The 144,179-nt window shown below is 36.0% G+C and overlaps 1 long non-coding RNA gene across 1 annotated transcript; it reads left to right on the top strand.

Annotated features, from left to right (window-relative positions):
* The first annotated feature begins 26,735 nt into the window (after positions 1 to 26,735).
* LOC112424817 (uncharacterized) lies at positions 26,736 to 109,596 on the top strand. Its single transcript, XR_003015750.2, has 3 exons — positions 26,736 to 26,978; positions 67,927 to 68,064; positions 108,245 to 109,596. It is a non-coding gene; the product is annotated as an uncharacterized lncRNA (long non-coding RNA).
* The last annotated feature ends 34,583 nt before the right edge of the window (positions 109,597 to 144,179 follow it).

Below are 144,179 nucleotides of genomic sequence, written 5' to 3'. Positions count from 1 at the left end.
GATAGGTGCCATGACAGCCACAATAAAAAAGAAGGAGAATGCCACAGAAATGACTGGATTGGAACTATGCCAACATTCCCAACTCCCAGTAGTGACAAGTGAGGTGTTGGGGTCCTCTCTAGCATCCTGTCCTCTGTAGCTGTGCCATTCATTGTTAATTGGCTCACCAGAGGTTTGTTGTTTCATCTGCCTTCAGAAAAAATTCTGAGGACAAGAAGCCTTGTAAAAAAGTGAAGAGTCTAGGTCTGCATTTACTCACCCTTCAGGGATCCCAGGTGAGTCCCCAAAATGATGCAGGCGTTTTCTCTTGGTCACTTTGCAAACCAGAACCTCTGGCCAGTGGCACCCTGTCCAGCCCTCGTTCTGACATGCTACCTGTTACACGAGATGGCCCTCCTACTCAGCCTGCACGGGCCAAGTCTGGCTTTCAAACCAGTTTCCAAGAAGAATGAGGATATGCTGACAATTGAAGAGTGAGTAAGTTGGGGAGCTCTATTGAGTGATGAAACAGCTTTCCGCAGAGAGAGGGCAAAGGGGTACTCTCCCTACCCGAACGTGGGAAAGTTCCCCCAGTGTGGCTGAGTCCAGGGCTTTCATGGGCTCAGAATAAGGGAGGAACAGTACATAGATAATATTGGAAAAGGCAGTATTTGATTGGTTAAAAGGCATTATTCCAAAAGAATTAATAGAAAAAGCGCAGGCAAACAGGAACAGAAGTTCTCACTCTGGATCATGGGTTTCATTCTGAACCAGCAGTTCAGTTTTTCAGCCTTGAGGCTGTTTTCTAGTCTTGAAGGTGGGGTTTCACTGGCAAACCACCCCATCTGCTTAGGCATTCTGCCTCCTGTCACTATCACTATATTGCTGAAACTGGCCAAAGTTTAAGGTACTTTTTTTCTGCACGTGGGTCTTTGACTTGAGAAAATAAAAGTGTCTTTCATACTTCTAATTTAAGCAGCTACATATTTTGAATATCGAAGATACTTGTTTCAAAAAACAAGTTTCATTCTTCTAAGAAATTTGCAACCCGATCTCATTCTTAAACATGCTTTAGTTCACAGATATCTTGACTTACCTGATGAAATGAGTATTTTACATTCATTTGGAAAATGAGAAGCATGCCAAGGGTCTGAAATGTAAATTACTCTAGTGGATACACTCATTTGAGAATCCACCATGAACTGACTTTGGGAAGACAAAAAGTAAACTAAAATACAATCAAATATTTGGAGGAAAAGAAGTCTTTGATGAGCCTTGGCTTTATTCCATGAAACAAATTCACTGAACTTTTTATATAATCAATAGAAGAACATTTTATTTTTTAATTTTTTTTTTTTTTTTTTTTTTTTTTTTTTTTTTTTTTTTGACACGGAGTCTCGCTCTGTGCCCAGGCTAGAGTGCAGTGGCCGGATCTCAGCTCACTGCAAGCTCCGCCTCCCGGGTTCACGCCATTCTCCTGCCTCAGCCTCCCGAGTAGCTGGGACTGCAGGCGCCCGCCACCACGCCCGGCTCATTTTTTGTGTTTTTAGTAGAGACAGGGTTTCACCGTGTTAGCCAGGATGGTCTCGATCTCCTGACCTCATGATCCGCCCATCTCGGCTTCCCAAAGTGCTGGGATTACAGGCTTGAGCCACCGCGCCCGGCCTATTTTTTAAATTTTTTAATTTAAAATTTGGGGGAGTATATAGTAGGTATATATATTTATGGAGTACATGGGATATTTTTGTACAGGCATGAAATGCGTAATAATCACATCATAGAAATTGGGTGTCCATTACCTCAAGCATTATTCTTTGTGTTACGAACATGCCATAGTATTTTATTTATTTTGAAATGTAAAATCAAATTATTATTGACTATAGTCATCACAATGTGCTATCAAATGCTAGGTCTTCTTTATTCATTCTAGCTATTTTTTTATACTCATTAATCATCCCCCGCTCACCCCACATCACCATACCTCAATACCCTTCTCAGCCTCTGGTAACCATCCTTCTACTCTCTATCTCCATGAGTTCTATTGTTTTGACTTTTAGATCCCATAAATAAGTAAGAACATGTGATGTTTGTCTTTCTGTGCCTGACTAAACAGTCATTATATTTCACTTAACATAATGTTTTACAGTTCCCTCTATGTTGTTGCAAATGACAAGATCTCATTCTTTTTTATGGCTGGATAGTACTCCATTGTGTGTTTGCACCACATTTGCTTTATTCATTTATGTATTGATGGACACTTAGGTGTCTTTCAAATCTTGACTACGTGAACAGTGCTGCAACAAATACGGGAGTGCAGATACCTCTTTGATATACTGATTTCCTTTCTTCTGGGTATTGACCCAGCAGTGGGGTTGCTGGATTGTATGTAGAACTTGTTTTAGTTTTTTCAGGAATGTCCAAACTGTTATCCATAGTTGTTGTATGGTGTACATTCCAACTAACAGTGTGTGACGATTCCCTTTTTTCCACATCTTCATCAGCATTTGTGTTATTGCCTGACTTCTGGATAAAAGCCATTTTAACTGGGGTGAGATAATATCTTATTATTATTTTAATTTGTATTTCTCTGATAATCAGTGATATTGAGTACTTTTTCATAAAAGTGTTTCAGAATTCTTTGTCATTTGTATGGCTTCTTTTAAGAAATATCTATTTAAATATTTTTCTCATTTCTAAATTGGATTATTAGATATTTTCCACAGAATTCTTTGAGCTCTTTATATATTCTGGTTATTAACACCTTGTCATATGGGTGGCTTACAAATATTTTCTCACATTTTTTGTGTTGTCTCTTCACTTTGTTGATTGTGTCCTTTGTTGTGCAGAAGCTTTTAACTCAGTATGATTCCATTTGTCCATTTTTGCTTTGGTTGCCTTTGGCTGTGGGCTATTACTCAACAAATTTTTGCCCAGATCAATTTCCTGAATATTTTCCCCTATGTTTTCTTTTGGTAGTTTCATAGTTTGATTTTTAAGTCTTAGATGTAAGTCTTTAATCCATTTTGATTTGACTTTTCTATATGGTGAGTGATAACATCAATTTTTATTCTTTGCATAAGGATACTATGTTTTCCCAACACCATTTATTGAAGAAACTGTCTTTTCCCCAGTGAATGTTCTTGGCACCTTTGTGAAAAATAAGTTCGCTGTAGTTGTGTGGATTTGTTGTTGTTTTCTTTTCCATTGGTCTATGTGTCTGTTTTTATGCCAGTACCATGCTGTTTTGGTTCCTATAGCACTTGCTATAATTTGAAGTCTGGCAATGTAATTCCTCCTGCTTTGTCCTTCTTGCTGGGATAGCTTTGGCTATTCTGGGTCTTTTGTAGTTCCACACAAATTTTAGGATTGTTTTTTCTAGTTCTGTGAAGAATGTCTTTGGTATTTTGATAGGGATTGCATTGAATCTGTAGACTGCTTTTTGTAATACTAACATTTTAACAATCTTGATTATTCTAATACATGTACTGAAATATCTTTCCAATTTTTGGTATTCTCTTTCATTTCTTTCATAATTGTTTTATAGTTTTCATTGTAGAGATCTTCCACTTTTTTTGGTTGAGTTAATTTTCAGGTATTTTATGTGTGGCTGTTGTAAGTGGAATTAGTTTTTTATTTCTTTTTTGGATTGTTCAATGTTGGCATATAGAAATGCTACTAATTTCGTATGTTGATTTTTTTATCCTGCAATATTAATCAATTTGTTTATCAGTTCTAACAGTTATTTTTTGGAGTCCTTAGGTTTTTCCACATATAAGAGCATATTATTTGTAAACAAAGGAATTTGACTTCTTCCTTTCCAATTGGGATACGCTGTGTTTCTTTCTGTCTGATTGCTCTAGCTAAGACTTCCAGGGGTATGTTGAATAACAGTGGTGAAATTCAGCATCCTTGTCATGTTCCAGATCATAGAGGAAAGAATTTCTATTTTTCCTCATTCAGTATAATACTAGCTGTGGGTCTCTTGCAAATGGCTTTTATTGTGTTGAGGTATCTTCCTTCTATCTCTAGTTTTTTTCAGGGTTTGTATCATGAAGCAATGATGAATTTTATCCATTGCTTTTTCAGCATCAGTTGAAATGATTATACAGTTTTTGTTAGTTATGCTGCTGATGTGATACATCACATTAAATTGCATATGTTGAACCAACCTTACATCCTTAGGACAAATCCCACTTAAGTCTTTTTAATGTGTTGTTAAATTTGGTTTGCTAACATTTTGTTGATGATTTTTGCATCAATTTTTATCATAGATGTTGACCTGTAGTTTTCTTTTGCTGAAGTATCTTTGTCTGGTTTTGGTGTCAGGGGAATACTGGCCTTGTAAAATGAGTTTGGAGGTATTTCCTCTTTCTCTATTTTTTGGAACAATTTAAGTAGGATTGGCATTAGTTTTCCTTTAAATATTTGGTACAATGTAATGGTGAAGCTATTGGGTCCCAGACTTTACTGGGACACTTTTTATTATGGCTTCAATCTTGTCACTTTTTATTGATCTGTTCAGATGTTGGATATCTTCATGGTTCAATCTTGGTAGGTGGATTATGTCTAGGAATTTGACTGTTTTTTCCAGTTTTCAAATTTTTTTGCAGATAGTTGCTTATAGTAGCCACGGATGATCCTTTGATTTTCTGTGGTATCAGTTGTAATGTCTCCTTTTTCATCTCTGATTTTATTTATGTGTGTCTTCTCTGTTTATTTCTTAGTCTGGATAAAGGTTTGTTAATTTTGTTTATCTTTTCAAAAAAGCAACTTTTTGTTTCATTGCTCTTTTGTATTGTTTTCTTCATTTCATATTCATTGATTTCTGATCTTTATTATTTCTTTTATTCTACTAATTTTGGATCCAGTTTGCTCTTGTTTTTCTAGTTTTTTAAGATGCATCATTAGATTATTTATTTGAAGTTTTTCTTCTTTTTCAAAATAGGCACTTATAGCCATAAATGTCCTCTTAGTACTTCTTTCACTGTATCCCATAGGTTTTGGTATGTTTTTTCCATTATGGTTTGTTTTGAAAAACTTTTCAATTTCCTTCTAAATGTTTTCACTGACACACTGGTCATTTAGGGGCATATTGTTTAATTTACATGTGTTTTGGTAGTTTCCACAATTCCTTGTTATTTGTTCCTAGTTTTATTCCATTGTGGTCAGAAAAGATGCCTGGTACTATTTGTTATTTGTTTCCTGGTTGTTTTGTGGTCTTCTCTTCTGTCATTATTTCCTTCTAGTCTTCCTTTTAGTGAAAATTATTTTCTCTGTTGTTATGCTTTAATTTCTTGCTTTCTGTGCTTTGTGTATCCATTGTATGTTTTTCAGTTTGAAGTTACCATGAGGCTCGCAAATGCTAACTTATAACCCATTATTTTAGTCTGATAACAACATTACAGTAATTGTATAAACAAACAAGCACTGTAAATGAAAACTAGTAAAAACTCTACACTTTAACTTACCCCTTGCTTTTTAACTTTTTTGTTGTTTCTTGTTATGTCTTATCATACTATATCTTCAGAAGATGTAGTTATTATTTTTGATTGGTTCATCATTGAGCCTTTCTATTTAAGTCAAGAGAAGTTTACGTATCACAATTAGTGTTATACTATTCTGTGTTTTTCCATGTACCTACTATTACCCGTGAGCTTTGTACCTTCAGATGATTTCCGCTCACTCATTTATATCCTTTTCTTTTTCATTGAAGAGCACCCTTTAAGATTTCTTGTAGGACAGGTCTGGTGTTGATGACATAACTCCATTTTTATTTGTCTTAGAAGGTCTTTATTTCTTCTTCATATTTAAGGGACATTTTTGCCAGATGTAATGTTCTAGGGTAAAAGTTTTTTTTTTTCTTTCAGCTCTTTAAGTATGTAATGCCATTCTCTCCTGACCTAAAAGCTTTTCATTGAAAAGTCCACTGCCAGTCATATTAGAGCTCTATTGTACCTTATTTGTATCTTATTTCTTGCTGCTTTTAGGATCCTTTCTTTATCCTTGACCTTTGGGAGTTCAATTATTAAATGCCTTGAAGTAGTCTTCTTTGGGTTAAATCTGCTTAGTGTTCTATCACCTTCTTGTACTTGGATGTTGATATCTTTTTCTAGGTTTATGTACTTTTCTGTTATTATCCCTGTTAAACTTTTCATCCCTATCTCTTTCTCTACCTTCTTATTAATGCCAACAACTGTTAGATTTGTCCTTCTGAAGTGATTTTCTAGATCCTGTAGATGTGCTTCATTGTTGTTTATTTATTTATTCATTCATTTTTTGGTCTCCTCTGACTGTATATTTTGAAATAAACTGTCTTCAAGGTCACTAATTATTTCTTCTGCTTGATCAATTATAGTGTTAAGAGACTCTGATGCATTCTTCAGTGTGCGAATTGCATTTTTCAACCTTGGAATTTCTGCTTGATTCTTTTAAATTATTTTAGTCTCTTTTTAAAATTTATTGAATAGAATTCTGTTTTCCTTCTGTGTGCTGTCTTGAATTTCTGTGAATTTCCACAACACAGCTATTTTGAATTCTCTGTCTGAAAGATCATATGTCTCTGTTTCTTCAGGATTGGTTCCTGGTGCCTTATTTAATTCATTTGGTGAGGTCATGTTTTTCTGGATGGTATTGATGCTTAATGTTCTTTAATGTTCAGACATTGAAGAGTAAGGTATTGATTCTAGTCATCACAGTATGGGCTTTTTGTGCCTGTCCTTCTTGGGAGGGCTTTCCATGTATCGCAAGGGATTGAGTCTCAAGCCCAGTAATACTGTGGCATTTGCAGATTCACAGAGATACTGTGTTGGTGATCTTGGAAAAGATCTGGAAGAAATCTGTGGATTACGAGGCAGAGATTCTTTGTTTTCCTTTTTGCTTTCTCCTGGACAAATGGAATCCTCTCTTTGTGCTGACCATCTGGAACTGGGGATATGGTGATGCAAGCACCCCTTTGGCCATTATCACTGAGACTGTGCTGGGTCAGACCTGAAGTCAGCCTAGCACTGAACCCTTGCTCAGGGCCCTTCCCTTCAGGGTAGCAAGTACCCTTAGGTCCTGGGCATGTCCAGAGATGCTATCTGGGAGCCAGGGATTGGAGTAAAACACCTTAGCAACTTACCTGTTATCTCCTACTGTGTCTAAGTTGGCACTCAAACCACAGTACAAAGACCTTCCTGCTCTTCCCTACCCTTTCCATGGTAGAAGAGCCTCTCCCTGTGGCCACCACCACCACTGGTCCATGGGGTGTTCTGCCAGGCCTCCGCTGTTGTTTGCTTAAAGCCCAAGGGCTATTGTGTCAACTTGTGGTGAGTGATGCCAGTCCTGGGACTCACCCCACTGGGCAGTGGGCACCCCTCTGGCCCAGGTCCAGGTCCAGAAATGCTGTCTAAGAGTCTAGGCCTGGACTCAGAGACCCCAGGAGCCTGGTTGTCACTGTACCCCATCATGGCCAAGCTGGTACCTAGGGTGCAAGACAAAGTCTCCTTTACTTTTCCCTCTGCTTTCTCTCAAAAAGGTGCCTTTCACCACAGCCACCACAGCTGAGAATGTGCTGGGTCTCCCCTGAAACCCAAGACCCATGGTGTATTATCTGGATATCACTGGAGGAGCCAAAGGCTTTAGTCAGCAGGTGATTAATCCTGCCAGGACTCAGTCCTTCTTTTAAAGCAGTGAGTTACCTTTTGGCCTTTGGTGTGTCTAGAAATATCATTCGAAAGCTAGGTCCTGGAATGGAGGCTTCACGACTCTGCCCAGTGCCCACTTCTATTGTGGCTGAGCTGGTATCCAAGATGCAAGACAAAGTCATCTTTACTGTTCACGCTCCTTTCCTTAAGCAGAAGGAAGAGTCACTTTTGTTGCTATGAGCTGCATTGCCTGAGGCTGGAGGAGAGATGGTGCAAGCACTCTTTTAGCCACCATAGCTGGTGTCTCTCTAGGTCAAGTGCCTCCCTAGTCCTCTGGCTCTGAGCCCAGCCCAGCAATATAAGTTGTCTAGGAATTGCAGTCTTTGTGTCCTAGATCGCCTTTCAAGTTTACCTAGAACCCCAGAGCACTTTGGCCCACAATGATGAGACTTGCCAAGAAACTAAAATTCCAACCACTGGGATGGGTGATTCTCCTATGGCTAGGTCTGATCCAAAGACTCCCTCCATGCATGAGTGCTGGCTATGTCCAGCACGGCTTTGCTTTCTCTCTGTTGTGACAGTGTAGCACTGAGTTCAATGTAAAGTATCCCCAGCACTGTGCTCTCGTTCCCCTAAGTACACAGACACTTTGGGACGTACAGATGCTGCCAGAGGGATGAGGAAGGGGTGGCATTGGTTATTCAAGACTGCTTCTCCAGTCCTCTTCAATACCTCTTTCCACAATATAAAGTTAAAACCAGGTACTGTGATTGCTCACCTGATCTTTGGTTCTTGGTGATGGTGCTTTTCTGTGTGCCGACAGTTGTTACAATTTTGTGTTCCAGTGAGTGGGACAAAAGGTGTAGCCATTTATTCCACCATCTTGCTATGACTCCTGAAAGAACATTTTAAATTTTGGGAGAGGTGTTTGTGTGTGTGTCAGTGTGTGCACACATTAAGTTAATATTAGGTAATTCTTCAGTTTAACTATTTAAAATGTACACTTTCCATTTTACACAAAATATCTTTCCTTCCTTCCTTCCTTCCTTCCTTCCTTCCTTCCTTCCTTCCTTCCTTCCTTCCTTCCTTCCTTCTTTCCTTTCTTCTCTTTTTTCTTTTTTTCCTTCCTTCCTCCCTCCTTCCCTCTTTCTCTCACGTTCTCACTTTCCTGCTTCTTTCTTTTCTTTTCCTTTCCTTTCCTTCCTTCCTTCCTTCCTTCCTTCCTTCCTTCCTTCCTTCCTTCCTTCCTTCCTTCCTTCCTTCCTTCCTTCCTTCCTTCCTTTTTCTTTCTTTCTTTCTTTCTTTTTCTTTCTTTCTTTCTCTCTTTCTTTCTTTCTGTCTTTCTGTCTTTCTTTCTTTCTTTCTTTCTTTCTTTCTTTCTTTCTTTCTTTCTTTCTCCTTTCTTTCTTTCTTTCTCTTTCTTTCTTTCTTTCTTTCTTTCTTTCTTTCTTTCTTTCTTTCTTTCTTTCTTCTCTTTCTCTCTTTCTTTCTTCTCTTTCTCTCTTTCTTTCTTCTTTCTCTTCTTTTTCTTTCTTCTTGTCTTTCCTGTCTTTTCTTTTTTTCTTTCAAGACAAGGTGTCTCACTTCATTGCCTGGGCTGGTTTGGCATTCCTATCCTCAAGATATCCTCCTGTCTCCATCACCCAATGTACTGGGATTACAGGTGTGTGCCACTGTGCCTGGCCCATGCTACATAAAATTTAAACCTACTATCTTTTGTTAGCATATTGTGAACTGCATGATTCTCAGTATGAGCCAGATATGAGTTTATCTTTGCTTATACACTAATTCCAAGATGATCTTTGCTTTCAAGATTTATTTAGGTTTATTAGGGCTCCTTAATCATTTATTGTTAAAAAGATCTGATCTAGTTACTTTTTTTTTTTTTTTTTACTAGTTACATTTTGTTTTTTTACCATATTCTCTTCTCCCAGTCAGCAGCCTGTGGCTTATTATTATTTTTTAATGAAATTTATTGCTTTTCAGGACTGTTGCCTCTAGGTGACCTCTTGCTATATACTAGGCTGAAGTATGCCTTTTGTTGGCTGTTCCTGAAGTCTTGCTTATAAGGGTAACATAGAATATTCTCCCTGCTCCCCAAGTTGTATCATGCTGTCCCTGACTACCGCCTACCTTTAGAGAGGAATTGTAGCCAGCCTGTGATGTTCTGTCTCTTTAAACATAAACTTCTTTGACTACTTTCTTCACCATGACACTCCTGCTGCGAATCGCCATCTCCACTTTTGAAAACATAAATCATAATCTTTTATGATTATAAGGAGGAAGTTATGTATTTTGCATTTTTTCATGTATGTACAAACAAGGAGTTTTATTATTTCTAGCCTGAGCTCATACATATATATTAAATATTTAGAACAATAGATATTTTACAAATAACATATTCTGTCCCAGTGTCTCCTGCATGCAAATTTTTAATAAAATTACCTATTGACAACCTTTATTCTATGAGAACAGCTCTTTAATTTTGAGCTTTTTCTAAAAGATCTTTCTGTCTAGTTAATTACAGATATGCATGTACATAGATATATTTTAAAGTCTTTGATATTGACATTAAATCAACCAATGTATCTGCTGGCATAATGATGCATTTATTAAGACATCTTAGCCTCCCTTTTAAAATACAGACTCTCCTCCCTTGTCGCATCATATAAATGATTTGATAAAGATCCTCCAGTGTTTGGTCTGCCATATATTTCATTCCCAGTCAAATGCTTCCCTTCAACATCTGTTTAAAATGCAGTTTGTTTTCTTTATGTTTATATTTTATTGACTTTGCTACAATATTTTCTGAAGAGCATAAATGATAACACAGCTCAATCCTTCTTTATTGCCAACTGCTACAATTATTGTTACTTTAAATTTCCACAAACTCTGGATTATTGAGTTACTTGCAGTCATTGGATTTTTGTTCTTGCCTACCCAGAGCTCACATTTCCAAATCACAGAGAAGGCTGCATTTTCTTCATTTCCCTACTTTTACTATATCCTATTTTATAAGATTAATATAAAAAAAGAAGAAATCTATAATCCTAACATAATATATTTGAATTTTCTTTTAATATAGAAAAGTATGGATCTATAATTTATTTATATATTTTTTTCATTTCTTTCCTGTAATGATGATTTTCCTCAAGGGATCTTTTGGATTCAAAGCCCTAAATAAAATCTTTTTACCCACCTTTCAAATTTCCTACACATTTTTAATAACTATAACCTATGTTAGAGTCTCTCGCCTTTATGTAAGACTTTGCTTATTTCTCACATCCCACTTTCTGTGCTAAGTTTGTGCTCCCTTTAGTCATGGTGTATATATTCACAGTTTTCCATTAGAATTTATGACAGAATAAAGTGCAGAGCCAATATTTATTTTGCTTAGATAGAGATATATTTAACATAAGGCTATATCAATTTCATTAGTCCTTTTTCAAGTTTGATTTTACTTGATTGTTAAATTTCTCCACATAAGTTTTTTAAAACTTTATAGTGTTTCAAGATTATTATAATAATCAGTTTCATTTTCTATATTGTGTGACACTAAATAATATTCGAGTATATATTTTATTGTTTTAACTGTTTTTAGACTAAATCTTGAGGTGTACAATTTTTTGCTTAAAGTTATTTAAGCTCACTAAATATACTCTAAGATTTTTTTCTTTCAAACTGACAGTAGCTTTTCTAAATTTTCTAATTTTGTTATGCCTCATTATTAAAAGGAACATTATTTCCACTATTAGCATTTTTTGGTATTTTGCTAACTAGCTACAAGTTTCAGTTGAACTGCTTATTTATTTATGTCAGCAATATTTTAAAATATATGTTACATGAAATTTTGGTGTATAAAAATCTTGATCAGTTTTCTAATAGGCAAATATACATTAATATTTTTTCTAATATTGAGAATTATATTAATTCAGTTTTTAAGCCATTACATGATGGCCTCCTGGTCTGCATTGTTGATAATTATGAGGCTGCTCTAATATCATTATCATTTCTTTTCTTTATTAAAGGCAGTTTTAAAGTTTTATTCATTAGATTCATATATTTGATCAATTCTAGGAATTTCTTAGATAACATATTTTCAAGTATTGCGACTAATGCAATATCACTATTCTCTTTGCTTACACTTAAAGAGGGTGCATATGGAAGATTTTATCATTCTATGTTATCTCTTCAATCATCTATTTTAATATTTTTATAGTGTTATATCTTTCTGCTATGGTCTGTGTAATTTTAAAGGTCTATTTTGTAGTTCACTAATTTTATTTTCAGCTATATCTAATCTGATATTTAATTGTCCATTGAGATTATTTCAAATTAATTAATTACCTAATTTTTATTTAAGAGATAATCTTTAGCACAGTTTGGAGTTTATAGAATAATTGAGCAGAAAGTAAACAGAATTCCCATAGATTTCCTCTCCTTCTGTCTACAATTTCCCCTATTATTAACATCTTGCCTTGATATGTTATATTTGCTGCAATTGATGAACCAACAATGGCTAACAACAGTTTACATTGAGGTTTACTCTGTATGTTATACAGTACTGTGGATTTTGACAAATTCCTAATGTTATATGTCCACTGTTACAGAATCAGACAGAATAATTCTACTGCCCTAAAATATCTTTCTTCTCTATTTATCCTTCTCCATTCCTCACTGCCCTCTCCCCAAACCTTTGGCAGCCACCGATCTAATGTTTCTATAGTTTTGCTTTTTACAAAATGTCTTATAATCACACAGGGCATTTTGTTTGACTGGCTTGCCAATATGTATTTAAGGTTCCTCCTTGTTGTTTCATGGCTTGATAGCTCATCTCTTTTTGTCACTAAATAATTAATATTCCATTGTGTGGATGTAAATTGTGTGGATTGTTTATTCACTCACCTATTGAAGGACATCTTGTTTGCTTCCACATTTTGGCAGTTATGAATAAAGCTGTGTTAAACATTCATGCACAGCTTTTCGTGTGAATATATTTTCGGTAAATACCAAGAAGCCCAATTTTTGGATTGTATAGCAAGATTGTATTTAGCTTTGTAAGAAACTGTAAAATTGTCTTCCACAATGGGTGTACCATTTTGTATCTCCAAAAGCAACAAATGAGAGTTTCTGTTGCTCCACATCCTCACTAAATTTTGGTGTCAATGTTTAGAATTTTGGCTATTCTAATAGATTTGTAGTTGTATCTCATTGTTATTTTAATTTAAAATTCATTGATAATATGAGTTGAAGTATCTTTTTATATATTTATTTTCCATCAGCATATCTTCTTAATGGGGGTCTGTTCAGATATTTGAACACTTTTTAATTGGGTCATTTGGTTCCTTATTGTTGAATTTTAAGTGCTCTTTGTATATTTTGAATACAAGTTCTTTATGAGGTAAGTGTTTGGTAAATATTTATCTCAGTCCGTGGCTTGTCTTTTCGTTTTCTTTATGTGACTTTTATTGAATGGAATTTTTTAATTTTAATGAAATCCAACTTATCCGTTGTTCTTCCCTAGATCCTGTTTTTTGGTGTTTTATATAAAAACTCACTGCCAAACCCAAGATCATCTAGTTTTCCTCCTAAGTTATCTTTCAGAAGGTTTTTAAATTTTGCATTTTACATTTTGGTAATTGATTTGTTTCAAGTCAATTCTGTGAAGGTTGTAAAGTCAGTGTCTAGATTGTTATTTATTTATTATTTTTCCATGTGGATGTCCAGTTTTTGCAGAACCATATGCTGAAAGACTTTCTCCCTTAGATGACTTTTGCTCCTTTGTCAAAGATTGGTTGGCTATATTTGTGTGAGTCTATTTTGAGGCCCTTTAAACAGTTTCATTGATCTATTTGTATATTCTTTTGCCATTACCACACTGTCTTGTTACTATTGCTTTCTAGTAAGCAAGTCTGGAAGTTAGGCGAGTCGGATAGTGTCAATCTTCTGACTTAGTTCTTCTTCAGTATTACGCTGGCTATTCTGCTTCTTTTACTTTTATATATAAACATCAGGGTCAGTTTGTTGAAATCCACATTCATTTTTATTTTAATTCCAATGATTTCGAATGTGACAGAAATGGAGATATTCCAAAGTCCTGGTTTTGAGAGGGAAGGTATATTTTTAAATCTTCATTATTTATTCATAGTCTTGTATTCTTTGCTTATTTGTGTTACATCTTTAGTTGATTTAAATATTTTAAACATCTATGTTTAATTATTTTGCATGAGGTGCTTCAAATATATAATATCCTAGAATGTCTAGTTACGTAGCTTATTGTTTCTCACACATGACAGCTTGTTTATTCATGTGTTTCGTTATTGGAGATCATGAGTTCCTAGTCATCAGGTTTTTAATGTGGAAAAAATATTAGACCTTGATTGAGCATACATCGTTGCAGAAAGAATTTGTTTTTGTATTTAAAAGGGCTGAGGCACATGGAACTATTACCAACCTGGATTACATACAATGAATTTTTTGATATTTATTTTGGGATTCTTCCATATAAAGATAATATGTGTATAAATTTTGAGCCCATATGAAGGAAGGCTGATGGCCCTAAATTCTTGGAGAATTATTTTACTCCTCAAATTTTAGTCCAAGAGAAGTAGTTTTTCATCTTTATTTGACAGTCGGGTGGTTTTATCTACCCTGGCATAGGTCAGAATGTGAGGTGAAGATTTTTATTGACATAATTTATTGTCTAAGTTCTCTCTACTCTTCAGAAAAAGAGGAGTAAAGAGAGGCATAAGGCTGGTAAACTCATTCTATCAACCTGTTTGTTTGGTGACTCTTCTTCTTATGATAGTCTTTCATGGAAAAACACTCACATTTTGTACCCACTCCCATAGTTCCATCCATGTCTCTCCCCAGTCTTTCAATATTATTCCTTCCAAGTTTCTGGTCAACTGTCTAAGGCATTTGCCATTGCTCATGAATCTGAGTATACCTTGGCCACTTCTTTCTCCAAATAAAGTGGATGACCTGATTTACTGTCCAAACTCAACCCTTTGGAAGGTCTTTTCTTCACTGTGGTCCTTCAGGCCACTCCTAAATGGGGGTTTTGTCCAGGAACAGTTCATTTTTGGCTTGCACTCACATGCCAAGCAGATCCTTCCATGAACTAAGATTGGGCTCTTTCCTCCTCGGTAAGCTCATCAGAGGGAAACTTCCTTAGGGCCGCGAGCTGAGAGAAGCATCAGTGAAAGAGTAGTAAAAACATGGTGGGTTCTGGCCTCCTGTGTTATATCTTACTTAAGCTCTCTAGAATTAATCATAATTCTAGATATATCATTTACATATCATGATAGATTGTTGCACAGTGTCTCCCCATCCCTGACCTTGTGACTTGGAGGGTTTGATAATACCTACTTCATAATGAATAGTCCCGGCTGCATAGTTGCTCAATGTCCTTTGATCAGTCAACTTCTATCAGAGATCATTAGCAAAACAAAAGCTATTTTTAAAATAATGTATAGTTATCTACTGTGGATGGCATGGTTTTGCTACAGGATCCAAGTGATTGTATTGCAGATCTTCTATTAGGATTTGCCTGAGCCTCCACATGGTCCTTTTTCCACCTCAGATACATATATTACCATGGGACCTTCAAGTCATATGCCCTAAATGGCAGAGCCCTGTTCTGGACCCACACAAAATCAGGACCCTCTGTCTCATCCAACAAACAGGTTAGGGCAGTATTTCCAACTGCAATATATGCTGTCTCCAAATCTCAGAGTGTTCTGCTTCCTTCTTAGTTACATGAGATGCAAGGCACAAAACATCTTTTGCTTCGGCTGCATTGATGTACCAGGGTTGTAAATTCTTGCAGTGCTTACCTCTCATTCTTTAGAATGCATGTGTCTTATCAAGGTATTTAGAGGACTTGCCATGTCTTGTTCATCAGGACCAATTACATAATACCATCAATATAGTGATTAATATATTATCTACTGAATGGATTATTTTCATTTGGATGCCCAGATAGTTCTTGTTCCTTCATACAAAATTCTAATAGAGAGCAAGAGAAATAATATAGTCTTCAGGAAAACCAGAAATATATGTAGTCATCTCTCCCAGGTGAATGCAGAAGATTGTGATTTTTTTCTTTTAATGGTTATAGGAAAGAAAGTACTCATTAGATCAATAGCCACATACTAAGTAAACAAAATTGTATTAATTTGTTCTAGAAGAGATACCACATCTAACACAGCAGTGGCTGCTGGGGCTACCAATTGGTTAAGTTTGCAGTAGGTTACTATTATCCACCATGATTCATTAAATTTTTGGACTGACCAGGCTGGTAAATTGAATGGGGCTACTACTGCTATATTAAAGTCTTTGAGAAGAGCATTAATACCAGCATTCCTCCATGACACATTATTGTATCACTACCTTACCAGAGGGAAGGCATTTCAGGGGTTTTTACATGGCTCTTACCCAGCAGGTCAAGATTTTGCCTTGTGAGGATTTTGCCAGCTTCTAAATATAGCCATTTCAAATATACATTGGGTACCAGGGAAATGATCAGTACTTGGCTCTGAGAACGCCATGAGAAATGAACATACCCCATAATTCCAGTTATTACTTGGCAAATCAAACTAGTCCAGTCACAGAGAACAACTATAAAAACTAAATAAAACATATTTAAAATAGCTGCTTGAAGCATAAGAAATCCAGCAAGGCAACAGAATTAAGGTCTAGAGAAGAACAAAGCATAGATAGATGAGCATAATATTTGAAACAGCTTTTCCCTTTGAGATGTCTATTATTTAGAGGAAAAGTGGAAATATGCCAGCCCATATGAGCACTAAATCTCACAGTTCAACCATCTCGATTTTTGAAATCGATTGTGTGATTCCAGATTACTAGGACTCTTGAACATCTGTCAGATGCAAATATAAATCTTCTCAAGAAGGCAGAAAACATTGACCTGTGATTCAAAAATTACTTTTCTAATTAATTGTATGCAATATCAAGCACTTAATAAAAAAAAAAAAATGAGGCCTGTAAGGAAAGAAGCCATCATGTGAGAAAATCAAGAGAAACAAGTACAATCATAAAGAATGACACAGAGGATTCAGATAATATAATTATCAGTTACAGACTTTAGAATAACTAGCTTAATATGATAAAGGCCTTAAAAGACAAATCTGAGAATTTCAGTAGAGAACAAAAAAAATGCAATGTGAAACAAATACATATTCTAGAACTAAAAGAAATGAAATAACCAAAAGAAATAATTTAACTGATAAAGTTAATAACAGGTTAGAAATTGCTGAAACACAAAACTGAGGAAAATTTATAGAATGAAGTACAGGGAGACAAAATAATGGAAAATAGAGAAAAGAAAGAGTAAAAGTTGCAGAGAGGTCTAACGTGCACGTAAATGGAGTTCTAGGAGGAGAGGAGAGAAATGATAGAATGAATATTTGAGAAGATAATTGCTAAAAATGAAGAAAGATTTCAAGATACAGATTGAAGAAGACCTAAAAGATCAGAAGAAATACAAGTAAAAAGAAATCTATATCTTAGCACTTCATAGTAAAACTCCTGGGGAGGAAAGAGAAAGAATAGACATTAAAAGAAGTAGAGAAAAAAAAAAAACTATTTTCAAAGAAGTAATAATTGTCCCAACAACTGACTACTCCAATGAAACAATGAAAGCAGAAAATGCTGGAATAATATCTGCAAAATATTGAAAGAAAATAACCTAGAATATCATATCCAATGAAAAATGTATTTTAAAAAGGAAGATGAGAAGTCAAAATGAACTAACTTATGTATGATAGCAAATTATGAAAGCTGGACAAGAAAATAAGACCAAAAGAAAATAATTGTTCGACTTCAAAGGATAATAAAACAGAACAGCAGGGCTGTAATCCTTCAAAGAGTTTAAAGTGCATTAGGTGAGCTTCATATTTATTATGATTTTTCTCCTGAAAGTATTTTAGAGTTTCTGGGGGCAAGGGGGACAATGTTTAAGCTTGGCAGTGCATTCTTGCTGGACTGAAGAGACAAAGATTAGAGTTTGGGGTCACCAGTATGGATGGAAATCAAGGAACAAAATTTAGGAGACAAGGTAGCCACAGAAAATGCTTTCTCAGATATGGGCATTTTCTTTTTCTTTTCTTTTCTTTTCTTTTCTTTTCTTTTCTTTTCTTTTCTTTTCTTTTCTTTTCTTTTCTTTTCCTTTCCTTTCCTTTCCTTTCTTTTCTTTTCTTTTCCTTTCCTTTCTTTTCTTTCTTTCTTTCTTTTTTTCTTTTTTTTTTTTTTGAGACAGGGTCTCTCTGTGTCACCCAGGTTGGACAGGTTGGAGTACAGTGGCGTAATCTCGGCTTACTGCAACCTCCACCTCCCTGGGCTCAAGTAATCCTCCCACCTCAGTCTCCCAAGTGGCTGGGACTACAGGTGCATGCCACCATAACTGGCTAATTTTTGGATTTTTTTGTAGATGTGGGGAGGTTTCACCATGTTGGCCAGGCTGGTCTTGAACTCCTGGGTTCAAGTGATTCTCCCGCATCAGCCTCCCAAAGTGCTGGGATTATAAGCGTGTGCCACCACAAATGGCCAGATATGGACCTTCTGATGTGCCCTTATTCTTCATCTCAATTTTTGGATTTTATGCCAAAGTATATTTTCTTGGGTATGGAGCAAAGAGGATCTTCCTTTTCTTTCTTATCTCTGTGTCTTAAGTATATTTTCTCATTTTCGGTATCCCTGGTGCTCTGGCATTTGAAGCCTGGCGAACACAGAAAATTGCCTCTCCCAGGATTAACTGCTTCCTAGAGATAACAAACAACTTGCCTGCCAATGTACCTTTGATATGCAAGCCAATCCACCCTGAATTCACATCCCCATCCATCTCCTTTTCTCAGACTTCTACAGAAATCATTCAAGTCATCCAATCTTAATTTTTTTTTTAATTATTATACTTTAAGTTCTAGGGTACATGTGCACAACGTGCAGATTTGTTACATATGTATACATGTGCCATGTTTGTGTGCTGCACCCATTAACTCGTCATTTACATTAAGTATATCTCCTAATGCTATCCCTCCCCCCTCCCTCCTTCCCACAATAGGCCCCGGTGTGTGATGTTCCCCTTCCTGTGTCCAAGTGATCTCATTGTTCAATTCCCACCTATGAGTGAGAACATGCGGTGTTTGGTTTTCTGTTCTTGTAATAGTTTGCTGAGAATGATGGTTTCCAGCTGCATCCATGTCCCTATAAAGGACACGAACTCATCCTTTTTTATGACTGCATCGTATTCCATAGTGTGTATGTGCCACATCTTCTTAATCCAGTCTGTCACTGATGGTAAATTTTAACATGTGTTTAGTCTGCTCTGTCCATTCCTTCCCTTGAAAAGTAGGAACCACAACAAAGGCTTCTCCCACAAAATCCCCTTCTCTCTTCACTTGCTCATCTCCCTTCAGTGCTTACTTTTGTGGCTCTGCAGGTGCGCCATGCCTCGTGTTTCTAGGAGACTGTGACTGTAATAACAACTTCTTCCTTCATGGCAATGGTTTTTGTGTCTGTGTGTCTTACTATACCTGCTCAAAACGAATCCTCGTTATGTATTTAGAACACTCTGAGTTATAAGTAGTCAGCATTTTTTTAAATTAACTAACCATCTTGCTCTTTACTTGATGCAAGCACCAGCTTAAAGACCTATTTATTTACTACAGTTTGAAACATGTGGACTGAAAATGCGTGGTATTGGTCTATGACCTTACCAATTTTATCCCTTCTAGCCAATTTAAATTTTAGTCTGACGAAGCCATTTCTGATTAGGGCCATTCAGTTCTCCATATGGACACAAAAATCTCATATTTCTCAGTCCTTAGGGTAACTTAGGCTGGCTATTGATGGAATGTTTATAAAGATTGGCTCACCCTTTCTTTCCATAAATAAGACATAAAAATCTTGATTAAATCTGATCTGAGATTCTGAGCAACAAAATAAAATTAAAACAAGAAAGTAGGTTGCAAAATATCTCATGAAAACATCCAGGAATTGACTGAAGATGCACTTGACAGGAATCTTATACCTAATTTTTTTCCCTGCTCTTTGAAAAAGCTATCTAACTGACTTATGTCTGGGTAAATTAAGCAAATAATTCATTCAAATGGAGATTTACTGCCCAAATTCTCACTCCTTTCTGTCCTCTGTATGTAGGAATTCATGCTGCTTTCCTTGTTTACTTTTTCATCCTTTTAACTATGTGAACAAAATGTATGTTATTCATTGGCCTAGATTACAGATTTATTTTTTATTTGTAACAATTCATGAACATAGATGGGTAAATAGATATTTCGATTTAAAGAGTATTCAGAGATGTAGTTATGACATTAGCATTCTAAGGTAGGCCTTTATCTAATTTGGTTGGAATTTAGAGCAATTCTAAAGCATATGTTTAAGAACCCTAAGGACAGTCTGCCTTTATTGAAATTTCAGCTTGTTCGCAATTCTGGAATGGTGATTGGGGAAGCTGCTTTACTATTATTAAAGTGTCTCTGTATTGCTGTTTTAGTCACGGTGGGTTTAAACAACAGAAGTTTATTTCTCATAGTTCTGGAGGCAGGAGGCTGATAAGCCCGAGATCAGAGTGTCAGCATAATTGAATTCTGGCAAAGGTCCTTTTCTGGTTACAGGCTACCGACTTCTTGTTGTATCTTTTTATCTGGTAGAAAGAGAGTGCAAACTCTCTCTGTGGTCTCTTTTATAAGAGTATTGATGTACCAGGAGGGCTCCACCCTCATGTCCTAATTACCTCCCAAAGTCCTCACCTCTTAATATATTACATTGGGAGGTAGAATTTATATGTATATACATTTTGGAGGGGTCACAAATATTCAGTTCATTGCATATGCTGACTTAGAAAGCAGCAAATTATTTAAAACAAAAATGATTATTTCATTTAATGACTTGCTGGATGTTCATTTTTATAAATATTTAATGTTGCTTACATTTATTTTATTTTTCACTCTATAATAGAAAAATGCAGAGAGGAAGTGAGAGAGAGCCTGCCACATGCATGCCTGGTTGGTACCACCAGAATGAAAGCGTTCTTGTATAGGCACCAATCGGTTAGAGTAAATAGACATAGTGACATGTGTATTTAAATAATTTTTTAAAAATATCTTCTATGTGCATACCCCTGTGCCATGTGTCTGCAGCTGGGGAATGATATGAAAATGAATTACCTAAACTTATCTTCAATGAACCACGATCCCAGAAGGACAGATAGATTTATAGCCCTTTCTTCTCAGGAATTTCATGACACTGTTCTCTCCTTCTTCTGTGACTGTACCTTCCTGGCTTCTTAGGAAATTTGTCCTTCTTTATTTCAAAATTAAATGTGTAGTTACTCAAGATAAAAATCTATCTCAATGTATAGCTTCTCCATTGATGATCTTTATTCTTCTGGATTCATTTACTACTTAGATGAGAACATTCACAAATTCATCTCTCTGGACCAGATCTATTTTCCAAACAATAAATCTGTGTATACAACTAGGTTGTGCAAATTAAACACATATAAAAATAAACACATAATGTTCTCATGCAAACCTAGCCTTTTTCCAGTATTCTCTATCTTTGTGAATGGCATTGCCCCAAACATCTAGCAGTCATATTCAAAACCTCCTGTTTATTGACTCTCATACCAGAGCTGCTGCCAACTCAGCAAAAATTCCTCCAAATGTTTATTGAATCAAACTACTTCACTCTATGTTCATGTCATTCAAACTATTGTTCCAGGTACTCCCTATTTTATTTGGATGGTGTAATCGCCTGCTATCTTTTCTACTCCAGCACATCCTCTGTGTCCACCCTTATAAGTACACCTTATATCTTTTTTTCCTTTGTATCACTTCTCTGTACATGAATTCTAATATTACATCATATGATAACCTGTATTCTTTTATTGTTACTAGAATGTTCACTCAGTGAGGGCAGGTTTTCTGTTGTGTTGATCACTGATTTATCTTGAGTACCTAGAGCACTCACTGGTATATAGTATCTACTCAATACATACTTGTCAAAGTATCTGTCTCCTTCGTTAGAATTTCAGCTTTATACGACTGGACCGTTGACAGCCCAGTTCCTCCTTATATTACCAATAACTACAAGAATGCTTACTACTTAAGAAAATCTCAATTATGTTTGTTGATGACTAAATGAATGTATAAATGAATGTACTCTATTTACTTCCAAAGAGTTTTCTACTTTTCTTTCAGAATGATATTTTGAAAACATGAAGCAGGCCTTATCAAACATATCAAACTGCTACCCATCTGCCCCACTCCCATTACATATACACTTACCAGAAAACTCATTAACATAAACATTGATAGTCTGGCCTCTTCACATTTTCTGGTCATATATCTGTCTCACTGTCTGTCCCATCCACTGCAATCTGTTTTTCGTGACCTGATACTCACCATGTTCCTTCCTGCTATAGGGATCTGGCACATATTTTCACCTTGCCTGATGTGGCCCTTCCTCCTCCTCCTCCTCCTCTTTATCCTAAGCTTTTCAATTACATGTTACCTCCTCATATAAATCTTACCTGGCTTTCCTGGCTAGGAAAATTCTTTCTAAGTTCTTATAACACTTCTCTTTCATTGCACTTATACAATATTAATTTATTTTGTGATTCATTCATTAATGTCTGCCCTCCTCTATACAGTTGTAAGCTGTATTAGGGCAATTTCTTGCCTACTTTTGCTTAACATTGTATGTCCACTAACTAGCATGAAGGCTGGCACATAGTTGGCAATCCAAAATACATGTTAAATGAATGAATTTGAACAGATGAATATGGAATCCCATGAAAAATGTGACATAATGCACACATAAATAAAGTACATAGAGGAATACTTGGCGGGACTAACTCTGAGTGAGTTTCTATTCAAGGCTTCGTTGCATGTTGCAGGATCTCAGAGTCTCAGCAGTAAACATCTCACACTGAAATTCAGGTAATTAGACAGTTTGCTTACTTACATTGGTTTGGGCAGGGATTAATGAAACTAACAAGGGATTAATTAGAAACTAACAAGTGCAGGTGGCCCTGACACCTAAAAATGGAGGGATAGAGCGATTGCAGATCCCAGAGAAGCTATCTGCATGGAGAGGGCCACTTGACCAGAGCTGGCCTTCAGTAGAGGAACTTGTTCAGCTCATGGTTAATCTGCAGACAAGGGGCTGAGGGAAGGACTGCCCTGTGTTTACTCTATGTATTAGTTTCCTGGTATTGCTGTAATAAGTATTCACAAACTTAGTGGCTGACAGCAGCAAACATTTATTACTTTACAGTTCTTGATGGTCAAAACTCCCCCATGGGTCTCAGTGGGCTAAAAGTCAGGGTGTTACAGGGCTGGGCTGTGCTCCTTCTGGAGACTCCAGGAGCCAATCTGCTTCCTTTCCTTTTCCAGCTTCTAGAGGACACCTGCATTCTTAGGCTTATGCTCCCTTTCTCTATCTCCAAAGCCAGAAGTGTAGCATCTTCATGTCTCTCCCTGACTGTGACTTCTGCTTCCATCCTCACAACACCTTCTTTCTCACTCTCTCTCTGACTCTGATCCTCCTACCTCCCTCTTGCAAGGAAACTTATGACTAGATTGTGCCCACTAGGTAATGCAGAATAATTTCTCCATATCAAAAACCATTAACTTAATCATAGCTACGAAGTCTGCTTTGCCATGTAAGGTAACATTCATATATTCTGAGGATTTGAATATGGATATTTTTGAGGGGACATCATTCAAATTATCATAGTTACCCTCCACTATTCTCCTGCCAGTGCCTACTACTGAGGAAGCCATGGGGTAAAGAAAACCATTTGTGTCATCTATGTCAATCAGCTTCCCAGGATACATGCTTGATAGATTTGGAAGGATTTGGATTTGGAAGGAGAAATGGACTATATGTAGGGAAGCCCATATGTAGGAATTAATATTATTACTAGGTTGTATATTGGTTCTATCCTACCCATGTTTAATCTGAACAGACTTTTTCATTTATAACTTTGATTATTTTAATACTATGTATATACAAAAGTATACATTTTAAAAATTAAAAGTTTGATTTTAAAAATTTAAAATGTGATATTGTATAGAAGTGCCCACATTTGATTTGGTTTATTGCAGTGTTATTTTATCAAATAAAAACTACTTAGATCCAGAAAAAAATGGGAAAAATTTTTAATTCACTACAGATTTCCTTGATTTTAAATGTTTTAAAATACATAATAATTTAGATGTTTTGAAGAAAATATGGTGAATATAGATTTAATATATTAGACAGAGGTTTTGTTTCCTTCCATGTGAAATAATTTCAATTATGTCTTTGGATTCTAAAGAATTATTTTAAATTGAAATAAATATGTCCCTTCTTAGGCGGAAAATTCTTAGACCAAGTGTAGAGTAATGTCTTCAAATATTTAAGACTGCAAACCCAAGAAATATATAAAATATCAGAATTTAAACCACTAGGAAAACCATTTTAAAAGGATATTTCAGAAAAGAATAAAGGAGAATGAAAGGATTTCCTAATTTGAGATTGAAAAGTGAAAGACTCGTCTTGAAACTAAAGCAATGATTAACTAAACAGCCAAAGTGATACTTGTAAACATTTATGTATTGACCAGTAGAATGTTGTATAATTCAGCTTCTTTTTACAATCTGGCTTCTCTGTTATAAGGGACTGTTGGTTTACATGTTAATAGCTGTTATCTTATGAATTGTGGCTCAAGCTCTTGAGAATGTTTGTGAAATTTGTTATTGTGGTTATGAGTCATTCTAGTCACTGCCAATATCTCTTCATTTTCAGGAGATAGAGGAAGATGACTCAGTTAAGCCAAAATAATTGATGTAGCATATTGGTGATGACTTATTATTATGTGCAGCTATTCTTGAATATTGTGTTTCTCGGAGCACTGGCCACCTTTTTTGGACATATTATCCTAGAATATAGAGGTCTTTCATACAAATACTTGTTAACTTGAAATTGTTTCTAGGAAGTTGACATACATCAGCCATAGATATTAAAACATTTAAAGGTATCTGATTCTATAAGTAGGCTTGCTGGTACAATCAGAAATCAGTTTATTCTATTAACATTTCTGTAAGTCATGCATGATACTCATGATAAATTATGTCTGGGAATTGCTAGGATATATTTTGCTTCCAGAGATCTAGTTAGTCTTTTAATTCTTCTTCCATACATTAAACTTTCTTTTGATGTCTAGAGGCTTGATAAATATCAGTTAATGCTTTCTTTCACACTTTGGATTGGTAGAGTTATTTGCAACTCACTCAAGAAAATGGAAATGTTCCTTTTTCTATATTTTTTCTAAATATGTCTACTTAATTAATTTTATACTATTATATCTCAGCATGGTAAGGAGGGGACCACATAATAATACTGACCTATTAATTGAAAGTTGCTATATAGAAAGACAAATCCATCTGGTATTATTTCATAGCGAACAATTATTCAATATTATTATAACCATTGCAAGATGAAGGCAGAAATAATTTATTATTCTCCAATAGGGTATCACTTGTTCAAAGAACTGAAGAAATTTAGCATGGTGACAGGCAGGGTTTTAAAAGAAGGGAAGCCTGGCTCTTGAGGAGACCAGAGGCCACATATATGTACCAGAAAAATTATATATATACCAGAGACCACATCAGAATGGGCCTTGTGTGTTATGAAAGATATTTCGGACAAAGCTACTGGGAGGCTGTGTGACTAGTGACAAGTTGTTTACCTCTCCATACCACAATGTTTTTATATAAAAGATAGGGATAATAATGCTGGCAGGCTCATCGGATACTTTTGAGAATGGAATGATTTTGCACATACATAAAACATCATAAGTATTGGACAGATGCCAAGTTTACTGTTGAAAAATGTAAAGCAGAAAAATGATACCATATAAAAAATCTCATCCAGAGTCTATGTCTTCTATTATGGTATGTTTGGCATTTCCTGTATCATTATGGCATTTTCCTAGTTTTCTTACACTAATAGGGTAAACAAAGCAAAGAACTGCCTAATAGCCAGGAAGTTCATTAAGAATGGTTTAATTGAAATTAAATTTTCAGGCCACTTAATCAATATCACTCAGACTTTCCACTTTAAGGCCAATTTATCATATTTTTCTATAGTCTTTATTTGGACAGTTACCATAAACATGACTTGATCAGCTCAATATTCTGTATAAATCTAACAGAAACCAGAGGGTCTCTTGCTGTATCCATTTCCTGAAGAGAACAGTTCATGCCAAGTTTCTGTGGCAAAGGTCAGTAATTAATAGATACTGTGGTACAACTTAATAACCTGATAAAATTCTGGATGTTAAACCACAACTTGGAATCACAGCCTTATTTTTCACATGTGCTCTCATGCACATAGATTTTGGTGCATAAACAGATTTCTTAAGCATTTTCACTTCTTTGATTTCAAATGTATCTAATATTTTTAAAATGTATATTTTTGTGTTATTTTCACCAATGCCACCCTTGTTTCTTTTAGTTACACACTCTTTCGAGGTAAAATTAGAATACAGGTAATTGTAAAGTAATTATGTTATTGAATAACAAAGCACAACTGTTAGTGCTTTTTAAAATTATGTGGGAATAAGAATCATGACAGACTTGCTTCAGGCACTGCAGTTTTGCCTTCCATTTCCTTGCCTCCTCTCACATCCTTCCTCCTCCTCTCCCCTTTCCTTCCTCTCTCTTTCTCTGTCAATATAAAATCATCCCTGTAGGCAAAACTCTGGTATTTATTTCCATTAAGATGCTGAATGTTTTCCAAATCATTTTCCAAATCACTTATACATGAATAAGTAAAAAACAATAAAATGTATCAATATGTAAAACATTTCACTTGAATAAGTATTTGGAACTTTCACATAGCATTTTTACTCATAAATTAGGTGTCACACATTGAGATGAATTCATGTTTATGTATATATGCTAATTAGAACAATAAGAGGATTTTTTAGGCTTATAAACATGTTCTTTCCCACTCTACCGGTTTGCTCTTATATTTAAGTGCAAAAAAGAAGAGCACTTTTTGTCTGAGCATAACACTGGAATTTGAATTGAGATTGTGGACAGTATGGTTACCGCAGTGTGGTTGCTAGAGGCACTCTGCTGATTTCATATGTATGGGTTGAATAGACTGCATTTTTGAATGGCACCTACATGAATCTAACTATAGCTTTGAAATAAATGAAAGGAAAAGATCCAGCCCAACTGGAGTTTTCATAATGTTCTTAAACTGTGGACTGCAAGGATTCTGGGTGATTTTATAGTCTCAACCCCATATGAAAGATGGACACAAAGAGCCAGAAAGGTAAGATTGATAGCCATCGTTCCTGGAGAATGGAACCTCATCTCAGATGGAAGGAAGGCACATCCCTAGGCTTCTGCCAAGTCCAGCTGGTCTTTACTCATTTTCTTTGATATTCTTTACTTTCAACTTTAAAAATAATATTCATAAAAGTAATATGTGCATTTCTATAAAGACAATGGTTTATTTCTTTCTCACTCTGCCTGTTTTAATGGCCTGTCTTGGTACTTTTCCAGTTTTTAAGGGGAAAGTAATAATACTCAAATACTTCTAGCTGTCCAGCTTATCACTCTGAAACTTCCTCGTGTTATGTCCATCATTTTACAATACATACCTAGAGAAGACTTTCATTTGACAGGACTTAAAGTCATACTAATAATATAAGCCACTGTCCTATTTTTGACTTAGAATAATTTGTCCATTTCCATTTCTCTAGTTAACTTCCTTTTGTAGTCAAAGAAATAAAAAGCTTACATTGTTTCCCTTCCAACATTAGGAATATAAACCAACTAACCAATGTATTACTAAGAACCAGAAAAAAAATTAACTATTCTGGAAATGGTAGATGGAACTTGATTCAGGAGGGCAACTTTTATGCCATAGAGATAAGAAGTATAAGAAAATGTTAAAAACAAAAGATAATATAACCCAAGTGCTGAATATCTGTGAAGCCACATTGATCTGCTTTTTTACACATAAAATAAAAACAATATTACTGATGAAGAGACTGAATCTTCACAGTTTGAGTTCATGAGAATACATTTATCATGACATTCAATTTTTAAAGTCTCAGACAAAATGTTATATAATATAAATGAATACTGTGGTCTCCTGAATTCTGGTTTGTATAGAAATTTCTACAATATCCAGAAGAGAGGAAAAGATGAAGAAGAAGAAACAGAGTTGAGTGAGTGTAGTGTTTACTGTCTAATTCCAACTTCAAGACATATGTATCTGAGCACATGTACCGTGAGAGAGGAGCTGAGACATTGAGACTCAGAACAGCCCTGATCTTGGAGAAAACTGTAAGCTCTTAATGAGGGTCATGCACCAGGATGTATGGAGACCAGCCCTGAGGTTGAGGACTGGAAAGTGAATCCAGGCCCTACCTGCAGAAGGCCTTCTAGGCCACCTTAAGGGATCTAGACCTTTTTCCCCCAAAATAGTTATCCCTGCTTCTCTTCATTCATTTTTCAGTTTATAGAAGTATATCCTTAATTGTTTTCAAAAACAATACACAGGAAAGAAAAATTCTGATGAAAATTCTCATCTTTATCTTGTTTATCATAGACCTTGCCTTTCTGATGCTGATCTACTTCAAGTGTCTGGTGGGGTTTGGCTGTTTATTCATGTTTATGAATGAAAAATTAGGTAGATTAATGGGTCTTTTCTGCTGTTATTGATTTCTTCTCTGATAGTCCGCTCTCTGTATTGGCAGGGCATGCTGACTGTGAGGTTTCAGGTAAACCCTTTGGTTCTCTTAGTGTGCAAGCCACAACAGGGTCTCATCCCACATGCTCTCTTGTGACCTTTTCAGGCTGGGTTAGTCTGGGTCCCCTGAGAAGGAGATACCAAGATTAGAGGTGCAAAACATTAATTGGGGAAAACACCCATTAGAGGAACAGGAATGATAAGAAGGAAGATAAGATGCAAAGAGTTTTCTGACCATGAAACAAGCCTGACCTCTGTGAAGACAGGGAAGGAAGGAAGGCAGAATAGGTCATCTCAGATGGCAGCATAGTTCCTAGAAATATTATGCCAGGCTCTTGGGAAACTCTCAGGACAAAGTAGCAAGTTAAAGAATTTCTGCATCTTGTAAGTTGAGCCTGCCTCTGCGTTCTTGCCACTCTCAGTCATTGGCTGAGAGAGCAGGAAGTGTGGTCTTTGAGTGTACTATGGTGGTACAGTCAGAGTGCAACAGCTGGAGAGGTCAACCAATCACTCTCCCTGTTGCTGAAGAGCTGAGCAATTCACTTTTATGTTTGCCACACATGCCTCCATCAAATGTGGAGTTTATTTCCGCTCTGCAGAAATCTGTGCTGGCCGTGTTACCTGCTTCGGTCACAAGAATGCAACAAAAATGACTACGCGTAACACAGGAGACTGAGGTTTAGATCATGCAATTTCTTTCCATATCATTTGCTAATAAGGCTTTTTTTTTTTTTTTGGAAATGAGATGCCATGAAAGAAGTCTAAATACCCTGAGATGACCATGAAGAAAATCACTTCAGCCACATAAAGAAAGAAAATCTACATGAAGAAGCATGGTGATGACAAACATGCAGACAAAGCCTTTTTGGATCTTTTTGCCCAGCCCAGTTACCAGCTGAGAGATTGATCCCAGACCAAAATACATGGAGCAGAAGCACTGCTCTGCCCCAAATCCCAATCCAAAGAATCATAAACAAAATACAGTGGTTGTAGTTTCAACTCTTTAATTTTAGATGTACTTGTTACTGTATGGAGGGGCCTACTTTAGTATCCCTACCACACTCAGATAGTGGCTATGAGCAGCCCACAAGAAGCCTAGCCTTTGAGTGAATATGGCTAATGAAGTTTCCAGGGAGAATGTTGGAAACTTTAACTGACCTCTTTTAATTGTCCATTATAAAGTGAGAGAAATCAACCAAAAAAGGAGCTGTTTCATATTCAAGCAGAATTTACAGGAACTATTTTTAACTTAGGATGTGCCAGGTTAGAAAATAAAACTATGTCTCATTCCCAGCTCCTCCAGCTGGCATAGTCTCCAAATTAGGAAATGGATGCAGAGCCAAAATTAAATCCAAGACGCTGCCTGTAAAATGTGGCTTTGGGGTCAATATTAAGTCAAAGATCTTCCTGGAAGATGCTTTGTGAAGAAATTAAAAAAAAAAAAAAATAGTGGTATATTGCTTTGATCTCTGCTTGAATAAAGGGCACCTAAGGATATGAAATGATTTGTCCCATGACACCCTGATTCACAAACCGAAGCAGAGGGGCACATACATGCCTTTTGTCTAAGGAGTGGGGTTATAATTCAATGTATAGGAAAGACACATATCTTTGATAGAAACTGTACCAGTTTGGACTGAAATGGACAAGAGATTTCAAAATGAAGTGAGGCCTATGGGCCCCCAAACTTTCACACATAGGAAACAAGTTGAGAAAATCACTCGGCTGCAAATATGGGCAATGTCTTTTACAACATGGTACAGCAACATGGTATAGCTACACTGCCAGGAGACCCGCTTCTGGAGAGCAGAGCTGGACTTTAATCATGTACATTTATTTTCCCCAGAGCAGCAGGGGTTGACGACATATGCTAGGTGGATTTCAAAATTGCTGTGGATGACTGACTACTGTGTAGTTTCCTGTTTTCCTCCTTTTTTGAATGACAGGGGCTGTTGCAGTTATTCTGTCTCTATTTTCCCCATATACATTGGGTGTGGGTCAAGAAAAATGTCTTTTAATTTTTTATCCATTCATCTCTGAAGATAAGATGCTGTGCCCAAAGAATAACACCTGAAGAAACTTATCTGCACCTGGACCCAATTTAGATAAAGAAATTGTCCTCAAGCCTAGGTCTGATGTAATAGAATGAAATTTGGGGGGAAAGTGACGAGTGTGTTTTTCATGAGAGAGGAAATTTTTTGTGGACTGAAGGCAGAAGGTGTGTTTCCAAAATTGGTTCCCAAAATACTTGTTATCCCATAGGCTATTTTGCAGTGTGACTTTACCTTGACCTCATTAATTATGAAGTCTATTTCCCCTCTGCTGGAATCTGAGCTTTCCTTGTTATCTGTTTTTCCAACAGAATATAGCAGAAGTGACTGTGTAAAACTTCCCAGTCTGGGCCTTAAAAAATCTATGGTCTCTGCCTTTACCACTTGGAAGCCAATGGCCTTCTGAAAAGAGCCACTGTTTCAAGGCCATCATGCTATCGAGAAGCCCAAGCTAGCCATGTATAGAGAGGGCTGCCACATGGAGGTGCACTGAGGAAGCAATGTGAGTTAAGCTTTCTCAGACCTTCTAGTCCAGCCTAGCTGCAAGCCAGCTGCAGCTGACTGAATAACCCTTGTGCAGCGGAAAACTCTCAGTGCCCCCAATCCTGGTCCATATATTTATGAGCTAAACTGCTAACTTTTGGAACATTTTATCATGCAGTAATAGATAACTGAAACAGGGATAACTCTCCAGTCTTAGAACGTTCTAGCTTCACCCGTATCAATTGCTCAATTTCCTTAGTATGTTTCTTGTCTTAGCCCAGGGGGTAAATATGGCTACTGCATTTGTTCAGGACACTGATTTGTGTAGCTTATGCAATTGCAGTTCTTGATCAACCATCTCATTTTGTGCTTTGTCTCCTATTCTGACTTGTTATATTTATCAACACCACGAATTTCGTCATGAGAAACAAACAAACAAAAACCAAATAAAATTAAAATACACACACACACACAAAACTTCCTTCCTCTGCTGCATTTTTCTCTGATGGGAATGTTTCTTTTTCCTGAAATGTGCCTTAATCTTAGTTCGATTTTCTTCTTCCTTCTATTCTCAGAGTTTTAACGAATTTATTCTTAATTTAATAACTTTACAATCATTCAGTGTTTGGTGGGACGTAGGCAGAGTAAACTTGAGTGTCTAATCTATATTTGGATATTGGTAGTCCATTCACCTACATTCTAATCATTATTCATTAATTTCTTTATTATTTCAACAAAAGAATCTTCATACATAAAGGATCATAGTAGTTCTTAAAAATATTCTGTTAAGAGCTTCCAATACAGTGAAGAAGACAAGCATTTGAACAGGTAACTCTAACACAAGTTGAGGTGAAATGAGAGCTGGAAGGGAGCAGACAATGTCACTCTTTATTATTATTATTATTATTATTATTATTATTATACTTTAAGTTCTGGGATACACGTGCAGAATGTGCAGGTTTGTTACATAGGTCTACACGTGCCATGGTGGTTTGCTGCACCCATCAACCTGTCATCTACATTATGTATTTCTCCTACTGCTATCCCTCCCCTAGTCCCTCCACCCCCATGACATGCCCCAGTGTATGATGTTCCCTTCCCTGTGTCCATGTGTTCTCATTGTTCAACTCCACTTATGAGTCACTCTTATTTCTGATGTAGAAGTATGGAGATGACTTGACAGAGAAGCACGCATGTGAGCACCCAGCACTTGGCACGCAGCCTAATGTGCTCAAGTAGGAATGTGAAACAGAGTTGTTCATTGAAATGTTTAATGAAAAGTCTTGAATCTTGAAGCATGAGTATGACGTCAATAACCAGACAAGATGAGAAGAATTTTCATGCCCAGGGAAAAGCAGGAATTAAGATTTGAAAGAACCAACAATGGTACCAGAGAGTCTCCTAGCATGTCTGGGGTGCTGGATATGTGGAGGGATGAAGTGACCTATCTAACTCCAAAAGTAGTAGAAATGATAGTAACATATATATAATTTATAAGAAAATATATACATAAAAATATTTCTTTTTTTCATTGATACTGGGAAGTTTCTTAAACACAGTAGTGATAAAATATGAGAAGAAAGTAATGATGAAATTATATTGACTTGGCAATTGTTAGGAAGTGAAAGATGAGAAATAGATGAAAAAGAGAATTTTCAGATTTCCAGCTTGAGGGTTCCTATTTAGCTGCTTCCAATGAAAGTAGGTGGAAACAAACAAGTATTTCAAAAAAACCTGCATCAGAGCTTTTCAATTGAGACAGTTTATGTATAATGTAATTAGCAGGGAAATGGTGGCAAAGGACCTCTCTATGGGTCAGATGCCCACTTCTCTCTTCCACCGCTGTGATCACATGACCTAGATTGTGAAACTGAGCTGCCTCTTAGTCTGATTCACTAAACAGTGTCCTAAACATAGACACTAAAGTAGTAACATGAAATCTTGGCAGATGGCTGTTAATGGAGATCTGAAAATCCATTATCTGGTAACTTACCCATATATTATTTTTTTCTCATAAAAATAGATTATTCAGACCATAGGTAGCCCTTAATAGCATTTAAAAGAGCACACTGAAAGAGCTCATTTCTAATAAAAATGCAATGAAACTCTTTCAGCCTTAATCTCAAGAAAGCAAGAAAAAATGGTTATGATATTTCAAATCAAAACTAATTTGTTAACCTTTATGGACAGTTTTGAAAACTTTATTTCAAACAGTACCTGAATTATCTGAAAAGGAAACCCATTGGATTCACAATCTTAATAAGAATTCTGTCCTGTTTGTTGTTTCTGGATCTTTATGCCATACACTATTTCATCGCTCAAAAACTTTCTGAATGGTTAACATATGCTCCCCATTTTCTTACACCAGGCCTCTTACATGAGGACCTTCTTCCCTTTAGCCTGCAGGTTTTATCTGTTGTTTATGTATAAATGCTTTTTTCAGTAAAGAAATAGAAATCTTAAAGTTAAGATTGAGTGTGAGATAAATAGACCTCTGGTTAACCTGAGCCTTTATATCCTAGATGAAAATCAACCTTTCTGAACTGTAAAATAATCTTCTATTTCTCTACCCCTCATTCCACTCTACCTTCGAATGTAAAACTCATTCACATTAAGGCATCAATGAATGGTATTTCTCCTTAAAGTTATTTGATTTTAAAAACTTTTTCAACAAATATCTGAAATGTTGAAGTTATAGTTTCTGGAGTATCTTAAAGCACAGAAGTGCAGGAAAGTATTCAAGAGTTGAAAGAGGATTAGCTTGAAGTTCCATGAAGTTAGGTGACCAGTGAAAGAAATTTCATAAATAAGGAGCCAGTTTGGAAAGAAGAGTCTTTCCAGAATTTGAAAATTGCATGATATCAGAAACTATCTACTTTCCAGTTTACAAAGCCACCATTTAGCTGGGTAGCTGGGTAGCCACATTTCCTTGTATTTCTATTACCCTAGCCCAGACCATCTGAAATGCAATTGTGAAACATAGATGAGTGAAGTTACTAATTATGAAGAGAAACCAAACAGGGAAAATTCTTGATTAAGAGTCAGTGAGAGTGTTATCACTTCTCTCTTCTGATAGATGCCATGCTATTGGGAGATAAAGGCAGTTGACAGAAAACCTATAAATAAGGTTGCTATTAGATGTGGGCACAAGAGAAATAAAAGCACAATATAGATTTAAAATATTGACTTACACAGAGGGAAAAGAGGTGGCAAGCACTGAAACAAATCTATCAAGTGTTCAACAGAAATAATTATAATATTAAGAAATCTCATTAGCAATTTATCATAAGAGTATGTGGACACAAATGAGATTTAAACTAATATTTCCAGGCGATACCTTAGCTCTGTATCTCCATGGACTTAGAAACATTGATCAAGTTAACATGACCTATTATAATTAAAACTCAGCCAAGAGAGTGTACTAAAGAAAATTTATAGGATTGGGCTTCTGTAAGAGCTCCATAACCTGATGAATCATTACCCCCAATCTCTGTTACTATAGTTCTACAGCTCTCATTATAATTCTAGTGAGAAAAGCACTTAATGAAACAGTTCTGAGGAGGAAGCATGTTTATCAAACTTTGCTAATTGCATTATCCTTTGACCATCTAAGAGCTCTACTGATGAGACCTTAAGGGAAGGTCTACTGTCAAAGGCATACTCCAGTTGATCTCTACTTAAAAAGAGTAATTTTTATCCACTGGAAAAGTTGGCAATGATAAAAAGATTATTTTTTTCTTTCTATCCAGGAAAAACTTGAACCTCAAACTGTAAAATAGTAAAAAGGTATCCTTACCACTTTTTCCCTAATTTATGCTTTATTAGCCATACTCTACTGGTTGTGCCAACAGTCCTAATTTGAGATTAAAATAAAAGCTACATTAACTACTCAACTTGGTAAAGGTATACCACAGCACACATATAGTATGCTATTTCCATAAGCCTTCCCAAATTTGTGCCCACTTCTTTTATATTTCTTCTCTTCTCCCTTTTATTTATATAGTCTGAAAGAAATGACTGGGACTGAAAATAGAACATTTAAAAATATGCTTTATTTTTAAAGTCAGGTATATTTAGGTATACTAAACATATTGTAAAATTTACCTTTTAGATATATAGTTCTATGAGTTTTGACAGACACACAGAGTTGTACAGCCACCACTATGATAAAGATATGGAATATTAAAATGGGATGTTTGTTTCTAAATTTTTTAGAAAAATGATGAGTTGGGAATGATTGAGGTGGTTAATTATAGGAAGTTGACTACAGTGAGAAAGACCATGAGAAAATAAGGCTGAAGTGTCAAATCAAGGAGGTTGGCTAAAAGAACACAGTGTCAATGATAAAGGTTGGAAATTTGGACTCTGTGAAAAAGACCATATATACATATAGGAGACCTGAAGGCAGGTGGCAGAAGGGAAAGTACTTTGATCCTTCATATTGTGTCCTTCTTCGCATCCAGGGACTCCTTCCCACCTTGTTTTTCCCAGTCACCTCTATCTTCCCCATTTCATGAGTCCTTTATAGCAGGAACAACTGCATTATACCCCGTGAGCTTTACATTGTTTAATTTTGTGAAGTTATGGGGCAATAATTTTCCAACTTTAGTGAGATTCATAGTTGTCTGTGGAACATTTAAAAATACTTGTGACTAGATAAACTCTCAAAGATCATGCTTCAGTTATTTTTAGGTGGAACTTCTTTTAAATGTAATTGGATGTTGGAAAGCAGAGTGAAATATTTTGGTATCAGGAATATTTATAGACACAAAATATGCCATGAAGTAATTATACAGTGAGACCTCTTTCTGTTAAGATGATAGGGTGCACCCTACACAAAAGTAACCTCACTCTGGACCAGCTCTTACTCCTTGCTCCACACAGAGTTGAGGAAGGGTCGAAGAACTGGCTGCAGAATTGTGAAAGCTACCGATTAGTTATTGTAGTCTTCAACAGTTCTCTGTAACCCTTTCTTCTATATAATAATATCCTCTCCATTCCCTTCTCATTCTTTAAGTATATGTCCTCATGCAGAAAAGGACTGGTAGTCATTTATATTCAGAGTGAAACACATTAATTCTCCTCTATTAAATCTCTTAGCACTTTCTAGCTACTTAATGCTGACTAAAATAACTTTTTAAAAGCTATTATTAAAGCAGGGACCATAAAACAGCAACTTGCCATACGAACATGCGTCATATTTGGTAAACAATATCTTTTTTACTGAACTTACTTGATCATTTTCTATATTTATGTATTTTTATTGTTTAACATATTTTTTAACTGACAACATTGTATATATTTATTGTGTACAACATGATGTTTTGAAATATATATACATTGTGGAATGGCTAAATCAAGTAAATTAATGTATGCATTACCTTATGTAGCAATTCTGTAGTGAGAACGCTTAAAATCTATTCTCATCATTTTTCAAAAATACAATACATTGTTATTAACTACAGTCACTATGTTGTACAATAGATCTCTTGAACTTACTCTTCTTATCTAACTTAAGTTTTGTATCCTTTGATATTGGTACATAATGGTTTAAATGTAATTTGAATTACGTGCCAATATTTAAAAATGAAGATATTTTATACAAACTATATATATATATATATTTTGTTGTTGTTGTTTTGTTTTGTTTTGTTTTTTTTCTGAGACAGAGTCTTGCTCTATTGCCCAGGTTAGAGTGCAGTGGTGTGATCTCAGCTTGCTGCAACCTCCACCTCACTGCTTCAAGTAATTCCCCTGCCTCAGTCTCCCGAGTAGTTGGGATTACAGGAACATACCACCATGCCCAGCTAATTTTTGTATTTTTAGTAGAGACAGAGTTTCACTATGTTGTCCAGGCTGGTCTCAAACTCCTGACCTCAAGTGATCTGTCTGCCTAGACCTCCTAAAATACTGGTATTATAGGCTTGAGCCACCACACCTGGCCGACAAACTATATAAATTTCTTCCTTGGTAAAATGTCTGTAATTTAAAATACTTTAATGTAATTAGTGTGATATTACATAGCTGTATTGTTTTGTTTTGTTTTGTTTTAATTCTAAAAGTGATCAGCCAAAACTAGTAATTTGCAGGAAGGGCCATACACCTAAGACAGCTGTTTTAAGCCCTCTTTTTGCTTTCTTCCAATAATATGTTTTTATTGGTGAAGTGCTGGTCTTGCTCTTTCGTTTCTCCAACCCCGCTGCTCTTACTTGCATTTCCCACCTGGCCTTGTGGACATTGGCATCTATGAAAACGGCACTGAAGGAATTTCAGATCCTGTCAAACAGGTGTGGCAGCAGCTCTCAGCTGAGAAGACTTCTTTTAGTGTTCAAAGTCATGTGAATGAAAAGCCTTGAAGACAAATTTGCATTATTCATTTTGGCTCTTAGAAGGAAAATATTAGACAGCCACTTAGAACCATTGAACTGTCCGAATTCTCTTCCTTTCTCTTTCCTATCTTTTAATCTTAATCTTTCCTGTCTTTCCTATCCTTCTGCCCTTAATGTCACACAGCTGGAGATCCAGAGGTCTTTTACCCCACTCCCCATAGTGCCAATGCCAGCTAATGAAAGCCAGTCATATGAGACAAAAAGCTGGTTCTTTGAAAAGATAAACAGAATTGACAGACCATTAGTGAGATTAACCAAGAAAAAAAGAGAGAAGATCTAAATAAGCTCAATTAGAAACTAAACTGGAGATATTACAACCAATACCACAGAAACACAAAAGATCATTCAAGGCTACTATGAACACCTTTATGTGCACAAACTAGAAAATCTAGAGAAAATGGTTAAGTTCCTGAAAATATACAAATCTCCCTAGATTAAATCAGGAAGAAATAGAAACCTGGAGCAGAGCAATAACAAGTAGTAATATTGAATCAGTAATTTTTTAAAATGCCTAAAAAGGAAAAGCCTAGGACCAGAAGGATTCACAGCTGAATTATATCTGACATTCCAAGAAGAATTGGTACCAATTCTGCTGAAACTATTTCAAAAGATAGAGAAAGAGAAAATCCTCCCTAAAATCATTCTACGAAGCCAGTATCAACCTAATACCAAAACCAGGAAAGGACATAACAAAAAAAGAAAACTACAGACCAATATTCCTGATGAAGATTGATGTGAAAATTCTCAAAACACCAGCTTGCTGAATCCAACAGTATACCAGAAAGAAAATACATCGTGATCAAGTGGGTTTCATACGAGGGATGCAGGGATGGTTTAACACACACAAGTCAATACCTGTGATACATCACAAAAATAGAATCAAAAACAAAAACCATATGACCATCTCAATTGATACAAAAATATTATTTGATAAACCCCAGTATCCCTTTATGATAAAACCCTAAACAAAATAGGCATAGAAGGGACTTACCTCAAAGTAATAAAAGCCATGTATGACTTTTATTATTTAAAAGCCAACATCATACTGAATGGGGAAAAGTTGAAAGCGTTCTCCCTGAGAACTGGAAGAAGACAGGGATGTCCACTTTCACCACTTCTATTTAACATAGTACTGGAAGTCCTAGATAGAGAAATCAGACAAAGGAAAGAAAGAAAGGGCATCCAAACAGGAAAAGATGAAGTCAAACTGTCACTATTCGCAGATGATATGATTGTGTAACCTGAAGACTCATCCAAAAAGATCCTAGATCTGATAAACAAATAAAATAAAGTCTCAGCATACACAGTCAATGTACACAAATCAGTAGCACTGCTATATGTGAACAGCAACAGAACTGAAAATCAAATAAAGAACTCAATCCCTTTACGACAGCTCCAAAAATCAATCAATCAATAAAATACTGAGGAATATACTTAATCAAGGAGGTGAAAGATCTCTACAAGGAAAACTACAAAACACTGCTAAAAGAAATCATAAATGACACAAACAAATGAAAACATCGATGCTCATTGATAGAGAGAATCAATATTGTATAAAATGACCACACTGCCTAAAGCAACCTACAGATTCAATGCAATTCTCATCAAAATACCATCAGCATTCTTCACAGAACTAGGAAAAACAATCCTAAAATTCATATGGAACCAAAACAGAGTCTGCATAGCAATACTAAGTAAAAAGAACAAATCTGAAGGCATCACATTACCTGACTTCAAATTGTACTACAAGGCCATAGTTACACAAACAGCATGTCACTAGCATTAAAAGTAGGCACATAGACCAATGGAACAGAATACAAAGTCCAGAAATAAAGCCAAATGTTTCCAGTCAACTGATCTTTGACAAAGCAAACAAAAATGTAAATTGGAGAAAGGACGCCCTATTCAATAAATAGTGTTGGGAAAATTAGCAAGCCACATGTAGAAGAAGAAAACTGTATTGTAATCTCTCACCCATACAAAAATCAAATAAAGATGGATCAAAGACTTAAATCTAAGGCCTGAAGCCATAAAAATTCTGGAAGATAACATTGGAAAAACTTTTCTAGACATTGACTTGGCAAGGATTTCATGACTAAGACCCCCAAAGCAAATGCAAAAACAACAAAAAAAGTGCATGAGACCTAATTAAACTCAAAAGCTTATGCATAGCAAAGGAAGTAATCAGCATAGTAAACACAAAACCCACAGAATGAGAGAAAATATTTGCAAAGTATGCATCCGACAAAGGACTAATATCCAGAATCTACAAGGAACTTAAATCAGCAAGTAAAAAACAAATAATCTCATGAAAAAGCAGGCAAAGGACATGAATAGAAGAAATCTCAAAAGAGGATATACAAGTGACCAACAATCATGTGAAAAAATTCTCAATATCACTAATCATCAGGCAAATACAAATTAAAGCCATAATGATATAATGAGATACACCTCACTCCTGGAAGAATTGCTATAATTTAAAAAGTCAAAAAATGATAGATGTTGGCATGGATTTAGTGAAAAGAGAACACTTTACGTTGCTGATGGGAATGTAAATTATAGTACAACAGCTATAGAAAACAGTATGGAGATTCCTTAAAGAATTAAAAGAATTAGCATTCAATCCAGCAATCCCACTATTAGGTATTTACCCAAAGAAAAAGAAGTCATTATATGAAAAAGATGCATGCACACACATGTTTTTAGCAGCACAATTTGCAATTGCAAAGATATGGAACCCACTTAAGTGCCCATCAACTAACAAATGGATAAAGAAAATGTGCTATATAGTCACCATGGAATACTACTCAGCCATAAAAATGAATACAATAATGTCTTTTGCAGCAACTTGGATGCAGCTGGAGGCCATTATTCTAAGTGAAGTAACTTAGAATGGAGAAACAAGTATTGTATGTACTCACTTGTAAGTAGGAACTAAGCTATGAGGAAACAAAGGCATAAGAATAATATACTGGACTTTGGGGACTTGAGGGAAAATGTTGGGAGGGGGTGAGGGATAAAAGACTGTACATTGGGTACAGTGTACACTTCTTGGGTGGCAGGTGGACTAAACTGTCAGAAATCACCATTCAAGTATTTATTGTGAGTGGCCAAGATGGTCAACTAGAAACAGTTATGGTGCATGTCTCTCAGAGAAAGGAATGAAAGCGGTGAGTTAATATAGCACCTTCAACTGAAACATCCAGGTACTTGCATTGGGACTATTAAAGGAAACAACTCAACCCAAAGAGAATGAAGAAAAGCAAGTCAAAATGATAGCCCTCCTGGGAGGGACACAGAGCCAAGGGAACCTCCCCCTCCCAGGGAAGTGGTGAGTGAATGTGCATCCCTGGGAAAGCAGGCTTCTTCCATGGATCTTTGCAGCCCCTCAGGTCAGGAGATCCCCTCAAGAACCCACTTCACCGGGGCGTTCAGTCTAATATACAAAGCTATGTGGAGTCTTGGCAGAGCAGCCACTCAGGCATATGCAGAGTTCCAGGAGCTTTACATACTCTGGCTCTGAGCTTCCCAGCAAAAGTAGCTGCAACTTTGGCAAGATGGGAGGTTGGACCTTTTTACATACCCCTAGGAAAGAGACTGACTCTTAGGGGCCAAGCAGCAATGGTCTGCAGGCCCCACGTCCATGGCACCTTACAGGATAAGACCCACTGGCTTGGAATTCCAGCCAGCCACTGGCAACAATATTGTGCCTCCCTGAGAAAGAGTTCTCAGGAGGAGGGATAAGCTGCCATCTTTGCTATTTGGATGACTCAGCCATTCCAGTGTGTGAGCTTTGGAGAGTCCAGACTAAATGGGGGCAGAAGGGCCCCCCAGCACAGCACAGCTGCTCTACCAAAATGTGGCCAGACTGCTTCTGTAAGCACATTCCTGATCAGTTCCTCCTTACTGGGCAAAATCTCCCAACCGTGGCCTCCAGACACCCCCACTGGTGTTCTCTGGCTGATCAGAGACTTGAATTCTCTCCTTACAGAGTTCCTAGAGGAAGGAATCTGCTTAGATGTTCCAGCCTGCGGGCTTCAGAGACCCCAAGCCAACCAGTACAGAAGCGGCACTCCAGCACAGCACAGCTGCTCTATGAAAGCATAACTAGACTGCCTCTTTATGTGGGTCCTCTATTTCATTCCTCCTTACTTAGTGAAAGTTTCCAACTGGGGCTTCCTGCCAACCCTGCCAGTTTTCTCTGGCCAACAGAGAATTGAAAACTTTCGGTGACAGAGCACCCAGAGGGAGAGGTGGACCACCATCTGTGCTGCTTGGGTGACTCAGCCATTCCAGCCTCCAGGCTTTGGGGAGCCCAAGCTGACCAGGAGCAGAAGCAGTACCCCAGCACAACACAGCTGCTGTACAAAAACATGGCCAGACTGATTATTTAAGTAGATCCCCCGGTCCTGTGCCTCCTGACTGAGTGAGACCTCCCAGCTGGGGTTTCCAGCCACCTCCTATGGGCCTGCATTCAGGCCAGTAACAAGTCTGTACCTCCCTGGGATGGAGCTCCCCGAGGAAAGGGCAGGCTGCCATTTTTGCTGTTTCATAGCCTTCACTGGCAATACCTTCATGTACTGGAATATCTGAGGTGACTAGGGACTAGAGCAGACCCACACAAAACACAGAAGCCCTGTGGGAAAGTGGCCAGTTTAAAACAAACAAACAAACAAACAAACAAACAAACCCACCCAAAGGCCAGCAACCTTAAAGTTTGAAGGTAGATAAGCCCACAAAGATGAGAAAGAATCAGCGCAAGAATGCTGAAAACTCAAAGCAAGAGTGCCCTCTTTCCTCCAAATGACCACATCATCTCTCCAGCAAGGGTTCAGAACTGGGCTGAGGTTGAGATGGTTGAAATGACAGAAGTGGAATTCATGATCACTGAGTCACTGAGTTAAAGAGGTCCATTGTAACCCAGTGCAAAGAAACTAAATAGCACGATAAAACATTTCAGGAGCTGACAGAGAAAATAGCCAGTATAAAGAAGAATGAAGTCAAACTGATAGAGCCGAAAACAACTATGAGAATTTTATATTGTAATCACAAGTATTAATAGCAGAATAGATCAAGCAAAGGAAAGATTCTCAGAGCTTGAAGACTGCCTTTCTGAAATAAGACAGGCATACAAGAATAGAGAAAAAATATTGAAAACGAATGAACAAAACCTCTGAGAAATATGGGATTACATAAAGAAACTGAATCTATGAATGACTGATGTACCTGAAAGAGATGGGAGAATGGAACAAATTTGGAAAACATATTTCAAGATACCATTTATGAGAACTTCCTCAGCCTACCCAGAAAGGCCAATGTTCAAATTCAAGAAATGCAGAGAATCACAGTGGATATTTCACAAGAAGCTCATGCCCAAGACACATAATCCTCAGATTCTCCAAGGTTGAAATGAAAGAAGAAATGTTAAAGGCAGCTAGAGAGAAAGGTCAGGTCACCCACAAAGAGAAGCCCATCAGACTAACAGTGGATCTCTGAACAGAAACCCTGCAAGCCAGAAAAGATTGTGGACCAATATTCAACATTCTTAAAGAAAACAAATTCCAACCCAGAATTTCATATCTGACCAAGTTAAGCTTCATAAGCAAAGACGAAATAAGATCATTTTCAGAGAAGCAAATGCTGAGGGAATTTGTTGCCACCTGGCCTGTCTTACAAGAGCTCCAGAAGGAACCACTAAATATGAAAAGGAAGACCATTACCAACCACTACAAAAACACAATGAAGCACACGGACCAGTGACAGTATAAACCAATCACATAAACAAGTCTGCAAACTAACCAGCTCACATCATAATGACAGGATTATATCCACACATATCAATACTAATCTTAAATGTAAATGGGCTAAATGTCCCAATTAAAAGACACAGAGTGAGAAACTGGATAAAGAACCAAGACATACTGGTATATGTCTTCAAGAGACCCATCTCACATGCAGTGACACACATAGGCTCAAAATAAAGAAATGGAGGAAAATCTACTGAGCAGATGGAAAACAGAAAAACACAAGGGTTTCAATCCTAGTTTCTGAAAAAAACGGACTTTAAACCAACAAAGATAAAAAAAAAAAAAAAAAAGACAAAGAAGGGAATTACGTAATGGTAAAATGTTCAATTCAACAAGATCTCATTATCCTAAATATACTTGCACCCAACACAGGAGCACTCATATTCATAAAGCAAGTTCTTAGAGACTTGAAAGAGACTTAGACTCCCACACAATAATAGTGGGAGACTTTAATACCACACTGACAATATTAGACCATTGAGATAAAAAATTAACAAAGATATTTAGGACCTGAACTCAGCACTGGATCAAATGGACCTGATAGACATCTACAGAACACTCCACCCCCAAACAACAGAATATACATTCTTCTTATAGCCACATGGAATTTACTCTAAAATCAATCATATAGTCAGAAGTAAAACACTTATCAGCAAATACGAAAGAACTGAAATAAAAACAGTCTCTCAGAACACAGAGCAATCAAATTAGAACTCAAGACTAAGAAATTCACTCAAAATGATACAATTGCATGAAAATTGAAAAACCTGCTCCTGAATGACTTTTTGGTATATAATGAAATTAAGGCAGAAATCAAGAAGTTCTTTGAAACTAATAGAAAGATACAAGATACCAAAATTTCTGGGACACAGCTAAGGCAGTGATAAGAAGGAAATGTATAGCTCTAAATGCCCAAATAAAAAATTAGAAAGATCTCAAGCTAACAACCTAACATCACAACTAAAAGAACTAAAGAACCAAAAGCAAACAAATTCAAAGCTAGCAGAAGACATGAAATAACCGAAATCAGAGCTGAACTGAAGGATATAGAGACACGAGAAACCATTCAAAAGATCAACAAACCCAGGAGCTGGTTTTTTGAAAAAAATTAATAAAATAGATGGAACACAAGCTAGAGAAATAAAGAAAAGAGAGAATATTCAAATATACACAATCAGAAATGATAAGGAGGATATTACCTGTGACCCCACAGAAATACAAATAACCACCAGAGAATATTATGAGCAACTCTGTGCCCATAAGCTAGAAAATCTAGAAGAAATAGATAAATTCCTAGACACATACACCCTCCCAAGACTAAATCAGGAAGAAACTGAATCCCTTGATAGACCAATATTAAGTTCGGAAATTGAGGCCATAATAAATAACCTACTGACCAAAAACAAAACAAAACAAAAAAAACCCGAGGACCAGACAGATTCACAGCTGAATTCTACCAGATATACAAAGAAGAGCTAGTACCATTCCTACTGAAATTATTCTAAAAAATTGAAAAGGAAGGACTACTCCCTAATTCATTTTATGAGGCCAGCATCATCCTGATACCAAAACCTGGCAGAGACACAAACAAAAAAGAAAACTTTAGACCAATGTCCTTGATGAACATCCATGCAAAAATCCTTAACAAAATACTGACAAACCAAATTCAGAAGCACACCAAAAAACTAATCCACCATGATCAAGTAGGCTTCATCCCTGAGATACAAGTTTGGTTCAACATGCACAGCTCAATAAATGTGATTCATACATAAATAGACTAAAGACAAAAACCACATATTCTGTCGAGAGACACAGAAAAGGCTTTCAATAAAATTCAACATTACTTCATGTTAAAAAAAAACTCTCAATAAACTAGGTATTGAAGGAACATACCTCAAAATAGTAAGACCCACCTATGGCAAACCCACAGCCAACATCATACTGAATAGGCAAAAGCTGGAAGTATTTCCCTTGACAACCAGCATAAGACATGTATGCCCTCTCTCATCCCCTTTTTTCAACATAATACTGGAAGTCCTAGCTGGGGAAAGCCAGCAAGATAAAGAAATAAAAGTCATTCACATAAAAAGAGAGGAAATCAAATTATACCTGTTTGCAGATGATGTGATCCTATTGAAACTAGGCCTCATAAAACTTAGAAACTAGGCCTCATATAGAGAAAAAAATTAACACCAGGTGGCTCTGGATAGGGTCCCACCCTGCCTCGATAGGGTCCCACCCTGCCTCGATAGGGTCCCACCCTGATAGGGTCCCACCCTGCCAATTCCGGGAAACAACCTCATGGGGTCCCACCCTGCCAATTCCGGGGGTCCCACCCTGCCTCGAAGTTCCCGGAATCAGCAACTCCAAGAAAAAACCTCATAAGGTCCTGCTCTAACCAATTAGAACAAGACACCTTGCTCAGGCCATAGCTAGACCCAATTACCACGCGCCTAAAGCTTTGTTTGAATTTCGCGCCTTAAGCTGTGTTTGAACTTGTGTTTGCCTATATAAACAACCTGTAACAAGCACTCGGGGTCCCAGGGCCAACTTAGAGCTTGGGACCCTAGCGCGCTAGTAATAAATAACTCTCTGCTGTAAATCTCGTGTCGGTGATCCTTCGCGGCGACCCCTGCCCAGGAAGGAATCGACAGTTCGGTTCCAACACTATATCTAGAAAACCCCATCATCTTAGCCCAAAAGCTTCTTAAGCTGATAAAAAAACTTCAGTGAAGTCTCAGCATACAAAATCAATGTGCAAAAATCACTAACATTTCTACACACCAACAACAGTCTAGCCAAAGCCAAGTCACGAACGAACTCCCATTTATAATTGCCACAGAAAGAATAAAATACCTAGGATTACAGCCAACTGGGGAGGTAAAAAATCTCCACAAAGAGAACTACAAACCGCTACCTAAAAATTTGGAGATAACACAAACTAATGGAAAGACATGTCATGCTGATGCATAGGAATAATCAATATTGGTAAAATGACCATATTGCCCAAAGCAATTTATAGCTTCAATGCTATTCCCATTACACTATCATTGACGTTATTTACAGAACTGAAAAAAATATTTTAAAATTCATGTGGAACCCAAATAGAGACCAAATAGCCAAAGTAATCCTAAGCAAAATTAATACAGCTGTAGGCATCACACTACCTGACTTCAAACTATATTATAGGGCTACAGTTACCAAAACAGCATGGTACTAGTACTAGAACAGACACACAGACCAATGCAACAGAATAGAGAACTCAGAAACAAAACAACACACCTACAATTACCTGATCATCAACAAAGCTGACAAAAACAAGCAATGGGGAAAGGATTCCCTATTCAACAAACGTGGCTGGGAGAACTGGCTAGCCATATGCAGAAGATTGAAACTGGATCCCTTCCTACACCTTACACAGAAATTAACTCAAGATGGATTAAAGACTTACATGTAAAACCAAAAACTATAAAAATCCTAGAAGACAACCTAGCCAATGTCATTCAAGACATGGGCAGGGGCAAAGATTTCATGAAAAGACACCAAAAGCAATTGCAACAAAAACAAAAATTGACAATTAGAATCTAATTACACTAAAGAGCTTCTACACAGCGAAAGAAATTATCAACAGAGTAAACAGACAACCTACAAAATGGAAGAACATTTTTTGCAAACTATGCATCCGACAAAGGTCTAATATCCAGCATCTATAAGGAACTTAAACAAATTTTCAAGAAAAAAACAGTCTAATTACAAAGTGAGCAAATGATATGAACAGGCATTTGTCAAAAGAAGACATATATGCGACCAACAATCATATGAAAAAAAGCTCAACATCACTGATCGTTAGAAAAATGCAAATCAAAACTACAGTGAGATACCATCTCACATCAGTCAGAATGGCTACTGTTAAAAAGTCAAAAAACAACAGATACTGGTGAGATTGTGGAGGAAAAGGAATGCTTCTATACTGTTGGTGGAAGTGTAAATTAGTTGAACCATTGTGGAAGACAGTGTGGCGATTCCTCAAAGTCCTAAAGACAGAAATACCGTTTGACCCAGCAATTCCATTGCGGCATATATACCCAGAGGAATATAATTTATTATGTAGGACATGTAGGCATATGTCCATTGCTGCACTACTCACAATAGCAAGGACATGGAATCAACTTGAATGTCCATCGATAGTAGACTGGATAAAGAAAATGTGGTACATATACACCATGGAATATTATTTCGCCATAAAAAAGAATGAGATCATGCCCTTTGCAGGGTCATGCATGGAGCTGGAGGCCATTATCTTTAGCAAAGTAATGTGGAAACAGAAAACCAAATACTTCTTGCTGTCACTTGAAAGTGGGAGCTAAATGATGAGAACACATGGACACATAGAAGAGAACAACACCCACTGGGGCCTTTTGAAAGGATGGAAAGTGGGAGGAGGGAGAGGATCAGGTATAACAATTAATGGGTACCAGGCTTAATATATGGGTGATGAAATAATCTGTACAACAAACCCCATGACACACATTTACCTAGGTAACAAATTTGCACTTTTACCCCAAACTTAAAAGGTAACAAAAATGACATATCCGTGTAACCAAAAACCACACGTACCACCAAAAATATTGAAATAAAAATTAAAAAAGAGAAAGCCAGTCATAGCTCAGTGATCTGTGGTTTGATGCATTTCAACAACCAGGGAAACAGAGCTCAGGATTAGTAGGTGCTGCCAAAACTCTCTAATAAATTTATAAAGAGGTATATATTAAAGGAAATAATAGGAGCCTTCCTACACTCAAACTACACTGGTAAGAAAGATCAGGAAATCTGTGTGTATGTGTGTGTGTGCGTGCATGCTTTTGTGTGTGGTGTATACATTATAATGAAACTTAAAGAGTATGCAAATATATGGGGTCACTGAAAATTTGAAGTTTAAATAGTGAATGACCCAAATGAGAACACTAGGTATTACTTTTGTGTACAAAGTAAATATTCATCTCAGCCTTTTGAGTAAGCTACCTCCTATATATGCTTAAATCCCATTAGGACCATGACTATGTATACCATTAAATATGAGCACAACTATAATTGTTATAGTATAACAATTGCTATAAATATACCAATTTAAAGAAAATTTATATCAACAGAGGAAACATCTTTATTGTCATTCTTGAAGTTTATTGTTTGTTTAATAGAATAATGTACAAAGCTTCATGAGTATTTACTTAAAAATACATAAAATTTGTGTTATCAGGAATTTTTTTGGGTTGTTCACAGTATTCCCAGTGCCTAGACTAGTTTTAGGCATGTAGTATAATGGAATTAAAAAAAAAAATTGAATAGATAACTATGTATGTATTGGTGTGGATGTATTTGTATGTGATACAAAGAAGTGTCTGAGCATTTAGGTAGAGAAATATGCTAATATCTGTAATTACATATTTTTTGTATTTCTTGAGTAAAAAATTAAAATTATGGAATAAAAATATTCCAGTTCCTATATGCCTATTTCATTATAAAGATTCAAATTTTTCAAGATTGGCAGAATAATAATATTAAATATAAAATGTTTATTCTTTTATTTGTCAATATACATTTTAGATTATGAAATAAAAGTACCAAGTTCTTACAGAAGGCACTTTTTACCAGTCTCTGCTTGGTAGGAAACAGGTGTTCTGTGTTAGATCTCAGAAAGTAACACACTTTTTTATTTCCCAAGACAAAACAAAACAATCAGTTGCCCAATCATGAAATCATTTTCATCTTCACACCAATGGGGATTTGAATATGAGATAGTAATTATCTTCTAGTGAGTACTTGAGCTCTTTCAGTGAGAGATGCTAATTGCTACAAAATGCCATTTTTATCTAGCACTCTTGGAAATTTTTGTTGTACTGAATTCAAATCCCCACCACTTGATTGACATCTGTCAGAAATTTATCCTTGAGAAATCTACAGTTGAAGTTTGCAGTATTTTCTATATCGATCACCTGTGTAGAAACCTTGAAATACTTGGGGGAAAAAAAAACCAACATTGATTTTGATTACTCTGCCAATGTGCTTCCAACTAAGGAGAAGGAGTGAAAAGAGAGACAAGAGAAAGGAAAAATCCAGAGGACTAGATTTAAGTCCCTCGAAGTAGAAATGAGAACCTGGTTTTTTGTTTCTGTCTTTTATGCCACTTACACCTCTATACTGAATGCCCCTCCTCCATCTTTGTCCTAGCTCTGGGAAAATTAAGTTTGTTCTGTCCTCTTAAGGCACACGGAGGCTCCCCTTCCATAGTCTTGCTACCTGCCTCAGTGTCTAGGGCCCCACCCTCCATTTAAGAGGATTATGAGTATCTTGGGCTATTGAAAAGTAGTCCAGAATAATTTGGATGGGGCCGAGATAAGCTTTGGGCAGAGACAGGAGACACTCCTGAGGGAGAGTCGGCAAAATGAGAAGTTTTTACCATAGGACACCTGAATCAAGTCTGAAATGGCTCTTTGCCTCTATCAATGCATGGTCAGTGGTAGCTGATGCTGTGGATTCTGTTTCAGATCCTGAGACTCTGGCAAAGTCAGTGGATGGAGTGGACCAGATTGGAGGCGGCACCTTGTTTATTTATTTTTTTCTTACTAACCTCTGGCTTCCATCACCTGCAGCTTTTTTCTCTTCCTTTCTTTTAAGCTGTGAAATGCTCATCTTTTTAGAGAAGACCTAGACCTCTTCTATGCTCCCCAAGTTATGTTTATAGCATTTACTTTGTGCTACTATCTATTTTCTTTCTAATATTAATGTTGTTATATGTGGAAAAAAGAGGATCGGTATATCTCTGCACTAAGCAGGATAGGAAATAGCCTGCTTTAAATAAATTTTACAATCTCAATTAGAAATATTGAAATGTCATTTGAATACAAAATAATATACACATATTTTGGTAAAGCCTATCTTTTAAAATAGATTATTTAAACAAAAAATAAGATGGTATAATTATGTAGTCCAATATTGTACAGACTTTTGGTTTATAATAAAATTCACATTATAGACTATGTTATTAATTACTTAAAAATTCAGTAAATTTTTACTTGTTATTAGATATTATTTATCTTATGTAATAGTTATTTTAGATTGCCATTATATGATTAATTGCATTAAATAAATGTATATGTTCCATTTACCTTAAAAAATGAACTGTGTGAAATATACAACATCATTCTTGAAAATTAAGAATGGAAACTACAAAACTATTCACTAAATACAAAGACCAAACACATCTTTGAATTAAGGAATGGCTAGATAAAAAAGAATGTCAGATGAATAAAAAGCAAGGAAGGAAAATAGAAAATGGGTGGATAGAAAAGCATGTAAAGTGGATGGAAGATTCTGAGATAAGTTGGAAGCAGAGAAACAGAAACACACATACTTAAACCATTTTATAGAAGGAAGGAAACAGAAGACAGTGAATGATCCACACACACACACAGTGGGTTTAGCTCAGTGCCTGATGCACATTAGAAACTCAGCACATGCTTGTTGAATGAGAGAATGAAAGAAATACAGACAGAGAAAAATAACCTCATGAAATAAAAGGATCAATACTGTGGCCTTTTATAATATTGTAACTGAAGACTTAAATCCTGATGTGATTTTGCAAATACTCTCTAGGCATAAATGCCTTTCAGTGTTTGAAATACAGTCTGGTTTATATAAAAGATTGTACTTGTTTAAATCTAGTTAAGTGTTGACAATTTCTGCTGTTAGAACAAGACATATGTAATTTAAGACAGAAGATAATTCAGAACTTTTTAAAGAGTATAGCACAAAACAGTGTCCATAGTTAGATATGCTCAGGAATCCCATTATGTCAATGCATTGTTCTCTACTAATCATGATTTTATTATTTTCACAGGAATACATTAAACTTACTATTGTTTCTCCCTGGAATATAAAATTATTGGCAAGGCAATTATTGGTAAGGCCAACCTTGTCCAAAAAGTTGTCATAAGAGTAAATGCCCAAACATTGGGACGTGGTAATATAAATAATGTTATGCCAACTTAGTTGAATTGTAAAGACTAGGTAATCAATTACAAACATTCTTCAAAGAATGATGTTACAACTACATATGAGAATGAATACAAATGCACAGGATTGGGAGAAAAATTAGAAAAATAAGTATGTGGGATCGGACCCGGTGGCTCACGCCTGTAATCCCAGCACTTTGGGAGGCCGAGGTGGGTGGATCACGAGGTCAGATGATCGAGACCATCCTGGCTTACACGGTGAAACCCCGTGTCTACCAAAATTACAAAAACAAAATTAGCTGGGCACAGTGGCAGGCGCCTGTAGTCCCAGCTGCTCGGGAGGCTGATGCAGGAGAATGGCATGAACCCAGGAGGCGGAGCTTTCAGTGAGCCTAGATTGCACCACTGCACTCCAGCCTGGGCAACAGAGGTAGACTGCGTCTCAAAAAATAAAATAAAATAAAATAAAATAAAATAAAATAAAATAAAATAATTAAATATGTAATTTATGTAAATGGTAATATTTGAATTTTCGTGTTTTTATTTTGGACTGACATATCTTTTATAAAAAGTAAAAGATTTTCCAAGATCACTCAGAAAATTTATTTTCTATGCATAAATTGCCCAAAGTTGACATTGCTATATGCTGCATTCCTTTGAAAAACCCTGAAGTAAAATTATATATAAAATTAACTCTTTTGGGGCCAGGCACGGTGGCTCACGCCTGTAATCCCAGCACTTTGGGAGGCTGAGGCGGGCGGATCACGAGGTCAGGAGATGGAGACCATCCTGGCTAACATGGTGAAACCCCGTCTCTACTAAAAATACAAAAAAATTAGCCAGGCATGGTGGAGAGTGCCTATAGTCCCAGCTATTCGAGAGACTGAGGCAGGAGAATGGCGTGAACCCAGGAGGCGGAGCTTGCAGTGAGCCGAGATCGAGTCACTGCACTCCAGCCTGGGTGACAGAGTGAGACTCCGTCTCAAAAAATAAATAAAATAAAATAAAAATTTCAACCATGAAACTCACACTTTTTCATTAGATAAGTAAATATTTATTCTATTATTTAGTATTGATGACACCTAACATTTACCTGCAAGTGCATTTTCCAAGGTTTATTTTCTCTACTGAATTTATGGAGGAGCCACGGTCAGGCATTTTCACACCCTATTCTTCCTTGGGTCATATTTTTGTTGTTTAAGGTTGTCATGTCATGGAGGAGATCGATGATAGGTGCTTCAGAAGTGAAAAGGAAAATTAATTTAAAACATCTCATCAATATCTCTTACACAAATTGTAAAGCTGTGTATTTTGTACTTCAATTATTGGTAGCTAGTTAATCTAACCTTTCTGATTAGTTAAGGGCAGTGAGCTGGAGGCATTGTTTTAAAAATCAATTTTTTTTTTTCTCCTGAAATACGATTGCATTAAATAGTGCTTACAATTATCCAGGTATGGAATTAACATTACTTAAACATAAAATGGAAGATCTTTATACTATCAACGAAAGAGTGATAGTGATGGTGTCGGTGATATTAACAGACAGAATAGATGCTAGGTCCAAATGGAGCCTTGGAAATATACTTTAAAATTATTAACTTCCCCAAAATTGTCCGTGACTTCGGCAAGTGTTAACTAACTTCACCTTTATCAGTGCCATCACCTTTCCTCTCTAGTTTTCTGCCTTTTAGATATCTACTAGTATCTAAATTTTTTATTTTATGTAATTTATTAATTTATTTTTGTTTATCTTTTAGATATCTTTTATCTGTCTTTTAATAGTTCCAGAGATCACTGGATTCAATGAGAAATTGATTGCATCAGAGTGCCCTCACAAACATATCTTTAAGATGAAGGAGAGGTGGGGAAAGTGCATTTGATTTTGTCCTATTGTTTAATTTTATTTATCTCTCTGAAGAATTTTCATTCAATTTGAAACATATACTTAGAGTTTTAAGGAAAATGTTATCTGATCTTAAACATAAAACAAGTTAGGGTGAGCCTGGTAAAATGGAAAGCTGTAGAAGACATAGAAAACCAAAAGGAAAATGAAAGTTAACATAAATTGAAGGCAATTATTAACAAATAAAAATGTTTGATAATAGTTTTTCTGTTATTTTATATATAGTAGTCATGATGCAAAGATTACTTGGGTATAGTTAAGTATTATCCAGCTCAGAACACTCAATTTAATCTTGCTGATTATCAGTCTAGTATACTTCACAGACTGAGAATTTAGGTTACTCTTCATTTTCGTCCATATTGTCTTAGGTGTTACATGAGCAAATATGGATACATCAGAGGAAAGAATAAGTCAAGTTATATTAAATTCCTGAAGAATGTTAGTAATTCTACTCCAATGTCCACATATTTGAGCTGAAATTTCATTTCCTTAATTAAAATTTGAAAACACCATGAATTTTGGTAGAATTATCTTAGAATTCATATCCAAATCCTCCCTATCTAGTATGCAACTATTTGGCTCTGTGCTCCAAGTTAACAGACTTCAGTTGTCTGTCCACGATTATTCTTTGCTTTATTCTTTTTTTTTTCTTTTTATGTATTCTTACAATTAGTGGTCCTATTCAACAAAAATAAATGATTTTTTTTTCTTTTATTCTTTTTTTTTTGAGACAGAGTCTCGCATTTGTTGCCCAGGCTGGAGTGCAATGGTACGATCTTGGCTCACTGAAACTGCCTCTTCCTGGGCTCAAGCAATTCTCCTGTCTTTCGGGGGATTTTTTAAAATGATCTGGAAAAGTTACTTTTAACCATACAGGGGTTAGAATTTTACATATCTCTCTTCCATCTTTAAAATTGAGTTTTTTTTGTTTCGTTTTGTTTTTCTTTTTACTTGTCTGCCTTCTACTTGGCTACGGATATTTGAAAAGATAAGAAACTACTTGGGGGATGACACTTCTAATTGAGACAGAAATAGAAGTAGGCAATCTGGATGATTTTGAATCTAGCAAGTGTTAAACAAAATATGACTTTTTTTTTTTTTTTTTTTTTTTTGGAGAGTACAGCCTGACCTGTAATTTGTAATTGCAAGTCAGTTATTTAACAAGTAATAGATGTTTCTGGTAACCTTGCTTCAGAAACGTACCAGTGAAAGCATTTTTTAAAAATATAAATCAAGTCTTTAAAAGAGTGCCTATTCTCTGAATGTTTTCTTTGAAAACTTAATGTTATGAGCTGCTTTCATTAATCTTTTGTTTCTGGACAATAATATGCATTTTATAAGATATGTATAAATGCTGCTCAGCACTTTCAGAACATTGTCATAGGAGGTTTGGCATGGTTTTTTATTTCTTACTTGTGGAGATTTAAAATATCTATGCCTAAACTCAATCCTTAGAAAATCTTATTTAATAGCTCTGGGCTGGAGCCCAAAGAGCTTGTATTGTTAAAAAGCTCCACAAGTAACTGCACAGTTGGGTTTGTGAAATACTGATATACATAATGCCAATAGCCTAAACATTTGGGGATCATTTTGTTATTACTTTTATTTATTAAATCAATCATCACGTATTGCATGTGCATATCTTTATATAACTTTTTACACATATACATGCATGTGTAATTAAAATTATACATTACTTTATATAACTTTAGGTGTATTTATCTTGCTGATTGTTTTCTAACCACAATGTGGGATAATTCTAATGGCCACAACAAATTATCACAAAATTGGTGACTTAACAAGAAATTTATTCTCTCACAGTTCTGTGAGAGAGGTGTCTTGGGTGTTACATGAGTAAATGTTTTGGAGGCCAGAAGTCCAAATTCAAGGTGTCGTCAGGGACACACTTGCTTCAAAGACTCTAAAAGGGAATCTTTCTTTGCATCTGATGGTGTTCCTTGGTTTGTGGCTATAGAACTCCAATTTCTGCCTCGGTCTTTATATGGTATTTCCCATTGTGTGACTCAGTGTCTCAAACTTCCTATTCCTTTCTGTTATGAAGACACCAGTCATTGGACTCAGGGCCTATCCTCAATTCAAAATGATTTTATCTTGGGATACTTTATTTTTCATCAGTCATTTGAGCAATCCAAGGCTTTTTCAATGATTAAGCAAAATCAATGATCTATTTGCATAAAAACATCTGACTTATAAATCACTTATTTACATTTCATCCAGTTTCTACTGCATAACCTAGATAACTAGCAGTATTTTTAAAATCCCTGTTTCTGCATAGGACTGTGCAGAATGTGACACATAAAATTTGCCAGTGTGTAGTTGCAGGATTGATATCAATTCATCAGATGATCTTTTTTCAAATTGCAGATACTGGAGAAACCAGATATTTATGAAAGAAGTAAACAATGGTCCTATAAAAATATAGGTGAAAAATAGCCAAACCACCAAGTCAATTTCATTTGTGAAGTTGTTATCTTATATATCATTAGTAGAGATGCTCATCATTTCCTCCCTGCTACACCATTTTAGAGATGATACCTCATTACTGATGTGGATAATTACACTAGCAGAGAGAAACTGAGCATTTCTGGGTCAATCAGATTATATATCTGCCTCAGTTTGAGCTGCTGTAATGGAATAGCATAGACTGAGTGACTTAAACAGCAAACAGTCATTTCTCATGGTTTTGGAGGCTAAAAGCCCAAGATAAGGTTGCCAGTATAGTTGGTTCCTTGGTGAAAGCCTTCCTTCTGGTTCTTGCTGTATCCTCACATGGAGAGAAATAGTTCTAGTCCCTCAATCTCCTTATAAGGGCACTAATCTCAGTATGGGGTGCCACCCTCATGATGTCATCTAAGTCTAATTAACTCCCAAAGTCCCCACCTCCTAATACCGTCACATTGGGCATTAGGACTTCAGTATATGGATTTCTAGGAGGACACAGAAGTCCACGGCAGTCTCCAAGAAATTTGAAAGTAACCTCCAGGTACTGAATCAGTTCAATGGGGTTAGGTGCTGAGACTGAGAAATCATAGTGAGGTCAGGCCAGATTAGATGACCTGGCAACACAGAGTCACTTGAAAAGTAATGGGGAAGCAAAAAATAAGTGCTTTATCCAATCCACTGTTGATGGGCACCTAGATTGATTCTATATCTTTTCTATTGTGAATAAACATCATAGAATATTATGCAGCCATAAAAAAGAACAAAATCGTGTCCTTTGCAGCAACATCATTGCAGCTGGAGGCCATGATTCTAGCAAGTGAACACAGGAACAGACAACCAAATACCACTTGTTCTCACTTATAAGTGGGAGCTTAACATTGGATACTCATGGACATAAACACGGTAAAAATAGAAATGCAGGACCAATAAAAGGGAGAGCGAGAGAGGGAAGCAACGGTTGGTAAACTAACTATTGAGTACTATGCTCAGTATCTGGGTTGTGGGATCACACAACTTCAGCATTATGCAATATGCCCAGGTAGCAAACATGCACATGTACCCACTGAACCTAAAATAAAAGTTGAAAAAAAAAATGAATCTTTTGCTGAGGAAGCTGGGTTCACAGAGGCAAATGGAATCCACAAACACAAACATATGCATAGTCATGAACACATGAGCAGGCATGAGATTCCATGAGATGTGAGAGAGAGTAGCTGCCTAACAATGCATCAGTTCCAGTGAGATCTCACATGACCTACGGCAATTGAGACTTTTTAGATGTTCTTATACCCTTACCCCAAATCTGCTTTAAGCTAGTTTCTGTTCAGCAACCAAACTATTCTCAAGACCAACTCTGATACCCAAAGTGCAAACTCTCAGGAGTTCCAAATAGATGAAAATAATCACTTAATGTTTTAAAAATAATATCAATAAAAATGGGTTTAATACCTTGACATTACCATGGTTACCTGAAGTTAATGGTGAATGTTGCTACCAGTAGTAAGTCCTGCTGGCTGCATTAAAAGATACATGTCCTATACAAAACATACAAGTGGAAGCAAATAGATGCTTATTTATAAAGTGATTAAAAGAGGCTCACTCACGAGGAAGCTGAACACTTCTGCACACATTTTCCCAGTGTGGTTGCTTTTCAAAACATTATTCACACATAGTAAAATGTTAATTTTTGTTCTGTTTATATGACATAATCACAGCTCCTTTCTTCTAATAATAACATAAATAAAATATAATATAAATATAATAGTAAGTGCCATTTATTACTGGAAGCTGACTGAGTGCCAGGTCCTGAAAGTGTACTATGTCACGAACACTCCAAAGTATTCTCTGATCAGTATTACTACTATTCACTCTTACCAGATGAAGAAACAGATTAAGAGATTTAAATACTAACCTAGGGACAAAGGTAAGGCATAACAGAGCTAGGATATCAACCCGGGACTGGGTAATTGCAAATCCTGCACTGCATTGCCTCACCAATATCATTGCACTTTAATAGCAATTCACGTCAATATCCTTTTGGGATTTTACTGAAATTACATTCAGGAATAAAAATGAAAACACCATTCAACTAGCCCCACATTTCAAATACTCAGAGTAAATCTGGGAAACATAGATTTAGAAGAGGCTATAGAAAATATCAGCTCCCACTCCACATCTCTTTCATGGGATTAATCAAAGGGAAGGTATGACTTAATCTTATGTTTGATTGTTAATAACTCATAGTGTGTTTTTGTAAATAAAATTGCCGCTCTTAGTTTAAATATTATGCCATCTCATAGACTAAAAGCTTCTCTAATAAACATGTGGAAATAACTCTGTGAGTTCTTGGCCTAAACTTACCATATAACCTTAAGCACACCTAATAATTTTTGTGGGTCACCATTCTTTGGGTGTAAAATAAGAATAATTAATTTTACTAACCTTGCTTAGTAGGTTTTGTGAAGATTAATGAGTTAATCACATCTAGAACACAGTCTGTAATTCTTTGATGACAAGGACATGAAAAATGTTCAGTACAATATTGAGACCAAGAAAGAAGGCTGTGTTTATCATGCACAGTGTCCAGTGAATGGGCTGCCATAGGAGTTAGGATTAAGTTCTTTATTTTTTAATATTACGGATGGGAATAAACTGCACATAATGACCAGAGCCTGCAGAATGGTTAAGTGGCTGGAAGGGGATATATTTATCATTCTGAATAACAAACCACACTGCAGAGTGCTCAGATTCTAACCTGGCCTGTGACACTTACTAGCAAACTAACATCAGACAAGTTGCTTTACCTTTCTGAGCCTTGGATTCTATAGCTTTAAAATAAGAATAATAAGAATGCCTATTTCACATGATACTTATTTCATATCCATTCCTTGTATACCATATATCAGTTACTGTTGGGTGCTTGAGACACAGAGAGGGACAGAAAAAGTCCTTTCCCTAATGAAACTTACATTCTAAAGAAGAAAACAGACAATACATAATGCAAAAATAAGCCAACAATATATTTTCAGGAAATGATAAAAACTACAAGAGAAATAAGGCAAGATAAGGGGATGGAAGAATGATGTGGGGTAGGATATAGAACTTACGTATGACCATAGTGGCCTGAATGATACAAAGAGGAGCCATATGAGGACCTGGTGATGGAGCATTTCGGACCAAAGAGACATTATGGGAAAGGCTCTGAGGCAGGCAGGAACTTGGCATGTTTGTGGATAAGCAAAATGGCTAGTGTAGTCAGAGCAGAATATGACAGGGAAATTCTGGAAGCTGAAGATAAGGTGGTAGCCAGAAGTCCTATTGCATAGGGCCTTCTGCTCCTCATAAAGACTTCCTGTTTTATTATAGGTGTTGTTAGAAACCCTTCGTAGGTTTTAGCACAGGAGTGAAGGTTTATCAAGATCTGTCTGGTTGCTGGGTTGAGAATAGGCACAGGAGAACAAGAAGGAAAACAGAGAGACCTGTACTGAATTGCTGTAGTGATTCAAATGTGATATGATAGTGAATTGGACTGGGGAGCAGTTAGAGGAGGTAAAAGGTAAGTTTAAGACATGGAGTGTATTTTGAAGGTTCAGTAGACAGTTCTGAGGGATTGTAAAGAGTGGACTGAAAGAAAAAGAGAAATCAAATACGGTGCTTAGGGTTTTTGTCTTGAGCCTACGAGGAAACTATAGCTTAAAATAAATACATGTAAAAGTTTGCCAATGTCAAAACAAGTAAGAAGTCATGCCAAATTCTCAATATAAGGCAAGCATGACAAAAGAAGACCCATGCTGGTAAAAATGCAAGTACTGAAGTGCTTGGGGGATCATACAAAGCAACTTGAATTCTTCCAAACACATAGGTACACCATAGCAATCATTTGTAAGAATAAATTAAGGGATGGAGATGCTAATTATATAACATGAAAAACACTTCAACCATATAAAACTTTCTTATAGTTTGTACCCTGAATTGTTAAATTGAAATTGAGACTTCAAAACAAATAAAAGAACATATTTGTAAAGATTAGATTGGGAGAAAATTGACAAACAAAGAAAGTAAGTTCCAACTCTCAACTAATAACCTGGTTTATAAAATAACATTTATTCTATAGCTGTAGATGTCATATCGACATCTGCTAACTGGGAGAATGCAATCAGATATCTGTAGTTTTTAAAGTCTAGTCCAAAAGACCATACATGATTTTATATATGTACATATATACATTTGTCAATATATATAATATATGCATATACTTATGTATATATAATATATGAATATGTATATATAATATATGAATGAAAAGGACAACATACATCATGGATATATAAAATATATATAATTTTCTTTTTTTTTTTTGAGACGGAGTCTGGCTCTGTCGCCCAGTCTGGAGTGTGGTGGCGCAATCTCCACTCATTGCAAGCTCCGCCTCCCAAGTTCACACCATTCTCCTGCCTCAGCCTCCCGTGTAGCTGGGACTACAGGCGCCCGCCACCGCACCCGGCTAATTTTTGTATTTTTAGTAGAGACGGGGTTTCACCGTGTTAGCCAGGATGGTCTCGATCTCCTGGCCTCGTGATCTGCCTGCCTCAGCCTCCCAAAGTGCTGGGATTACAGGCTTGAGCCACCGCACCCGGCCAAAATATATATTATATATATGCATATAATCATGTATCTGTAGTTTTTGAGACCTAGTTCAAAGGACCATACATGATTATATATATATATATGAATGAATGAGTGTATATATATAATATATTGAGAGTGTGTGTGCGTGTGTGTGTGTATATATATATATACATACACACATGTATATACATGTATATACATATGTATATATATATATATATACACACACACATATGAATGAAAAGACCAGCAAATCACAAATAAACAGTAGAGTTGGATTTAATCACAGGCGTACAAAAGAATTAATATAGTGAGCAAGTGCATATTGGCAATGCAATCAGAAAACAAATTCCCACACTGAAAATAAACAAAGAAACAGAGAGAGACAAGAAAGACACACAACACACACACACATGCACACAAGAAAGAAGAAGGGAAGAAGGGAGAGTGAGAGGGAGAAAGGAAGGAAGGAAGAAAGGGAGAGAGGGAGGAAAACAATTTTGGTTTATAAACAAAAATAATTTTAATAGATAAGAATGCTAGTCTCTCTATTTACATAAAAACATCTGAAACATACTCCTCTGCTTTTGAGATAGCATGGTAATCAGGGAAGATACGGTTCAGCAGGAAAAAGATTAAGAGAAACTAAGAGTAGTACGCAAAATGAAGAAGGAACATATCCACGGAGAATTGGCTTCTGCCTCAAAAAATTTCCCAAGTTGTACAGATGAGTCAAAACTATAAATTCAATAGTTCAGTAAATTCCAGGACAATTAGAACAATGTGAAAATTATACACAGACAAAGAAGTAGATGGTGAACAGCAATCCTGCAACACATGCAAGCAGAAGAACAAATAAAAGATCTCACCAGAGTGTGGGAATAAATTTGCATGAAGTATGAACATCGAAGAGTTTTTCCTCAATATGACTATTGTATGTGCCTTGACAAATGATTTACTAGTCTCTCATGATTTGATATGCCATTATGGATAAATATATTTACAGATAATTTACATCTCTTATGGAAATACTTTCCCTCCTAGTACCCATGAGTGGGAGCGATATTTTTGTAAATAACAACAATTAAATATTGAAAGCTATCATTTCTTTTTCCTGAAAACTTAGGACTGAAATTCTATAAATGTCTTTTTTTTTTTTTTTGAGACGGAGTCTCGCTCTGTCACCCAGGCTGGAGTGCAGTGGCCGGATCTCAGCTCACTGCAAGCTCCGCCTCCCGGGTTCACGCCATTCTCCTGCCTCAGCCTCCCGAGTAGCTGGGACTTCAGGCGCCTGCCACCTCGCCCGGCTAAGTTTTTGTATTTTTAGTAGAGATGGGGTTTCACTGTGTTAGCCAGGATGGTCTCGATCTCCTGACCTCGTGATCCGCCCGTCTCGGCCTCCCAAAGTGCTGGGATTACAGGCTTGAGCCACCGCGCCCGGCCTAAATGTCTTTTTATAATAGAAAAATTAGAGTTATTCTTATTATAAATTAAATAATGAAGTTACATGGTAGATAACAATCACAAATTCTGGCTCCCATCTCGGCTTTTTACTTCTGCTTTAAGACTACAGAATCAGTGAACATTCTGGAGTGAGTGACATGGAAGGGATACTTTAGAGTATCATAAAAATGCTTTATTTATTGTATACACTATTAGAAACTTTGCTATTTATTTTTATCAAAAAGTTCTTTCATTGATTATTTCCAAGAGCCAACACATCTACTACAATTTTACATTTGACCCCTATAGTCAACTGATGGTCCATTCTTCCAATTTAAGTGATTCTTATAAATGGAAATGGAAGTTTAGTGTGTGCAAAACATGTGAAAAATAATATTTCTTGTATCTGCTATACCTACATTTTAACTTTTACTCAACTGGGGGTGTATTTCTGATTCTTCCCGTTGAGGATATTTTATAACAATCAAAGAATATGAGTAAGAATATAATTTTGTATATTCTTTCTTAGAGATAGTTCTGGTTCGGTGTAAGCTGTAAGCTGGTGTTCATTTGCATAGATAATTTATATGGAGGGCATTGGATAGACATGTGAGAAGAATGTTTTCTGAAGATATTGTTTGAGGCAAAATAAAAGGTGGGAGTGGAAGACAGACAGAAATGGAAGGAACAGCATGTAGTCCAAGCCTGGATTCAGGGACTTGTTTGATTATACTAGGAAGAGAGGCATTTTCGCCATTTCCATAAGAGCCAGTGTGACTCAGATTCAGTGAAGAATTGAGGGAATGTAGCAAAGTCTTTTGACTCCTAACCTTCATGCTTTGCATTGGGTAAAAATGGGCAAAGCATGCCCTGGGAAAGGTAGTGTTATTCTTGGGGAATCCATGGTAAGCAAGGAGACCATGACAAGGCACAAGGAAACATAGACCTTGGCAGGAAAGAAGGAGCAGCACTGGAAGGAAAGAGAATCCAGGCATTATTGTCACAAAACCTAGTTATTCAGCACCTCCCATGTGCCCAGTGATAAACTAGGGACACTAGATAAAGCAATGAATATAACAGATTAAATGTATGCTCTCAAAGGGTTTATCTCTCCATAAAGGGAGAAAATACAGATAAATAAAATGTGTACATACAATATAATGTAATAGTATAAAGAGAGAAGGACTGTGTATTCTTTGATAACATAAAAAGAGAGCAAGTAGTGTTGGCAAGGATGTGGAGAAAAGGGAAACCTTATACACTGTTTGTGAGACTATTAATTGGTACAGCCATTATGGAAAGTAGTATTAAGGTTCTTCAAAAAATTAGAAAAAGAACCACTATATGATCCAGCAATCCCACTCCTGGGTACGTATCCAAAGCAAATGACATCACTATCTCAAGATATGTGCACTTCCACGTTCACTGCAGCATTATTCACAGTAGCCAAGATATGGAACCCATCTAAGTGTCTGTCAACAGATGAATGAATAAAAATGGAATACTATTAAACCTTTGAAAAGAAGGAATTCCTATCATTTGCATTAACGTGGATGAACCTGGAAGGCATTATGCTATGTGAAATAAGCAGGCACAGAAAGATAAATACTGTATGATCTCACACATATGTGGAATCTAAAGAATCAAAGATAAGAACAGAGAAGCCGTCAGGTGCTGGATCACAAAGCTCGACAAACCTTAATAAGGAGGTTGTCTTTATCCATAGGGGAATTAGAAGCCATTGAATTGTTTTAATGCAGAGGGATGAATTGGTTAGATTTGTATTTTAGACAGACAACTGCGAATGCAATTTTGACAATGTTTTGGGAGGAGGTTAAGAGCAAGAAATCGGGATACAGGTTGCTTTAATGAGAGTATAGGAGCAAAATGATGTTCCATAAATACTCATGTAACACAAAGAGTCTCACTGAGACTGGATAACCCAGCATCACTGACACAAGATGCCGGGAGTCACTGCTGCCACTGTCAGTGATGGAATGACTTCTAACTCATCTCCTGCTTCTTTGGGTCACTCATTCCATATTCAGAGACCCTTGGTTTCTGCCCATTTTTGAAGTTTGTTTCTTCAGCCTTCCTATTGACAATGAAATTGGAGATTGAGATGAAGAGGAATGAGTAGATTTGAGATAATAGCAAGCGGAGTGAGCATGACTTGGTAATTAGATGGTAGGGAGGAAGAAGAGAAAAAAAAAAGAATCAGGTTTGGTATGGCAACTCTGATTTTGGGCCATTTCAATGAGTTAAACATGGACGGTTTGAGGAAATGCATATTTGGTTTGGGACACTATAGTCAACCTTCATCATTTCGTTTATCTATCATCTGAATACAAATTAGAGGGGAATCTCTAGATGGAAAGAAAACACAGGAGCTAAGAGGAGCAGATATTCTTTCTCTTAGTTGCTCATCAGCTAGAGCCCAGGTGAATGACTTGAACTCAGCCAGTTGGATGATGCTTCTGAATCTGGAATTAGAGATTATTTGACAGTGTCAAATCCTGGAAGATGTCAAGATATATTAGGATTGAAATGTGGCACTTGCTTTTAAATCAGTTTCTCAACCTCAGCACATTTTGGACACAGTAATTCTTGATTTTGAGGAACTGTTCTGTCCATTGTGGGATGTTTAGCAGCTTCCTTGGCCTCTACCCACTAGATGCCAGTAGTATCCCTCGGTTGTGACAAAATGGCTTCAGCCATTGCCAGATGTCTCAGGGAGAAAAAAAAAATTCCTGATTATTTGTTTGGCAAGAGTAGTTCCAGTGGCACAACTGAGATGGAAGCCAGAGAGCAGTAAGCTTAGGAGTGAGGTAGAGAAGAGTGCAGCCCTGTGGTTACTGCACATCACTCTTTAAAACTGTTAGATGAAAAGTACAGCTGAGCTATAGAATGGTAGCTTGAAGAGAGAAGAAACAAGAGCATGCTTAAATGTGAACAAGGAAGTCAACAGAGGAGGAGAATGATGCAGGAGAGGGGATAATTCATACTTCAATGTCCCTAAAAAGATGGGAGGTGCTGCACACTAATAAATGCTACTCAAGTCAGGTCCCAGAACTGGTCTTGGTTCATCAACTGTTTGTTACTGATTTGTGAGGCGAGGTACAGAAATGGAAAATAAGCATTCAGAAACGTTTATACTAATTTTACACAGTCATTTTGTATTAGTTGAATCTAATAAAAATGTCAGCTTGTATTGACTGAGAATTTTAAAATTTTGGTTCTTTAAAGATAATTTGAGGAACACTGCTCTAAAGCACAGGTAGAAAGATTGCACTCACATAACAGCAACAAATACTTCATTCTAAGCCAGAAGAAGGAGAAAAGGACAGTACAAGAAAAAGAAAGTAGTATTAGTTTCCTTTTTCTTTTTTTAAATAAAGACATAATAATTATAAATATTTTGAAGCAAAGTGAGATGTTTTGATACATATATATATTATGTAATGATCAAATCCAGGTATCAAACATTTTTAAAATTGCAAACACTCATTTCTTTGTGGTAAGAACAAAATCCTCTCTTGTAGCTATTTTAAAGTGTAGCATGCAATATTGTTAACTTTACTCACCCTCCTTCTGTCTCTACTTTCTTTGCAAAGTCAGACAAAATGTCATCTACTAAAAGTTAGATGGGAAGTAATTGATTCAATTGCTTAAGAAAATGGAGCACGGAAAAATATGCTGTGAGGTACGGGAGAGTGTCCTGACCAGAGGAACACAGAAAAATGTCTGGTTATTGAAAACTCGTGAGTGGTCAGATCTATGCATTTCCACTGCTGCCAAACAAGATGCCTGGAAAGATTTCCAGAAATAGTTTGGAGAAATGTTGTAGGGTGGGATGCCATGTGTGAGCAAGTGGGAGACAATGTGCCCAAAATATTTGGTGAATACATGCTAATATGTGGGTAATATGGTTCATAAGAGGCTGGTAAGGAGGGGGAAATTTTTAAAGATTATTTTAAATGTTTACACTTAAAACATATTACACACCAGATCAGTGGATGGTGTTCAAGTGTTTTATTTTATCAAACCTTCTAAGAAAGCCATTTTAGACACATTTATAATGTAAAAACTGAAGTCTGAGAGATTAAGTCTCCTTGTAATCATGTAGTAAACTAGAGTAAAATTGGGGCCAGATTTCAGATTTCTGGTTCCCTGTCTTGGACTCTTTTTTAGCTTTATAAAAGCATTGAAAAAGACATGTAAAACTCCCATTATACTGTAACAAAATAAAGACACATGTTCTTTTCAATAAGAGAGAGTTTCTGGGATGTCTGTGAGTTTGATCAGAATTTTTTTTTTTTCGGATTGCTCATTCTGTCTAGTGTTTCAAATACAAAAGTACACCTGTGAATCAGCTTTAGAATATTAAGTTCATTGTCTTCTAAGAATGCAATTTTACAATAGATTTGACTGCTATTCTTCTCATGTACAGTCAGAAGCATATAATAATGATAATAACACCTTACGTTTATGTACTGCTTCACAGTTTCCTAAGTGCTTTCATGTACATTATCTTATATGAGCTTCATAATAGCTCAGTGAATATATTTACTGGTGCTTTGTTTTATTCATGACTGTCATATTGACATTAGTCATACATATTTTATTTATTCAGATGGTTGGTTAGCTATACAAAGGTTTAATCAGACAAACAGAAAGATACAGAGCAAAGAGCACTAAAATGTTATTTATAATTCTGAATTGCTTGGTTTCCTTTTTTTATGTGGTTAAATCATCAAAAATGTGCCTTTACCCTATTGAAGAATAGCATTATTTCAATGTATAATCTTTAAATCTAGTCAATGTGCTCCAGATCATTAACAGGGTAATGAATATTTTAAAATTGCAAGCTATTTTAAGGTATTATTTGTGAATTTGTAACAGTAAGTATTTTAATAAGATTGAAAAATCTAAGAAAATATTTTTTGAAATTTTGTTTCTCATTATATAGAAAATCCATATCTGTTTAGAAATTTAAAGGAATATAGAATTTAATTAAAATGATTGCCTTTTAATATTAGTTACACTATACAAAGATACTTCATTTGCATTAAAAACGTGTACAATAATATGATATAACTCTAAAGTAATTCACAATTTATTCTTTAAAAATCCAGAAAAAAATGGTATCTTGAAAAATAACAGAATATGCCAATTTAAAGTTACTCTGTTTTAATTTTTAGGGTATTTAAATATTTATTTTACATAGAAATTAGCTTACTAATTTTTCTCCATTTTTAAAAAATATAGGTTTATAGTAACAGTTAAAAGATAAAGTTTTGGATTTATTTATTTATTTTTATCTCATATTTCAGAGGAAAAATTTTGAGGAGATTAAACTAAAAATACAAATCAAATCAATCTCCACATTTCCTTTATTTATTGATGTATGTGTTATATAGTGTGGTCTCATGGTATCTGTATGACATTTGTAGTGTTGAAATATGGCTAACAAATGCAATGGGAGATGTGGATTTGTCATCAAAATATATCTTTCATATTTTTCACACTGAATATTGTTGCCTATACTCTTAGGCTGTTTTAGAAAGTTATCAGTCTTTCTGTAGAACAGTATGAAAAGTAGAAACACCACTTTTTAAAAAATTGCCTATATATTCTAAAATTTTTTGTTTATTAAATTATTTAGAACTCTATCAAAATTGTCTTCCAAAATATTATTTTGTAAAATTAACTCTAGTAAATTGTAGATATGTTGGAATAATATTAAAAAGAATTTGACACTTTTGGAAATCAGTTGCTTGTGATTGTATCTCATTAATAGGACAATGTATAGATTATTTTGCCATTTTCAATTTACTAGCAGTGTGGAAAAGAGTTAGCTAAATTTTAGTCATTAGCAAAACAGAAAAGCTTTTGATAATCTCTTAGCATCATGCTAATTAGGTTGAACTATCCTAGAAAATATATTAATTGAAGGCTATAGCTAGGCAACTTAGTATCTGCCCCTCAAAATTTGATAAAATAGATATAATAGGTGTCACGAGGCATAACTAATCACCTAATGTATAAAAACAAATAATGAACTATGTTGTAAATATTCTGAATATACTCTAATTGCTTCTTCCTAACCAAATTCACATTATTATAGAAAATGGTAATACTTTGGATAAAATTCCAAAATGTATTTCAATTGTACTCATCAACATATTTAGTGAGATATTCTTTTAGTATACTTTAAAATTCACATAAATTAATAGGAGTTTTTAAAGAGATTGTGAAAAGTAACAGCACTGTGAAAACATACAATTACGGTAAATTTTTATCTTCCCTTTGACAACAAATCTCTCTTGAATTCATTTAGAATTTTAAAACAATCTATCACCTATCTTTGACCATATGGACTGAACTTGATATCCACCAATAGACACTGATGCCTGCAAGTCAACAGCATAAAGAGTGGTAAAGTCAGTTCTGCAAAAGATGAAATGTTTTTAATGTGGTAAGAAGACAAAACTGTTACTGCTTTGTGAGTAATTTGTATAAAATATAGTACTGAGTATCTGAGAAATACACAGATGAGAAAAATTAGCTACCACCTTTTGTTCTGATTCTTTTAATTTATTTAAGTTTTTGAAAAAGGAATAATCCTATATATTTATATATGTTAATCAAGAGACCACCTTTAAACATCTGTCCAACGTCAAAATTTAAACAATGCAACAATTATTTTGGGGACAAAATTGATTCCATTGCTGTTCTGTTACTTATTGTACTAGCTGTAAAAGAGCAGATGTTTGACATATATAAATTTATTTTAATAGTTTCATTGAGTCTTTATCTGCAGTTTGTCAGTGTGGCTCCACAGATATATTCAACCATCTGTTCCTTGGACCTGTGCTTCATGTAACTTACAGGAGTGTATTAATTTTATTGCATCAGTCATTAATCAATCAGAAGTTTGTTTGCCCTGCAGTGTTCCCAAAAGACAGACTTCATCAGTTTAAAAAAAAAAAAAAAAAAAAAAGCCACTCACTAGCTTGTTAAATAACCTTTTCATTTTTAATATAATTTCTCCTATGTAGTTAACAGTCACAGATTTTGAAAAAGCATATTACAGAAGAGTTTTTGGTTTCTAAACCAAAATTCATTTACCTCAGGGCTTCCATGAGCATTACTCAGAAATATTCATAGACAGTATTTTTAAGAATTCATTTTTTTCTGACAAAAGAAGTGATACAAATTTACATCTATGTTATCACTTTTGCATCTATTTTTGAAATGATATATTGTGAAACATTCTTAGAATACTATGAATTTATGACTGGAAAAATTTAAATGTTTGAGATGGTGAGGTTTGCCATAAAGGCTCATAATCTCAGTTCTGCAGACTGGCAAATGAGGCATCATCAGAAACAGCATCAGCCCCTCATTAACTGGGCTATTGCCCAGAACTAGGTAATATTGATCCTATCTTTCAAAAATTCATTTCCAACACTTAGACAATTACCTTAGGGTGGCAGCACCTTTTCTTGTGTAGCTCAAATATCCCTGTATCCTTCAGCCTTCTGAGGTTGCTCTTTGCTTTAGTGTTCTAAGATGTTGCCTTGTATCTCCCAGTCTCATGCTGTAGAAAGTCTCATCTAATATTTTAGTGTTTCCTAGGGTGTCATCTCTACCGGGTCAGTCTAGTCTGACTTGCTTCCTACCTGTTATTACTTCTGCCCCTTAAGATGCTAATTGTTTCACGTGTTTTTTCAAATCAGTCAGAATGTTCTTCAGGCTCTTTTATTCTCACAAAGTTTTACTGATACAAAGTTTTTTTTAACGAACTTTTCCTAAAGGTAGGAAGAGAATTGCAACAGAAGAGGATTACAAGCAATAACATGCAGTGGAATATTAAACATTACCACCCTAAAATGCAATCCAAAACTTCTCAAGATTTCTACTCTTAAGCTGTAACTCTTACTTACATTTTCTTAAGTTGCTAAATATCTTTCTCTCCAGGAATCCCTCCTCCAAGTGCTAAAATCCCCTTTTTATTATTTTATTTTATTTATTTATTTTTTGAGATGGAGTTTTGCTCTTGTCGCCCAGGCTGGAGTGCAATGATGCTATCTCGGCTCACTGCAACCTCCACCTCCCCGGGTTCAAGGGATCCTCCTGCCTCAGTTTCCTGAGCAGCTAGGATTACAAGTGTGTGCCACAACACCTGGCTAATGTTTATAATTTTAGTACAGATGGAGTTTCACCATGTTGGCCAGACTGGTCTTGAACTCCTGACCTCAGGTGATCCACCCATCTCGGCATCACAAAGTGCTGGGATTACAGACGTGAGCCACCACAACCGGACCCCATTTCTTTCTTATGCAGAGTTACGCACTTCTTCACTTCACCAACTCTAAGCTCAGGATCTGATTTTATACTACCCCAAACTAATGAAGCTGCTCTGTTAAGCAAACAATTATTTATTTTAGGTGCTCACCCTTCAGCATTAATAAATGTCAGAAGCTTTGATATTTATTTATTTCATTTCTCAAATTCTTAACAGTTCTGCCACATGCCAATCTCTATAAACGATAAAGATTTCTTTTCACTCTGCTAGAGCAAGACTTTGTGGTTTTACTATGTAATACATTCACAAGGTTGCACAGAGTCTAGCATTAGGCAGATCTGCTATCTACCTTTGAGAAATTCACTTACCTTTTCTAAGCTTCTGTTTCCTTGTCATTAAAACAAGCAAAGTATATAACTTTTCAGATTGTTGAGAAACTAAAAATACTAAATGAAATGCAAAATCTCAGTAATGGGACCTCTCTCTCTTGTCTATTCTCCTGCTCTCTTTATTTTCTCAATAGAGGTGTCATTTTACTAATTGGAACTATTTTATTCATCTTAGACATTATATTTCTAATTTCCCAAATGCATGGGGTGTTCTTATTCACAGTACAACAAATTATTGAACCAGTCAGATCCGTAGCTTGAGAAAACACCTTCATTGGCTGGGCATGATGGCTCACACCTGTAATCCCAGCACTTTGGGAGGCCAGGGTGGGTGAATCACCTGAGGTCAGGAGATTGAGACCAGCCTGACCAAAATGGCAAAACTCCGTCTCTGCTAGCAATACAAAATTAGCCAGTTGTGGTGGCGCATGCCTGTAATCCCAGCTACTTGGGAGGCCGAGGTAGGAGAATCACTTGAACCCAGGAGATGGAGGTTGCAGTGAGCCAAGATCATGTCATTGCACTCCAGCCTGGGCAACAAGAGCAAAACTCTGTCTCAAAAAAAAAAAAAAAATAGAGAAAGAGAGAAAGAAGGAAGGAAGGGAGGGAGGGAGGGAGGGAGGGAGGAAGGAAGGAAGGAAGGAAGGAGAAAAAGAAAGAAGAAAGAAAGAAAAGAAAGAAAGAGAGAAAGGAAGAGAAAAGAAAGAAAAAGAAAGAAAGAAAGAAAGAAAGAAAGAAAGAAAGAAAGAAAGAAAGAAAGAAAGAAAGAAAGAAAGAAAGAAAGAAAGAAAGAAAGAAAGAAAGAAAGAAAGAACCATCTTCAACTTTGGTTCCTGCCTTCCTTGATTGCTTGGAGTCAATTTTTGGTCTCTGTGTTAAAAAACCTGCTCAAGCTCTGAAATTTTAAATTCTTCAGGAAGAATGAGACTTTTAAAATTGATCTTCTCTCCAGTTAACTGCCATTTTTCCCCTTTCTTTTGTTCCTCTTTATAATAGTTGAATTTCAACTTCTATCTCCTTAGCTTGTGATTTTTAATTGTTGTCAGATGGAAGCTCTGGATTAATTAATTCCACCAGATGGCCCTTTAAAACTCATGAATATTATAGTTAAGGCATTATCCTTGCTCATAAGACAACTCTAGTAATAATATTTCGTGCTGTATCCCTGGTTCTGAGTCTCTGTTCTCCCCAGCTTAAAGTTGGATTTAGGTCTTGATTAAGTGGCTTATAATTACTTCCATTTGCCTGTGAGCAAGAGTTGGTTAGCACACTGTGTCTTACTTTACACTCACATGGTGTATTTTTGCCAATATTTCTATGCTAATTGTTCTCAATTTCCCATATTTAAAAATTGGGTGTAATTTAAGGCCTCATATAGACTAATTTTAAAAAGTAGAAGCATATGATAAACATATTCCAGAAAATCTCTTGGATTATTATTTTATCAAATGCTTCATGAGCATAACCACTTTTTAGGAGGTAACCATTAGAGAGTGACATCAGCAAGATGGTGGGATAGAAGGTCCTACCTCTAATTCTCCTCATAGAAATACCAACCAGAAACTAGTCACTGACAATAATGCCTTTGTGAAAATCCCAGAATCTGAGGGTGAGGCATCATTAAAACTGCAAAAAGCCCCATAAAGCCACATTAGAAAAGTGAGAGGAATACTTCCCCCTTCACTGTGTTTTCCCTGCCCCAGTCTGGCACAGCCCACACTGAGAGATTTCCTTAGGCCTAGAGTTTGTCCAGTGGGGAAAGGAAAGCCCAAGAATAATATACAGTTTTCCAAGCATATTGACATACCTTCTGGAAAGGCCACTTCTATCCTTCACAGAGAGCACTGGGGAAACTAGAATACTTGCAGTCACGTAGGAACAAAGAAAGGGGGTGGGTTTACAGCAGTCAGCACAAGGATCTTGGCAGAGGCATTGTATCCCTGCAGGCAAGGTGATGTAGCCAGAATGCAACCAATAGCTCTGCCTACCCTCAGAGTTGATTCAGTGGCTCAGTACTCCCCAGCTGGGGTCCGTAGTCAATGGTCCAACCCAACCTTGGAGCATTGCTACTGGCTTTTCTTGAGCAGGTAGCCCATTCAGCAACCCTATACAACTGCAGAATATAGATTGTAGTCCTGCCTGACCAAGGAACCCAAGGAGAAATTCTGCTCATTTTCAGAGCCCAGAGTGTGGTTCTGGATTGGCAGGAAGCCAAGCCAGAAGCCCTGTTCAATCGAGGAGCATAGCCTGCAGATGCACCTAATAAGAAAGCCTGGTGATATGGTTTGGCTGTGTCCCCACCCAAATCTCATCTTGAATTGTAATCCCCATAATCTCCACATGTCAAGGGAGAGACCAGGTGGAAGTAATTGAATTATGGGGCTGGTTTCTCCCATGCTGTTCTCGTGATAGTGAGTGAATTCTCACAAGATCCGATGGTTTTATAAGGGGCTCTTCCCCTTTCACTTGCCACTTCTCCTCCCTGCTGCCCTGTGAAGAAGGTGACTTGCTTCCCCTTCACATTCTACCTTGATTGTAAGTTTCCTGAGGACTCCCCAGCCATGCTGAACTGTGAACTGTGAGTCAATTAAACCTCTTCCCTTTATAAATTACACAGTCTCAGGCAGTTCTTTATAGCAGTATGAAAATGGACTGATACACCTGGTAAGCAATCTTCCTGGCCATGGAGCAAAGCCCTGCCTTGCTGCAAAGCCCAGTCTCCTCCCTGTGGAGCCTAAATTAAGGCCCTGCCTAATTACAGAGCACAGCCCAGGCACAAAGCACAGCCAGTGATTCCACTCAAATACAGAGGATAGCCTGTTGTTCTGCTTGATTCAGGAGCCCAGGCTATAGCCCCCTACAAATGCAGGGCACAACTTATAGCCCCTCCTAAACTGGAAGCCCAGTAGTGACCCCAGCTGGCCACAAGAGCACAGCCTAAATCTGAAGCACAGCTAGCAGACCACCCAACTATGGATTTCAGACTTTACTCCTGATTTCATAGCACAGTGACTATGCCCAACTAGATACTCTGATAGTAATTTTGCCTACCTACAGATACTACTAGCTAACTTCTTCAGAAATTTAGGCTGGACTAACTGGCAAAAGTCTTTCCCCGCCAAAGCAAACCTGTAAAGGCTGGAAGAAATGGCCATTTCCTCAGATGTGTAGATAACAACACAAAGATACAAGGATAATAAAGAGTCAGGGAAATATGACATCACCAAAGTAAACTAATAAAGCTCCAATAATGGAATCTGAAGAAATGGAAATCTACAAACTGACTGACAAATGATTCAGACTAATTATTTTAAAGAAGTTCAGTGAACTACAAGTGAGCATAATAGATAACTACATGAAATTAGGAAAGTAATGTATCTACAAAATGAGTAGTTCAACAAAGAAATAGAAATAATTAAAAAAAAACCTCAAACAGAAACCTAGAGAATAAAAATACAACACCTGGACTAAGAAACTCAAAGGACAGTTTCAGACTTTATCAAGAAGAAATAATCAGCAACCTGGAAGACAGGTCATTTGAAATTATCTGTCAAGAGAGCGAAGAGAATAAAAGAACTAAAAAAGTGGGGAAAGGTCTGGGACTTATGGGAAATGCTCAAGTGAAACAATATCTGCATATGAAATCCTAAAAGGAGAAGAAAGAAAATGGCACAAAAATATAGTTTAAAGAAATAATGTCTAAAAGTGTTTCAAATTTGAGGAGGAAAATGGATATGCAGATTTATGAGGACAAAATGTCCCAACATAGCTTGAATCTGAAAAGGCCTACACCAAGAAATACTATAATTAAATTAACAAAGTCAGGGACAAAGAAAATCTTGAAAGCATCAAAAAAGATATGCAAAAGACCACCAGAGTACCAGTGTATTTATTATTTTTTATTTTTTTGAGACAGAGTCACACTGTCACCCGGGCTGCAGTGCAGTGGCATGATCTCGGCTCACTGCAACCTCTACCTCCCAGGTTCAAGTGATTCTCCTGCCTCAGCCTCAAAAGTAACTGGGATTACAGGTGCCCAGCACCATGCCTGGCTAATTTTTTTTGTATTTTTAGTAGAGACGGGACTTCATGATGTTGGCCAAGCTGGTCTCCAAATCCTCACCTCCTGATCCACCCACCTCGGCCTCCAAAGTGCTGAGACTATAGATGGGAGCCACCAAGCCCAGCCCAAAGTACCAATGTATTTCAATTAGACTACCAATGTATTTCTCAGCAGAAACCTTGGAGGCTAGGAGAGAGTGGGATAATATATTTAAGACAGTGAAAGAAAAAACTGGCAACCAGTATATTATATCTGGCTAAGCTGTCCTTCAATAATGAAATAAATATAAAAACTCAAAAGGTGATGGGAGTTCATTATCACTAGGCCTGTCTTACAAGAAATGCCAAAGGGATTTCTTCAGATCAAGTGAAATGACTCTAATTAACAACATAAAATCCTATGAAGGTATAAAACTCACTGTACAGGTAAACATATAGTTAAATTCAAAATTCTGTAATATTGTAGTGGTGGTGCCACTTTCATTTCTTATATAAAAGTTAAAAACATACATATTAAGAATAACTATAATAATTTTAATGGAAAAACAAAATAATAAAAAGATGTAAACTGCAGCATTAATAATATAAAATATGAGAGAGGAAGTAAAAGTATAGATGTTTTGCATTCAATCAAAGTTAAGTTGTTACCAATTTAAAATAGAATGTTCAAATGGTAAGATGATTATGTAATCCTGCCGGGCGCGGTGGCTCAAGCCTGTAATCCCAGCACTTTGGGAGGCCGAGACGGGCGGATCACGAGGTCAGGAGATCGAGACCATCCTGGCTAACACGGTGAAACCCCGTCTCTACTAAAAAATACAAGAAAATTAGCCGGGCGAGGTGGTGGGCGCCTGTAGTCCCAGCTACTCGGGAGGCTGAGGCAGGAGAATGGCGTGAACCTGGGAGGCGGAGCTTGCAGTGAGCCGAAATCGCGCCACTGCACTCCAGCCTGGGGCACAGAGCAAGACTCCGTCTCAAAAAAAAAAAAAAAAAAAAAAAGATGATTATGTAATCCTTATTGTGACCACAAGTAAATATCTGTAGTAGATACACAAAAGATTAAGAAAAAGGAATAAAAGCATACCACCAAAAATAAAATAAAAATTTAAAAGAATCATCAAATCACAAAGAAAGATAGTAAAAGGAATAAAGGAACAATTAAAGTATAAAATATTCAGAAAACAATTCTAAAAATGGCAATAGTCCTTATCTCTCAATATTTACTTTAAATGTTAATGGATTAAATTATCCAATCAAAAGACATAGTGTATTTGAATGGATTAAAAAGCAAGATCCACTGATATGCTGCTACAAGAGATTTTTTTAGACTTAAGAACACACGTAAGTTAAAACTATAGAATGGAAAAAGATATTCCATGAAAATAGTAACAAAAAGAGAGCACAGATGGCTATAGTTATATCAGATAAGATACACTTTAGGTGAGAAATAGTAACAAGAGACAAAGAGGATCCTTACATGATGAAGAGTGGTAAATTTACCTAGCAAATATAACAATTGTAAATAGTTATACACTGAACATCAGAGCACCTAAATATATAAAGGAAATACTATCAGAACTGGAAGGATAAATAAACAGCAAAACAATAGTAGTAAGGGATGTTAATACCCTCTCTCAACAATAGGTATATAACAAAGAGTGAAAACACCAAAAGGTAAACCATGGATTTGGACAACACTATAGACCAAATGGACCTAACATATATACAGAACTTTATCCTTGACAACAACAAAATATACCATCTTCTCAAGCATGCGCAGAACATTTCTACATAATAAATCACATATTAAGCTACAAAATACATTTCAACAAATTAAAAACTTTGAAATCATGTCAAGTATTATTTCCAACAACAGTGGTGTAAAATTAGAAATCAATATAAGAGGAAAATTAGAAAATTCACAAAAATGTGGAAATAGTACAGTCTTGAACAACCTATGTGTTAAAAGAGAAATCAAAAGAAAAACAAAAAATATTTTAAAAAATAAAAGTACAACACATAAAACCTTGTAGGATGTAGCAAAAGCAGTCCTGAGAGGGAAATTTATAGCTACAAATGCCGAATACCCATGTGACAAAAGAATTTGTGCATGACAAACACCCTAGACAAGTGTTTATATAACAAACCTGCAAATGTTCCCCTGAATTTAAAATAAGTAAAAATAAAAAAGAAAGAAAAACCTTAATATTGCACCTTCAGGAACTAGAAAAAAATAAACCAAGCCCCTGATTAGCTGAGGGAAAGACATACTAAAGACTGCAGCAGAAATAAATAATAGAATAGAAAAATAATAGAAAATATAAACCAAATTGGGTAGGTTTTATGCAAAAGATAGGCAAAATGGACAACCTTTACCTAGACTAATCAAGTAAAAACAAGAGAGAACTCAAATGAATAAAATTATAAATAAAAGAGAGAAAATATCAGCCAGAAAAAGTATTTTTATGAAAATCAAACAACTACTGGTGTTACTTTCTATATGTTTTTATAATAGCAATTCATTTAAGAGCTATTTGTGTACAATTCTTTGAATAGCAAAATTGTCATTCACAATTTGCTTCATTACGTCGCTAGACAGGCTTTTATTAAGATCTGCTATGTACCTTACAATTGATACTGCAGATATAAAAAGGATCATATGAAAGTAATATCAACAATTATGTTTCACAAATTGGATAAGCTAGAATAAATGGATACATTCCTAGAAACTACAATGTACCAAGACTGAATTATAATGAAATAGAAAAATCTAAACTGATTAATAAAGAATAAGGAGATTGAATCAGTAATCAATAGTTTTCAAATTGATTACATGTTGAAATAATCTTTTGTATACGTTGAATTAAATATTTTATTCTTAAAATTATTGTCATCTGTTTCTTTGTAATTTTTAATGTGTCTACTAGAAAATTTAAAATTCTATATGTGGCTTGCGTTGTATTTCTATTGGACAGTCCTGAGTTAGTCCATCACTTGCTGGTGTCTCAGATGTATTTTATTCACTGGTGCACTTGTAAGTAGTGTCATTATTCACTAACCAGTGAACTTTCAAAGACCTTTCCACTTCCATGTTGACTGTGAGGGGAAGCCCAGGGAATGAATTATTCACTTTGTAGCACTGAGCAAGCATTTAGTGGATCCCAGGAGGAGGGTTGAACCAAGGGCAGTTTTAGACAGACAAGTCTCTGACATCGCCTCTATTTTGAAGGGTTTAAAACCTTGCTTCAACTGAAGCATGTACCATTGTGTTTCCTCCTGTTGCCTGGTTGTATATTTACTCTCAGAAACAGTCACTGCTTTCCAAAGCTCATGTAAAAAGCTGATTATGTTTTACTAAAATTTTTAATTGCTGTTATTTTGATTCATTTTGACTCAATATTCTCAATATTAACGGATTTCTAGTACTAATCATTATTTTTTCAATGCTTTTATCTTTCCTGCCAACGTAATCTTCCCAAGGGAACTTAAATATTTTCCATCAAAGCAACAATAATCAAATGGCAAATGAGACTAACATTTGTTAGAAATGGAACTGACAGCAAAATCAAAGGTAATTAACCAGGCCAGTTTGGCATGGGGAAATTATTAAAATCTTAACAAGATTAACAATAGATTTGTTGAAAGTCCAGGAGCCAGTGCCTTTTGTTTTGTTTATTACCTAGTTTGATAATGTGCTCCTTGTCAGGGACAGATAGTATTGTACTTTGGCTATGACTGCCAGGACTAACGGAATTGGCTATTTAGCCCTTCATCAGGGTTCTGGGAAGATGAATTATAAAACTGATACAAGCTATGCTCTTAATGCAGCTCTTCTGATGTTATACTTCATCTAATTCAATATTTATTCATCTAGAGTAATCTTAACACCAAAATAAGAACTCAACTCAAAGAAAATATTTGAGTTTTTTACAGAAATACAGAAAAAGCATTTTGATGAAAATCAAACAACTACTGGTTTTACTTTCTATATGTTTTTATAATAGTAATTCATTTAAGAGCTATTTGTGTGCAATTGTTTGAATAGCAAAATTGTCATTCAGAATTTGCTTCATTACCTTGCTATACAGGCTTTTTTATTAAGATCTGCTATGTGCCAATCACTAGGCTAGGCTCTGTGGAAAATACAAAGAATCATTCTTGGCTGGGCGCATGGCTCACTCCTGTAATCCCAGCACTTTGGGAGGCTGAGGCGGATGGATCACCTAGGTCAGGAGTTCAAGACCACCCTGGCCAACATGGTGAAACATTGTCTCTACTAAAAATACAAAAATTAGCCAGGTGTGGTGACAGATGCCTGTAAACTCAGTTACTAGTGTGTGCTGAGGCAGGAGAATTGCTTGAACCCGGGAGGCAGAGATTGAAGTAAACTGAGATCACGCTACTGCACTCCAGCCTGGGTAACAAAACAAACAAACACAACCAACCAAACAAACAAAAAACAAAACTCGATTTAAAAAAATTTTTTTTAAAATTTTAAGTTCTGGGATACATGTGCAGAACATGTAGGTTTGTTACATAGGTATACACGTGCCATGGTGGTTTGCTTTACCCATCAACCCGTCATCTACATTAGATATTTCTCCTAATGCTATCCATTCCCTAGCCCCCCACCCCCAGACAGGCCCTGGTGTGTGATGTTCTCCTCTCTGTATCCTTATGTTCTCATTGTTCAACTCCCACTTATGAGTGAGAACATGTGGTGTTTGGTTTTCTGTTCTTGTGTTAGTTTGCTGAAAATGATGGTTTCCAGTTTCATGTCACTGCAAAAGACACGAACTCATCCTTTTTTATGGCTGCATAGTATTCCATGATGTATATGTGCCACCTTTACTTTATCCAGTCTATCATTGATGGGCATTTGGGTTGGTTACAAGTCTTTGCTATTGTGAACAGTGCTGCAATAAGCATATGTGTGCATGTGTCCTTATAGAAGAATGATTTGTAATCCTTTGGGTATATATCCAATAATGGGATTGCTGGGTTAAGTGGTATTTCTGGTTCTAGATCATTAAGGAATCACCACGCTGTCTTCCACAAAGGTTTAACTAATTTACACTCCCACCAACAGGGTAAAAGCATTTCTATTTCTCCACATCCTGTCCAGCATCTGTTGTTTCCTGACTTTTTAATGATCGCCATTCTAACTGGTGTGAGATGGTATCTAACTGTGGTTTTGATTTGCATTTCTCTAATGACCAGAGCCTTTTTTTAAACATGTTTGTTGGCTGCATAAATATCTTCTTTTGAGAAGTGTCTATTCATATCCTTCACACACTTTTTGACAGGGTTGCTTTGTTCCTTGTAAATTTGTTTCTTTGTAGATTCTTGACATTAGCCCTTTGTCAGATGGATAGATTGCAAAAATTTTTTTCCCATTCTTTGGTTACCTGTTCACTCTGAAGATGTTTCTTTTGCTGTGCAGAAGCTCTTTAGTTTAAATAGATCCCATTTGTCAATTTTGGCTTTTGTTGCCATTGCTTTTGGTCTTTTCGTCATGAAGTCTTTTCCCATGCCTATATCCTGAATGGTATTGCCTGATTTTCTTCTAGGGCTTTTATGGTTTTAGGTCTTTTTTTAAGTCTTTCATCCATATTGAGTTAATTTTTGTATAAGGTGTAAGGAAGAGGTCAGTTTTCTGCATATGGCTGGCCAGTTTTCCCAACACCATTTATTCAATAGGGAATCCGTTCCCCGTTGCTTGTTTTTGTCAGGTTTGTCAAAGATCAGATGGTTGTAGATGTGTGGTATTATTTCTGAAGGCTCTGTTCTCTTCCATTGGTCTAAATATCTGTTTGGGTACCAGTACCATGCAGTTTTGGTTACTGTATCCTTGTTGTATAGTTTGAAGTCAGGTAGCGTGATACCTCCAGCTCTGTTCTTTTTGCTTAGAATTGTTTTGACTATGTGGGCTCTTTTTTGGTTCCATATGAAATTTAAAGTAGCTTTTTCTAATTCCCTAAAGAAAGTCAATAGTAGCTTGATGGGGATAGCATTGAATCTATAAATTACTTTGGGCAGTATGTCCATTTTCACAATATTGATTCATCCTATCCATGAACATGAAATGTTTTTCCATTTTTTTGTATCCTCTCTCATTTCCTTGAGCAGTGGTTTGTAGTTCTCCTTGAAAAGGACCTTCATATCCCTTGCCAGGTGCATTCCTAGGTATTTTATTCCCTTTGTGGCAATTGTGAATGGGAGTTCACTCATGATTTGGCTCTCTGTTTGTCTGTTATTGGTGTATAGGAATGAAAACTCCATTTTAACTGGAGAAAAAGAAATGAAGTCAAAGTGATTAAAATGCCTTTTGAACAGTATAGAAATTGAAGAAATTCAAGAGACCAAAAAGGACTGAGGTGTTGCCACAAACATGAAATATTTTAGTCTATTCAGGCTGCTATAACAAAATACCATCAACTGGGGCCCTTATAACCAACAAAAAATTGTTGTCTCACAGTTCTGGAATCTGTGAACTCAAGATCAAAGTGTAAGCAGATTCAATTTCTGGTGAAGGTGCCCTTTCTCATTCTTTTATCTGTGTCCTCACACATTGGAAGAGGTGAGCTAGCTTTCTGTGGTCTCTCTTTTTCTATGAAGACACTAATCCCAATTATGATGGTTCCACCCTCATAACTCAAATACCACCAACAGGTCCCACTTTCTAACACCATCAACTTGAGGTTTGGATTCCAACATCTGGATTTTTTGAGGGGACACAAACATTTAACCTATAGCATCAAGGGAATACAAGAGGGTCAGACTAGAGGGAGCTTACATGTTAATTTAGGCCTGAGATGTTCCCTCACACTTAGAAAACTTCAGCTGATAAATGATGTTGCTATCCAGAGATTTTCCCCTGATACTTGATAACAAAAGAATAACATGAAGTACACCTCATGTTGGCAAGGTTGTCAGTACTTCCTGCTGTAACCCAAGTGAGGATGACAGCATGTGCACTCTTTGTTACATATATCACATGTCTCATGCTGACAATTCATTCTGATTCTTTATAATCAATAGAATTTTGTCATTTTTCAGTCAGGCTCTGAAATGTCCTGATTATTTTAGCCTTAATGGAATACCCCCTACTTTCTGTCAAACCCTAAGAATCACTTCAAGAAACACTGAGAATGGGTTTCCAAGGAAAGAACATTTGGATGCCTTACTCATACATTATCAACCCAGGACATACCCAGAAGGACCCCTAAAATATGAGCTTTATGTTTCTTCCTGTCTTTTGTTTGTCATCTCTCTTAATTAACAAGACTTTAAGACTTAACAGCAATCAGTTTGTGTCCTGGAGAGAGTAGAGTGGTTGAAAGCACAGACTCTGGAGCCAGACTGCCTGGTTTCACATCTCAGCTCTAATGCTTACAGGCTCTGTGGCATTATGCAAGGTTTCATGAATTAATCTACAGTAATACAGTAATATGAGAATTGCTCTTGTCTTTATGTTACACTGAAATAGGTAGACACTCTCATGAAAATTTTTTCAGAGATCCGTATATGTTTATTTTAAGCATTTTCTCTTAGGTAAAATTTAAAGCAAAATCTTGCAATAAAGGGTAAAGTGCTTTTATAAATTAATGTATTATTTTACAGCAGTAATATTTTCCTAATGATTAATATAATAGATATGTATAATTAGTTATTGTTTAATTTTAAAATTTCAAGTTTACTCTAAGTCTTGAAAAAAAGGTTTGTGCATTCAATTATTTGGTTAAACAGATACCTAGATGAAGCAAATAATATAGATATTTTCAAAGTGACTCATTCCCAGTAAGGCTTACTTAAATAAATTTTCTTTTATCACAATCATCAATGCTTGTATTGGATACATTTCTGTCTGTCTTCTCTTCTGTAGGGCATTTAAGCAAGTTAAGGGAAGGCAACCCTACTTGTGGCACAAAGAAATAAAACTATCATTAATGTCAGAAAGAAGCAACACTGTATTTTATGTCAAGAAACACACAAAAAAGGGATGAAATAATTACTCCCATTGCAACTCATATCAAACATTTTTGATACCATAATTCAAGAAAAACTGGTCAATATTATCTGAGTACTAAAACTGACAATTAAAAAAAAATTCTATCTGCTAACGCTAGTTTCTGCAGACATAATACCATTCAATTAGAATAAGTTACAAGTTAATGAAGTCAATTACTATATTTCTACATTTAAATATATTTTATATTTCAGAATTTTTAACTTCAGGAAAAATTTTCTTTAGTTTGTCAAATACATTACATAATTTAAGCACATTCTCAACGTATTTTGTACATATAGTATTTTTAAAGTCAAGTTTTTATTTTGGAGTAGTTTTAGATATACAGAAAAGTTGCAAAGATAATTCAGAGAGTTCCCACATACCAGACACATAGTGTTCCCTATTATTAATATCTTACATTAGTATGATACATTTCTCACAAGTAAAGAACCATTATTGATACTTTATTCATATTTTTCTTTGTTTTTACATATGGTTACTTTTATGTTTCAAGACTCGATTCAGAATATCAAACATTATATTTGGGATATTCTTGACTATGACAGTTTCTTAGACTTTCCTAGTTTTTGATGACCTTAGCAACGTGAGAAGTACTGATCAGGTATTTTGTAGAATGTCCCTCGATTGCAATTTGTTTAATATTATTTTCATGAATAGACTGGGGTTATGGGTATTGGGGAAAAAGACCACAGAGGTAAAGTGCCATTATTATCACATCATATCAAAGTTACATACTATCCACATGATTCACCACTGTTGATGTTAATGTTGATCACCTGGCTGTGGTAGTGTTTGTCAGGTTTCTCCAATGAAAAATTACTCTTTCCTCTCTCATTTCTATACTTATTTGAAAAGAAGGCATTATGTGCAGCGCACACTTAAGGAGTTGAGGACAATGTGTCTCCATAAATTATTCAAAAATTCTTCTACATGGGAGTTTTGTCTTATCTCCTTTATTTATTCATTGAATGATACTTATATCAGTATGAATCATATATATTTTGTATATTAGTATATTTTGTATAAATATTACTATTTTATATAAATATTACCTCATTTATTTTGTTGTTCAAATTGATCCAGCTTTGGCTGTTGGAAGTTCTTTCATTTGCCTCTTTTGTCATTTTAACATAAGCACATCTTTGTGTGTGTTTTTGTGTGCGTGCCCACACGCTGAGTACCTCTCAATAGAAGTACCTCAAATAGAAGTCTGCATACTTCTACCTACTACATCTTGGTATCAGAGTTGCCAAGACAAACACAATGCAGCCAAGCACTGAATAGAATAATGCTTTGCTCACATAGAGAAGAGACAGAGCAAAATCAACTTTAGCTGTGGGCATTGATTTCTCATGGCCAGCAAGCTCTTTCTGGGAGTTGACACATTCAAAAAACTATAAACAAACCAAATTTACCAGTGCATTAAACAAATTATTCACTGTGATCAAATGAGATTCATCCCAGGGATGCAAGGATGGTTCACTGTACACACATCAATAAATGTGACACATCACATTAACATAATCAAGCAAAAAATTATACGATCATTTCAATAGAGGCAGAAAAAGCATTTGATAAAATTCAACATGACTTGGTGATAAAAACTTTCAAAACTCTAGGTATAGAAGAATCATACCTCAACAGAATAAAGACCATTATGACAAACCCACAACTAACTTCATATTGAACAGAAAAAAGTTGAAAGTTTTTCTCTAAGATGTGAAACAAGACAAGGACACCCACTTGAACTACTTTTATTTAACACAGTACTCAAAGTCCTAGCCAGAGCAATTAAGCAAGATAAATAAATAAAGGACATCTACATTGGAAATGGGAAAATCAAACTGTCCTTATTTGCAGCTAACATTATCTTATATGTAGAAAATCTTAAAAATTCCACTGAAAAAGAAAAAATAAAAGAATTCAGTAGAATTGCAGGATATAAAATGCTACAAAAGTCAGTAGCATTTCTGCATGCCAGTAATAAACTATCTGAAAAAGATATCAAGAAAGCAATCTCATTTACAATAGCTACAAAAAAAAAAACCTGAGAATAAATTTAACCAAGAAAATGAATAACTTTTACAATAAAAACTATAAGATACTGATAAGGAAATTGAAGATAATACTAATAACAAATATGAAAAGATATCTCATGCATATATTGAGAGAATTAACCTTGTTAAAATAGCCATACTACCCAAATAAATCTGTAGATTCAATGAAATTTCTATCAAAATACCAATGACATTCTTCACACAAATATAAAAGAAAATCCTAAAATTTGAATGGAGCCACAAAGGACCCCTAATAATTTATAATTTTCTTTTGATTCTTTCTTAGAGTATCATTTTTTGTGCTTACATTACCCATTTATTCTTACATGATGTCTACTATTTTATTTAGGGCACTCACTATGTTAATGACAGTTATTGAAAATTCCTTGTCTAGTAATTTTAATATCTGTGTCATATTATTCTGGTTCTGATTATTGCTCTGTGTCTTTAAACTGTGATTTTTCTTACCTTTGGCATGAATTATAATTTTTTTACTGAGAGCAGGGCATACTGTATCAAGTAATAAAAACTGAGTTAAATAGCAGTTGTCAATCTGGCTGTTGGTTGAACAGTTAAATGTGTTGTAGCTATAGGTGTCAGATACTTCAAATTACTTAGCGTTCTTGTTTTTCTCCTGCATCTTGACTTAGGTTTCCCTAAGTTGTATTCTCATAGTAGAGCTTGTGCTAGAAGCTCTTTCAGCTATAATCAGCTATTATAATAGTGGAACTTTGTTAGTGCTATGGTAAGGCAAGAAATAGGAGAATGTTTTGTAATATTCTGATTAAATCTCAGTCTTTATGTGAACCTTGCGTCTTGGAGCTGTGAACTTCATAAGTGTTTCTGCAGTAGTATCGCTTTATCTTCTCCTGTTTCTTACTTTCTTGGCTGGCTGCAACCTTCTTAATCTTTTTCCTTGAAGCCCTAATGTCTGTTGATTATAGTGGCGTTTTTTTTCCCTAGATGGAGAAGGAAAGTTCAGGGAGACTTAAACCTGATGACTTCCCTTTCCCAGCTGAGATAAGGCTCTGGCAAAGTATTTTTCTCCAAAGAGTAGTCCTTTGTTATGGAGAAGCTGTTGGTATATTTTTTAACTACTTTATTATCCCCTCACCTAACCAAAGTCATGAGGGGATTTTAATTCTATAAGAAATCAGTGAAGTTACTAGAAGTAAAGCCCACAGAAGTATGGGGGGGCCTTTCCAACTACAACCCCAAGAGTTTCTCACTCTCATTCTTGTCCACACTTAGTCTGCAGAAATTTATCACAATTGCTATTTCTGTTTTCCTACCAGTTTATGGCTTTAGAAGTGGCTTCTGTTATAACTCTCTGGATGCTTCTGTCTCTCTAGATGTTTGAAGAAGCCACACTGAAATCTCAGTTCTTTGATAGGTTCAAGAAAACTCATTGATTTTCAGTTTGTCCAATTTGTTCCTGCTTAAGAACAGGAGTGACGACTTCCAAGTCATATGTTAGAGCTGAAACTGAAAGTCATATACTGTTTTCTTAATAGGCTATATTTTTGTTACAGTTACTGTTCTAATGTCAAAAATCTGAAAAGATTAAATATTTCATGTTTTAGTTTTAATGTATGGATTATTTCCTATGTTAGAACTAAATTATAGCTTCTAAGAAAATATTGCTAGTATTTTGTAAGGTAAACTTAAAACTGAAGTATATTCCGTTTATCACTCTCATTTTTATTTTCCATAATAAATAGGTAAAAATTTCCCTATCCTATGAGCTCTGGAAAGCAATATGCCAATAAAAAAAGACTAATGTATTATATTAGTACACTGTAGTATCATTAAAACATAGTAATTTGCATATATATATAAATCAGATAGTCTGAGATTGGAAGCATCTGTTTAAAACCTCTGATTGGATTACTATTTATTTGGCCTGCAAACTGGGGCTTCATGAACCTGTCAGCATAAGAGATTATGTGAAGCATGAAATATTCAAACTTTTATCTCATATAATCAAATATGAACAAGGAGCTCTGACATTATTATCATAATAGATTTTGCAAACATAAATTTTAAAAATCTAGTAAAAATGGAGTTAGAGATATGGCTTAGTTAAATGTTTCAATTATTGATTAAGGTTTGTGTTAGGTTACAAAATAATGTCTAAAGTGGCACAAGAAACTTTTATAATGTAAATCAATAGTAGTAATCAGAACAACAGCAGCAACGATAACAAAAGAAATCTCTTATTACAGTAGGAAACTAAGCAGATATGAGCAGGGCAGGCGATGTCCCCCATCCTCCCAGAATATCTGCTGACCATCAGGTAATGGTCAGGGAGTTGTTATACTGTCTCTTAAAAGTAGTATTTGGTCACAGCCAGAACCAAGGAAAGGCAGTCTCCCAATAGACAGAAAACACCTGAAGCTGGTGATCAGCAGCTTCCTGAAAAGATCTCAGGAGTTGGGCAAGAGGGTTCAAGCATGCACACTGAGAGGCAAAATGGGGGAATTTAACCAGTATATGACCTTCCTCTAGCAATGCTCAACTGGTAAGGGACAAATGCCTCAAATGAGCATGCACACAACTTCAGTAAACACACTGTGCATGTGGCCCCACCCAAGTGCTGGCATGTCACTGCATATGCAGACAGCCTGCCTCAAGAAAATAATCAAGGGAAGAAAAACAGAAACCCCAGAACCATGCCAATGTATAAAACCCCAAGTAAAGGGCTGAACAGTGCCTTTGGATCTCTCAAGTTGCCCTCTTGGCCTTCTTCCAAGTATACTTTACTTCCTTTCATTCCTGCTCTAAAACTTTTCAATAAACTTTCACTCCTGCTCTTAAACTTATCTCAGTCTCTCACTCTGCCTTATGCCCCTCAGTCAAATTCTTTCCTCTGAGGAGGTAAGAATCAAGTTGCCGCAGGCCCACAGTGATTCCTCACTGCTAACACTCAGATAACTCCAGTTTTAAATTTTAGAAATCAAAAGAAAAAAATGCACAATGAAACTGATTCATTGAAGAAAACCAACTTTGGCAAGCTTTGCTTGTCAATGTTCTTTTACAATCTTAGGGTTTGCAGCATTCTTTCAATTCAATGCTTGCTTAAAGTTAAGGAAGAATGAAAAAAATAAAAAAACAAGAATGATGCTTATCTTTAAATTCCTCTGAAATAAACGTAGACTTATTGTCCGTACCATAGTGTGTAGCTATGATACATTATATACTATTAGCAGAAAGCCATGCTGGTTACTGGAATGATGTGAGATGAAAAAATGGCATTTGGGCCTTAGTTAAGAAGACTCTACCACAATCAAAACTTTCTCCTTTAATATCTATTCTGATAGCAAATACATGGCTTTGAGCAACTCCTGGTTTTTTTTTTTTTTTTTGGTTTTTTTTGTTTGTTTGTTTGTTTTTGAGACGAAGTCTCACTCTGTCCCCCAGTTTGGAGTGCAGTGGCATGATCTCGGCTCACTGCAACCTCTGCCTCCTGGGTTCAAACAATTCTTCGGCCTCAGTCTCCTGAATAGCTGGGATTAAAGGTGCACCCAACCACGCCCGACTAATTTTTATTGTATTTTTAGTGGAGATTGGGTTTCACCATGTTGGCCAGGCTGATCTCAAACTCCTGACTTCAAGTGATCCACTTATCTCGGCCTCCCAAAGTGCTGGGATTACAGGCATGAGCCACCTTGCCTGGCCAAGCAACTCTTCTTAATGATTTCTTTTAAGAAAATTATTTGCCAAATTTTATAAATAATGTAGTTTATTTATGGTCTTTTTAAATATTTGGAGAAGAACATTATAACAATTTTTGCAATGTATTAAACAGCTAACTATATGTCAGACACTCCAGTAGGCACCTACTGAATAATTATTACTATATTTTTAGTACTATTATTTTCCAAACATGATATTCGCTTCTGTTACTGGAAAGGGGTCCTGATCCAGAACCCACGAGTGGGTTCTTGGATCTCACACAAGAAAGAATTTTGTGCAAGTCCACAGAGTAAAGTGAAAGCAAGTTTATTAAGGTAAAGGAATAAAACAATGGCTACTCCATAGACATAGTAACTCTGAGTGCTGCTGGTTGGCTATTGTTTTTGTTATTTCTTGATTAAATGCTAAACAAGAGGTAGGTTATTCATAAGTTTTTCTGGAAAGAGGTGAGAAATGGAACTGAGTGTTCCTCCCAATTTTAGACCATATAGGGTAACTTCTGGATGTTGCCATGGCATTTGTAAACTTTCATGGTGCTCGTGGGAGTCTCTTTTAGCAGACTAATGCATTATAACTAGCATGTAATGAGAAGTGAGAATGACCAGAGATCACTTTCATTGCCATCTTGGTTTTGCAGGTTTTGGGTTGGTATCTTTGTGGCATCCCGTTTTATCAGCAGGGTTTTTGGGACTTGTATCTTGTGCAGGCCTCTTAACTCATCCTATGACTAAGAATACCTAACCTGCTGGGAATGCAGCCCAGCAAGTCTCAGCCTCATTTTACCCAGCCCCTATTAAAAATAGAGTCACATGCTCTCGTTCCAATGCCTCTGACACTTCTACATAATTATTTAATTTATTAATGGTACTGCATATTTTCTCAAAATACCCTTTATTGTTTTCTTTTTAAAATCATACTTAAGGAGGCTAGATACTTAATGGCATTGTGAACCCACTCTATTTAGACCTGTACTGCCTACTTCTATATATCTCATTCCTACTGAAATAAATGATTTTTTAAAGCCTTATTTGATAGAGTCACTATTTGAGAAAAAACAACAAAAATAAAAAAATGCATTCAATAATGATTAACTGATACAATCAGGAATATACCTTTGCAGTATGCTAACTTTAAGGATTTTTCTTTCTCTTTATCTTTGATGGTTGCAGCTTCTCACTATATGTCATTTTATTTATATCATTTGATTCTGAGTCATGTTTCAATGTGAGTCCTCACTCTAGCTTTTCTATAATGGTTCTTAAGCTTGTATTCTCAAACACTGTTTTTCTGCCATTTTGTCCATTTTATTCTGTTGGATCTTTTTTTTTTTGGGTCTAATTTTAAAATCCTCCCATTTTATTCTTGTCTCTTAACTGCTCTTGAAACTTTAATTTCTCTGGAATTCCTACAAAATTAATTCTCTCATACTCTCTTGTAATTTATTTTACTTCTTTGTATTATATAGTCTACAGCCTAGAATTTATCCTGCTTACTGATTTTGTGATTTCATTTTATTTCCAAAAGTTTTTAAAAATGATTTTTCATATTCACCAATTCCGATCATGTTTCTTACTCCTTTTGCTTTAGAGCCAGTTTTATGAAGGCTATTTATTTGTGATTTTGGTGAGATATTTATTAGCATTCAATCTTTCTGAATTATTGATTTAGTATCTGGGCTCATTTTCAGTGAGATTTTTAAAAATGCTGTATTATAAATAATTTAAAATATGCAAACATAGACAAAAATAGTATAATCCTTATATACAACTCACCTACATTCAACCATCACATTTTTTCCACGTTTTTAAAGTTTATTTTTTCTTCTCTATTATTATGATTTTTTAGTTTCTCCATTTGGGCTAGAGTATTTTAAAGCACATACCAGATATCATGACATATCCATATATAATTCAGTATGTATCTCAAAAAAAAAAAAAAAAAAAAAAAAAAAACCTTTTCTACCATAACCATTATGACATTATTAACATCTTGTAAAATTGAAGAAATTATTTGTTGATCTGCACCAAGATGGCCGAATAGGAACAGCTCCAGCCTCCAGTTCTGAGCATGAGCCACACAGAAGATGGGTGATTTCTGCATTTCCAACTGAGGTACCAGGTTCATCTCACTGACGTGTGTTGGACAGTGGGTGCAGGACAGTGGGTTCAGCCCAAGGAGCGAGAGCCCAAGCAGAGCAAGGCATCACCTCACCCGGGAAATGCAAGGGGGAAGGGAATTCCCTTTTCTAGCCAAGGGAAAGCATGACACACAACACCTGGAAAATCAGGTCGCTCCCACCCTAATACTGTGCTTTACCAAGGGTCTTAGCAAATGGCACACCAGGAGATTATATCCCGTGCCTGACTCGGAGGGTCCCACGCCCACAGAGCCTCCCTCATTGCTAGCACAGCAGTCTGAGATCTAACTGCAAGGCGGCAGCGAGGCTGGAGGAAGATTGCCTGCCATTGTTGAGGCTTAAGTATGTAAACCAAGCGGCCAGGAAACTCAAACTGGGTGGAGCCCATCGCAGCTCAAGGAGGCCTGCCTGCCTCTGTAGACTCCACCTCTGGGGACAAGGCATAACCAAACAAAAGGCAGCAGAAACCTCTGCAGATGTAAATGTCCCTGTCTGACAGCTTTAAAAAGAGTAGTAGTTTTCCCAGCACAGAGTTTGAGACCTGAGAACGAACAGACTGTCTGCTCAAGGGGGTCCCTGACTCCCGAGTAGCCTAACTGGGAGACATCCCCCACTAGGGGAAGACTGACACCTCACACCTCACACAGCCGGGTACACTGCTGAGACAAAGCTTCCAGAAGAATGATCAGACAGCAACATTTGCTGTTCAGCAGTATTCAGTCTTCCGCAGCCTCCGCTGCTGATACCCAGGCAAACAGGGTCTGGAGTGGACCTCAAGCAAACTCCAACAGACCTGCAGCTGACGGTCCTGACTATTAGAAGGAAAAATAACAAACAGAAAGGACATCCACACCAAAACTCCATCTGTACGTCACCATCATCAAAGACCAAAGGTAGATAAAACCACAAAGACGGGGAAAAAGCAGTACAGAAAAGCTAAAAATCAGAGCGACTCTCCCCCGCCAAAGGAACACAGCTCCTCGCCAGCAATGGAACAAAACTGGACAGAGACAGACTTTGACGAGTTGAGAGAAGACTTCAGACAATCAAACTTCTCTGAACTAAAGGAGGAATTACGAACAGAGTGCAAAGAAAGTAAAAACCTTGAAAAAAGATTTGATGAATGACTAACTAGAATAACCAATGCAGAGAAGTCCTTAAGCGACCTGATAGAGATGAAAACCATGGCACGAGAACCATGTGACAAATGCACAAGCTTCAGTAACCGACTCAATCAACTGAAAGAAAGGGTATCAGTGATTGAAGATTAAATGAATGAAATGAAGCAAGAAGATAAGTTTAGAGAAAAAAGAGTAAAAATAAATGAATAAAGCCTCCAAGAAATATAGGACTAGGTGAAAAGACCAAATCTACGTCTGATTGGTGTACCTGAAAGTGACGGGGAGAATGGAACCAAGGTGGAAAACACTCTGCAGGATATTATCCAGGAGAACTTCCACAACCTAGCAAGGCAGGCCAACATTCAACTTCAGGAAATACAGAGAATGCCACAAAGATACTCCTCGAGAAGAGCAACTCCAAGACACATAATTGTCAGATTCACCAAAGTTGAAATGAAGGAAAAAATGTTAAGGGCAGCCAGAGAGAAAGGTCGGGTTACCCACAAAGGGAAGCCCATCAGACTAACAGCAGATCTCTCGGCAGAAACTCTCCAAGCCAGAAGAGAGTAGGGGCCAATATTCAACATTCTTAAAGAAAAGAATTTTCAACCCAGAATTTCATATCCAGCCAAACTAAGTTTCATAAGTGAAGGAGAAATAAAATCCTTTACAGACAAGGAAATGCTGAGAAATTTTGTCACAACCAGGCCTGCCCTACAAGAGATCCTGAAGGAAGCACTAAACATGGAACAACTGGTACCAGTCACTACAAAAACATGACAAAATGTAAAGACCATCGATGCTAGGAAGAAACCGCATCAACAAATGAGCAAAATAACCAGTTAACATCATCATGGCAGGATCAAGTTCACCCATAACAATATTAACCTTAAATGTAAATGGTCTAAATGCTCCAATTAAAAGACACAGGCTGGCAAATTGGATAAAGAGTCAAGACCCATCAATTTGCTGTATCCAGGGGACCCATCAGTGCAGAGACTCACATAAGCTCAAAATAAAGGGATGGAGGAAGATCCACCAAGCAAATGGAAAACAAAAAAAGGCAGGGGTTAAAATTCTAGTCTCTGATAAAACAGACTTTAAACCAACAAAGATCACAAGAGACAAAGAAGGCCACTACATTATGGTAAAGGGGTCAATTCAACAAGAAGAGCTAACTATCCTAAATATATATGCACCCAATACAGGAGCACCTAGATTCATAAAGCAAATCCTTAGAGACTTACAAAGAGACTTAGTCTCCCACACAATAATAATGGGAGACTTCAACACCCCACTGTCAACATTAGACAGATCAATGAGACAGAAAGTTAACAAGGATATCCAGGAATTGAACTCATTGCTGCACCAAGCAGACCTAATAGACATCTACAGAACTCTCCACCCCAAATCAACGGAATATGCATTCTTCTCAGCACCACAACGCACTTATTCCAAAATTGACCACATAGTTGGAAGTAAAGCACTCCTCAGCAAATGTAAAAGAAAAGAAATCACAACAAATTGTCTCTCAGACCACAGTGCAATCAAACTAGAACTCAGGATTAAGAAACTCAACCGCCTCAACTACATGGAAACTGAACAACCTGCTCCTGAAAGACTCCTGGGTACATAACGAAACAAAGGCAGAAACAAGGATGTTCTTTGAAACCAATGAGAAAAAAGATACAACATACCAGAATCTTTGGGACACATTTAAAGCAGTGTATAGAGGGAAATTTATAGCACTAAATGCCCACAAGAGAAAGCAGGAAAGATCTAAACTTGACACCCTAATATCACAATTAAAAGAACTAGAGAAGCAAGAGCAAACACATTCAAAAGCTAGCAGAAGGCAATAAATAACTAAGATCAGAGCAGAACTGAAGGAGATAGAGACACAAAAACCATTCAAAAAAATCAATGAATCCAGGAACTGGTTTTTTGAAAAGATCAACAAAATTGATAGACCGCTAACAAGACTAATAAGAAAAGAGAGAAGAATCAAATAGACACAATAAAAATTGATAAAGGGGATATCACCACTGACCCCACAGAAATGCAAACTACCAACAGAGAATACTATAAACACCTCTAAGCAAATAAACTAGAAAATCTACAAGAAATGGATAATTTCCTGGACACTTACACTCTCCCAAGACTAAACCAGGAAGAAGTTGAATCCCTGAATAGACCAATAGCAGGCTCTGAAATTGAGGCAATAATTAATAGCCTACCAACCAAAAAAAGTCCAGGACCAGATGGATTCACAGCCAAATTCTACCAGAGGTACAAACAGGAGATGGTACCATTCCTTCTGAAATTATTCCAATCAATAGAAAAAGAGGGAATCCTCCCTAACTCATTTTATGAAGTCATCATCATCCTGATACCAAAGCCTGGCAGAGACACAACAAAAAAAGAGAATTTTAGACCAATATCCCTGATGAATATCGATGCAAAAATCCTCAATAAAATACTGGCAAACCGAATCCAGCAGCACATCAAAAAGCTTATCCACTATGATCAAGTGGACTTCATCCCTGGGATGCAAGGCTGGTTCAACATACACAAATCAATCAATGTAATCCAGCATATAAACAGAACCAAAGACAAAAACCACATGATTATCTCAATCGATGCAGAAAAGGTCTTTGACAAAATTCAACAGCCCTTCATGATAAAAACTCTCAATAAATTCAATATTGAGGGAATATATCTCAAAATAATAAGAGCTATTTATGACAAACCCACAGTCAATATCATACTGAATGGGCAAAAGTTGGAAGTATTCCCCTTGAAAACTGGCACAAGACAGAGAGGATGCCCTCTCTCACCACTCTTATTCAACATAGCGTTGGAAGTTCTGGCCAGGGCAATCAGGCAGGAGAAAGATATAAAGGGTATTGAATCAGGAAAAGAGAAAGTCAAATTATCCCTGTTTGCAGATGACATGATTGTATATTTAGAAAACCACATCGTCTCAGCCCCAAATCTCCTTAAGCTGATAAGCAACTTCAGCAAAGTCTCAGGATACAAAATCAATGTGCAAAAGTCACTAGCATTCTTATACACCAGTAACAGACAAACAGAGGGCCAAATCATGAGTGAACTACCATTCACAATTACTTCAAAGAGAATAAAGTACCTAGGAATCCAACTTACAAGGGATGTGAAGGACCTCTTCAAGGAGAACTACAAACCACTGCTCAATGAAATAAAAGAGGACACAAACAAATGGAAGAACATTCCATACTCACGGATAGGAAGAATCAATATCATGAAAATGGCCATACTGCCCAAGGTAATTTATAGATGCAATGCCATCCCCATTAAGCTAACAATGACTTTCTTCACAGAATTGGAAAAAACTACTTTAAAGTTCATATGGAATCATAAAATAGTCCTCATTGCCAAGACAGTCCTAAGTCAAAAGAACAAAGCTGGAGGCATCATGCTACCTGACTTCAAACTATACTGCAAGGTTACAGTAACCAAAACAGCATGGTACTGGTACCAAAACAGAGATATGGACCAATGGAACAGAACAGAACCCTCAGAAATAATACCACACATCTACAACCATCTGATCTTTGACAAACCTGAGAAAAACAAGAAATGAGGAAAGGATTCCCTATTTAATAAACAGTGCTGGGAAAACTGGCTAGCCATAAGTAGAAAGCTGAAACTGGATCCCTTCCTTACATCTTATGCAAAAATTAATTCGAGATGGATTAGAGACTTAAATGTTAGACCTAAAACCATAAAAACCCTAGAAGAAAACCTAGGCAATACCATTCAAGACATAGGCATGGGCAAGGACTTCATGTCTAAAACAGCAAAAGCAATGGCAACAAAAGCCAAAATTGACAAATGGGATCTCATTAAACTAAAGAGCTTCTGCACAGCAAAAGAAACTACTGTGAGAGTGAATAGACAACCCGCAGAAGGGGAGAAAATTTTTGCAATCTACTCATCTGACAAAGGGCTATTATCCAGAACCTACAAAGAACTCAAACAAATTTACAAGAAAAAAAACAACCCCATCAAAAAGTGGGCAAAGGATATGAACAGACACTTCTCAAAAGAAGACATTTATGCAGCCAACAGACACATGAAAAAATGCTCATCATCACTAGCCATCAGGGAAATGCAAATCAAAACCTCAATGAGATACAATCTCACACCTGTTAGAATGGCGATCATTAAAAAGTCAGGAAACAACAGGTGCTGGATAGGATGTGGAGAAATAGGAACACTTTTTTACTGTTGGTGGTACTATAAACTAGTTCAACCATTGTGGAAGATAGTGTGGCAATCCCTCAAGGATCTAGAACTAGAAATACCATTGGACCCAGCCATCCCATTACTGGATATTTACCCAAAGGATTGTAAATCATGCTGCTATAAAGACATGCACACATATGTTTATTGCAGCACTATTCACAATAGCAACTACTTGGAACCAACCCAAATGTCCATCAGTGACAGACTGGATTAAGAAAATGTGAAACATATACACCATGGAATACTATGCAGTCATTAAAAAGGATGAGTTCATGTCCTTTTTAGGGACATGGATGCAGCTGGAAACCATCATTCTCAGCAAACTATTGAAAGAACAGAAAACCAAACACTACATGTTCTCACTCATAGGTGGGAATTGAACAATGAGAACACTTGGACACAGGAAGGGGAACATCACACACTGGACATTTAGTCCCTGTTGTGGGGTGGGGGTAGGGAGAGGGATAGCATTAGGAGATATACCTAATGTAAATGACTAGTTAATGGGTGCAGCACACCAGCGTGGCACATGTATGCATATGTAACAAACTTGCATGTTGTGCACATGTACCCTAGAACTTAAAGTATAATAAAAAATAAACAAATAAATAAATAAGAAATTATTTGTTGATATTATCTAATATTAGATAGCATTAAAAATTTTCTCATTTTTTTCAGTCTATCTTTTTGAATTGCTTTGCTTCAATCTGGGTCCTAAGCAGGTTTGAATAAAAGTTTGGGCCATTGTTCATTCTGTGTTCTCTCATTCTCTCTCTGGTTGTCTTTCACAACAACTCTTGTTTGTACCTAAACCAAAGTAAAGGCAAGGCTGCAGAGCAGCAGTGTCCAATCTTTTGGCTTCCCTAGGACACATTGGAAGAAGAATTGTGTTGGGCCACACATAAAATACATGAACATTAATGATAGCTGATAAGCTAAAAAAAAGAAAGTCATACACAAAAAAATCTCATAATGTTAGAAGAAAGTTTAGTAATGCGTGATGGTCCGCATTTAAAGCCATCCTGGGCCACGTGCCGGCCAAGGGACATGGGATAGACAAGCTTGTTGTAAAATGAAGATCCACAAATTTCTACTGTGGAGATTTCTAGGAGTTCCCTCATCATTTAGTCCCTTAAACTTGATTTGATATTATTCTCAGTATTATGAGATAGCCTATTACATTACAATCAATAAAAGTGTTTTTCTCCCCTTCATATAGCTCAAGGTGGTTTACAGTGGGCTATTCTCATCTGCTTATTTATATTTTAAGTGCCTGCCTTTAAACAATTTCTATTGGGGTTTAGGTTAAATTCCCTCACACAGCACCCCCCTTTTTTTTTCTAATTTAGGAAGGATTAACCTCTGTTATTTTTATGCAAGACCAAGTATTTTCTTATTTTCTATCTTTATTGGTCAAATTCTACTTCTTTACTTGATAGTGTATGTGGATTTGCACATACAATGTCATAATGTAATTTGTATTACATTATAACACACAATTAAAATAATACTGAAGTCTCATATTTAAATGCAAAACTTCATTGTTCTACCTTAATTTAGCCCCAGTTACTCCCCACAGATTAAACAAATTTCAACTGTCTAGATTTTTATGATGTTTAACCACCATATTCTGAAGTAATATGCTTATATTGCTATTTTGGACTTATCAATTTTAGAGAGCATATTTGCCTGCTCTAAAGTACACTCATAGGAGAAACAGAATTCCACTGACTAACATAATGACTTGTTTCTCAAATAATTTCTAGACTAAACAGAATCATGGCAATTATGTACACCAAAGTTTTTTCTTCTGTACCATTTTCATGTATAATAGAACAAACAAAAACATCAACAACAGGGAGAACTTTCCACTTGTCTGGAAGTAGAGACATGACTTACAGTGCTTTTGCTGAAAATGGGAAGAGAGTGACATTAATCCATCTTCATTTCCCTGAAAGGTCATTTTTATAACACTATGGGCATGCATATGTAAGTCAGTTGGCTGATAACAAAAGGTTTATAATTGTGAACCAAATGAAACTGACTGGCTTAAAGGTGGAGAGCATACCTGTGACCTTGTCTGTATTAGCCCTGATATGTAATAAATAAAGTTATATAGTCATAGATGGAGGAAGCATTCCCTTTCAAGAAGACAATATTAGGTTTCTGAACTATTCTGATGAAAAATTGGTCCGCACAGGGACATGTCTAATGTATAAAGAGCTATATTTTATTTGGACTAATTTTATGTAAAACTGGAAATACTTACTCATAAAACTAGCAGATACTAGAGTTGAGGTTAGAGTCAAGCATTGATGGAATCTAATCTTATTTTATAGTTGAGGAAAATTGAACTGAGAGAAGTTAAAAGACAGATATATTCAACTGTTCTCTAATTTTAGACATAATTGTCCATTGGGCATACTTCTGACATGAGACTTCACTGAATTCATTATTTACATGTCAGGCTTCCTGCTAGACTGTAATCTAATGAAAGCAAGGGGCAACATCTAGAATCCTAAACATTTGGACAGTGCCTACCTACTACTTGTGTCTTAGGAATACCGAGCACATAGTCTTACGTTATGAGTACATTTTTCTTAATACTCTATAATACCCTAACCCTAGTTTAAAAAGAAATTTCTAAGAAAAAGTCAACAATGAACTCTCAATACCACAAGTGTCTCTGAGACAAATTAGGCTACCTAATGACTTTTTTTAGAGAACAATTTTGTTTTGTACTGTATAAGAGGGAGCTATTAGTGTAGAAATTGCATCAAAGAATTCTAGAGAAATATATTTAAATATTTGTTATTACTTTAAAGCTTCTCTTGCATTAATTAAATTTTAATAGCTATATGGATGGCCTGGTTTAACAGTGTTAAATGTATTTTGTTAAAAATTTGTTTTCCAAAGTTTAAATCTCCAAAGATGTATTTATATTGTGTGAATGCAATCAGGCTTACATCCAAATTTTCTTCAGTCAGAATATTGGTATTCTATATCCCTGTGACCTTTTTTTTTTGTAGTTTTTCTTTTCTATTTGATACTTACATTGAGAAATACTTACTGTTGTAATTTGGCTAGGCAGTGCTTTTTTGACTGTTTTGTCTTTTTCAATTTTTGCTTACAGCCCAAGTCTGACTCATCCATGAGATCACGTGGTGATATAAATGGAGCAACCTGAAGGGTTAGCGACATTCGGGAGGTAAGAAGCAATAATTCACTCTCTAATTTTTTTTCAACAGCCTGAAAAGATAGAAAGATTTTCCTTGATTCTTTCTTTTATCATTATTATTATTATTATTATTATTATTATACTTTAAGTTCTAGGGTACATGTGCACAACGTGCAGGTTTGTTACATATGTATACATGTGCCATGTTGGTGTGCTGCACTCGTTAATGCCTCATTTACATTAGGTATATCTCCTAATGCTATCCCTCCCCACTTCCACCACCCCACAATGGGACCCGATGTGTGATGTTCCCCTTCCTGGGTCCAAGTGATCTCATTATTCAATTCCCACCTATGAGTGAGAATATGCAGTGTTTGGTTTTCTGTTCTTGCAATAGTTTGCTGAGAATGACGGTTTCCAGCTGCATCCATGTCCCTACAAAGGACACGAACTCATCCTTTTTTATGGCTGCATAGTATCTTTCTAACTCTCAATGCTGTGAAAACAAATCCCAAAATATTGACTAAAAATTCCTCTTTTTAAAAAACCTCCTTAAGAGTTTTCTGCCTAAAACATGTATTTGATGACCTGAGGTGAAAGCTAGCTAACAGTGTGGCTCTGTCCAAATTTATGAAGGAATTCTTCTAAGCCTGCAGGTGGAGGCTAGCTTAGACATCTACATGTAGTGAGGTTGATCCAAACCGAGCTTCTCTCATCAAAAATGTCGCCTTATGTTCTCAAACTTCAACAAGGGAAAAGTTAATGGCAGGCTTTAATTTACTCAGCATCCATAGCCATAGAGGGCTTTCTGTTGGAATCACATAAAACCTGTTTTCTAAACTATAATCAGGTTTTTTTTTTTTTTTTTTTTTTTTTTTTTTTTTAATGGAGTCTTGCTCTATCACCCAGACTGGAGTGCAGTGGTGTGATCTCAGCTCACTGCAACCTCCATCTCTTGGGTTCAAGCGATCCTCCCACTTCAGCCTCCTGAGTAGATGGGACTACAGGCATGTGCCACCATGCCTGACTAATTTTTGTATTTTTAGTAAAGACAGGGTTTTGCCATGCTGGCCAGGCTGATCTCGAACTCCTGACCTCAGATGATCCACCTGCCTCGGCTTCCCAAAGTGCTGGGATTATAGGCGTGAGCTACCATGCCTGGCCTATAGTCGGGCTTTTTAAAGAGTTGAAAGGACTGTCTCAAAGAATTAAATAAAATAATGCATTGAGGAAAGATATAATATAAAAGTAAGAGAGAGGTGATCCTGGTGATTGTCCTGCCACACCACCGACAGTTCTAAAACGTTACCTACTTTGGAGCTCAGTTTCTTCCATCTGAAATTGAGTCCTTTAATAGATGATCTTCAGGTTACCTTCAAACATTTAAATTCTACAATTTAATGATAAAATAATTTATGCATAGCAATCTACTAGAGAAGAGAGTAAATGAAGCTCCAAACAGAATGATCACTATAATATCTATTTTGATAAGTTAAGAGACAGCTTCTATGCCTAAACATTCAATCATAAAAACATTAAGAGAGTAATCTTTAATACAGCAATTTGGCCTCCTGCTTCTTAGTCTCACATTTTGTATATTTTAATGAAAGATAATCACTCAGAATTATAATTTCAGAACATTTAAGTTGATATTTCAGTGAGAATAAAAATTTGTTTTTTGGCTTGGAAAATAGAAATTAAGCCTGGGCAACAAAGTGAGACCCTGTCTCTACAAAAATTAAAAAAAATTAGCTGGGTGTGACAGTGTGCACCTATAGTGCCAGCTACTCCAGAGGCTGAAGCAGGAGGGTCAGTTGAGCCCAGAAATTCAAGACTGCAGTGAGTTATGATTGTGCCACTCCAGCATGGGTGACAGAGTATAGATGTAAATCCAAAATAGCAATACAAGCATATTAGTTCTGAATATGGAGATTAAACACAATAAAAGTCTACACCCATGCTCTGAGAAACCTTTCTTAAAAAGAAAGAAAGAAGAGAAACAAAGAAAGAAAAAGGAAGGAAGGAAGGAAGGATACTAATCTTTATTTAAAAAATATCTATGCATGCGGTGTTTTTAGTTGAGAAAATCTATTTAGTGAAGTCTCTAGGCTCTAGTTTCTGTGCTTAAGACAATGCAATGAACTGCATTTTTGGTTGTGTTCATTAACACTCTTTAACTTCCTTTATTGTTATAAAAATTACCAAAAGCTGAGACTCTTTTGAGAAAACAATCAATAAAGAGACTTCGACTGTGTCCAGTGATTTCCATCCCACATACTCCTTTGCTTTGGCTTCAGTGAATGCAGGAACTGAGACGATCATTACTGAAAATGTGGCTATCACTACTGACGCTTAGCATGTCTACACATTCTTTACCTTCCCCACTCCAGTATTACCTCTGTTAGCGTCTGGGGAATCTAATATAAACATCAATGCAGGACTTACAGTTAATTACTTTCAAGAAAACAACATTCACCATTTTGTCATTTTATGGTATGCATTAAAGGGGTGGAGTATGAATGGCAAAATCATTGACAACAGTTTCACTGGCTAGAGCATCTGGATTTCTCTTCAAATTTGCAGAAAGTTTCCTTTTTTCTCATCCAATCCATCTCTTCTTCAGCCAGCTTATCAAATTGCCAAGCAATTTTTGGAATAGGTGTTTTGTTTTAAAAAATTAGTTTACTGTTTGCCATTGATCCAAGGTAACTTTATGCTTCTTGAATATAAAAGAGATATAAGCTCTACAGAATCCCTTAATTCTATCATGTGGAGAATATGAATTAAATACCTACTATGTTTAATAATTTAAAAAGACTTTGGGACAATGTCAACATATTTAAAGGGAAAAAGGTTTTGAGATTTTGGGGGTATGTACTTTATTTTGAACTAATTGCTTTTCTACTAACATATCATTTCATTTAGTATTTAGAAAATCCTGTGAGAAAGGCTTAATGTCCCTCCATGAGAGGCTAAGAGAGGTTAACAATCCGGTCATGGTCGCACCCCTTTCAGAAAAGGAAGGAACCAGGATACAAACCTGGCTATGGCTCCAAAGTTCATGTTTGCATTTATTCTGTTCTGCTCTCTTCAAGGAGCGTATGAGCCAGTGGAAGAAGTGAACATGCAAATATCCTGACTGTGATGACTGTGATATTGACCAAAAGCCCATCTGAAGAGTACAAACTAAATATTGTTAAAGTCAGTTTTATAAAACACAACAATTCCATGAAAGTTAAATCAAAGTTCGGCTTAAACCACCAATGTTTTGCATACATTTCATAAATGCTGAGGTTGATATGAGATCTTATCTGTCATCAAATAATGTCTGATTTCAAATTTTGTTATCAAAATAGCCTCATTATTCTTACTAATTGATTTTCTAATTAGGAATTGGCTTAAATTTAGACATACCAATAAAATTATATGAACATATAACTACAATTTTTCATATTTGTGTGGCAATAATTATTTTAAAAATACTTATTTTTAAAAATAAAAAAAATATTTTATTACTCCAATGTAATAAATTTTTACTCTGCATATAACTTCTTCATATATTTATATATTTCTTAAGATGATTTTTAAACAAGTGTTCATTTTTTAACATGAATATTCCATTTAGTTGTAATCAGTCTACATGTAACTTTATATATTGCTTTTTTGCATATAACATTACATAATATTCTTAGTTTATAAAAATTTAAACTGAAAAGACTGAATAATGTTTCTAAAAGAGAATAATAAATGTGGTATTGTCACGTAACACATTTTTAGAATTTTTAAGTTGTTTAGGTAGATTTCTTTTTGCCTTCAAATATATTTTAATATGAAAATGATAAATAAAAGTAGACTATAATCTCACCTACCAGATAAACTCTGTTGATTTTAAGTTGAAGTGTGAACTTTTACTGATTGGAGAATTCAAAAACTTAGGAAAAGTATAAAATTATGAAAAGAAAATCTTTGTCACCTTCTTAGTACTTGTCTGCAAAGCTAACTAGGATTAATTTGCTGTTTATTCTTCCAAATAAAAACAGGCACATACCACGATGTATAATATGTGTCCTTCTATTTACACAAAAGAGATCATGCACATGTCTTATACATCTATTCTTAATGACACTTTGGGGATTCTTTTCATATCTTATAAATGGTTCTATCACATTTTTTGAAAGCTTCAGTCTGCATAGTTTTCCATTACATAAAAGTCTCAACTTATTTAAACAAAACATTTCATCTCATTTATTTGCTCTAATACTGGATTTATATTGTACAATGAGAAAGCTGCAATCTATCTTTTCTGATCTCATTTTTTTGTTTTTCTATCAAATGTATGTGGTAAGTTTTCAGAAGTTTAGTTCTTAGGTATGGGAGTGTTGTCATATAAAATGTTTATGAACATGGCTAATATTTTTGTACATATGCTGTATAAAATTTGTCCCCCAAAGTGGACAGCATTAGCTAACTTTCCAGAGTGGTCACTGCTAAACACTTACAACTTATTATACTTGACATTTGACATTTATTAACTCATTTAATCCTCATGCTGCATTAGACACTATATCACTACCCATATTTATTTTATTTTTTATTTTTATTTTTTAAATTTGTATTTATTTATTTATTGTGAGACAGAGTCTCATTCTGTTGCCTAGGCTGGAGTGCAATGGTGTGATCTCAGCTCACTGCAACCTCCGCCCACCAGGTTCAAGGGATTCTCCTGCCTCAGCTTCCCAAGTAGCTAGGATTACAGGCATGTGCCATCACACCAGGCTAATTTCTTTGTATTTTTAGTAGAGACGGGGTTTCACCATGGTGCCCAGGCTGGTCTTGAACTCCTGACCTCAGGTGATCCTCCTGTCTCGGCCTCCCAAAGTGGTGGGATTACAGACATGAACCACCACGCCCAGTTCCATATTTTAAACAGAAGGATCTGAAACACAGTAGAGTGGCTAAATCACTTAGCCAAAGTCATGTGGCTGATAAATAATGAAGCTACACTATGAACACAAACAGTTCAGCTGTATGGTGTTAACCACCCCAACATATTGCTTAACAGTGCAGGAAAGAGTAGATACTATCAACTTTTGGATTTTGACTAATACGGCAAATGAAAACAATAGGTCAATTTGGGTTAGGTCTTTTTTCATAGGTAAAGTAATATTTATATTTTGTTCATTACACAAATTCCTTTTTTGTTAACTAATTTTTCATACTTTTGCATAGTTGTATATTGAATTATTCAAGTTTCTCAGTAACTTTTACAAAATCAATAGAAAAAATAAAGTGAAACTTTGTGATACATGATATACTTTCCAGAGAGAACTTCTATGTCTTTTTACATTTTAATTTATTGATTTTTAGCTTCTGGATTTGATATTCTTTTTGACATTTTTATTTTATTTGAATTGTTTTGGTATATCATTTGCAACATTTAAGAATTTTTTTAAAAATTTAAAAATGATTTTTATTGCGTATTATAAGAATCCAGATGATTAAAAAAAGTCTTTCATAATTAAATGAAAAGGTTATTTTTAAAATAGTCCTTCAAAACTGATAAGATGTTTATAAACTGACAGTAGCTGAGAAGAGGAAGATAGGTAGTTGGGAAAGGTAATATATACATGGGAAAATGGCACAGGTATCTGCCCCAACTAGATGAACAGGAAGAAACTGATAACTGAATGAATGAGTATAGCTACTCCATGTGCAGTGTCACTGAACATACAGACTGAGGCCTTTCTCTTCCCACTTTACTTGATCTCACTTGTCTAAAAGCACAGTAACCTTGAGACTGGAAAATGTAGAAATACCAGCAGTTTTCACTGAAGTCACCTTCTTCCTAAATAAGTATCAAAAAATAGAGGACATAATTCAACATAAAATGAAAATTCTTCTGTGAAAATGGCAATAGCCTGATAAGGAGAATTTACTTTTATATCTATATTGGTTTATAGGTAAAGAGGCAACATTAGTAAAAACACTTGGAATTTTCGCCCACTCTGACATGTGATTTCAATATCCATGATTGGTTTCTAGCAAGCTGCCTTCCATCTCAAATCTGAAAAAATAAATAAATAAAAATTTGGAGCCACTATTTGTTTGATTAACTTGTATGAGCCCAGCTGTTAGAACACTGAGTATGAATTTAGATAAGGGAATAAAATCAGCCTCATCTGTCCGGTCCTATTGTGTTGTGTTACCAATTATATTTTATGGAAAAAATCAGATGGAGAAAATGTTTGGCAGTAATAAAGCAGCTGACAACAGGAAAACAAGCATAGTTAGAGTTTAAGAACCTCTTGGTTTTCTAGCCCTTATTCGTTAATTCTATCTTGTTTCCTTTTTGTTGTTGTTCTCTTTCTCTATCTCTTGATTGTTATTAATTTTCCTTTCTCTCCACCACTTATACAAACTATCAATCAAAAATTTTGTTTTTATATTTAAGGGATGAAGGCAATTACTAATTATTATGAGAATTATACTTTTTCCATTTTCAACTTTGTCTGGGAAGAGACCCAGGTCCTAAGTTTTACTGGACAGCTCAAGTCTCTAAAAGGGAAAAATAGTACTTAACAAAAATTTAAGCACATAACATCAAAAATAGAGAAGATTCTGTTATATCCACGAACAAATGCATTTATTGGGAAAAAGGCAGATGTGCACAGATCTAAGCTACTCCCCAATCCTGTGTGAATTGAGGGGCCTTGCTGAGGTGTTGACACTGGCCCTGGGGAGTTCCTAATCTGAGTGCAGAGCCAGTTGCAAATGTGTTTTCAGTCAAATATAATTACTGAAGAACACAAACATAACGTTTGCCATCCAAGACCTTTGCAACTTGAAACCCCAGATTAACTTGCACTGAAGGCCTTTTGAGTGAAGATTAGTCTGGAAAGATTTTTCAGGAAAGAGGGTGTAGCTAACCAGATAGAGGAATCTGACTCCAGATCTAGTGGGCGGTCCCTCTTATTCATAGGCACTAGCCACAGCAATTACATGTTTTCCTCACTGATATGACAGAGGTGAGCCAAGACATAGAGGAGGGTATTATCTCTATCTTCACTGTAATATCAGTGCTGTGTTCAATATTCAGGCACAAAGGATTAGCTTCGTTTTCAGTGAGAGATTTATACAATAATGAGCTAAATCTGTGTTTAATAAGGTTTGTTCTTTTGTGTTCACTGTAATGTGGAAGTAATTTCAGTCTGTCTGCACAGAGGTCCCGACTGACTCCCATCACAGTATCGGCAGAGCTCCAGCCACACAGTGGAACATATCATCTCTGGTTGCACATGGCTGGCAGCCTCTGAAGACTGGGTTTAAACTGATGGGGCAGGTCTTTCCCATTCAGTAATGCCTGATACAAATGGACTTTATTATATTAATAGCTTACCAATCTCCATTGCATTGAACTCTTTCCAGAAATTCTCCAAGGTTTGTACCCTACTTCATGACACTAATACATTACGCACAGAAAACATGTTCATATTATTGGAACAATTCGTATGTTTATATATGTACAAGCAAAAGTTAAACTAGGAGCAAGTATATGTTGAAATATATGTGTATGTGTATGTATGCACACATATAGTGGCAGTAAGATGCTGGACAAAGATGAAGATCTTGGTGGATCCTAATGCTGAATTTTGTAGAATTTTTAAAATATGGGAATTACTAAAAGGATCATCTTTAATAATTTAGAAGTTTCATTAAAATTGTATTGCAGATTCTGTGCTCTGCCCAGGTCCACTATAGGTCCTATGACATTGGGCAAGTCACTTAAACTCTCTGAGCCTTCCTTTATGCTGGATAAAATAAAAAAATTGAGCTAGCTAATCTCCAAGCTGCCCACCTGGTCCAAAGGACTGTGGTCATGACCAAAGGGATCCATAATGAACTTCCCCTCCGGAGAGGTTCCCAAGTTAGTGACAGAACTATAATGCTATAGAAAGTTCTATTTAACACTGTAGAACCCCAAGAGTGAAACTGAATCAAATAAAAATTCGCACTTACTTGAGAGCTCCTAATCTGTCAACATGTATCTGGTTTCACAGATGCTTTCTTTTTCTCTGATACAAAACTATTTATATTCAAGATGCATGGCATAAAAATTGTTTCTAAATACATCTTTATAAAGCCTCAATAGCTTAAGTTGTTTCAATTACCTTTTTTCTGCGTACCAAAGTACTCCCCCCCAAGTCTGAGGGTCAGAAACATGGAGAGTAGCTCACCTCTGCCTCATAGAGTCAAGTGAGGTCAGTTGGGGTGAGTCATACAGTTGTGGATTGACTAAAATGTTTACTTGGGGCCTGTTATGGACTGAATGTTTGTGTCTTTTCAAAATTTATATATTGAAATCATATTCCCATTGTGATGGAATTTGGAGGCAGGGCTCTTGGGAGGTAATTAGTATGAACTGAGAAGTGGGCCCTCACTGGACCCTGAATCTGTCAGCAGTTTGGTCTTGGACTTCTCAGTCTCCAGAATTGTGAGAAATTAATGTTTGTTTTATAATCCACCCAGTGTAAGGTCTTTCATTATAGTAGCCTGAACTGACAAAGGCAGGGCCATATGTGTGACCTCAGTTTGTGCTGTTGGCTACAATCTGTCACTCCCCTGACCTTGGATAATGACTGTGATGGCAGGAAGAACCACAAAGATTTCTCTCACATATGTGGCAACTCAGGCTTGTCCATGTGCCCTTCTGTCACCCTGTGAGGCTAGGGTGGGCTTCCCACCACATGGCAGTCTCAGGGGAGTTGGATTTCTTACATGGTGACTGCCGTTCAAGAAGGAGGAAGTGGAAGCCTCCAGTCCTCCAAAAGACTGGGCTGGAAATGGCATAAGGTCACTTGCATCATATTTTATTTGCTCAGCCGGATTTGGTAAGTACACAAGCAATCTCCATCTCTGGGTGGTAGGGATGGTCAAGAATTTGCAACCATCTTTAACCTGCCACAGTAACCACTCCTGGTTTAGTTACTTTCCTAGAGGCAGAAGAATTGTTTAGATTTTGTTGTCTATGTGGATACCTTCTCCATTTTTGTTACTGGCAAGTTTAAATGACCAGATTTTTTTCCAAAGAGATATTCAACCAGGATGAGGGTATAACTAATATTCAGAAATTTAACACAGGCCTCACTTGTAAAATGCCTTCAGCAGTTCAATATAGGCAGCAGAGGGTAAAGTGATTTTTGCATTGGAAGCACATACTTTGACTCTCAGATGGAGATAATCTCACTTGAAAAAACTATAGAGCTTCACTGACGATGGATAAATAATTCTGTAAAAAAAAACCAAAACAGTATATGAGTTTGCTAGGGCTGCCATAAAAAAGGTGTCACAGACTCAGCGGCTTAACTAACAGAAATGTATTTTCTCACAGTTCTGGAGGCTAACAATCCAAGATCAAGATGTTGGCAGGATTGGTTCCTGAGGACCTTGAGGAAGAATCTGTTCCAGAACTTTCCCTTTGGCTTGCCAATGGCCGTATTCTCTCTGTGTCTTCTCATGTCTTCTCTGTGTATTTGTTTCCAAATTTATTCTTCTTATAAGGACAGTAGTCATATTGAAAAAGGGACCACCCTAATAACCTCATTTTAACTTGATTACTTCTTTAAAGACCTTATCTCCAAATACCATCACATTCTCAACTATTCAAGAACAATGCATCAATACATGAATTTTGTGAGGGGCAGGGAGACAGAATAAGACCAACCCACAACACCCAGATACATAGCACAGTCTTTTTCTTCGAAGCCCCCTGTGACCGTGCCCACTACTTCATCCTCCAATTAGCTATATTTGAAAAAGTACAAGGGAAAGAAAAGTTAGAGGGGGAAGAAAGAGAGAAAGAAGAAAGACAACATAGATTATGTGCCCTAGATGTTGGCCTTACAAAATGGGAGCAAATCTTAACCAATCATTGTAGCAAAACCTTTTGTTTATGAAGAAAGTTCCTTTTGTTTCTTTTCAGTCCACTCTATCTGCTAATTAAAATCAATAATATGACATGCCATGCTGTCTTTCCTACCTGATCCACTTACACTGTATTGTCAGGTTTGGTTTATTTCATTTTCTGGGCTTATTTGCCAGTTAATCATTTGTTTTTATATTACAAAGTGGCTCATCTCTGCCTCATTGCACACTGAAAGTAATGCCTGACAAGCGATTGTCCAACGCTCACCAAACCATGCTTGTGCAGGTTGGCAAAGGATGCTCTCAGCATAGACAAGCTGACTTACTTAAGTACAGCCAGCCTGCCTTTGCCATCTCACTGTCAGATCTGCTCATAGGTCCTGACACAGGGAAAAGAATCAGAATGATATATAGAATTAAAGGATAATGGAACTGGAATAATGTTGAGCATCTTAATTAGAGACTTTGGGCAGGATATAATCATACACGTGAGTTGAATATGTACTTAGGAGAATATTAGAATCTTTGAAAAATAAGGAAGTGTTAGTAATTCTTTAGCTAGCAAAATGCACTGTTTTATGGAATGTAAAACAAACAGCACCAAAGAAAACAGTTTTATAAAATGACTTTTCCAAGGTTTACTCATTTCTTCATATAAAAGAGAAAGTGCTTCCAATTTACTGTGAAGATTTATAGCATTATTTACTTATGTAAAAGAAAACATTTTTCATTAATTATTTTGCCCATCTGCTGAGTCCTCCTGTATTTCATATTGTACCAAGGTCTATCAATAAACTGATAAGCTCAGTGCAAACAGAATAAATGTGCTTTTAAGACATTGTGCAGCACTTCATTTATTTAAATGAAGCTGTTGCTCTAACATCAGTGGGACATTCAATTTGATTTTTTTCCTTACTGAAAATGGATGTTCACTACTGACATTCACACTTTATACCTTAAGTCGTTGATGATAAACAATACATAGCTGCTAAAAAAGATGCCTGAGTTGAAGGGTGGAGTGTGAAACTAGCTGATTAAAGTGAAAATTGAGCCCAAGACTCATAACCTCAGCTTTGTAGAACTGCCTTTAAATTGGACTTTGGTCTAAGGTGGTTGAATATAGCTCTGAGTGGCATTACTTTCTAATCCAAGAAATAATTTGCAATCAATACAACTTTTAGAATCCAAAAAATCCTAAGTATAAGGCAATTACAGGTGGATTAGAAAATAAAATTTACTGGTAGAAAAGAGTTAATGTAAAATTTAATTTTCTTATTTGATAAACAGCATGGCTAATAAGCCCAAGTGTTAAAAAGCCCGTTAAAGATAAATATATTTTTGACAAGCAGCTTTTCAATAGGAGATTAAGAACTGAAAACTCACTATAAGAATGGGTGGGATTTACAAACCTTGTGAATAATTTCAGAGCAGGCTAGGGCAGCTTGACACCCTGAAAACCTTGCAAAATTAATCTTTCATGACAATATTTGAAGACTGCCACCACTGTCATCCCTTCAACAAATATTCACTGAGCTGTGACAAGCACAGTGCCTGGGGCTGTGAATAGCACAGTGGCATATAACACAGACTATGACATCAAGAAGTTCATGGTTGGTGTCACTTATTTAACAAGCATTTATTGAGCACTACCTATGTAATAGGCACCTTGCTAAATACACCCTGGGGATTAAATAGAACATATGACATAGTCCTTGTGCTCAAGATTTACCTAACCGCACCATATACTGATTTATGGAAATTCTGAAACTACGTTTGTCATTTACCTAAAAAAGACACTAGCTAATTGATAGAGAAATTTTCTGCAAGATTATCTCTCAGCCCTCAGGCAACTGCATCTTTTTTGCTACCTCACCTCTATATTCTTAACTGCTCTGCTCTGGTTTTTGTAAGTGGTGTTCCTTGTGTGGCCTGTATTTTGGAACCTCTGCTCGTGTAATGGTGTTTGCCACACAGTTGAACTTTTGAACTAATTCTTCTATGTTGTGATCACAAAGTTTTCTTAGATACCTTTTGTACCTGGTTCTCAATTTCCACTTGCTTTGACCCTTCATGTGTATATCCTGTAACTGCTGTCTGTTATCTGAAAATATCCTTTTTCAGAAAGCCTAATTCTAGTATTTTACTTTGTTGCATTTCTAGATGAGTAATATTCATTGTCTAATCTGCTTGAAAACTGACTAAAATCCCTATTTAACATTTATTTTTAATTCTGATACACTAAAATCCAAATGTTATTCAGCTTTTAACATAATGAAAGAAGAGAAACTTGCATATTAAAACAGAGATATTCATCTAATTAGTCTTACTAATAAAAGTCCTAGGTAGGTTGAAAAATAGAGAAATATTTGAAAAGAGACTTTGCTTTGACATTGTTGAATTCAAAGTCACCCAGAAAGAAAATTTGACGTAATACAATTTTTTGTCTTTTCAAATTTCCCACTGAGAAACAAAAATAAAATTCTAAGCCTCCAGATGATGGAAACAAGCCTCTCTTTGTCAAGGGGAACCTCATGGAAACCTTGGAAGCTGAGTTCATGACCATGGTGGGATGGGGGAGCAGACATGCGTTATATCCCCACTCCCTTGCTACCTGTCATTAGGCTTTCTTCCCTCAGGGCTAAACAGAAACCAGCTCTTTCAAGAGTCTTACCAGGTATAGAACAAAGACAAAACTAGATTCATTCTTCCTTCATCCCTCCCTGAGATGTCCACTTCCTCTATTTCCTTTTCTTCAAATGTTCACTTTATCTTATGCAAAACGTAGATTTAGCAAACACCAGCTAAAGTCTCACACGTATGTTTTTATTCCTTTCACTGCTGCCCTCCTCCCCTCTTTTAAAATAAAATGTACAAATACTAAACCTCTGGAGAAACTCTTTGGACAAAACAGTCACATGTGCCTGTGACTTGAGTTTTTCCCAGGTGCACCCTCAGGCTGGTTCAATAAACTTTGATGATTTAAGATTTATTATGCCTCAATTACTCATATTGGTTTCATCACCATATTTTAGGCAGCTGTTTGTTACTCACTGGAATACTCCTTCATTCCCAGAAATCCTGAAAATTCTTCCAAACATATAAGTTTAATGAGCATTTTAATTCTCATTATCTAATTCTAATACATATCTAATTCTCTACGTAGGGTATTATGAGTACATGTTTTTTCACATCACCCTTTGGCTTACCTTATTACAGCAGCAACAATGTTTTACTTATTTTAGTTGCAGTTAGAAGGGTTTCTTCTAATCACATTACATTTTCATTTGACAAATTTATGAAAAGAAGCCTTAAAAAAACTTGCCAGGAGAACGTGATAATTTATGTCAAAATTACATCGGCTGATTTTTAAACATTTTTATTTCCATGCTTTTGGGAATGCAGTTGGTTTTTGGTTATGTCGATAAGTTCTTTCGTGGTGATTTCTGAGATTTTAGTGCACCTGAGCAGTGTACACCATACCCAACATGTAGTTTTTTAATCCCTCATGCCCCCAACATTCTCCCCTGGGTCCCCAAAGTCTTTGACATTATTCTTATGCCTTTGCATCTCATAGTTGAGTTCCCACTTGTAAGTGATAACATATATTTGGTTTTCCATTCCTCAGTTACTTTGGGTAGCTCTACCCAGTAGCAGGCTTGCTGGATTAAATGGCAGTTTCTACTTTCAGTTTTTTAAGGAATCTCCATACTGTTTTCCGTAGTGGTTGTTCTAGTGTGCCATGCTCTTCTGTATTTACAGTAGGAGTTGTTAAAGCAAATTAAATATGGCCTCAGAAGGACTCCATACTTCTATATTTGAGTTCTTGTGGATGAACTGCAACCTAACATAATAGGTAGATAAAATTGAAAATTTAATTTAGAAGTATGTGCCTGTAACAGTGACTGAGTCTGGGTGAATCCCAAGAGCCATACTTCAACCAGTCATACACTGTTGAATGCTCAAACTGTGTTCAAATAAAGCAAATGCCGAGCTGTAGTCAATCCAGATGTTTTTGTACTTCACTTCCAATTTCTGTACATCACTTTACTTTTCTTTTCTATAAACTTGTTCTGAGCACAAGGGACCCCTGGAGTCTCTCTGAATCTGCTGTGATTCTGGGGTCTGCTTGATTTGTGAATTGTTTATTGCTCAATTCAACTCCCTTAAATTTAATTCAGCTGAAGTTTTGCTTTTAACAGAGTTAAAAAATCAAAATCGAGTTAACTGTTAGAGTTGTGTTTCTGATGACCTTAAAGGGCTCGGTTGAGAGTTTTAATAAAATTGTGCAGAGATATCTCGCCTACTTGGTCACTCACAGAGCCTGGATTTATCAAATTTTGTTTGTATAAGATTTGTATTTTTTAAACAAAATAACATTCCCTGGATTCAATTTTAAAGGTTAATAAAGCCAGTTGAAAAAAGAGAAACAATTAGCTAGGAAATGATTCTTTTGACATATATGGTATGCAATTAGTGCAATGGCTTTTCCACCATGTCCTCCCTCACTTTACCTTTTCCTAATTAATCAATCCGTTTTTTTAAATGTACAGATATAAGGAATTTTAATTTTGGTTAATGACAGCAAAGAAGTATATTCATCTGCTAGGACCCCCACAACAAAATACCAGAGACTTGCAGGCTTAAACAACAGAAATTTATTTTAGAATTCTAGAAGCTGGAAGTCTAAGAGCATGGTGTCAGCAGGGTTGTTTGTTTCTGAAGCCTCTCTCCTTGACTTGCAGTTTGGCCACTTCCTGGCTGTGTCCCCATATGGACTTTTCTCTATGCGTACATCTCCCTGGTGTCTCTTTGCACGTCTGATTTTCTTTTTCTTATAAAGACAGCAGTGAGTTTATATTAGAACTCACCCTATAGACCTAATTCTAACTTACTCATCTCTTTAAAGGGCCTATCTCCATATTCACATTCTGAGGTACTGCAGTTAGGGCTTCAGTATAGAAACTTGGAGAGGGCACAATTTAGCCCAGAACAAGAAGAGACTGATTACTCATTCATTTAACAATGAATTTGTCATTCTTATGCTTCAAAGTTGTGATCTGGTCTTCTGAATTGCTTTTTTACACTGAGGAGTTTGCAGAAAGCAGCATCTAGGTTCATAAAACCATGCCTTCATGGAGAAACAATACTAAAAAAGTCTTTACAAATTATCCACACCAAACAGATTTTGGTTTATACCTGTTAACACATGAATAAGGATTTCGCTTGTTCAGAAAATTATTTAGTCATGGAAAATGTATGTATGTCTCTTTATGCCTTTATGGATTTGATTAATTCAACAAATTAATGTGAAAATATTAGTGTGTATCAGTAATGGGCTACAAACTTTTGCAGGGAGCTTCCATATACATAATATTTTCCTGTAATTGATATGCCATGGAACCCAAAGTTATTACAGGTCTCTTTTTCTGCCTGAAGTGGCATTGTAAAGAGGAAGTAATCACTGATTCCTTGGTTAGAAGCTTGGGCTCTTAAGTTAGGGAATCCATTCTTCTTATCTCAATTCTGCCACTAACAATACATAATTTTGACATCTGTTCAATTTTTTTCGTCTGGATTCAAGCCCACACCTTAGCATTGTGGAATAATTACCTGAGATAATTCATAGAAAGCAGTAGGTGCAACAGTGATCACAGTAAAGCAGCGCTCTTTAAAATATTTGAATATATAAAACTTGTGCAGGAAAGGGAAGTGAAATAACTCCCTTCCCACCCTGCCTGGCCAAAAAAAAAAAAAAAAAAAAATCCAACAATAATACATGTTCGAAACTATTTGTTGATTAAACAAATGTTAGCTATTATTAGATATTCTTTGGTAGAAAAACATAATTCTCTATTTTAAATTTTGAGTAGTGGTAATATGCACCACATGTGCATTACTTATTGTATTTCAAGAACTCTGTTATAGACATATATCACCTCAATTAACATTCGATAAGTGCTCCACATTGTTTTCCCTCTCTGCACAACATCTTGGAAGAACTAGCCTGTCAGAATAAATTCATCTTTAACGTACCTGAGGTGATTCAATACATATATACACACACTAATATATGTTTATATAATATATACACAAATGTGTGTGTATATTATGTATGTACATGTATATCTACATATGTGTGTACATATTATATATGTGTATAGTTATATATGTATAAAATATATACAAATATGAACATATTTGTATATATTTACATATATACATATACTACTGAATACATACATACATATTTATGTGTGTATATACACACACATAAGTATATGTATGTGTGTGTGTGTATGTATATATATAAAAAATATCTAGGCCCATTAGCCTATTAACTGTAAATGAGTAAGCCATACTAACAAGAAGAATATATACATGCATTTCTCTATGGTTAGCTAAAGTATGCTTCCAGATGATGCATTATAAAAGAAGTTGTGAAATCTTTCTCTAGGCATGGCCAAGAGAATTGTCTCTCTTCTACTCAAACAAATGTCATTTGTTTATTTATTCATTTTTTAGTGAAGAAGCCCCTGGATATGGCAGGATAGGTTCAGAGAGGCACACTTTTTTCTTATATTATCTCACCTCAGCTACTCCTCTTCTATCTCACCTGTACCTACTCAGCTACACCACTGTCAAATTCTCTTCTTTACTTGTTTATGATGCTGCTTTCTTTTATCAAGTTATTTTTAATAATTCCAAGACAAATTTTCACATCTTTATTTTGCTTATTAAATATTTTAACTTTCAGCAAAACCTCTAGTTATCCACTCTTAAATATGCTTTAGCTGAGACCAGCTTCCTCTCTGTGTATAGGACCCTGAAGTTTTCTCTCTAAGAGCTCAGTATTATATAATGATGTTCTCTATCACTGTGCTGAAAAAAAAGGTGGGATATTTCCATCTCAGCTTTCGGTAAGCTAAGAACATTTCTGGTTAGGATAGGACTTGAAATTGATCTAAAGCAAGTAGAAGTATGGATACCAGGGTACTTTCTGAGTAGTACCAACACTAATCCTCCTTGTGAAGTCTTTAAGGGTGTTCTGTGTTAGGCCTTTCTTCTATTGCTATAAAGAAGTACTTGAGATTGGGTAATGTATAAAGAAAAGAGGTTTACTTGACTCATGTTCTGCAGGATGTACAGGAAGCCTCATACCAGCCTCTTCTCAGCTTCTAGGGAGGATTCAAGGAGCTTTTGGTCATGGTGGAAGGCAAAGAAGGAGCAGGCATTTCACATGGTGAAAGCAGGAGTAAGACAGGCGGGAGGTGCCATACACTTTTAAATGAACAGATCTCCTGAGAACTCGCTCACTATCACGAGAATAGCACCAAGCTATGAGATATCTACCACCATGACCCAAGCACCTCCCACCATGCCCTACCTTCAACATAGGGATGACAATTCAATATGAGATTTGGCAGTGACATCTATTCAAACTATTCAAATCATTCCAACCCTGACCCCCAAATCTCATATCTTTCTCACATTACAAAATAAAATCATGTCTTCCCAATCATCTCCCAAAATCTTGACTCATTTCAGCATTAACTCAAAAGTTCAAAGTGTCATCTGAGACAAGGGAAGTTCCTTCTACCTATGAATCTGTCGGTTCTGACCCCACATTTCCTCTCTGAACTGCACTAGTGGAGGTTCTCTGTGAGGGCTCTACCCCTGTAGCAGGCTCCTGACTGGACACCAAGGCTGTTTCATATATCCTCTGAAATTTGAATATCTGAAATTCTGCCCCATCTCCTTAACTCTTGCATTCTGTGCACCTGCAGGTTTCACACCCCATGGAAGCTGCCAAGTCTCAAGGTTTGTGGCCTCCAGAGCTGTGGCCCAAGCTATATCTGGAGTCCTCTGTGCTGAGGCTAGAGCTGAAGCATCCTGAATGTGGGCAGTAGTGCAGGGCAGCTGGGCCCTGGCCCCTGAAACCATTCTTTTGTCCTAGGCTTCAGAGTCTGTGATGGGAAAGCCTTCATCTTAGATCTTAAAAATGCCTTCTAGGCCTTTTTCCCATTGTCTTGGCTATTAGTATTTGACTCCTTTTTAGTTATGCAAATTCCTCTAGCAATTGATTGCTCAGTAGCCTGCCTAAATTCCTTCCCCAGAGTTGGGCTTTTCTTTTATACCACATACCCAGCCTGCAACCTTTTCTAATTTTTATACTCAGCTTCTTATTTAAATATAGCTTCCAACTTTAAGTCATTTTCTTGCTCCTGCATCTGAGTATAGGCTGTTAGAAGCAGCCAGGCTACAGCCTGAATGCTTTGTTTCTCAGAAGTTTCTTAAAAGAGATACCTGAAATCATCACTACTTTTTTCTTTTTGAGCTGGGTCTTACTCTGTTGCCCAAGCTGCAGTGCAGTGGCATGATCTCAGCTCACTGCAACTTCTGCCTTCCAGTGATCCTCCCACATCAGCCTCCCAGGTAGCTGGGACCACAGGTGCATGCCACCATGCCTGGTTAATTTTTGTATTTTTGGTAGAGATGGGATTCATGAAGTTGCCCTGGCTGATCTCAAACTCCTGCCCTCAAGTGATCCACCCACCTTGGCTTCCCAAAGTGCTGGGATTACAGGCATGAGCCACTGTGCCCAGCCACCTAAGTCATCACTTTGAAGTTCAACCTTCCACAAATCCCTAGGGCATAAAAAGAACACAACCAAGCTCTTTGCTAAGACATAATGTGCACTACTTTTGCTCCAGTTCTCAATATGTTTCTTGTTTCCATCTGAGACCTTGGCAGCCTGAACTTTACTGCCCGTATCATTATTAGCATTTTGGTCACAATCATTTAACCAGTCTCTAAGAAGTCCCAAACTTTCCCTTATCTTCATGTCTTCTTCTGAGCCCTGCAAAGTTCTCCAACCTCTTCCCATTACAAAGTTCCAAAAGTCTTCCAAATTTTCAGGTATCTTTATAGTAATACCCATTCCTCACTACCAATTTTCTGTGTTAGGCCATTCTAGCATCACTACAAATACTCGAGATTGGGTAATTTATAAAGAAAAGAGGTTTAATTGGATCATGGTTCTGAAGGCTGTATAGGAAGCATGGTGCCTGCATCTGCTTGGCTTCTAGGGAGGGCTCAAGGAGATTTTACTCATGGTGGAAGACAAAATAGGAGCAGGCAATTCACATGGTGAAAGCAGGAACAAAGGGAGGGTGTATTAATCTGTTCTCATGTTTCTAATAAAGACGTGTCTGAGACTGGGTAATTTATAAAGAAAAGAGGTTTAATGGACTCTGAGTTTCACTTTTAAACAGCCAGGTCTCCTGAGAACTCACTCACTATCATGAAGAACATGAAGGATTCACCCCTATGACTCAAACACTTCCTACCAGGTCCCACCTTCAACACTGCGGACTACAATTCTACATGAGATTTGGTGGGGACATATATTCAAACTATATCACTTCATATTTAATTATTTCAGGGCTCATATTCTGCAGGTTATATATAGTCTCTGGAGGTTAATGATAGTAAAATACATTCTGGCCTAATTTTACTACTTAATATTATTTTAGCCATATCATACAAGATAATAAATATAGTAAAATATATGAGGAATTTTTGTAAAATATATGAACAATTTTCAATTGTTCCAAAATTTGTGACCATCTTTAGGTCTAAGAAAAATAAAATTTTCTAAAATTTGAATTATAAAACATGCCTCTGAATGCCATAGAAGAATAGCAAATGTATATATTATAAAAACTCCAAATGAAGAATAAATAATGCAATTGTAGATATTCCTCCTGGTGATAACAGTTAGCAGCTCATGATGACTTGACATGAAAATCTTCCTACTGGAATGTGAGTCAGATCTTGGGAATAGTGATTTCAGAAGTCTAGGCCTGTTCAACAAAGACAATTTTGCCCAAAGAGAGATTTGGCCCTTTCTCTCGACTCCTGGGAGATAACTTCTAAGCCCTTGGTGTGTCCTACTTAATAAAAGTGTCTGTTTACCTGGGAGCATCGGGACATGCCAGATAGTCTATGCTAACAATGTAATTTATGATAGGGGACCTTGAATCATATGCTATCAATTTGACCTTGGGGAAGCTGGAGACTAAGATCAGAAATGCAGGTGGTCAACTACATTTGGATAACTGAGTCCCACCATAAAGTCTAAACACCAAGGCTCCAGTAAGCATCGCTGGCTGGCAATACTCTGTGTTTATTGTCACACATCATTTCTAGAGAAGTAAATGCTCTCTACTCAACTCCGCTAGGAGAAGACAATGGGAAACTCCATGTCAGAAACTCCTGCACCCTCCTCTGTATGCCTGTATGCCTCCTCTTTGGCTAATACATTGAATTTGTATTCCTTTATTGTAGTAAACCATTTCTGTAAGGAAAACTGCTTTGAGTGAGTTCTGTGAGTTCTTGTAGTGAATTATCAGACCCAAGATGGTTGGGCAGACTTCTGAATCTTCAGCAGGTGCTAGCAGTGAGGGCAGGTGAGGGCAGTCTTGGGCATGCCCAGACTTCTAGTTGATATCAGAAGTAACTAGTTTGGGGGACCTCCAAGCTTGTAGTTGGTATCAAAAGTGATGGAGGTCTTGAGGACTCCTGAACTCTGTAGAACCCCAGCAAAGTAAATACAAATATTATAACAAGTTTCAATGTGTAAACATTTCTTAGGTGGGTGGTACAGTATAATTGAAAAACCATAGACTGTGAACCCAAAGTGGGGCTCAAATTCTGGATCAGTCATATAGTAGCTGTAAATAGAATATTGTCATTACATGGCACTGGCTTTTGAATTTTGAAGGTCAAAGATCAAATTCATACTCCACCACTACTCTTTTACACAAGTTATTTTATCTCTTTTCATTATCTCGTTTGTAAAATGTATGTTCATTACCTTAAAAGAATATTTTGAGAATTATACAAGCCAAGAATTGAAAAATTCCTTATATATAAGGAGCACGATGAAATGATAAATTTAGTGACTATACTATTCAAGCACTTGTATATCACTTTGCTATTTCTAAGTAGAACAGTGCACAAGAAGATATCTTGAATCGCTCAAGAGGCCCCAGGGCTCAGATGTGCTTTCAGAGTTAGTAGGGGACCTATCTGTTCATGCCACTAATATTTAGTGAGTCCACTCCACCAGCTATTGTTTTAGGTTCTACTGTAAAAAAGAGATAAATATATGTGCCTTCTAATGGGAAAAGAGAGAAAAACCTCAGATAGAAAGATAAATAGATACATATAAAGAATATATGGCATATTAATGATAAATGCTAATAACACAGATAAAGCAGGTAGGGGTGATAGGGAGTGTGGAGGTAAGGTAAAAAATGCTAACTAGAGTGACCAAGGAAGGCTACACTGGAAAAGTGACACTGCATTAAACACTGAAAGGGGGAGAAGGAAAATTTTCTACAATTTTCTTTTAGAAAACAAAGAAAATTAAAAGAATCTTGGATGAGAATGAGGCTGGTATGTATAAACAATAGCTATAATGTAATGAGTTTGCATACTTCACAGTTACAACTCCCCATTGGGAAAGTTAATTTCAAGAAAATATCACTAAAGCTTCTTTGAAGTATAAGAAAAAAATGCTTTTGGAGAACTCGAAGCCTTGCATGCCAACTATTCACTTATTAAATCAATTTCACGTGCAGATTAATTTTCTAAAGCATAAAGATGTTTATATATAATTATATATGCCCAAGGTATTTGAAAAGAGTTTTCTAATGACAAGTAAGATTCTAGGCTTTTCTATTGAAAAAAGTAATCATGCTATCTTTTACTAGGACATACTGAATTGAAAATATTTTCAGGCTTTTATCCTGTGTTGGAAATTCACACAATTAATATGTTTATCGTCTTTGTTTTACAAACACCTTTCCCTATCTCTGCCTCAGTACGTTATTTTTCTTTTATATTTCTCTGCTGCTTCATTCCAAATTTATTTTTGGGAAGAAATAATGTGCTATTTAATTTTTCATCACAAAAGAAAAATGTATTTCCAATTTTTTAAAGTTAAAAAATGTGTATGGAATAGTCCCTTCTAGTAGGTGATGATTATCTGTATGTCCAGAAGCCAATTATATAATTTTTTTCAAAATCACATATTGGTTTTGAATTGAAACAAGAACACATTTATGAAAAATGGCTTTTTCAAAAGAGAATTGACAATGCACAGTGTACAGGTGCATAGGAGTAAATTGGACCCTATGTATATTATTTAAAGTCTTCAATCAGCTGTCCCAGAGTTGGTAAGGAATTGCTATTCACTTGAGTATATTATGCTCTCAGGACCTCCTTTTGCATTAACACGCCAATGAGTCAGTTGCATCAAATTCATCCAAGGTGCATGAGAAATTCTAATCCCCATGACATTTAGGTAATTTAGTGTGTTAAAAGAAGAACTCAAGCCTTTATAAGAAAGATGATTACTTTGTATTGTGTTGGTAAGAGATCATAGATTGTTCTTCTATGCCAAATTAATTTTTTTATATTGTTGCTTTCTTGAAGAAAAATTCCAAGCATATTTTTGTAGTAAATGAGGAGCAAGCCATTTAAGCCTCCCATGCTTGCAACTCAAATAGCAATCTGGATTGCTATAATGGAGAGAGACTCAATATAATTTAAAAGCAGAGAGGGTGTTATGGAGAAAGGGTCAGGCCTTTTGAATTGCAGAAAATAACAAGTATGCTTATGGGAAAATTGTTCATTGCAAATCCTTCCTTAAAATAATTTTAAAGTAAGAATTGTACATTTTTATTTTCACTTTTAAACTGGCCAGATTTACTTCCTTTATGTGTTCGATTTCACTACATGAAGAGATTTAAATTTAATAATTAACTCTCATCACTTTCTAGCTTTTAACCAAAACTAATAATATATATTTTGTTTCCACAAGGGAGAGAAAATATGTTGTTCTAAACTAAAGATACATCATTTAACTGATTCCCCATATTTTTCTTTCTTTTCTTACTTTGCCAGAAGTTACATGAGACATGTTATTATTTGTTCTGATTGCAAAAAGCATGTTTTGTTATAACCTAATAGTTTTACTCAGCATTATTGCAATAAGACTTATACAATACTTTGTCCATTTTATCCTTTTCATTAAAGTAGGTACATACACTGTGTAGCTTATTTCTTTAAACATTTAGGGGATGCAGAATACTTGCTTTCTAATAAAACAAAATTATATAGTTTCATAGTGACATAAAATAGAATTTGAAGAATTCTAAAGTGATAGAATATTTTTAAATTTTATACTTATGTTACCCAAAGAGTGTAAATACCATAGTTTTAACTCAAGGGTGGCTTGATTTGTTTTGACACCAATACCTCAGGTCTACTTATTTTCATTTAAATACCGAAGATAGATTTTAGTTAAATAACTATGATATTAAACAAAATAAACAGGTAAATTTTTTCTAGTTGTGGTTGGAATTGGGACTCAAATGTCTTGAAATTTGACATTATTGGCCAGGTGCGGTGGCTCACACCTGTAATCCTAACACTTTGGGAGGCCGAGTTGGGTGGATTGCCTGAGCTCAGGAGTTTGAGACTAGCCTGTGCAACACGGTGAAACCCTGTCTCTACTAAAATACAAAAAAAAAAAAAAATAGCCGGGTATGGTGGCATGCGCCTGTACTGTAGTCCCAGCTACTCGGAAAGCTGAGGCAGCAGAATTGCTTGAATGCAGGAGGTGGAGGTTGCAGTGAGCTGAGATGGTGCTACTGCACTCCAGCCTGGCAACAGAGTGAGACTCCATTTCAAAAAACAAACGAACAAACAAAATGAATTTGACCTTACCAAGTTTATTATATTGTTGCTCAATACTTTACTAGAAATAGATTATCATCAGGTTGTTTTGAAGAAAGAACACTGTTTGCAAAAACAATATGAGATTGTATTTGAGAAATGAGTGGAAACCAAAGATCCTAATTATTATTGTGACACATGATAAAACTGTTTCTCTGTGAACGTTGGAGACCATCTGTACAAACATTCCATTTTCCAGATACTCAGCAAAAAAATAAAATTAGGAATTCTCAATTTATTGGGAAAAAATTTGATCATGGCCATGGATTTACTTTTCACATATATGGCTCAATGTGGCTTCATCCTCACTTTAAAGCATCATCTGCTACAATGCTTTCTTTCTCAATATTCTTCTCTCTATTCTGCACCCACATGCTCCTCCTTTGTTCCAGTGCATACCAAAACTTTATATATGCCATTTATTTGGCTTGGGGTAGTCTCCCCCACTTTTCTTTCCCAAACAAAATTCCCTTTCGGTCACTTTCTCTGAGATCACTTAACACTTGGTAGATGTCTATAAATACTTCATAATTCTTATTCAGGCTGTGTTGAATATATATGCCTTTTCTTCATTTTCATTCTTCTCCCTATCTTGTTCCTCTTCATTTATGGTCATCCAGCAGAATTTTAGATAGCTATTATGTTCAATAGCGTTAATATAAGTAAACTAAAAATGACTAGTCCTAGTCTCTTTAATAATAAACCAATGTGCTTAACCATACCACTTTGGAATTCTGAAGCTTCTTTCAAGTCTTTAGCTCCTATAGAATCTGCTCTGATTATTATTTATATATGATATGGAAATCATGACTTTGATCAAATGCAAAATTATTTGAACTCACACAGAAATTCCAGATCAAATAAAGAAAATTGCTCTGCATATGATCCAAGGATTCTTTTTTTGATTTAACATGAAAATATATATAGATGCACAGAGAAACTATGAGCTAACCAACCCTCAAGTGCCTTAATAACTAGGTCCATGGATGATATACTGGGTTGAATGTTGCCCCTGCAAAATTTCATGTGGATGTGAAACCTGCGAATGTGACTTATTTGAAATAGGTTATTTGCATATATAATCAAATAAGAATAAGGTCATACTGGATTTGTGTGATCTTTAAATCCTTTATGACTAGTGTTTTTATAATAGAAAAAGAGACATTTGGAAACAGGGATATAGACCCACAGCAGATCTGTCCATGTGAAGATAGATGAATGGATTGGAGTGATACATCTGAAAGCTAGGTAATGCCAAATGTTGCTAGCAGTCATCAGAAGCTATAAGATGCAAGAAAGGATTCTACCTTGAAGCCTTTAGAGGGTGCATGGCTTTGCTGACACATTGATTTCAGACTTCCAGCCTTCAGAATAATGAAACAATAGATTTCTGGGGTTCTGTTTCTTGAGACAGGGTCTTGCTCTGTTCAGGCTGGAATAAAGTAATAGGATCATGGCTCACTGCAACCTCCATCTCCCAGGGTCAAATGATCCTCTCACCTCAATCTCCTGAGTAGTTGCAACTACAAGTACACACCATCACACCTGGCTAATTTCTCTCTCTCTCTCTCTCTCTCTCTCTCTCTCTCTCTCTCTCTTCTCTCCCTCTCTCTCTCTCTCTATACATACATATATATAGAGAGAGAGAGATATATATATAGATATATAGATAGATATAGATATAAATATATAGATATATATCTCTTTTATATATATATATATATATATATAAGAGATAGGGTTTCCCCATGTTGCCCAGGCTGGTTTCGAACTCCTGGCATCAAGCAATCCCCACTCCTTGCCTCCCAAAATGCTGGGATTACAGACATGAGCTACCACCCTTGGCCAAATTTCAGTTGTTTTAAGTCACCCAGTTTGTGGTACTTTGTTATGAGAGCCCTAGGAAACTAATAGATATCACCAGCACTTCCAGTAAGGCAGTGTTGTTTTACATCTGTTTGATTAACATTTATTGAACACATAGGATATAATAGTTAGAGGCATGAGAAATATGTCTTTAAGAGTTTCAAAAAGAGTGAGAAAGATTGACACATCAACAGAAATTTCAATGCTATGTGTGGCAGGCACTACTGCTCACCCATACGTCAGCCACTTACTCTTCCATTTTGCCTTTGGGTATGGTTGGAGGAGCATATTAGGTTTGGAAGCCACCTCATACTAAGAATAAGAGAATTACAGAAAAGCAGATCCAGATTCCTAACATTTCTAAATCCCCAACCAAACTGAAACATCCTCCTGCCAATAAACTTGTGGGAGATAATTAACCCTATTGTAGGAGCCATATTTAGTTGGATTCTATAATTACAGCTCAAATATTCTAATGACTTCATTGACTATATTCAAAGTTTATGGGAGCAAAACAGAAACAGAAACTGATCACTGGAAAGATGGTGAGGAGGAAGTAAGTTAGCTAAGTCTGAAGATTTAAGAGATGACTAATGCGGCTTGATAAAGCAGTATGGGGTGATGAGAACTGAACACACAGAGTTAGTCATGACACATATCATACAGACCTTGTAGGCTGCCATAAAGAGATAAATATTATTCCAATTGCAATTAAAAAGCATCAAACTGCTGTAAGCATGGAAATAACATAATTACTTTTATACTTTAAAAAGATAAGCCTGGTTGCCTTGTGGAGAATGTAATGTAGAGAAGTAACAGTGGGAAGAAAGAGACCAGTCAGGAAGGGATTGCATTAGTCTAGGGATAAGAAATTATATTAGTCTAGCAATGAGAAGGACAAGATGTGTTAAGTATAAATTTTGGAGGCAAAACTGACAGAAACTGGTGATAAAAGCATAAGTTTTCACTTTCAATTTTTCTACTACTTCTCTGTGGATTATTACATTAAGATTATCAGATGGTTGGAACTATCTAAAATGGATACTGAATGATAGTTTGAGGGATTCCTTTTAAGTAGGGTTTGAACTTCAGTGTATTAATTTTCTGATGCTTTTTTGGTTTCTCAGAAGTGCTCCAGTAAGTTTTGGTTGCTAGAGAGTAACTTTTATAAAAATATTATACCGGTATATTATAGATTAATTTCAAGCTTCTTACTTTAGGCACATAACATCATTTTGAAAGAGCTTGCCTGTGGCTCTCAGAACACTGGGGTACAGCAATAAACTTTTACCAAGGAATTATGTCTTTTGGCAGGTAGACCAAAACTTGGAACCTCTGAGATATTCTCATTTTCAGTCTCTGACCTTGCTCGATACCTTTAATGGCTTGGTGTTAGAGTTTCTCCACCTTTGAACAGTAACAACGACCTCTTCCATCTAAGTTGAGACATATTTGTAAAGTACATGAAACTTGCCAACAGGAAATCACTACATACACGACAATTTATTGTTAGTTTTATGGCCAATTCAAATCTCAAAGGAATTGAAGTCATTGCCATTTGAAGGTTGTCCAGTTCATTTCTTAGACAGATGACTGACCCAATACAACAGTCACACAGTCCCTGAACAATTACACTCAAACTCTGCCTTGGCTATCACTGAAGAAAAACATGATTGTTCAGTCAATGTGGCTATAAAATTGACCTACCTTTCTTCCCTAAGCACTTAGGAACTGTGAGAACATGATGAAGAAAAGTTAGCAGTGTTCTTTTAAATATGTATTTTTTCTATTTTGAGGTGAGAGGGTTAAAAATTGCTTAAGTTTCTTCTTAAGTGTTCATAAGAAATATTACCATTTAATTCAAAATTTACGGAGTATCTCATGATAATAAAGTCAGAATCTGCTGAGTGTAATGAGTGGTACTAAGTGTTTATAATAGTGTGGATTTGAAAACAATTATGTTTGGTGAAATGAAAAAAGCTACATTGAGAAGATGACACTTCAACTAGGTCTTGAAAATAGAATTTCAACAGAAAAGATAAGAAGGAAAGAAACCCTTCCTCATGAGAAAACATGGTGAATCAATGCACTCAAACGGAAATATAGTGGGTACATTTGAGAAAAACTGAGTAATTTGATTTCACTGGAGCACATAAGGGGAGAAAGAAACCAGCTATATAAGAGAGTGACCATGGTGAGATGCCTTTATTATTATAATTTGAATGTTATGTCATAGATGGGGAGCCTGGACTTGAGACAATCTGATTTTCCTGAAGTAAAAGAAATAATCTTTCAATGGTGTCTGCATAGAGACATCATGACCTAATATCCCCCCCAAAGTAATAAAATTAGACAAAAATAGGGTCAGTTTAAATAAAGGACTAGAAAAAATTATTTTTAATTGAGACATACATTTGATCCTTGAACAACGTGGGTTTGAACTGTGCAGGTCCACTTATGTGTGAATTTTCTCTCACCTCTGCCACCCCTAAGACAGTAAGACTGACTCCTCCTCTTCAGTCTACTCAATGTAGGATGAGGAGGACGGTCTTTATGAAAATCTACTTCCATCTAATGAATAGTAAACACATTTTTCTTCTTATATAATTATCTTAATAACATTTTCTTTTCTCTAGCTTATTTTATTGTAAGAATAAAGTATATAGTACATACATAAAACATGAGTTAATTGATTATTTATATCATTGATAAGGCTTCTGGTCAACAGTAGACCATTAGTAATTAATTTTGGGGAAGTCAAAAGTTATACAAGGATTTTCAAAATGTGTAGCGGTTCAGTGCCCCTAACCCTAATAATATGTTATTCAAATGTCACCTGTAATTCACATATGTTGAAATCATCATTTTAAAGTGTACAGTTCAGTTATGTTTAATATTCACAGAAGTGTACTAGCATCATCACTACCTAATTTTAGAAAAGTTTTATCATCCCCAAAGATTCCCCACACTAATTAGCAGTCACTTCCCATTCTTCCTTTCCTGTAGTACTGTTAGGACATAGTACCATTATCACTAATACTAATTAGTGCTAGAAATCACTAATCTGTTTTCCGTCTGTATATATTTGCATATTATGGACATATTGAAAGGACACAAAGATAGATGTGTACCCGCCCCCCACCCGCTACACCCTTGTTCTGCTCTCTAATCTTTGCACATACCAGAGATTTCGTAAGTTCTGTGAGTACCTGGTTTTCTGCACGTACCAGAGATTTTGTTTTGCACATACCAGAGATTTTGTAAGTTCTGAGGCAAGGTCACAAGACGTGTTTAAGTAAGATAAACTCTTGCTGCCATAAACCTGCTCTCCCGCCTCAAAGTTTGAACCAAAATATCAGAAATGGCAGGAACCAATCATAGTTTGCCAAATCGCTTTGTTCAAACTCCAGCCAATCATACCTCTAATTTGTATAATGATTCTATGCCTACTTTCCTTAGACTATATAACATTGTTCGGAGCTCAGTGGGGGAGCTCTCCTGCCCGTCTCGTTTCACGAGCAAGTGAGAGCTCCAGGTTCGAACCTGTAATAAAGATCCTTGCTGCTTAGCTTTGACTCTGGACTCTGGTGGTCTTCTTCGGGGAATAAACGGTCTGGGCATAACAATATCATACTCTTGGAATCATAAAATATGTGGTCTTTTGTTACTGTTTTATTTCACTTAGTATAATGTTTATATTTCATATATCAGTACTTCATTTTCTTTTTTCTCAGATAATATTCCATTGTATCGGTAGACCACACATTGTTTATCCATTTATCAGATAATAGAATTTGGGTTCCTTCACTTTTTGGCTACTATGAACATTACGAATAATGTTGTTATGAATATTTATAAGTTTTTGTGTGGACATATGTTTTCAGTTGTGATATGGTTTGGCTCTGTGTCTCTACCCAAATCTCATGTTGAATTGTAATCCTTAGTGATGAAGGAGGAGCCTCGTGGGAGGTAATTGGATCACAGATGCAAACTTTCTTCCTGCTGTTCTCATGATAGTGAGTGAGTTCTCACGAGATCTGGTTGTTTAAAAGTTTGTAGCACATCCGTCTTTCATCTCCATTTCCTATTCCCACCATTTAGAACAGGCTGGATTCTCCTTCACCTTCTGTCATGGTTGTAAGTTTCCAGACCTCCTCAGCCATGTTGCCTGTACAGCCTACAGAACTGTGAGTAAATTAAACTTCTTTTCTTCATAAATTACCCAGTCTCACGTATATCTTTGTAGCAGTGTGACAATGAACTAATACAAAAAGTTGGTACCAGAGAAATGGGACGTTGCTATAAAGATACCTGAAAATATGAAAGCAACTTGGGAGCATGGTAATGGGCAGAGGTTGGAACAATTTGGAAGGCTCAGAAAAAGCCAAGAAGATGAGGAAAAGTATGAAACTTCCTAGACACTTATTGAATGGTTGTAACCAAAATGCTGATAGTGATATGGGCAAGAAAGTCCAGACTGAGGTGGTCTCAGATGGAGATGAGGAATGTACTGGGAGCTGGAGCAAAGGTCACTCTGACTATGCTTTAGCAAAGAGACTGGCGGCATTTTGCCCCTACCCAAGAGATCTGTGGAACTTTGAACTTCAGAGTGATGATTTAAGGTACTGGCAGAAGACATTTCTAAGTAGCCAAACATTTAAGATTTTACCTGGCTGCTTCTAAAAATCTATGCTCATCTGCATAAACAAAGAAATGACCTAAAACTGGAACTTACATTTAAAAGGGAAGCAGAGCATAAAAGTTTAGAAAATTTCCAGCCTTATCATGTGGTAGAAAAGAAAAGTCCATTTTTCTCTGGAGGAATTCAAGCCAACTACAGTAATGTACATAAGTAAAGAGAAGCTGAATGTGAATAACCAAGACAATGGGAAAGTGCCTCCAAGGCATTGCAGAGACCTTTGCAGCAGGCCCTCCCACCTTAGACCTGGAAGCCCAGGAGGAAAAACTGGTTTCATGGGCCAGGTCCAGGGCCCTACTGCTCTGTACTGCCTCAGGACATGGTGTCCTGCATTCCAGCCATTCCAGCTTTAACTGTGACAAAAAGGGCCTCAAATATATCTGAGGCCACTGCTCCAGAGAGTGCAAGCCACAGGCCTCGGCAGCTTCCATATAGTGTTAAGCCTGCAGGTGGGCAAAGGGTCAGAGTTGAGACTTGGGAGCCTCTGCCAAGATTTCGGAGGATGTATGGAAATACCTGGCTGTCCAGGAGGAAAACTGCTACAGGGGTGGAGCCTTCATGGAGAACCTCTGCTAGGGAAGTGCAGAAAAGAAATGTTGGATTGGATCCCCCACACAGAGTTCCCCACTGTGGCACTACCTAGTGGAACTATGAGAAGATGGCCACCATCTTCCAGATCGTGGTATGGTAGATCCACTGACAGCTTGCACCATGCACTGGGAAAAGCCACAGGTACTCAATGTCAGCCCAGTAAAGCAGCCAAGGGGACTGTACCCTACAAAGTCACAGGGGCAGAGCCTTGAGAGACCACCTCTTGCATCAGCATGTCCTGGATGTGAGACATGGAGTCAAAGGAGATTATTTTGGAGCTTTAAGACTTAATGATCACCCTGCTAGGTTTTGGATTGCATGGGGCCTGTAGCCCCTTTGTTTTGGCCAATTTTCCTCTTTTGGAATGGGAGCATTTACCAAATGTCTGTACCACCACTACATCTTGGAAGTCACTAACTTGATTTCGATATTATAAGTTCATAGGCAGAAGGATCTGGCCTTGTCTCAGATGAGATTTTGGACTTGGAATTTTGAGTTAATGCTAGAATGAATTAAGACTTTGAGATACTGTTGGAAAGACATGACTGTGTTTTGAAATATGAGAATGACATGAGATTTGGGAGGCCCTTGGGTGGAATGATATGGTTTGGATCTGTGTGCCCACCCAGATCTCATGTTGAATCGTAGTCCTCAGTGTCAGAGAAGGAGTCTGGTGGGAGGTGATTGGCTGATGGGGATGGACTTCTCCCTTGCTGTTCTCTTGACAGTGACTGAGTTCTAATGAGATCTGGTTGTTTAAAAATGTGCAACACTTCCTCATTTGCTCTATTCCTCCTGCTCTCACCATGTAAGATGTGCTGGCTTCCCCTTTACCTTTCTCCATGGTTGTAAGTTTCCTGAGGCTCCCCTGGTGGTGACTCCTTGGACAGCCTACATAACTGTGAGTTTATTAAACCTCTGTTCTTTATAAATTACCCAACCTGAGATAGTTCTTTATAGCATTGTGAGAATGGGATAATATAAATTTTCTTCAGTGAAAACCTTTGAGTGCAATTACAGGGTAATATGACAACTTTATTATTAACATTTTGAGGAGCTACTGAACTACTTTCCAAAGTGGTTGCACTATTTGACAATTTTGCCAGTGATATATGAAGGTTCCAATTTCTCCACATCCTCTCCAACACTTGTCTTTTTTATTTTAGCCATTTGAGTGAGTGTGGGGTTATACCTTACTGGGGTTTTCATTTTTAGTGTTTCTATAATGAGTGATGTTGGTTGAACATTTTTAATATTTGTTAGCCATCCATATATCTTCTCTGAAGACACTTCTACTCAGATTTTTTTGCCTATTATTAAATTGTGTCATTGTCTCTTCTATTATTGGGTTATATATTTTGGATATAAGTTCTTACCATATATTCAGTATTACATGAAATCATATATTTTCTCCCCACTCTAGGTTGTCTTTTTTCTTTATGGTTTTCTTTGAAGCACAATTTAAAAATTTTAATGAAATCAAATCTATATATTTTTTCTTTCATTGATGTGTTTTTTAGTGTGATATCTAAGAACTCAACGACAAATCCAAGGTTATGAAGATTTTCCCCAATGCTTTTGTGGAAGAGTTTTATATTATAGTTTTAGCTCTTCCTTTTAGATCTTTGATCAATTTTGATTTTATATATGATATGAAGTAGCATTCCAAGTTAATTTTTTGCTTGTGGACATCCCCTTGACCCAGCACAATGTATTGAAAGACTACTCTTTTTCCATTGAATTGTCTTTTTACCCTTGTCAAAAGTCAGCTGAACAGAAATGTAAGAAAATACTTCTTGACTGTCAGTTCTATTTCTTTGATCTCTATGTCTGTCCTTAGGCTAGTAGCACAATACCTTGATCATTGTCATTTTTAAGTAGGTTTTGAAATCAGAAAGTGTGGATCCTCTTACTTTGCTCTCCTTGAACATTGTTTTGGCTTTTTCTGGGTCCCCTACAATTACATATGAATTTTAGGAGCAGGTTGGAACTTTCTGCAAAAAGGCCAGCTAGGATTTTGTAATGGATCCTATTTTATCGATATGTCAATTTTAGGAGTGTTGCTATCTTAATATTTAGTGTTACAATCTATAAAAATGAGACATCTTTCCATTTATTTACATCTTTCTTTAATTTTAATTCTTCAACAGTGCTTTGTAGTTTTCTGGATGCACACTTTGTGCTTCTTTTGCTAAACTTCTGTCTAAATATTTTGTTCTCTTTGTTGTGATTATAAATTGATTTTTTTCTTCTGTATTTCATTTTTGGGTTGTCCATTATTGCTATATTGACATACAATTGCTTTTGTATGTTAATTATTTTTTCTTTTCTTTTTTTATTTTTTTTCTTGAGACAGAGTCTCACTCTGTTGCACAGGCTGGAATGCAGTGACACAAACATAGCTCACTGCAGCCTTGACCTGCTGGAGTCAAGCAAACTTCCTACCTCAGCCTCCTGAGTAGCTGGGACCACAGGTATGTGCCACCCTGCCCAGCTCATTCTTAGTTTATTGTAGAGATAGGAATTTCCCTGTGTTGCCTAGGCTGGTCTCAAATTCCTGGGCTCAGGCTATCCTCCCACCTCAGTCTTCTAAAGTGCTGGGATTACAGGTGTGAGACACTGCACCCAGCTATATGTTAATTTTATATTTCACAACTTTGATAAACTTATTATTCATTTTAGCAGTTTTTCTTTTGTATATTCCTTATGATTTTTATATATACAAGATCATGTTATCTGAAAATGGAGGTAGTTTTACGTATTTCTTTCCCATCTGGATGTGTTTTCTGTCTTTTTCTTGTCTAATTGCCCTGGCTATAACCTTCAATATTGTTGAATAGAAGTGATGAGTATAGACGTTATTATCTTATTTCTAATATGAGGGTAAAGTTTTTAGATTTTCACTATTAATTTTAATGTTAATTGTAGTTGTTTGAGGATGTCCTTTATCAGGTAGAGGAAGCTTCATTGTGTTCCTATTGTATATTTTATCATGAAGCAATGTTAGGTTTTGTCAAATATTTTTTCTGCATCTGCTGAGAAAAAAAATTATGAGTTTTTATCTTTTATTCTATGAATATGGTATATTACATTGATTTATTTTTTTAAATATTAAATCGACCTTGCATTCCTATCCTTGATCCATTGTATAATGATTCTTTATGTTGCTGGATTCAGTTTGTTAGCTTTTGTTGAGGATTTTTGTATCCATATTCACAAGATATTTTCATCTGCATAGCTTTCTTGTAATTCCTTTGCTGGCTTTGGTGTCCCGGTAACACTGGTCTCATAATATAATGAGCTGAGGAAAGTATTTCCTCTTCCCTCTTTTGGAAGGCTTTGTGAAGGATAATTTATTCTACTTTAAAAACATGATGGCCAGGTGTGGTGGCTTACGCCTGTAATCCCAGCACTTTGGGAGGCTGAGGAGGGTAGATCACCTGAGGTCGGGAGTTTGAGACCAGCCTGACCAACATGGAGAAACCCATCTCTACTAAAAAGTACAAAATTAGCTGGGCATGGTGGTGCACACCTGTAATCCCAGCTACTCGGGAGGCTGAGGCAGGAAAATCTCTTGAACTTGGGAGGCTGAGGTTGCGATGAGCTGAGGTCACATCATTACATTCCAGCCTGGGCAACAAGAGCTAAACTCCCTCTAAAAAAAAAAAAAAAAAAAAGAAAGAAAAGAAAAGAAAGGGAAAAAACACTCTGAGGGCAATATAATTTATGGTAGCTTTTCAATTTAAACAGACTTAAACACTAAATACGTAAAATCTGAGGTCTGCACCATCCCTTCCTACAGAAAGATTTTATGCAAATATCCATGTATCACTTGTGGTATACGTTTTCTCTAAGTTCTTTAAATTTAATTTTTAAAAGATCAAATTCTTAATATAGATTTTAATTATTCTAGGCACTTTTTATTTAGAACAACGTTATTGAGAAATGAATCAAATATTGTCACTTAAAAAAAGTCACTCTCCTAGATCTTGACTAAAGATACAACTTACACGAAGATGTTAACTCTCACTCTTTTTGGGCACACTGAGAAACTCCAGTATTCATCTAAAAGTAACATTTTATAATTTATCATCAGTATATGTTTGTTTTTACTTTTGCATACAAGAAAGTGAAAGAAGTAGAACAAAAAAGGGAGAGAGACAGACACAAAAACAGAGACAGACAGACATAGACATTCAATACTATTTTATTTGTGAGAGACCACCGTAGAAAATTATCGCAAACTACATTCAAAGGGCAGAGTTCCTTTTACTTTCCTTTAATTTGATGCTTTTTGTCTTATGTGGATGATTTGAAAGGTAAGAGAGGCAGAGTGTGTGTGTTAGATTATAGTGAGCCAACATTATATTGTAATCATTGGGAGTATAATTATTTTAAAAGAAATGGGCTAAAGTTTCCCCTCCCACTTTCTGCACATTGCAGGCAGCTGTTAATAAACCCTCAAGTTGATCATATTGGTGAAAAAAACAAGGAAATTTATTTATATTTGCAGCTAACAATATTTTACTAATAGACTTGCAATTCATAAAAAGTCAGTAATTGGTCACCGTGCTTTGTAGCACTTGTATTTCCTTATCCTAATCTGTAGTTCATGTTCATACATGTCCTAATTATCCTATTCTGCAGTGAGTGATTTTAAATAGCTTTTACCACCTACTTACCAGAAAGGAATAATAAGATGATTAATGAGAACATGTATAAAACATTTTGAATGCAGAAAAGGAGCAATATTTAAAAGTAAAATAATGGACTATTATAGGGAACATTCTTATTTCTATGTCTATAGAAATGCATTTATTTTGGCATAATACATGAATCTACACTTTCAAGACACTTTATTGTACAAATACATATCCTCTATATGAATGAAAAAAGCATCATTCTTTGATTAATTTCTTTTGAAATATAATTTTATTTTTTATTATATAATAGTTGCATTTATAGAAGAACAGGATAAATTTAAAAAGTGAAGATAAAATTGTCTATATTCATATGATCAATGTTAGTCAATAAACATTATTTCTAATTGACTGATAAATAAATCATATATACCTAGTAGTCTATTATTCAATAATTAGTAAATAAATTGATAATACATGTATAATTTTATTTTTTTACATTGTAGTATTATTATATCACATATATTTCTTTCCTATTTTTTCTCTTTTAATTATGTGCTAAAGCTTTCTATAGTTTCTACATTTCTACCCCATTACTTAATGGCTACATAGTGTTCCACGGCTAACATAACCAATTTCTACTGTTAAGTACATACATAGATTGCCTTTCTGTATTCTATTTGCAACCCATGATGAGTATTCTGACAATTGTATTCATTGTATAACTTCAGGAAACATTATCAGAACCAAAATCACCAAGTCCTTGATTCTGACAACACACTTTTTTTAGAAAATAATACATACTGGCAATATCCTTTTCAAAAAGATGTTACCAACTTACACCCTCACTATAAGTGTATTAATGTTCCCATCTCCTGTGACCTAGGTGGGATTTCTGTATGCTTTTTTATTATTGATAATTTATGTGAGAGACAAGATATCTCATTACTTCCTTTTATTCAGATTAAATCATGGGTGAAGTAATAATATTTATTTTCCATTTTATGTTTCTCTAAAATGTTTGTTTAAGGTTGGGTTCAATGTCAATAATTTGAAAAATGAATAAGTTCTGCATTTTTTCCAAAAGTTGAGGGATAAAAGAAAATATCTCCACAACAAAATTAAATAATTTTTTTTTTTTTTTACCTATTCAAGAACCTCATGAGTTTTTTTTTCCCCTGAGTTGCATTTGCTTGTAACTGAGAGGAAAGGGAGATGTTACTCTTACTCTTTTCAAATTAATTCAGTTTTTAAGCTTTATGATATTTAGTTACTACATAGACCACATTATTTATTATTTCCTAAGTTATGACTATTTCAGCAATAGTTAATCTAAAAGGTAGATGAATTGAAGAATTGTTTATAAGCAGCATTTTTTTTGAAAATATCTTTCTAGAATGGATATAATATAAACTTCCAAAAATATTGGTATAGATTGTGGATATCCAAAAGTAGCATAAAGTAGGTACATTATTGGTGACCAGATATTTTGAACTGATATGTAATTCATTTGATAAAATGTATGGATGTGTAGATTTTACTTTGTGAGCTCAATGGGAAAGCTATTTCTTCCAAAATATGACCTAAGATAATGCCTATGTTGTATTAATCAATTTCAGGTTATGAGAGAATCTAACTGCTTGTAAGAATTTGCTCTATCACTGCATTTTGTAGACTCTCTCATTTATTTTTTTAGGCCTTGACTACATCACACAGGAAATTGCTCACAATATATTATACAATTTGAAAGATGTTGGGCATATCACCTCATTTGTGCCTGTTTATAATATTTGTTTGTCTTTAATCAAAGGCCAAAGTACCAGGTGTCTTTTTATAGAATGTGAATTTTTACAATGAATCTCCATTTCGTAGCATTCACTGTTATGTCTGGCTTCTTTCATTCAACATTATTTCAATGACACTCTTCCATATAAAATGTGGCATTAGTTTGATTATTTTCATTACTTTATAGCATTTCATTATATAAATATACTACAATGTGTTGTTTTTTTTCTATTATTATTCACCTTTAGATTGTTCTGGTATCACATTACTATTAACAATACCACTATGAACATTTTTGTACATGTTTATTGGTGCACATATTTATACATCTTTATTTGGTTTAGTATTTCCTACACTCGAAGTCGCTAGCTTATTGCTTATGATATGTTAAGATATACTACATATTTTCAAAAAATCCTCAGAAAAGACCACCAAACTACATTCCTGGATAATTGGAGTCACTTGCTTTTGGTAGTTTTAAAGCTTTTATTTTTAAAATCTATCCTAGTGAATTTGTATTGATTACTTAAAATTTAACCTCTTGTGAGAACTTGGTTGTACATTATTCAGTAACTCGTTTGTATCAATTGATTTCAAAGGTGAGCCATTAAAAAATATCTGTTCTCAAACATTCACATTTACAAAATATTTGGTAATTTGAAAAGTTTTGGTGTGCATTAGAATTTGATTATTTAAGTAACTTTAAAGTAACTATAGGATAATGCTTCCCTTAGTCTGGTATTTAGGCATCTCTACAATCTGGTCACTTTATTTTCCATATATGCTATACAGCTCACAGTGTCTCAACAGCTTGTGATTCCAAAATAAGGTCATACTGACAGAGCTGAAGTTTTTCAGATCAAGTGTTCCCTCCTATACTTATCAAAAAAAAAAAAAAAAAAAAAAGTGTCCTCAACTTTCATCTGAGATTCCTTTCCTCATCTAGAAGAGCTCAGGGTTTTCTCTGGGTAGGAGATGGTATCACCTAAAATAACTTTTAATATTGGTAAAAGGCTGAATTTGGAATGATAAATTTTAGTAGAATTATTCAGCTGTACTACCTTCTTCACTTTACCAGCTTACTTGCAATGTGACTTATGCAGGCCTATTTTTATATTCTTTCTCTTATGGGGTCATTGCTATAATTAAATAATATAACATGGGTGACACCTAATTATGTTTTTGATATATAGAAAGTACACAGTATGTACTAGTTATATTTTCCAATACTTCAAGGTTGAGTTTAAGCTATTTATTTTCCATTAATTATTTTCTGTATACTCTTTAATTATTTATTTGATAAATTACCTCCTTAAGATTTATTTGCTTACTTTTAATTTTATCATATATAGTTTTCAAGAACACCTTTTCTTTTTTGCCTGCTACATTTTACAGCATTATAATATCCTATTCTTGATGCCGAATGTGTAATAGACTCTCTGAGGCTATTACTTGTAGATTTTCAATAAAAATGTGATGAAAATTTTGCAGAAAAGTAATTACCAATTCTCTTTTTTGAATGCACAATGCTTTATTCCAGGTTGTTTTAGAGATGAGAGAAAAAGGCAAGCAGTACAAGATATAGTTTTTTTTTCATTGCAATAAAATTTATAGTTAAGAAAATACATAGATTTTAAGCAGTCAAGTTAGTTTTGAAAAACCCAAACATTTATATAACCATTACTGTAAAATATAGAATATATTCATACTCTAGAAAGTTCTTTCATCCCTTGCTTGTCAATCAGCTCTGCACAGGGGTAACTACTATGCTGATTTTCACCTTCATACCTGAATCCTGTGAACTTAGCTTTGTTTTCCCTCCAGTTCATCAAGTCAGTTGCTGCTTTTGCCTTGTGCTTTATAGGTTTCAAACTTTTACTGATGTCACATCCTAGCTTGTTCTTTTTTCTTTTAATTTGCCTCTTTAAATAATCATTCTAGTGTCATTTTGTGAGATTTTAGAAGGAAGCAGAAGTAACTATGTGGTTAATCTTACATTTTTAATGTGCTTTTAAATATAATGTCATATTTTTAGATTATTATATTTATTTAATTCTTGAGCCATTAATCTTATACTTCATTAAATGAATGAATTTAACCTCTTCCTGTTCCAACATCATGTTTCTTTTGAGTAACTGAATGAATATTTTAGGCTTCTTTACAGGCATTACTTTTATACTCTAATCCTTTTGTGTCAGCCACAAATAATTAGCCTTGACATTGTTCTTTTGCCTATAACCTTTTTTAAAATGCTGAATATTATTCAACATCCATACTTATTAATATTTGATAATATTTTTCCTCATGGATATTTATTTATTGATATAAGTAAAACAAACAAAACCCCTCTGCATATAGCTGTTGGCTGACCTTGAATATATTACTGCAAGATAAAATGGGTTGTAACATATCAACACATTTATTTTCCTAAGCATGGCCATATTTTCTCAATCCTTATAAACCAAACCAGTAAATAGATTAAAATTTTATAGTCATGGATAAATATGTCCACTAAAATAACCTGATTGTAATTTCTTAAATCAGAAGAACTGTGTGACTCTTTTATCACTTTTAATATACAGATATTTTACAAATGCTTAAATTATTATGTTTTTCGATTCGATTTTTACAAGTACTTAGTCTTGTTTTGTAGATTAAACAAACTTTGGCTTATGGGTATTACAAATGCTCCAAGTTTAGATGGCTATTTACTGGCAGCCTCAATTGTATTCTAGATCCCTTAGAATTGATCCAGTGATATTTTTTAGTTTTTATTTCCTACTTTACCACATTGTTCACTTACAAGAGCAGAGAACAGAGTGAGTTAAAAAAAAAAAAAAGAGATGGTCACCTGGCAGAACACGACCCATATTTCCTGAGCATACCACAGGGAAGCCTTACATTTTTATCTCTCCCAGTGACTCTGAGACTGAATTTCAAAATATAATACAGAGCGTTTTTAAGTATAGAGGAATATTGCTATTTGGTGATAATTAGAAAGCTTTACTGAAAGTGCCTGGAGAACAGAGGTTTCCTGCTTCAGAGACAAGTCCTTGAGGCTTACAGATTTTACTTTTTATTTCTCGTGCATTTCCCAGTATCTGTCTCCCTCCCCCATCTGATGAACACATCTGATGAAATGTTGTACACTGAGTCAGGTATTTCAAAAGTAGAGACTATTTTAATGAAGTATAAGAAAATCTTGGAGGGTCAAATTTTCACAGACCAAGACATGCAGTGAAGAATTCACAGCCAACTTAAGAGCACCTGGAGGGAACACCACAGAAAGACTTGAAACAAAACATATTAGCCCTCAGAGAACAACCCTATCACGAATTTTTCTTCCCTTCCCCTTCCCCGTCCCTTTGTTTCCTTCACTTCCCTTCCCTTCCCTCCCCCCTCCCCTCTTCTTTTCTTTTCTTTTCCTTAGACACAAGATCTCACTCTGTCACCCAGACTGGAGTGTAGTGGGCATGATCATAGCTCAGTTCAGCCCGGAATTTCTAGGCTCAATTGATCCTCTCATCTCAGCTTCCTGAGTAACAGAAACCAGAGGCACACACCACAATGCGTGATTAATTTTTAAATTTTTTATAGAGACGGGGTCTAATATGCTGCCCAGGTTGGTGGACTTTCTTAACCTAGATGCAGTTGTTCAAAATAAGTTAACAGTGAGGAATATCAGAGCAGCCAATGTAGTACCATCTGCCAATGCTTGACACCAATAAACTAAAAATCAAATTAAGCCTCTGAAGCTCTGCTTGATTTAAACTTTGCTTTCTTTTATTATTATTATTATTATTATTATTATTATTATTATTATTATTATTATTCTGTAAGTTCTACGGTACATGTGCTAGGGTACATGTCCACAATGTGCAAGTTTGATACATCGATGTACATGTGCCATGTTGATTTGCTGCACCCATCAACTCAATTCATCATTTACATTAGGCGTATCTCCTAATGCTATCCCTCCCCTAGCCCCCTAACCCCCCCGACAGGCCCTGTTGTGTGATGTTCCCAGTCCTGTGTCCAAGTGATCTTGTTGTTCAGCTCTCACCTGTGAGTGAGAATATGCGGTGTTTGATTTTCTGTCCTTGTGATAGTTTTCTGAGAATGATGGTTTCCAGCTTCATCCATGTCCCTGCAAAGGACACGAACTCATCCTTTTTAATGACTGCATAGTGTTCCATGGTGTATATGTGCCACATTTTCTTAATCCAGTCTATCATTGATGGATGTTTGTGTTGGCTCCAAGTCTTTGCTGTTGTGAATAGTGCAACAATAAACATATGTGTGCATGTGTCTTTATAGTAGAATGATTTATAATCCTTTGGGTACATACCCAGTAATGGGGTTGCTGGATCAAATGGTAATTCTAGTTGTAGATCCTTGAGAAATCGCCACACTGTCTTCCACAATGATTGAACTAATTTACACTCCCATGGACAGTGTAAAAGCATTCCTATTTCTCCACATCCTCTCCAGCATCTGTTGGTTCCTGACTGTTTAATGATTGCCATTCTAACTGAATGATATGTTATCTCATTGTGGTTTTGATTTGCATTTCTCTGATGATCAGTGATGATGAGCATTTTTTCATGTGTCTGTTGGCCGCATAGATGTCTTCTTTTGAGAAGTGCCTGTTCATATCCTTTGCCCACATTTTGATGGGGTTGTTTTGTTTTTTTCTTGTAAATTTGTTTGAGTTCTCTGTAGATTCTGGATATTAGCCTTTTGTCAGATGGGTAGATTGCAAAAATTTTCTCCCATTCTGTAGGCTTTGCCTTCTTGCTATTTGAATCTTCCTTGTGCCCTCATCCCCAAACACAGCCTTATTTTAGCCAATGAGAGCTTGTTCCCATAGACTGTAAATGGGGTTCACTGGGCCTGTCATTTGTTAACAGAAACTCTAGATATTTCTCCCAATGTTGGAAATTGGCTTTCCACTCGGGATTTTGTCTTTGAATGCTTCCTGTGCATTATTCTTGCTTAATTTGCTGAAATACTGTTACATAACAAAAAGATGACTTTAAGATGTTATTGAAATATACACCTACTATGTACCTATAAAAAGTAAAAAAAAATTTTAAAGATTCTATTGAGTAAAGGTCTAAGAAATACCTCAATTTTGTTGCCAGTTCATTCAGCAAGGTAGTAGAGCTGAAAAAAAAAAAAAAAAAAAAAAAAACCAGATGTACAGAGGACAATGGCTTGGTTCCAAACGATTATGTGGAACCCAAGGAGAGAGGCCTAATCTCAGGCAAAAAATCTTTTAAATTGCTAGAAACAGCCGTAACCCTAATACAAATATAGGCCAAATGGCTTATTCTGTCCTTTTCTATGTGGAAAGCTCACAGAAAAGCCTAAGATCTTATCATACCACCCAACTAGAAAAACAGAAAAAAAGAAGCTTGTTCAAATATCTAGGTCAGAACTAATGTAGGCTTTCCACTCCATATTTGTCAAGAATGTGTAAAAGTTCTTAAGAAAAGCATCTCCATGCTCATCCTGCCTTGTTGCATAGTAAAAAGTATTCAAAGTGAGGAAAAAAATAGAAATTTTAGAAGTTTGGGTCTTGAAAGATTAAGAGAAATAGCTAAGTTTGACAGGTCCCAGAACACCTGATCTCATCACCACAGGGTGGTGTAGAAGGGGTGCTGGGGGAAGAAGGGTGGGACCTCAAAAAGCTGAGAGTGGATCCTCCGCTGTTTCAGCTCTCCAGAACGGTGGATGGGAATGTAACTTAAGAGAGAAAATGACAATTCTATTGCAGGCAATGATCATTAACTTTCTAATAAATGTAGTGAAAGTCTTTACTTTCTAGTAGAGTAATAAACAAAAGCTCCTCACCATATACACAGCCCTTTCAAAAAAAAAAAAAAAAAAGAATTGAACCATGGCAAGGTTTCACCACGTTTGGAATAGAACCAGGGACAGGAATTAGAGCTCTCTTCTCTTCTTTTCTCTTCTCTTCCCTTCTCTCCCCTCCTCTCCTCTCCTCTCCTCTCCTCTCCTCTCCTCTCCTCTCCTCTCCTCTCCTCTCCTCTCCTCTCCTCTCCTATCCTCTTCTCTATTAGGTTCAAGGGTACATGTGCAGATTTGCTACATAGGTAAAATTGTGTCATGGGGATTTGCTGTACACATTATTTTATCACCCAAGCACTAAGCCTGTTAACCAACAGTTATTTTTTTCTGATCCTCTCCCTTCTCCCACCCTCCACGTTCTGCTAAGTCCCAGTGTTTGTTGTTTCCCTCATTGTGTGTATGTGTTCTCATCATTTAGCTCCCACTTGTAAGTGAGAACATGTCCTATTTAGTTTTTGTTCCTGCATCAGTTTGCTAATGAAGATGGCCTTCAGCTCCATCCATGTTCCTGCAAAGGACATGATCTTGTTCTTTTTTATGACTGCATAGTATTCCATTGTGTATAAGTACTACATTTTCTTTATCTAGTCTACTGATGATGGGCATTTAGGTTGATATCACATCTTTCCTATTGTGAATAGTTCTGCAGTGAATATAGGTGTGCATGTTTCTTTATAGTAGAATGATTTATGTTATTTTGGATATATACTCAGTAATGGGAATGCTGGGTGGAATGGTAGTTTCGTTTTTAGCTTTTGGAGGAATTGTCATTGTTTTTCACAATGGTTGAACAAATTTACACTCCCATGAACAGGGAATGTTTGTAAGGGTTCTCTGTTCTCCACAACTTCAACAGTATGTTATTTTTTGACTTTTTAATAGTAGCCACTCTGACTGGTGTGAGATGGTGTCTCATTGTGGTTTTGATTTGCATTTCTCTAGTGATCAGTGATATTGAGCTTTTTAAATATCGTTGTCAGCCACATATATGTTTTCTTTTGAAAAGTGTCTGTTTATGTCTAAATCTTTCTTTAATATTTACAGTGATTTACTCTTTTTGACTTCCCTTTAGTCCTATCACTATTAAAATGTTAGAATAATTTTTCATTCTGTAAATTTTTTTCTTCTGGAAATAATACATCTGGTCTCTGATTGATACTGCTTTCCGTTGTTTCTCATGTGTTTCATTTCCAATTATCATATTATTTTGTTTTGTCTCCATTTGTTCATATCTCTTTGGTGATGTAAAGTTCATAGGATGATCACATTTACAATTTATGGTAATTTTTATTAGTATAGTCTCAGACAGCATGAATTATGCTAATTCACATTTAAATTTGGTGAAAAGTTCCCCCCTACAAAGATGGATGTAAAAACACACACAGAACAACTTGCAGCTTGTGTAATTTTGATGACCCATTACCTTGAGGACAAACATCACGATTCCTGGAGAGGTCGGCAATGGGAATGAAACTGTCTAATTACCTTCTCTCTGATACCACCTAAAAGGATCATTACAATGTAAAAATATCGTATCAGTCATATTAGTGTTGATAACTAAGGATTAGTGCTAAAATTGTAATTTCTAGCATTATGGGAGTTATAGACTTTATTAAATACAAAAGATGATTTACATGCTGGCATTCTTCTTGGAGGCCAAGTGAAACCAATCCTCAGTTCAGTGCAATGAAGTTCAGTTCCAGGCCAGCTAAGAATCAATATATAAGGAGGAAAGATACTTTGAGAAAGACTTACGTAAATCCTTTAAACAAATTTGGTATTGGCACTATTCACATTCTAAAAACAATAAATCCTGACTAAACCCAAACAAGATTATTTAAATCAAATATCCTGGATACCCAATAATGGTAAACCCCCAAAATTTGGATTTTGTTTGCCACTGCAGGTGCACACGAAGATACTCAGTTATACTTTGCTTTGGCTTTCTGGATTTGTTGTTATGAGCTGCGGCCTCTAGGATCCAAAACTACAACAGGTACACCTAATTGTAATTCAAAAGTCTAAATCAAAGACAATTAGATCACCAGTTTTTTTCATTGCTCTGCAAAGAACCTCTGAATTTCTCAGTTCTATTGTGCACAGAATCCTCTCTGACACCCACTGAGGAAAACACAATTAAATTA

Source organism: Macaca nemestrina, chromosome 6, assembly GCF_043159975.1.
Source record: "Macaca nemestrina isolate mMacNem1 chromosome 6, mMacNem.hap1, whole genome shotgun sequence".
Taxonomy (NCBI): domain Eukaryota; kingdom Metazoa; phylum Chordata; class Mammalia; order Primates; family Cercopithecidae; genus Macaca; species Macaca nemestrina.
The sequence above is the reverse complement of the archived record's forward strand: the minus strand, read 5'-3'. Positions and strand labels throughout refer to the sequence as shown.